The sequence below is a fragment of the Falco punctatus genome, assembly GCF_963210335.1.
Source record: "Falco punctatus genome assembly, chromosome: Z".
NCBI classification, from domain to species: Eukaryota; Metazoa; Chordata; class Aves; order Falconiformes; family Falconidae; genus Falco; species Falco punctatus.
The window spans coordinates 39,567,816-39,682,411 of record NC_137586.1 but is presented as its reverse complement, the minus strand read 5'-3'; the positions used below and the strand labels follow the sequence as shown (position 1 = coordinate 39,682,411).

The 114,596-nt window shown below is 40.7% G+C and overlaps 2 protein-coding genes across 6 annotated transcripts; one reads left to right on the top strand and one right to left on the bottom strand.

The window, feature by feature from the left end:
- Window positions 1-34,030: 34,030 nt before the first annotated feature.
- Window positions 34,031-69,677, top strand: GDA (guanine deaminase). The gene is given in 15 exon segments (XM_080373359.1): window positions 34,031-36,056; window positions 36,058-36,210; window positions 41,362-41,450; window positions 43,138-43,309; window positions 45,811-45,898; window positions 47,165-47,270; window positions 49,965-49,992; window positions 51,413-51,520; window positions 52,581-52,688; window positions 54,802-54,899; window positions 55,621-55,688; window positions 56,155-56,301; window positions 59,276-59,394; window positions 60,496-60,523; window positions 61,564-69,677. Coding segments are annotated over 15 exon segments (1,479 nt in total). The 5' UTR covers window positions 34,031-35,960; the 3' UTR covers window positions 61,635-69,677.
- Window positions 69,678-90,197: 20,520 nt separating this feature from the next.
- Window positions 90,198-105,869, bottom strand: ZFAND5 (zinc finger AN1-type containing 5). Of its 5 annotated transcripts, none has more exons than XM_080373365.1 (6): window positions 105,698-105,869; window positions 101,737-101,894; window positions 101,213-101,324; window positions 100,698-100,795; window positions 92,015-92,140; window positions 90,198-91,761 (listed from the first exon to the last, which is right to left on the bottom strand). In XM_080373365.1, exons 1-6 carry the CDS (start codon window positions 105,739-105,741, stop codon window positions 91,613-91,615), a joined length of 687 nt encoding a protein of 228 aa, XP_080229491.1. In that variant the 5' UTR covers window positions 105,742-105,869; the 3' UTR covers window positions 90,198-91,612. The 5 variants fall into 5 exon arrangements, with proteins under 5 accessions (XP_080229491.1, XP_080229494.1, XP_080229493.1 ...); XM_080373368.1 differs by having other exon boundaries at window positions 105,711-105,860; XM_080373367.1 differs by lacking the exon at window positions 105,698-105,869 and adding an exon at window positions 105,438-105,655.
- Window positions 105,870-114,596: the final 8,727 nt, after the last annotated feature.

The window sequence follows — 114,596 nt, the reverse complement described above, 5'->3', positions numbered from 1 at the left end:
TTTGAAAAGAAAAAAACAGAAGACTCTTTAGAATTTCTCATAACAAGTCTCACACTTTCTTTTTGTTTGATTGCAGATCTAATGTAGTTTTGCTCTGGTATGAGAACACTTGTGTAGTGAAGTAATGCTTATGTAGTTACTCTTACTGATTTTCAGTTCTTTCCAGGGGTTATTTCAATGTAGCTTAAGCTCTAGGAAGAACTTAACTGAATTTGCACTAACCATCTTTTATGGGATTCAGGATGGTTTGATTTCTTCTGTATTGTCTGCTACCTCTATAACTAAAGAAAAAGTACTTCTGTATTGGGTCTGGCTGAGCCCGTAGCAGCCCTCGTAGTGCTGTGCTTTGTATCGGTATCTGGAAAGGTGTTTTAGCACACTAGTGTTGTGGCTACAGCTGTGCAGTGCTTGCACAGCATCAGGGCTGTCCCTCCAGTGTTGTGTCCCCCCTTCGTCAGTCGGCTGGGGGTGGGCAAGATCATAGGAAGGGACATGGCCAGGAGAGCTGACCCAAAGTGACCAAAGGGATATTCCATACCATATGACATCTACTCAGATATAAAAGCAAGGAGGAAGGGAGGACATTAGTTATTTACGACTTTTGTCTTCTGGAGCAACCGCTATATGCTACTGAAGCCCTGCTTCCCAGGGAGTGGCTCACATCAGCTGTTGCTGGGAAGCAGGGAGTAACATCTTTTGTTTCCCTTCACTTGTGTGCGTGCACGTTTTGCTGTTGCTTCGTTAGACTGTCTTTATCTTGACTCACAAGGTTTTCTTCCATCGTATTTTCTCCTGCCCTGTTCTGCTGAGGAGGTGAGTGGTAGAGTGGTCTGGTGGATACCTGACATCCAACCAAGGTCAACCCACCACAACTTCCTAGAATTAAATGGTTTAACCTAGGACAAAATACTATGCTGTACTAACTGTGTCACAGCTACACATACACTTTGGTGTTCTGCCTGATTTGCAGTAGTGGGCTTGGAAAAATGTGATTCCCAAACTACCTTATTCAAATGAATTCTGGGGGACTCCAGCTCTGGAATTATACCACACACACACCCCAGCCCCTGCCACCCAGTAAGGGAAATACTGCAACTTTATCCTTTGAGAGAGATAGCCACCTGGTGGCTACTGTAGTTGACCTTGACTGTAATAAGGATCTAGTTACAGATATTAAGACATTTTGCAGTCAATAGCCTAGAAAGTTCTGATTTAAAGGACAACTTCAGTATTGACAATAACAGGCAACAGTAGAATTCTTGTAATCAGTCATGGAACGGTGAGCGGTGAGCTCTTACTGTTTTCTTTTAACTGTGTAGGTGCTTGTCACTACACATAAGGCCTTAAGAATAAGCTTTTATTTTATTACCTTTTATTTATTTAGATTTGTCTTTTGTATTGTACATCAAAACACCCTATTACCTTTTCTAAACTATTTGTAAGTTTGTATCTTAATATCTAAAACATGCTTTTGTAAATGATACGTAAGGACTAGTAATCTGCTTGGTTTGTTTCTTTCTTTATCTTTTTTCTTTTTTTTTTCCTTTTTTTTTTTTTCTCTTCTGATTGTTCCTTTTTCATGCTGTCCTTCTGCTGTTGAAGAATTAGATTCCCTAAGATTATTTTAATTTTTCTGTCCCATGTAGATCTTTTGCATGGGTAGATTTTTGCTAAGTGTTTTGCAATGAACACTAGCAGTAAACTATTGAAAAACATTTTACTGGTCATCTTTGTTCCCATGATACATCGTGACTTTTGTGGCTTTTCATTGAGACGAAGTCTAAAGTTTACAAAGTGTTTGGGTGGTATTCTGTTTCTTTCTGGAGTTGCTTATTACATAGTTGTTTGCAACCATAAAGGACTGGGACTGATGACCCAAACAACCCATTTCCTTTCTCCACCCACTCTATAAGCATGTTTTGTATAAGCTAAACCACTAGTTTTGTGATTAAACATACTGGTTCTTTCTTAACTGCAACTAACAAAACCAAATGAAATTTGGAAGTTCAAAATCTGTAGAAAAACAATGGTTTGTCTTGGAAGAGTCAGTGAAGCTGCAAAGCACCAAGAAGTGCTTAGTGGCAGGAAAGGAGTTAGTCTGGTGTGTTTAGAAGTCAATGGAAATTGGTCTGAAGTTCATGTTGCATTGACAGCTAAGTCCTCCCAACAGGACAGCAGTAATGTCTTAGTGTGACATCATCTGTTATTTTGCCAGTTGACATCATTAAAGACAGAGTAAACAAGGAGTATCCCACACACACATGCTGCAGGTGACTGGGCAAGGTGCTAGAGGGGAGTTAATAAGTCATCTGGAGTTAGCTTCAGAAAGAGTCTCTCTGAAGGGGAAAACGTGAGTGTCATCAAAAGTGAACTTGTTTTTTAAAGTGTCATACATATGGAAAATGTTCTTCCACTTGGAAAAATTAGGTAACGGCCTAGCCCTTTGCCCAAAGGTGAGAGGGAATCCTGAAGTGATAGGAAAAGGTGTCATGGAACTGGTAGGAGCTCTATAATGAGAAAATAAAGGGAAGAGCTCTCTTCTCAAACCAGTGATACAACCTGTCATTACTGGGGAAGAGCAGTGCCATACAGACAAGCAACATGTAGCAACAAAACAAATGTTGGGGATAAGTCCTCTGAAGTTAGCATCTTCATATCATGCACAACTAATGCTCTGTTTGGAGTTTAGGTGGGCATTTGATACTACAGTTGATGAAAACTTCACTGTGAGCGAGCACAGCTGCCGTAGTGGCTGGCTGGTGTTAGTCCAACCTCTGTGAAGACAGTTTTTGATTCTGAGAAGGTTCTGCCTTTGGTCGTTACTGTGGTTAAAAGATGCATTGCTGGAAATGGTTGCTGCAACTAAAACCATTTATGATGTTGATTGTGAGTCACTTGCAAAGTTGCTAACTTGGAGTTGGGGCACTTTTGCTATTATAGGAAAAGGAGTTTCTATTCTACTGAAGACGCCTCTGACAGGAATAAAAGGAACAATTTTAGTTGTTTAATTTTGATTAAAGTTAGAACCTATGTGTAATTACAGTTAGATTTTATTTTTCTAAGACTTTCAAATAATAGTTCTGAATTTCAAGGGGGTGTGTGTGAAGAACTTGTTGAAGAGAGGATTTTGCAGGGGCAGGACCCCTTTAAACCCCGATTTTCATTAAGATCATACATAGATAAAAAAATGAAAGATCAAAAGTCATCAAAGGGATTTCTAAGAAAATCTTTAGGGTAGTTGCATAATAGGAACAATCTTTAGAGTTTTTAATGGAGATTTTGAAAGGTTTCTGACTCTTCTTTTACAAAGAATAATGAATTTGCATTTGTAAACTTTGGAAGAGGGGAAATAATAATACCACTGTGCCTACAGGTATTGAGATGCAGTTTAAACAATCTACCTAGGTTTGGGTTTCAGGAATTTAACTGAAACTTCTAGTTATTCCTGAATACGTTATGAAGAAGAGAGTGATAGCTGTTGATAATTAGTCATCTGAAGAATAAAGGTGATGCAGTGATGCTGCTGACATGGTTGAATTCCTGTTAACTGATTGTCCTTAGGAGTGTTACCAATTCTGATTTAGTGTGATTCAACACTGACAGTAATTAAGTAGATAATGGACTGTCGGCATGTGTAAGGCAAGCATGCAAAATGATTCTTACTTCACAAGAGGAAATGCTTATCATAGGCTTGAGCTGTCAGAACTTGTCATTGTTGACTTGTACAGGTTTCTGGAAAACCGAAGTCCCATATATAAGTATTTCTTAGGACAATCTGGATTCATTGCAGTGTGAGGAGAGTCCAGTATAGACACAGTGCTGCATCCTGGCATAATTGCTTAACAATCTTCTCTGTCAAAGTTTGCAAGCATCTGTGAGACATCCTGTCATCGAATGTTTTGAAGTATCAGGCAATACAAAAAACATTGCCCAGTGATTTACTCCTAGTTTTGCATGGGCTGGGCTCTTCTGTTCTTCTCTTGGCTACTGATTAATCTGTATCCCCCTAAAGTAATAAGAATAGTATCAGCCTGTGAAGGTTTATAGGTCTACTGGTTAATTAGGGAAAGGATGACATGTTTTCTCCCTGTAATGGGCATGTACTTGGATACTGAGATGCAAATCATGGCATTAGCAAGGAAAATAGCCGAATATATAGTAGGTAATCAAATGTGAGCCACCTTGTAAACCATGGCCCTACGGTTATATGTGTTTTCTTTGTTCGGGAGTTCTCACAAGTAAACAGATGCTGGTAGAAAGCACAAAACTACCTCTGCTTATTGGAAGCATCAGGCTAACTTACAGAGTTACTGAGGAAAGGTTTGTAAGTGGCATGGAGAGACATTCTTAATTGTCAGGTGTTCAGGGAGCTGGTCATGCACACTGTCAGCACCTGTTTTGTTCTTCTGACTACCTTTTATCTGAAAGCTATTAAAAAGACAAAACAGTATGTGAAAAAGATGGTATGTGCTCTGCATGTGTGCTGTCATCACATAGAGTAAGCATGTAAAGTAGGCTTCCTAAACCTTAAAACAATTGAAAATACCCTAATATTAAAAGTGAGGTAGAACTGTCTAGGGATTGATAACATGTCCTCAGACAAATCACCTGTAAAAAACTAGAAATAATTGGCGTATTTCAGGTAGCAGATTTTCCTGTTGGAGCCTCTAAAATTGTTACGAAGAAATCACACAGGAGTGATCTTTTTTCCTACTGAAGTCAGTGAGAAAACTGTTTGTAATAATAATGATAGGACTCATAATTCAGTCATCAATAGGAAGCTTGAATTTGAGGATCTGAAAACAATGGCTGGAGATCACATCCAACACATTAAGGTTTGAGCGGAATTTCAGATGTGTGCAGCATCTGTACTTGCATTTGCCTTTGATATAGCTTTAGAAACCGCAGTTAAAAGAGACTGGTGTAGTCTCGTAAGTAAAACTGCTTTGAAAGCAGTACCAGATATTTTAATATTTTTCTTAAAACTGCAACAAAGATGACCATGGTTTTCTATAAAAAATGTATGGATTATGCATATTTTTGAGTGGCAGCACTCACTTGAAAGCTCTCTTTTTAGGAAAGCTTGCATTTCTGAGTCTAAAGTTTGTTGCAGGTACGCTCCTTCCTCTTGGCTTGCTGTTACCTAAATCCTGTGTGAGCAAGTGTGACATAATTTGTAAAAAGAACCTGTAAAGAGAGTCTGCGTTAGTATATGTAGCAGCAGTGAAACTCATAGCATTTATTAAATCAGTACTTGCAAGCCAAGTGTACAACAGCTTGCTTTTGGTTTTTTCCTCATAGACCTTACTCTGTCTCCTGACTATACTGTTCCTTTTAGGGTTATTTTCTGTCTTTGTTCTTGAGTGTGGTTCTGCTAGCCTGAGAAGTTGCAGCTTTCAGGAGTTGCTAGCTTGAATGAGAGCTGATGCAGCCTCTGACTGACAGCAACAACAGATTACTCTGGGTTATTCCCAGTAGCAGCAACAGAGTTGATGCCAGAACCATAAAACAAAGTGCTTTGAAGCTTGTGGTGATGTTTGTGAGATGTATGAGAAGTGAAGCTGCAGGTCTCAGGGAAAAGGATAAAAGGGCCCTACACTATTTTTATTATAGTAGGGAAATGCAAAATAACACAAAACTTCCACTTCCAAGGAAAAAAAAAACACATAAAATCAGACTACATCTATTTTTTTAGCAACAGCAGATTTACTGTTGCTCACATGACAGAGGTTTAAAGTCTTTCTCTGGGAATGACTAGTATCTCATGCTCAAAGGATAATAACCCTTTGGTAGTGGCTTAGTCTTTCTTACAATAAGTTAGTGATGGAACCTCCCAGAACAGAACAAGCTTGTACTGTGTTATTTGGAGAAAAGACATAATATATATATTTTATTGTCTTTATGTTCTAAAACTGTAATTCTATGCTCTGAAAAGACTGTTAGGAATTTGGCATAAACATTTAGAAAGACTGATGCTGTTACTCCAAAATCTTCCTATCTTGGGATACTATTACATGAAGGATTAAGCCATCTCAAAACTATGCAGTGACTGGAACTTCAGAGCTATTGTATTCATGTGTTTCAGCAGAAAGTTTTCTACTCTTTCAGGTTTTCTGTTTGCTTGGGTTGCATTTGGATATAAGTAGTACTGACGCTGTGATCTTGCCACATCAAGAAAGAACTACGTTTTGGATCACCACATTCAGCTAGTGGCTACTTTCACATCCTCCTGACTGAACTTCTCTCTAAGGTCTGTGGATACCAAAAAGATGGCTGTCTATGTTACTGCAAAAAATCACATCAGCAGCTGACTGGCTGTGACAAAAAAAAAAGACTGTAGCAGCCACCCAGCATACCGCACCCCATGCGGCTTTCTTGTCCCCTGCCATTCCAAGCATGTGGCAGTCCCGACCTCTCTCTACTACAAAGGCTGGAATTAAAAGTGTGCATTGTTCCCCCCACTGAGCAGAGACATTTCCCTTGCCGTTAATGAGAACACAGTGTGTGGCTCAAAAGGAAGGCTAATATATATGCTTTTAGTCTTCAAAAGAGAGAGGGGTCTCTGCCAAGTATCTGAGGATGTCAGGCAGGGAGCCCAAGCCAAGCCTGTCCAAAATTCCATTTTGATCGAGGGGAGGGGAGGAAGAGGGAAGGGAAGGGAAGGGAAGGGAAGGGGGAAAGAAAAAGAAAGAAAGGACACAGCTTCTAACTATGAAATAAACACAACGCCAAGCTTGCAAGTATAGAAATACAGAGGTTCACACAGCTTGCAGGTGCTTTTCTTAATCTTCACAGTCTCCAGCCATCACTGTAATGTGCATGGAAATCACTTCAAATAATAAATCTAAAACTTTACGTAATTAGCATGACAAGTTAGTGTTTATTGCCCCCTAGCATGTCAAATGAGATTTGCAAGCAGGCTCCAGGGAATGAAATACCGTGTTGCTGTTTGAGTTCTCTTTTATTTTAGGTGAAAATGAAGGCAACTTAATGAAACTGTAATGGAAAGTAACTATTCTGTAATGTACTTATTCTGCTAGGGCCTAAATGGAAATTACCTGAAAAGAATAATTCAGATTAAAAACCCCATTCCTGGAACTGAAGGTAGCCCATCACAGTGACAAAACCACTTAATCTCTCTCTCTTTTTTTTTTTTTTTTTTTTTTTTTTTTTTTTTGTGGGCTTTTTAATGAGGTGGTTTGGTTTTTTTCCATGTTAAAGCTGTGTTTACCATTAGTTACACTATTGAGTGTAGCTCTGTTCTGCACTGCTTTAACAACAAGCTTTTTAAAGCTACTGCTTTAACAACAAGACCAATGAGTTGTGATATTCTACACACTGTGGGATGTGTGCTCCTTCTGGGAATGCTGTACTTCATCCTAAAACTAAACAGTGTTACAAGCAAACTTGATTTACTGATTTTGAGTAAACTATTGGTGGTTAAATATATCTCCCCTAACTGATTTAACATCAAGATAGTCCACTGGACTTCATGTTCAGCTTATTTTGATTGGGGCTTGAGTTTTTTTGTGGGTTTTTATTTACAGGAGTACTTTGCTACTCCATTAGAGAAGGATCCCAAGTCTATGTGACATTTGCTGTTCCAGAGTATACTGCGTAAATCAGTTAGGGTAGATGCATGAGATCACAGGAGCTACCAGGTCAGCAAGAGACAAGCAACGGAACCCAAAACCCTTAACATCCTACTCTGGTGCCTTACCCATTTGGTTTTGCTGCCCACCCTGTGATTTCTATACACAATGTACAAATGAGGGAATGACCTTGTATAGACTTGGAATCTTAAAAAAACCAAAAACAACAAACAAAAAACCCCAAAACAAACAACAAAAAAAACCACACCCAAAGGAAGTTAGCACTTTTTCACTTAATAAATGTAGGACAAAGAAAACATTGTTGTAAAAGAGCTTGTGTGCAAAACTGGCACATTTGCTTGCCAGTGATGTATGGCAAATGGCTGAACAAAGGTTCAAGCCTTTCTGGTGGTCGTACTGATATCCTCACGTTTCTTTCTGGGAAAAGCTCCCATAAAACACCAGGTGTCACTGTGACAAAGTGAAAAAGTTGGCTTCACACTGCATGGTGGTAATGGCTTTAAAAACCAGCACCGACGTCAGTCTCCAGCCTGGGTATTTCGAAACTGCTTTGCTTTCATAGCCCGAAGCTGGCTGGCCAGCTTGTATCTCACAGGGATGCAGCTCTCGCTGATCTGTGCAGCAAGCTGCTACCCAGATCATCTATGCTTCCAGCAAAGCTGCTCAAGAGAGATCAAGGGTGAGCACCTGAGTTGGGAATTCTGCTTTTCATTTGGAGTCTGCTTTAAGGGAAAGCTCAAAAGGCCATGCTTCCCAGCCTGGCCATGCTTCCCAGCCTGGCCTCCACACCTGCAGCTGCAGTAGTACAAGTGGGCAAAATACTGAATTTTCAAAAGTCAGTGCTAACATGCTCATTCAGTACTCTGCCCCCCTGTTATGCAAAACACAAAAAATCCCAACACTGCACAAGCCACATATCAATCACACCAAAGAAAGTTTTACATATCAATATATTGAGCTCAGCTCATTAATTTCCTCAGAAATCTTGGAAAACTGGTGTAAAGTGGGTGAAAGAAAAAACCCTGAAAATGAAAAAATGTTGCCACCAAGTGACATCTTCACCCTGAACACTTTTTTCCAGCAGCAGCTTCTCAGGAGCTCCTTTGAGATGCTAGTTGATGGACCCCCCAAAGCAGGTGTGTGTCAGGGCCAACAAAAGTTTTACTCTTCAGTTAATCAAGAGCAAGGACAGATAAAAACAAGTTAGTTCGGCTTCCTGTTTTGAATTCCACCTCAGTAAGCACCTGCTCGTTTACCATGGTGGGCCAGCCTTGACTAAGCCAAACACCCACAGAGCTGCTTGCTCACTCTCTCCTGCAGCAAGGGAGAAAGTAGAAAGAAGGTGAGGAGACTTGTGGATCAAGGTAATGATAGCTTAACAGAGGCAGCAAAAGCTGCGCATGCAAGCAAAGCAAAAAGAGGAATTCAGTCAACACTTTGTGTGGGCAGGCAGGTGTTCAGCCACTCCCCAGAGAGCGGGGCTTCATCATGCACAACAGTTGCTTGAGAAGACAAACACCATGAGATGTCCTCTCTTTCTTCCCCTTTCCCTCAGTTTTTATTGCTGAGCGTCATGCCATAGGGTATGGGCATATCCCTTTGGCCAATTTGGTTTCACTGTCCCATCTGCATCCCCTCCCACCCTCCTGCCCACCCCTGGCCAGCTTCTTGGTAGGGGGCAAAGTGTGAAAGAGAGAGCCTTGACTCTCTTCGGCACTGTCCAGCAACTGCCAAAACAGGGCTGTGCTGTCAACATTGTTTTAGTCACAAATCACACCAAACAGGCTGCTGTGGAGGAAGTTAACCCCACCCCAGCCAGACCCCGTACATTTACATCCTACATTTGCTTTCTGAATTGCCTCAGTGTTACAGCATTCTCAGGTCTGAATGCCAAAAATATAAATTATTGTAAAATTGTCTGTACAGAGCTTTCTAGGCTCAGACTGAACAAATTTGTAAGAAAATTCATGAGCATGAGCATGGGGATCCATATGCATCCATCCGATGAAATGTTTGCTCCTCACTAAAATTTAGTCACTGTATTCACTAAGGGGTAAAATGCATAAGCAACTCTTTCCTTGAAAGAAAGATCTGAACCTGTATTTAAAAAAACAAAAACCCAATGTCTTCATTAGTTAGGTGTTTGAAGACTCTGGATTAAGTACTTATAAGGTACAAGTTGTTTAGGATCTGGATACTTGGAATCAATGGGTGACATTTGATTTTGTGGAGGGTGGATGGTTTGTCTTTTCCTCTTTTGGACATTCCTGGGTCACTTCAGTTCGTGGATATGTGTGTTCTGGAGAAGATAAAATATGAGGGTGGTCATGAGCAGGACAAGTTAAATCACAAGTGCTTCAGAACAGAAATCTGGGAACTACTTATTGGCCACTCCTAAAAACATAGGTCCTTTTCTATTCCTTTCAGAATTCATGTCATACTCTGATTGGTGATCTCTGGCAGTTAGCCATGTGCATGAGAGCATTCAGATCCATACCAGCATGTAGTTTTAGTTAGTGTTAAAGGTCTGCACATTAATTCACAGAGCAGCACTGCATAGTATTTTTGTTCTGGAAGTAGTGAAGGGTTTTTTGAGAATTATGGAATTATCCATTTATCTTTGGTCAAATCCAGACTGCATAAAGATCAATGGGAGTTTTGATACAAAACTAATGGTCTCTGAAGCTGGCATTTTTGAAATTGTGCAGTGCTAATAGCGATTTTGACTATGAAGCCTTATGCTTCTGCTGAGAAGACCTCCTGGGCCTGTGGACTGTCTCTGTAATAGGATGATTCACAAGGGTATTTGCTCACAAATGGTAACAACCCTGGTTAACTAGGCTGGTCACACAGAAACTACTTTGAACAGTTGTTTTATCAGCATGTTTCTGATGTGAAGTTCTCTTAGCAGAAAGGCTGTTGTCCCAGGTGACCTCTCAACTCTCAAATGAGGTAGGTTTTGGAGTAAAACCATTTCCACCCAACAAATTGGTGTAACTCCTGTTCATCCCTGAAGCGGATTCTCTGACCCAAATCTCAGGAGAGCTGAGCTGAAGGATCCGGTATTCCAACAGTTTAAGACATACGGGCAGAGAGGAGTTGGATGAGATGGTTACCAGCCATGCTTCTGTTTTGCTAGCCCTTTCTTGGGGAGCGGCAGCACCAAATATTTCCAACATGGGGAGCATCCCTCCCTTTGCTGACCAGACCCTTGTGTGCTACCTATAGCACAATCTATACAACTTTACATTGTCACAAGAGTCCCTAGGTCCCTTGCTAGGACACTCTCAGTGAACAGAGGATTGACTGTTTTTTGCTTCTGAGGGTATTTTGTGCACTGAAAGCAAAACAGATGAAATTTAGCAGCATCAGTTAAATCTTCCCTAAATTTCCCAGTAATTTTTCATTGTGAACTTAAAAGATTTCTATGGTAGCAACAGAACAGTATTTCTCTATTTATATCACGCTGGGGGTGGCATCAGTGAGCTTCTCTGTTGGAATATATTTGCAACTGAACTATTACAGGCAAAGTCTAAGACTTGCTTAAAACAAATTATATATCTGTTATTGTTTGACTTTGTAGGGGAGGTGGAGCAGGCAAAAGTTAATTTCTGTTCACAATTTAGCTCATCAATCACTTGCCTTGACTGTAGTGAATGTGGTGACTGAATTAGCTACACCAGCAACGTCCGGGTGTCAAGAACTCCTCCTTTAAATAATGGAAATCATAAAGGTGTCAAAGTCAAATGTCTGGTCACAGTCATAACTGATGTCACCATGTTTGTACCATCAATTATGATGTAAGCATTTATAATTAAAGACAAAATCAAAAGCATGAAATGAAAACGCACATGAAAGTTCTGATTTAGTGCTAGTATTAATATCAAATGTACAAAAAAAATAATATTAAAATGATGCAATATAAGTATTTGTTATCATAGAATAAATCTACTGGTGTCTTATCAGATATTCTAAGTAGCCATATTCCTAGTGCTTTTTAAAACGGATAAGGCAGTAACTAGGTCTCTGTTAAATTTTGAAAGCATATTTTTTTCAAGGAATATTTGAGTTTGATCCACAGTACTTCTTTGTTGCAAATGGCACTGCAGTTAAGGGCACAGACCACCACATAAGTAAGCTGCATATGGAACAACATATTATTACCTCAAGTGCATGAAGATGGAGCAAGTTGTGTTTTGTAAAGAGATGTAATACAACTTTTTAGGAAGTGGATGTAACATAAGCAAATGGTTTCTCTCTGCAAGGTCTTGCTGGTTTACATAAAAAAAACATGTGACAGTAGGATATCTGCTTATTCAATGGCAAACATTTGTACTGGTCATTTAGCTAATAAAAGATAATGTATCTCTTTACAGATCTGGATTTACATTTTTAGCTATGCACCATTTTGTGCAGCCAGACCCTGCCTATTGCCAATGTGGTCTAATATTAAATCACTTGTCTAGCACAGCTGATCAGATAGGAAATAGTAAAAGAAAACTGTGTTCCTCTCTAGATTGTTTCTAAGTAAGAAAATACACAGCAAGGTGACAACATTGTTTAGTAATAAGCACCACATTTATAATGGCAAGGTACCCAGATGGTGTGCAAATAGGTAGGTGATGCAACCATGATACGGAGTTAGTGCTGGTTGGTTGAAACTTCCAGTGAAGATTTAATTTTTAGACAAGTATTTCCCAGTTAATCAAGCAGCTATTGAAGAATTGGAGTCGAAGAATTTCCAAGTTCAGGCAGAATAAAGGTGGAAGAAAAGTCCTCTCCCAGAACTACCAGCTCTTTTCCTTCCTAATTAGGAGTGATGAGAATTTGAGCAAGTACACAAGAAGAGAGAAATAAAATCCTTCCTTTGGCTGGTAGATAGAAATTAATACACAGAAATACTGTTTTCACTAATATTCTTTTAATCACAATTTTCAAGTACTGAAACATAAGCCATTTTTTTCCTGATACGGAAAACAGGTACAAGAACAAACACATCAAGGTGGAAGGCCTAGAAAATGTTCCATGAACCACAAACAACTTGATTTAAAAGCCTAAAAAGTCCTTTTGTCCTTTGGCAGATCATCAACTGGAATCTAATTTCATCTTCTGAAAAAAATCAGATCTATTTTGTGCCTTAAAAAAAAACACCTTGAATTGGCTGGTTCATTTTCTTTTGCTTCTGCTACCAACTTCTCTTTTTTTGTGATTGCTGTTTGCAGAGTGCAGGAACACTGATTAATGCCTGTGGTGTTTCTCTTCTAAAGTAAGCCCATTCCTTGGAACAGTTTTACCAAACTGGGGCCAACCTGGAACACAATATAGTTTCAATGGGGCAGGCCAGTTTCAAGAAATCAGTGTTATGTTCTCTCCCTGTTTCTGGCTTAGAAGTAACTATGGTGACTGCAAAAGCTTAACTACTTCTGCACAGACCCTGAGATTGTCATCTTTCACAACTTTGCTCCCTCTAACTCCCCAAAATTACCTTACCAAAATAACTTCACTGCTCCATAGCATGTTGCTAACAGCAAAGTTTATAATTCATCCTCAGTTCAAACTGCAGTCATCGTATCATAGAGCAGATTATCTCTAACCTCATATCTACTTGGCAGTTCTGATGGCAAACTGGAAAAAAGCTGACCAAACAAGTCCAAAGGACATTCTCCACATGAAAGATAAGACTTTCAAAAGCACCCATATCACTGGGAGGCCTGGGGTGTGCTGGCTTCCTGACATACGAACCTCACTGGCGTGCCTGTTCAAGCTGTCCAGCTCATTTTTGAAGCATGAAGTTGGCTGGTGCTCAGCAGATATGTACCCCACCTGAGAAGGGTCTCCAGGATCACCAGTGTGCTGGGAGTTCCAGCTTGGAAGGCGAGGAGAGAGATGATGTACGCAGTGAGGCAGGACAGCGTCAGTCAGCAGCAGCAGGAGCTCCTTGCCCCCAGCCTGGTCAAGCCATACTGCTGCCACCACCACTAACCACCCCCAGCAGCCTCTCCGCAGCAGCCTCTCCCCAGCGAGCGGCACCGTCTCGTTTCATTTGGAGATGCATACTGGGGTTTCTTGTCTATTGAGGAATCATGCATAACACTGACAACTAACCCCCAAAAAGCTGTCTGTACTTCTGCTGTTTACAGTATCTACAATAGTGTGAACTGTGCATGTTCACTCCAAGAAAGATCATTAACTGATCTCCACACCTTTTGCCCCATTATAAAAGTACAAAGAGTGGTATATCTCATCTATAGCTGATTTTTATGACCTTTAATATGTATGTCCACAAATGGTCCCTACAATAAGGGGACTCTGCTAATGGAATACTCTGTTTACAGGAAGTACACTCAGATACACCACTTCATGTGGCTCTGCCTGATGCAATCGGAGCAGCAGCTGTTCTGCCTGGTTAGCTGGTCTAGGATCATTGTGATCGCTGACGTCAACTGATGGGAAAGCATCTCCTTTCTTTTTCTTTGTTTCTATGAATTGCATACCTCTTGGAAGTGTAAAGAAGGACTTTTGCATAAAATTGCTTTTATACTCAACACCGAACATGCTTTTATTTTTTCCGTTCCAAGTGGCTAATCCAAAAATCTCTCTTATCTTAAAAAGCCTTGTCAGAAAAAAGAAACTGAATTATCAAGATAGCTGTGACACAATTTTCCAAAATGTTTTTGCAAAGAAGCCTCCAGGTCTTTAACAACCTTTGTTATACTTCTGAAGAAAATATTCTGAAGGAAAAACTCCTTGAGAACAAGATCAGAACAGAAGTCCCATAGTGATTTTGTTCTGTATCTATACAACACATATCTTCAAGTAGTTTCAATACAGTCTTTTTTAAAGTGGAAAAAATTCACTCGACTATACTTCATTGAACAAAGTCTCAGGCAAGGAGAGAGTTTGCATTTGCTGGACTGTGACTGAAAAATTGAAATTGAGGTTGCCTGTTGCTGTAATCTGTTTTTATTTTGAAACTGAAAGAGCTTGTCTCCATAGGGCTGTGGCTCGATTAACACCAGAGGTGGTCGAAGTGCCATGTTACTACATTTTGGTGGAGGATGAGAAACAGAGGAAGGGTGCTGCTAGCTACAAGATCTTTCATGAAGGAGCAGTAAACTCCACATAATGCTTGAAGAATTACAGGGAATATCTAGACTGTTGACAAAAACTGTATTTTGTTGTTCTAAGTAAGAGGAACACAATAAATTACCCTTCCTTAATTGCTGGCCAATGTAAATTGAATTTTATAGCAGTGGAAGAAAGGATGGTAGGGAAGTCAATGTGGTTTTGGGGATTCAAGGAGACTTTTGGGGTCCAGTCAGGATAAATAAGAATACTTCTTCTTGGTTCTCCATGTGTGTTGTGAACACAGTGCTGGTTTGGGCTGGTGGGGCAGGCTGGTGGGCAGGCAGTAGAAGTGGGCAAGCTAGGTGACCACCTCCCCTTGCCTATGCCCAAAACTGGTGTGGAGTAAAACTGCAGATGCATAAGCTGGGAGAAAAATAAGGGATATAAACAAAGCTCTCATTCTTCTGGGAGTATGCCAGGTCTTATGAGCTCCAAGCTGACAATAGTCTCTCCAAATACTCGCTGCTGCCTGATGGTTCACTTTTTTACTTCAGCTAAGCCTTCCCCTGAAGCACTTGTCACTGAGCTTTAGCAGAATTTAAGTTACTAGGTGAGTGAGGCCATCTGTTTGAAAAACCAGTTCCTTGTTTTGGATTATAATGCAAACTGCTTTAGAGATGATAGTGTTGTTCTTCTATTTCCTGAAATTCACAAATGCCATTTAATAAGTGGCATACATGCCATTTAGGATTTTTGTTGTATGCTACCTGGACATCTGAAATAATTGCTGCACTTTAAAAAAATGGTAGAGTACTTAACATTTCAAATCCTCTAGCCTGTAGGTGCGCCAGTCCTTTTGTGTGGAAACTAAATATGCGTTTGACTGAAGTCTTCCTGTTCCATTTGAACAAAGCTGAAGTAATTTTTGGCAAGTATAATAATACCTTTTTCTAAGAAGTGGAAACTTTTATTTTTTTACCACACTCCCTGAGCTACAAAGGAGAAAATTGATATTTAAAAAAAAAAAACAACCAAACTTAAAAATTACACTGCTCTTTGCATTAATTAGGGTATTTTTTTCCTCTACTAAAGATGCATGGCTGGTTAATGAAAGAAGACTTCAAGGGATGAGTCAGAGAAAAAAGGTGTGAACACAGAAAATGTGTGCTAGATTCTAGGCATACTCTTTATGTTTCTTTCTACCCAGTGTTTCAGCAAACCCTTCTGAATTTAGGGTGTGGGATATTTCAGGGGAAGGTGCTTTCATTCTTTCCCTTTCTTGGAATCTCTTGACCATCAAATAAGCTTTGAGTTAGACAGAGCCATATTTTTTCTGAGGTTGGATCTGGGCTTATTTGACACTCCTTGAAGTCATAGTCTTATTGCAGCCAAAACCTATGCATGGCTTAATCTGCTTTATGAATGAAATGAAAATGCTACCTCCCTTATAGTATCAAGACCCATCAGTGACTTTGTTCTGTTTGCCTTGCAGCTGCACATGTCAAAAGACTGACTACTGCAGGACAAGTTACCAATTTTGTAAGGTTTGTTTGTTGATATAGTTGCATAAAACCAGTAGAACTAAGGCAATGACATCCAGTGTGCAGCTATTAGAAGGAATAAGATGACAGCCACCTAACAGGTAGTACCCTTCTGGCAAATCAATAACAGGTGTCTGGAAGAGCTGCAAAGGATTGGCTTTAAGCTACAAAAACAAAAACAAAACCAAAAACAAACAAACAAACAAACAAAAACCAAAAAAACAAACAAACAAAAAAAGGAAACCATTCTTTGGGCCAAACCAGTCAACTTCGTTTCACTTTTCTCTCATCAAAGAGGGCTTGAGCCTGGCCATCCTGGCCTCAGAGACCTAAAGCCATCCAAGACTGTGAACATCAGAGCCAGAAAAGGAGCATCAGACATGTGGTAGGTATACATAAGGTCTGACTAATACATTTGATTAATGAGTGATTTTTAGCTGCTAACAGATTGCATAGTTGTTTAGCATAAATAAAAGCACTCTGGAAGTTTTGAGGTTTGCCTGTTCCACCACCAAAACACAAATTACACAACAGGTGGTTAACCACTATATCAGCTCATGCTTTATGTCCTCACAATGGTCTTTATGCTTTAATACACCAGGGACTCAAGATAAAGATTACCGCAGAGAATATTGAGGAAAAACCTTCCTCCCACAAATAATGTCTTTTACAGCTTGTTTTAGCTGCCCTTACATGCTTATTTTTCAGTGTTATGCATGCTAATATTCAAATCAGTCACTAAACTAACAATATAAACACTACCATGATTACCATGGTTACGTTGTTATTATAATTTAACCTTGCAGGTGGCTTTCAAAAATGATTATATCAAAAGTGTTGGAAATCAGTCCTGTTGGTCTATCTGCAGCTTTTTCTGAATAGTAAGACTGACCTATACCCTAGAGTTACAGAACAAACCTGATTTGTTAGGACTAACTTTTTCTGACTGTGCTTCCAAAAACTAAAAAAGGTCAAAAGTTATCTTATCGCTGGCTGGAGGCTGATGATGTGTGGTGGCCCATCACTCTGGCCCCTGTTAGAAACCTCACCATGTACCCCATCACCACTGTCACCCCAAAGCCTTCAGCAAAGAGCCCAGGCCCTGCTGCATCCCTGCTGCATCCCTGCTGCAGCCAGCACCCTCCCTCTGAGATGTCTCTGTTCTCTGTGCCCTGGGAGCTGGTACAGCTTTATGCTTAGAATCTTGTTTATGGGAAAGAGGACTTGTACCTTATATATAAGTAAAGCCAGAAATTTCCTGTTATGATGATGGAAATCTTAAAAGTCTTATTGAGGAATCTTTACTCATGTAGATATAACTATTACAGAAAATGAAATAATTATATTACAGTTGAATTATTTCTGTATGGAAAAGTCTCAATAATAATAAAAGTAAAATTGAAAAACATACATTCTGTAGTTCCTTTCCCCTGGTGTTATGCTCACCTTTCCACAGCTCCCTTGCATGTTAAGGTCAATAACTTTGGTCTCCCAGGGGACAAAACCAGAAGCTGTCAGCCCCTAGGTCCTTTGGGAGGAAAAGCATATTGATGTTACTGGTTTCTTCTTTCTCTCCCCAGGATTCTCTTGAGGCCACTTGCATATATTTGCTAACATGCTTTGGTTCATGCCCTGACTGGGTGAAGCCCTTATATAACCTGATCTCACTGCTGCCTCTGCTTTGAGCAGGCAGCTGGACACTACTGAGGCCCCTCCCAACCTAAATTTCCTAAAATCTCATCATCTCAACAGGTCGTCTGCAGCTTCCCACGGTTAGTATTTTAACTACCATGTTAGTGTAAAAGCCCCAGTCATGAGACTGTAGGCTTTTCCACAGAAGCAGAAGTACCCAGTCCCGCAAGTAAGAGTTGCCTACTTTTTCAACATTCTTCCATATGCCCCTATTATCGTCTTCACTTTCAAATGACCAATAGAGCAGTTAAAATCAACTAGGAAGAAACTCACGTGTCCATGTTCAGCTTGGAACTGGCAAAAGACCTGGGTGACACTTGAATCAAAATGAGCCCAGGCACAGGTCAGTCAAAGCAAATAGCAATGCTGAAAGTATCACCCTACATCTGAGGCGGGGCAGGTATAATAATTTCAAGGCTGGTGCAGCAGACTGAACTGCTCATTTCTGGAAAAGCTAGACTGCATGCTGAGTATTTACAAAACTGGGCTATCACTGCAACTGCATCTGGAGCAGATTTTGACATTGGGCTTACACTGCAGATGTGCTGGGCACAACTGTTCCTCAGGAGGTATGAGCCTCATGACTGCTCTGGAGATCCTGGTAGTTGGACCATGATGGAAGTCTACTCAGCAGAAGCACCATAGGAGGAAACTGTCTCTGCTAATTAACATGGGCACAGCCATGACATTTATAAAGGGGATTTCAACTCCATTCTGTCTATTATCTCCTTTCTCAGCCCCTTCACCCCTTCTTGCTCAAGCATGCAGTCAATACGATGCACGTACAAGAAGAATAACCTGTGAAAGCATTTGTTATGGACTGATAACCATTGCTACCTATCCACAGAAGGGCATTTTTGCCTTGAACCTGAAAGTTATCAACTGCCAAGCCAGAGCCCTGAACAGTTCTTCAGGCTACAACCTGTGTTTGAACTGCCTGAATCCAAAACAGTGGATTTCTGCATATGCAGAAAATGGAAACCTTTTGGGAGCATTGGTAACTTTTCCTTAGGGGATTATTTAGATACATTCTTCTGAGAAGTATTTATTTAAATTTGACTAGTTAATCTCAGCTTTCATTTGGTTGTCATTGTCATGGAGACATACACTGCTGGTCAAAAAATAATGACTTTATGACCACTCTGCTTCTATGTTTGTTTATTAAATTAGCAGTTATAACTATCTGTTCTTCTGGCTGCTAAACAAATAAAAGGCAGATCTGGTTATGTGCCTTCAGCCCCTGAACAAACCAGAAGGATAAAACAGATGGAAAGCCCATTACACATCTGCAGCCACAGTGCTGTGCCTCTGAGGACAGCAGCGTGTAACAGACTCAATGCAGTCTCTGAATGCACGATCTGGAATTATACCCTTTTCATGCTTACAAGCCTTATCTGCTTTCATCTAGCCTCTTAATGCTTTAGTAAATGACAAACAGAGAAAAAAAGTGAAACATTTTTTTCTTCCAGCACATAGAAGACATTTACTTAATAAAGTTTTAAGAAAATATGTATTGCCTATGAACAAAAGTTAAGATGAATAAATATGCGATGCACATAGGCAGTGCTGAGATGCCACCCTTATTTTACAATTCACAAGTCTGTTCCTTGACCACAGGACCAATAGCAATGAAAGCTACCCCACTCTGCCCTTTACTGTAGCCTCTCAAGTGCTGACAATATATGGCATCCATAACTATGGAGGCCCAGGTCAAAAATCTCCTTCCTAACCTACGCTGTGTTTTCTTCAGGGAGTAATACATGCTATTAAAAGCTCAGAATTGCAGAGGATCTGTAATCTGACACCATGTTTTGGAAGCATTCAGATCTCTGTTACTGTTCCCTTTGTAGAAATTAAAGCAAATATAAAAATGTGTGAGTTTTTATAGAAATGTTTAAATTTAGAAACTGTAGAAAGCAGGAACATGTAACTACAGTTTTAGTGTTGCATGATTAGACAGAAAAAAAGAAATAATTTGTAGTTGATAGTTAACAGGAATCAGACTGATTTCAAACCTGCTGGTGCATGGAAACAATATATCTGTATTTTACTTCATCTGTAAAGTAAGAGACCTTGCTCTTCTGATCTATGAGATGGCCATCCAATTTAGGCTAGAAATCAGAAGAAAAATCCTTTCCATTAGAGAAATGAGGATTTGGAATGGCTGCCACCTCACAAGTCAGGACAGGAATCTTAGTTAGCTTTAAGATGGAAATTGGTGGTGCATGGAGTTACTGGACTTCATGAGATAGTATCAGGTTGCTGATCTCAGTGACTGAGGAGGTCCTTTCTGCTGCTATATCAGCATAAATATAAAAAATCTTGAAATTATTATAGAATTCATTGTGGGATAACATTGGTTGTAGATATATTAGGAATACACTTACTGTTTCCAGTTTAAAATAAGTATAAATCTACCCTGGGACATAATAGACAACGGGGAGTATCTGTCTTTAAGCACTTAAATGAGATTTCTCAATTGACTTAGCAGTATGACAAAGCTACTAAATTTATGAGTTAATCCCACCATCTGTTCTTTAATAATGACATGAACTTTGTTACTTCAAACACAATGCAGTTATTTAAAATTGCCTTAGTGACAGCAGTGATTAAACAGGTCATAACTTTCACATTTCAAGTCCTACTGACTTAAACAGTTACCAACACAAGCCTAAGCCAGCCCTGCAAACACAGCAGAGTCAGCTCAGCTTTTCAAAGTAATTCAGTAGGAGAATAGCTCAAAAACTCTGGTGTAGGATAGATTGGCTTATATGGGCTCTGATGCAAGAAGGGAAGCCCTTCATTTGGTGAAATACCAATGTTCACCCCTATTTTGTGCCTTATTTGCAGCAAGGGTCCTGGAGATCTTCTGCCTACAAGCTTCAGTACAGTTAACATGAAAGGAGCAGGTTCTGGAGCTGTCTTGAAGACATGTTCTTTGATTGAAGCAAGCAATAAGGTTAGAAATGGGAAGAAGAGTAAGCCATTGGTGTTCACTTGTCATTGATCCATTGAAATGCCCACTGCCTGAGCACCAAGTGGTGCACTAAGCTGATTTCCTGCTGGCACCAAATGCTTTTACTGCCTTATAGTGTCTCTCCTGGACTGTATTTGTGGCTGCAGGAGAAAGTTTCTCAGTAAAACTCTTAATCCAAGGAATTACATTATGCAGAAATAAATAAGACATTCTACTGAAGTAAAACCAAATTGAGCTATACAATGTTTGCTTCTGGTGTGAAATGCTTACTCTTTTATAGAAGGTTGTATGGTTGGAAAGTATGAAGCAATGTCAACTTCTTGTAACTCCCAAGACTAGATGGAAGACCACCTGACTCTTTTTTATTCAACAGAAGCATTCTTTTGCTTTTCCTACTTTTTATTCTTTTGCATGCAGGCTGTGCTATGTGGGCTGCTGAAATACTTGCATAATGTATGAATGCTTAGGGTTATGCGGAATCTCTTTTGCTAGTTCCTACCCAGTTTCCCTGGATACAATAAATGATCACTCTCTATGGAACAGTCAATATGTAGCACCCTAGTAGCAGCACTAGCCACTCATCTCCATATAGTTACAGAGAATGAAAGGCAAAGTGCTTTCCCTTTATTTCTTTATATTGAATAAGAGCTGCAAAGTTATGATTCAAGAAAACACATTGGTTTGTTAAGGAAAACAAAGATCCAAAAGAAAGAACTATGATATTTTAGATTCTTGAATGTATGTGCGTCCTTTAGCATTCAGTGAGTCTTCAGGATGACTGATTGGAAATACAAGGCCTTGTCAGTGAGGGTCTTTGGAAGGGAAATTCAATACAGCCATGAAAATCATCTCTTTTTATGACATAAGATGTAAGGCATAAGAGAAGGACTAACCTTCCCCATTAATAAGAACTTAAAATAATATTTACTCATACTTCCCAAATAGCTAAAAAAAACCCAACAAAAATGTTACTGTGAAGTAGAAGGATCATATGGAATCACACATGGCATAGTAATTCTAAGGAGATTCTCTAATGCAGAAAGCAGTCCATAATCTTTCAAGCACTGTCTTTCAAATATAAAATGACCCAGTTGCTCAAATATCTACCTATGCATCTATAGAAGTGAGATGGAGAGCAACGAAGAAGTAGTTTCATCCAGTATCCCAAGAGAGAAAGAAGGGAATTATATAAAGAAAAACTTCCTTTCTTCAAGGACACTGGGCTGATTTTTCCAGAAAAACACAGCCAACTTGTTTATTTGGTCCATCTTGTGCTATTCATTGTACTAGTCACAATACTCAAATCTTATAAATGTACTCTTAATCAAACAACTCTTACTATTGCAGCTATAAGGGTGTATAATTTGGGTGCATAGCAATTAAGAGTTGCATTATAGCCTTTGCTTACGGAACATCTAGTGGGGAATAAGGCATTTAGTCTGCATGTGAAAGGGGTAAATAGCATTTTCCCCCTCTCTTCCCTCCTTGCCCTCAAGTTACTGAAAACCCAGATTCTTAATCTACAGTTCATCCAACTACAGATTGCTGTCATTAGGTCCTTGAAATAGCTTAGGGAACACGCATATGATCTGAAGCCAGATCTTGATATTGTAGAAATTGCTGTGGTTTTTGTGTCCAAGGGAACAGTAATCATGAAAGAACAACTTATTAGCTGAAAGAACTATCAGAAAGGACAACTAATTGTGGAGGTATCTCCTTTATAAGGGGCAGGGTGACCTCTGTTTTGTCTCCCTACCCAACCCTTGTACTCTCTTGCTAAAACAAAACTAAACTCTCAGATTGTTAAGTAGAAACACCATAAGCCCTTTAACAAAATACTGTAGTTGCAGGAATCACAGGGCTAGTATAGTAAGCTGTTTCACATCCTCCACATTGACACCACCTCTCTGTAACTTTTTATACCTCAGTTGGCAGTCTGTTAAGCAGAAAGCTATTAAAACTTTTCTTTTGTTTGGTGGTGAAAATAAGCACCCAGTGGAGATTGTACAGGGACAACAAAAAGAACTGCTGCTAAGTGAAACATGAAATTTCAGAAGTTTAAATCAGAAAGTATGAAAAAAAAACAGGCCCAAACGCACTTGCATGTGCATGCTTAGCTACACCCCCTGTGAAATTAGAGTTTGTTAGCAGACACACTTTTCTGTGAAAAGTATGCAAAGTTTTATCAGTCTTAAAAACCCTGAAGACTGTATTTAAACTGAAACATCTGAGTGACTTAAAGGAACAAGTTATGAACAGAGTGAGTGGCTTCATGTGGGAAGTGAATGAAAGTATTCAGCAGTGAGGAGTTAACAAATACTGAGTGTTGCCACTATTGTTTTAGGCATGTGAACCCAGATTGCTGTTAGTGTTAATGCAATCTTCAGCTAATCAGTTGCTTAATCTTTAACCACTACAGGTTATTAAAAAGGTATCTGCTCAATCTCAAAACTAGCTCAATTAAGTTGCCTAGAAAGTGAAGTACAAGTTGGCATTTCTGGTTAACTCCTTCACTGTACAAAGCTGTTTCATAATATAAACATTCCTTATGAATCTTCTCCCTGGAGAAATATATGGGTGCCTATAAATAATAAAAGGAAGGATGAATACACACAAAATCTTGTATTTCTACTCTATTTTACTACTAAATTATAGACAAATGTAACCCCCAGTTTCACTTTGTGATAAAAACCACCCTCAATTAACTACTTCTTTTGTAGTTTGCCTGTGGCATGTAGCCTGGCCTTTTCAGTTCAGACTTGACTGTTCAGCTGTGCAGTGAATGATGCAAATCAGGCTCCCCGTGCAGGTCAGCCTTCTTTATAAGTTGCTACTTTTTTCAAAATCAATTTTGCAGTTACAAGGTTGAGGTAAAATCAGAAGGTCTAACAGTGATAATTTCAAAATTACTACCCATTATTTTAGTTCAAGCCAGCTCCAGCATGCTCCAAGATTCCCAAGTGTATATAGGACCTAACTTCTGTAATGTAAGCAGATCATACGTTGAGGTCAGAATCTGGAGAGGATCATCACTCATCAAGTGATCAACAGGAGTAGCTGAGTGGTTCATGGAACTCTCCAGTCAGAAACTGGCTTGGATATTTTACATTTCTGCATGATTCCTCTGGTGTGACACACCAGATCTGGCATCACGAAAACAAAGCAATGCCTGTTGAAAGAGCTCTGGAGTCTGCTAGCATGTGTCTCTGGAATAGCCTGGACACATCTAACTTTAGTCTCTCAGTGTACCTTGGCACACTGTCTCTGTTATGCAAAGGTCTCTGGAATGTGCTATGTGTTGCTCAGAAAACCAGAATTCACCACACATCTCTTGATCCTAGACCACCAATTAGTTGATCAGCAGCTACTTGGGATTCTCCCTGGATACTGGCAATGCACTTCTGCATAGTGAAGATGGCTCTCCTTCTCTTGAACCACTGCTGCAATACTGGAGTCCAGTTATATTACAGTTTCAAACTGCTCTGACTTTTATCCTGGAATCTATCTACCGAGAGCCTCCACATAGGAACAATACACATACATGACCCCTGATCTAGCAGCCTTGGAAGGCTCCTTGGGAGGCATATAGCTGTCCCAAGAACAGCTATGAGCCCTTCGTCTCACTCTCCTGCTGTTTAGCAGGTAATGCTTTACTTACATCTCTTGCAAAAAAAACGTTTAAAAAGCAAAAAGAAGAGTGAAGCACTTTCTCTAACATCCATTTTGAGAATAAAACCAGAAATCAGTGCTTACACTGTGGGAGTTAAAGAACTTCTCCTGGGAATATATGGGAGTTTCTTTTCTTCTCCCTCAGCCCAGCAGGTCTTTCTGCCAGTATCTGCCTTGGGAACTATAGGGTAGGGACACATCAAAACCAGTATGGTTTTTTTCTCTGGCTGTAGAGTCAGAGTAGAAGCCTTCTTTCTCAAATGACACAGTCAGAGCAGAAACAGTACTTTTGGCTGGTACTTGCCTGTTATCCCAGGCATCCATTTCTCTTGCACTGACAGGGCAGCAGGATAAAACTTCTCTTCTCCAAGACGATGAAGCACTCACTGACAATCCAATGTAGGTGCCTCAGCTGTTTTTCTGCACCTCTGACTGTACAGAGGGCCAAGAAATGGGAGCCCATTTGATTTGCATAACCCAACTGCTTTTTTACAAAGGCTTAGATTCTTTTTTCCTCTGTTGTATCTAATCCAAAAAACTACAAAAATACAGTGATTTAACACTTTAAGTGTGTGAATGAGTGTGACTTACCAGGGACCAAGATCCTCAAAGCAGACAAGCCACTTTGCCTGCTCTGTCTTTCTGTCACCGTGTACTATTTAAAGCATCATACTTGCATATCAAAATTGCCTATGAGTCACAACAGTACTTTTTAATCACAAAACCAATCTTGCTTGTGCCACGGATGAAAAAATAGCTTAGCTGTGAGTGCTAGCAGGTGGCAGATAATTAAATGCATGTGTGTATGTGAGCAGATCTCCGAAATTGAACTTTTACACTCCCAGGCAGAAGCCTGCTACTTGCTAGTTGCAACTGGCGTGGGGGACAGTTATAAATGTTGGTAAAACCTGGTCTAAACACCTGTGACATGTTCTGAATCCTCCAGTTGGTGAGGGGACATGAGACAACACTGAAGAGGCTGATCACACGTCCTGGTTCTGCACAGACTATGCAGGTTGACAAAGCTGGAGCCTGGAAAAGAGCAGGGGAAGATTCTGGCTGGAGAAAACATCTTGGAAGCCAGGGAAGATCCTCGAGATCAGAGAGCTGGGTGGAGATCAGTGCCAGGAGCTGCCCAGAATCCTTAGCCAGTAACACTCATGAGGGGTAACTGTCAGCAGCAGCACAGCAGGAGCCTACTTGACTTTCTGCTACTGGATCAGCAGTGACCTCTCTGCCAGGGATGGAGGTCAAGAACTTGGGAGCCTAATGCCAGGGAAAGTAAGGGAGTGAGTGTGTGAAGAAGCCTTAATCCCATTGGCTTTTACACAAATGCCAATACCCAGATCCTTGGTGGGTTGTCATTCAATCTGCCTCATTTGTGACAGCTTGAGAGGCTGCTTCATACATTTTTTAATGATTCTGAAAGCATTTCAGAGCTGACATTTACTAACATGTGCCAGCTGATGCACACAGATGCTTTGGAGTGGAGATCCCACTGCTCTTTTCCACAAGTATTGAAAGAAGTGATCATAAAAAAAAGTGCAGAAAGCAATTACCCCAGTGGTTTTGATTGCTGGGAGGTTTTTTTGGAAATAGGAATTTTCTGCTATAGTGAAGTGATAAAAGACCAAAAAAAAGAAAGCAATTCTGTTTTCAAAATATTGAAAATTCAGAAAAAACTTCACACTAAATGTTCAGCAAATCCATTTTATCAGCTAAAACACAAGATGGGGTACCATACACAGTCTTCTGTTGACCACTCCACCAACTCATATAAGAAAGCAGACAGATCTCTAGGCATACTGTAAATGTGGAAGTACATTATGGTGCGTCTCTACTAGAATTCTGCAAATACCACTGCTTGGCTCTACACTATTTTTACCAGACATTTTGAAGAAAATACAAAATTGTCTTTGGTAAAATTTGCAAAAAACATGGATGCAGGGAGAGTAGTAAATACTAGAGTGCCCAGTCCTGTGATCTGGACAGCTTAACTGCCTTGCCTCAAACAAGTATCACGTACCTGTTTATTTCATAACAAAAATGAATACAAGGTGTATGCTTATGTAGGGTGTATTTATTCAGCAGCTAACTGTGACATAGGATGGACTATGGTAAATAATCAAGTGAATATGACTTCTCAGTGCAGCAGCATAAGCAAAATGGCAAATATGCTGGTTTCAGATGTATAAATAGGGGCATTACATAACCTCTGCATTTGGCCTTAGCAAGATTGGCTCTGGCGTATCACATCCAGTTCTCAGCATCCACAAAAGACACTGAAGTTAGACAGGATCCAGAAAAAAAAGCCATAAGGAACATTTAAGGCTGGGAAAATGAGCTATACCTTGAAAAACAAAACCCACAATCTATTTAGCTTGTCAAAGGCAGAGTGAAGGTATCTGCTTGATCTCAATGAAAATGCAGCTTTCATAAGGGGTCCTTCTACTCACCATAAAAATATTGTGTGTCTGGAAATCCAAGGTAAACAAATCCAAATTATAAATAAGGTGCCTGCCTTCCTTTTTTTGCCAGGAAAGTTTATTTTTACTAAAAGTATTTTGGCATGTCTTATTAAAGGCCACAGTGAATTCACCATTACTGGCAAATTGTCTATCAAGGTCTTCCTAGAGAGGCACCCAAACATGCATAACCTCAGGCATTGCCAATGGTGCATATAACACAGATGACTGCACTAGAGGATCACAAGCGTCCCTCCCTCTTTATAGAAATTTAGCTGCATGTATGGGTGAAGGGAACAGCCATGGAACACATCACAGTTAAACAGCCTCACCTATAGTGTTTCAGCTTAAAATCTGACAGAAGAAGGAAATATCTTGGTATTACTGATGTGAAAAATTGAAAAGTGCATTTTCAAAAAAAAAAAAAAAAGGAAACTTTACTTAAAGTGTTAAGGAAGTCTGAAGAAAACATTGTAAAACCCATAGCAATCCCTTAATGCTGCAAAACCACAAACACACCTAAAACCAAACCTGAACCTGATAGTATTCATATGCAGCAGAAAGACTGCAGCATGAATAGGAGTCACATAAAAGCAAAATTGAAAAAAAGCTGTTATGATGCTAGCCAACAAATTGACATGATAAATAATGACAAGCATGATGAAACAATGTTCTTGGACAACACTTGGTGAAAAAGGAGAACTGATCAAATGCCTCTTACCACTCATACATGGCCTCTATAACATGCCTCTGTTTCACAGAGTTCTGCTTTGTGGCAGTATGCTGTCTATGTGTCCGTAATGGTCCAGTCAGTATAGTTTCTCCACAGCTTTTGCAGATGCATTTCCAACTGAACAATTTTGTGTTGGCATTGTTTTTAGGAGAAGCCCTGTAATGCTTTTGTGAATTTTGTCAAGGTTCTCTTCTAGATGTGTCAACAACAGCATTGGGTTGTACAACGTGTTTCCCAGACATCAACTTGAGATTGAAGGGAAATAGCACACCACAAAATTGTGAACACTGTAATTACCTTTGGGGGGAAAAAAAAAAAAAAAAAAGACTGGTATCTTCAGAAGCAGACAGATACTTTGAATCACAGAATGGTTTGGGGTTTTTTGACCTTTAAAGCTCACCTTGTCCAACCACAGGCAGGGACCTCTTCCACTAGATCATGTTGCTTAAAGCTTTGTTCAACCTGATCTTGAACACTTCCAGTCACTGGGCACCCACAGCTTCTCTGGGCAATCTGTTCCAGTGTCTCACAACCCTTATAGTAAAGAGTTTCTTTCTTATGTCCAATCTCAATCCACCCTCTTTCAGTTTAAAATGGTTACCCCTTGTCCTGTTACTAAAGGCCTTGGTAAAATTCTTTCTCTGCCTTTATTATAAGAAATAAAGGAGAATAGGTATTGAAAGGTCACAATAAAGTCTCCCTTGGAGCCTTCTCTCCTCTAGGCTAAACAGTCTTAATTCTCTCAGCCTTTCTTCACAGGAAAGATGTTCCAGGCATCTGACCATCTTCATGGCTCTCCTCTGGACTCACTCCAACAGGTCCATGTCTTTCTTGTGGTGGGGACTCCAGAATTGTATGCAGTACTTGAGGTGGGGTCTCATGAGAGTGGAGTACAGGAGGAGAATCACCTCCCTTGACCTCCTGGCCACACTTGCTTTTATGGAGCCCAACATACAATTGGCTTTCAGGGCTGCAAGTGCACATTGCTGATTTATATCTGATTTTTCAGCTACCAGTACCCCTAAGTCCTTCTCCTCAGGGCTGCTCTCAATCTGTTCATCACCCAGCTTCTACTGATGCTGGTGATTGCCCAAACCCATGTGCAGGATATTGCACTTGGCCTTGTTGAATTTCATGAGGTTCACATTGGCTCACTCCTGAAGCCTGTCAAGGTCCCTCTGGATGGCATCCCTTTCCTCCAGTGTGTTGACCACACCACTCAGCTTGGTGTCACCTGCAAACTTGCTGAGGATGCACACAATCCCACTGTTTATGTAATTAATAAAGACACTGAATAGACACCACTCCCAATGCAGACCTCTAAGGGGACACCACTTGCTACTGAACTCTATTTGGACATTGAGGCATTGATTGCAACTTTTTGTATGCAGTCATCCAGCCAGTTTCTTACCCATCTAATAGTCCATCCATCAAACATATATCTCTTTAATTTAGCGACAAGGATGTTGTGTGGGACAGCCTTAATGGCTGAAGGATCTACCTTACTTACTGGTGTGATTCAAAGGGATAGAGGTTTGATCTGATGCTATGTGTCGTGGTTCTGGGACTGTATACCCGAGTTGTGTTTACCAGCAATGGAGTTCATGCTAATTGCTGGTCTTTAGTATGCACCATGTGTATGCACCTAGTAAGTGATTTCCAGCTGAATATGTCTATAGCTGATAAGTGAAACCGTATTTCTGTAGAAGCATCCCAGACTGCCTAGTCTTTACTAACGGAAACCTGTGCACGGGTAATGAGCAAACTACTGAAGGACCTTGCAGACACATTGCAGAGGGGGACCTCTATGTGGCTTCCTGCATGCAATGTCATCATGGGTTCCCTCCAACCAAGAGGGAAACCATGCCAAGCACACAAGTAAGCAGTGCACACAGGTTGACACTGCATGACACTAAACGTAGACACAAGATAAATCTGTGCACATCCCCTCCCCCTCCCCCCCAAAAAAAATCCCGTCTAGGAAATCTGCATGTCCAGCACAGTAAATTGCTAACATAAACATATTTATTGGGTATCAATATGGCACACACGTGTTATACATATATATATATATAACTTTGAAGTTATACCACTGAGTGCTTGAAAGTCAGAAAGCAAGATGAAATAACAGTAATTTTATGAGGATGAGTCACACTACTGCAAACCCTCTGGAAAACACAAGCAAAACACAGCCAAAAACTAGGAGTAAGGAAATGGATACAGGAAAGACTAAGGCCCATCAACATCTCTTCTTTTGCAGCCTTAGGAAATAATTTTTTCTAATGTGCTCAATGGTCCCTACACAGGATACTGACCAGTACTCTAGGTTTCAAAGTTTCTTAGACAGTAGTCAAGATCCCATAAAAGCCTGTTAGGAAACAGGTGAGGTTGGGAAGCATTTGTGAAAGAAATATTTTGATCAACCTTTAAGTGATGAAAACTCCACTTTTCCCCACTTGCTGTATTTATTTTTGGGAGGTAAGGGGGCTTCTATCAACTTCTCAGGTTGAACTTGGGTAAATAATACTGACATGCACATCTACATAATGGTTATCACCAATAAGTTCCTTCCCTTCACCACCACCACCCTCTATCCCTCCCTTCCCTCTCCCTCTTCTCTAAGAGGAACTGTTGGGAAGTTGAAATGTTGTATACCTCAGATAAGAGATTGCCACTTTTAAACAGCTTAGAAGCTCTGTTTTGGATGGAAAGAAGAAACTTGCTATCAACAGGTCACAGAAATAAATTCCTTTTCAATTCCAGAACTGATAATCCATAAATCTATGTACCTGTGAATAAATAAGTTAGTTAATTCTGTTTACACACATCACTATGACCACTGGAATTCAGTAAATGTTTCATTTATTTTTTTTATTCTCATATATTTTTGTTTTAATAATTGCTGGAACAAAGTGATGACATAATAATACTGTGACATTATTTTTATATTTCTAGTAGACTTCCTCCAACCTGATTACAAAACCTTTCATGATGATTTTACTAATTGGTTGGACACTAGAACACATGAATAAGTCCTTTGTACAGCTTAGAAATGCAACTGATGGTTAATAGATTGCAATTATTAAGCTTAGAGTTCAGAAAGAGCTGAGTATGCAGCAAATAATTGTGATTATTCAGAAAAATAAAGTGAAACATGATAAAAACCTACTCTCAAGTGTGAAATTATGTTGGGAGCTAGGATTATTCCAGCACACACTACTTCAAGCATCTCATTTTTCCCAGAAATACTTGTATCATCAACATCTGTGTACAATACTTTATTTTTCCAACTCCACCTAAACCTGAAAACTACCCGACCCAAGAAGAGTAAGAAGCAATGACCATACATACAAGCTCCATTTCATTTCCCACCATGGACATTCACGCTGCAGGTCCCAGGCAGAGCTTTCAGCCTTTGGATCCTAAGTCTACAAAGGCTTGGGAAGGCAAGGCTCAGACACCTCCAGGAGAAGCTGGAGTTACCTTCTAATGCTTTCCACCTCCAAAAGGGGCCAATACTGGCACAGTACTGTCATAAAACATGCCATCATTAGAATTTAAAAACAGTACATCCTGCTTGTTCACTGATTAGTAGTTTCCTGAAGCACAGTTTGGCTGATGTTCAGTTTTAACAGACATTTTTGGGTTTTAGGAACAAGGTTTGTTCTTAACAGAAATTGTAGTAACTAAGCCAGAGAAATTCTTAAGAAAAGTCAAGAAATACTACACAAATACAAGTAAAACTCACCTCTCACTAGAAGTACAAGCATGAATGGGTGAAACATGCCAGAAGTTTTTGTTAGCAAACTTGTTTTCAGTTTCCACAGGATATATAGGATGAATCAATATTCTTGCTAGTCTATACCTCTGATCCTGCCATGAAAGAATAGAACAGAACTTTGGTCTCTGCCATTGTTAACAGAGCTTTATGAGGAATGAATTAGACCAGGACTTGATGTAGTTGCCTGAGCCCTTTCACTGAGAAAACCTCATCTGTAGAATTACATTACATGGTGAATGCAACACATGTAATAGAATGGGATGAGTTGATTTCTAGTCATAGCATCATCATAAACCACTGTACTTAACTTTTAAAGACTTGTCTTGCTAGTCTTGTTTTCATGCTCAAAACCCATAAAAACAAATAATATACTTCAGCATATTGTCAGTGATTAGACATTTATCTAACTTTGCATTACTAGCAGGAGAATAAATTCTTGAGACATGTATACAAAAATAAATTGTCGTGAGGAATTGAAGTGAGCAGTTACTATTGATTTCCTCTTTAGTGCTATCCACACATGAACTCTTTTCCTGCTTTAGAGGAGTAAATGACTGCTGCTTCTTCCTCTAGCCTTGTGTCACCATTAGTGGTGACTGATAATCTTGATGAGCTCTCTTTTCCAATGTGCTTCCACTTTGTGGAATGTGCTGGAATTAACTTTCTTCTTGAATGATTTCTGAACTCTAAGCTTAATAATTGCAATGTATTAACCAGCAGTTGCATTTCTAAGCTGTACAAAGGACTTATTCATGTGTTCTAGTGTCCAAGCAAGTAGTACAAAACTTGACAAAACAGACAAACAGACAAAACAAATAAATCAATTATATTTTTTCTTTTCACTGATTTAGTTGCTATGTTACAAATGCAAGGTACATTTTGACCACAAAATGCAATGAGAACATTCACTTCTATATCACAACAACAATTATTGTACCCTGATGCTCAAATTCCACAGGCACTTACCTCAGCAGAGTCCTGACAACAGGAGCTTCTGTTTGGTGGCACTCACCCCATGAACTATTTTTCTGAAAGTGGAGGGGTAGAAACCAGGGTTTTTGTTTGTTGGGTTTTTTTTTGGTTTTTTTTTGTATTTACCAGAAATTACAGGATCAGCTTAGGTGCTCTGAAACTTTGAAACAAGGCATTGAATTCTTGCTTTGTACAGTGTACCAAGTGGAAAAAAAAAATCACTAAGTGAAAGTGTTAATGATAACGAAGACACTCTAATCCTGCTAAAATCTGTCCCTGTGATCCTAGAAGTACATTGTTTATTCTTCTAGTCCTGAAGTTGTTTGGCTTCAGGACTCTGACTAAAGCCTTATTTCTGTAATTGCCTAGAAGGCAACGAATTAGAAGACAAAGGGAGTCTGAAAAGTTAGTGAATGGCAAAACAGATTTTAGTTGTTTTAACAGCACCATATCAAAGTACAGTGATTATGTACTTCAATGTAAATGTGTTAATCCAGGTATGATGATTTCAAGGAATCTCTAAAGCTAACATTTCTTTTAAAATGCTATTTAAACAAAATATTGCATAATTTGTAAGAATCTAAATCTCTCTCCCCAGACCCTCAACCATTTTGCAAATAAGAAAGTTATTTCATTACTCTTTAAGTTAATGAGTATGTAACTGTCACAACAGAGCATTACGTTTCTATCCAAGGAGGTAAAGTGCCTAGCCCAGCATATGCCAGCAAAACTAAACATGCATCAGTGTAATCCTCTTACATTTTGGAAGAATGAGTCAGTTTTTCACAGCCAGCATGGTCTCATCTGGAGCCATGTCAATATGTAGGGCATGCAGGCATAACTGTTGCAAACTAATAACAAACAAAAAAGTCTGGGAGGAGGGAAGGGTGTTAAACATTTCTCCACCAGACCTCTTCAGGGGCTCCCATGTTCTCCCACATGACAGCTGGAAAAGAGTGGAAGAGAGCTTTAGTTCTTTTAGCAGTGAAATTATACAACTTCAGAGTGTTTGGAACCCACTTACAGGCCATAAATTTACCAACAGCGGTATTTGTTACTGAACATTTCTTCCTGAAGTGCTAGAGAAAGAAACTGTCAGTGGTTTTGGTTTTCTTCTCATGCATAAATACTGGCTGGATTAAATCTTACTGAAATCAACTGGAGTAAGTATTAACCTTTACGTAAGGTAGCTGGAGGAAATCAGTGAGATCGTTAATGGAAAACCAGGGCTGAGGAAGTCTCAGGTTCTCAGGGGCAGCCCACGTCCCCACCAAATGCAGCTGAATGGTTTCACAGGAACAGCGAGTTCTGCTGGCTATTGCTCTGGACAGTGTATGTGCGTCTGGGTAGCAGCCAGCACAAAAGGTCGGGATTTGAAGCCAAAAGCCGCACGTAGCCTGGTTTAAGTGCAGCACAGATACCTAGGGCAGCACACTGGAGAGGACAGCGTACAGTGGGACCCACCTACCCTGGAAAATCTGGCTAACTGCTGCCACCAGGGCAGAGGCAAGTTTTTTCACACCTCTGTTCACAGGAGGAGCAAGTGATCTTATGTCCACAGGGCTTGGTCTCTGTTCACCGTATTTCTCAGCTCCACTCCGTCTACTTTTGTTATTCAGTGTCAAAACCAGCCTCTCTCTCACTCCGTATCCTTCATACAGCAAAAGGCAATTTTCCTCACCTGGGGTCACAGCTTGGAATACAGCTCGTTTCAGCTGCAGCCTTAATAAACACAGTAGTATTACCCTGAGAAACACCTTTGCAAGACGACTTTTACAAGTGCTAATTTAAAAGCCTTTTGGTGATTTTTTTTTTAAATTTATAACTGCTGCTGAAGGAAGCAGGAAGCTTGTAGGCAAACTGAATCGCATGAAGGATTGTCAATGCCAGTTTTCTTTCCAAACAAGATTAACCCGCAAGCCCAATTTGCATTTTGTTTTGTTTTCTAGTTTCTCATGTCAAAGAAATTAGAAATACAATAAAAAACTGCCATGTATCTGAAAAAAAATCCATTTTACCTCATTGGGAGTCTTCCTAAACTACAAGACCTCTCACAAGAAATTACAAATATTGGCACATAAGAGTCACTTTCACTTGTCCAATTTTCTGGACACTATGGCCTGACTAAGCTGACAGCGAAGTCCATGTAAGATCATGTAGTTGCTATCAGTAAGACCACTATTTTTTAGACTTCTTTCACAGCAACCTAGGAAACATTCTTAGGCAAAAAGGCAAGATAAAAGCTGGTGACTTGCCCATAGCAGACCAAAATTAAACTCATCCTGTGCTTTCTCACTGTTTCTTTCTCTCCTCCCACCATAGATATGGAAAGCTTGTAGGAGAGAGAATCTGCTACGCATTTATACAGTGTCAGCACAGCAAGAATTGCAAAGGTCTTTTAATAATAAACTATGTAATGACAAACTTCACAATCCAGCTTTGAGAATGAGTGCCAGTGCCCTTGGTGCCAAGTTCATTTGCTGCTTCACAACCTGATGAAGAAAGGTGTTTTCAAACAGGAATTCAGAGGATACTCATGGTGTTATCCTTGGTGTACATCATTCTGGCCCCACAGGAAGTCTTATCCCAATAATCTCAATAGCAAGCCTCTTAGCATGTGCTCCTGATTGACTTTGGTTGTTGGAACAGAATGTGGTTCTGGAAGTGAGGTTCTGTGGGTTAAAAAAATGCATTTTTCTCTGCCTTTCCTTTTCTGGAGGCTGTTATTTTCTGTAGACCATCTCCACTGAACGAGGCATTTGGCTGCCTACTCCTGGCAGTTCCGGTACCTCAGCTGGCATCTATTTTCTGCTCCTATGCCCTACTAACATGCAGTACCGGGGCCAACGAGTGAGGAGACAATCCGAGAGCTTAATCTCGGAGCATGGAGTCCAGCAGAACAGGTGAAACAAAGCAGTATGCGTGTTTAAAGTTAATGGTATTTTACAATTAAGTCTGTTTTTCTGAAAATTTCCAGTGAATTTCCTAGTGCTCCAGGCACACTGCAGCAGGTCACAAGCTGCTGGCACCTTGTGGCAGGGCAGGCTTACGAGGTCAACCTTTTTTACGTTAAACTTTTGAAAGCGGTGACCACCCCGGCGCTGGCTGCAGGCGTTGCCAGACGCTCCCGAAGCGCAGCCAGGCGCCTGGTCTGACCTCCCGCCGCTTCCCGGGAAGTAACCGGGACCCCGGGACACACCGGGCACTGCTCCAGGCGTCTGCGCTGTCACACGGCAGAGGACTCATCCCTGAGGGGGTGGTGGCTAGTGGCTTGGAGCGAGAGCACCCCGCGCACTTCGCGGCCACGTCCCTGCCGCCCGCCAGAGCGCCCACCCCCACACCCCGCCCCGCTTCCCTCCGGCGGCGCCGGGGCAAGGGGGCTGCCCGGCCTCCCGCCGTCCCCACACCGAAACCACTCCCCGCGAAGAAAGTCACCAGGGGGTGGGGAAATGGTGACAACTTCAGGAAGCCGCCGCCGGCACCGGGAGACGGCGAAGGGCGGCAGCTCGCTGGGTGGCAGCTCCCAGCCGCGTCCGCCGCGGCGAAGCGAGCCCCGCCGGCCCGCCCGCTGCCGCCATGGGCTCCCCGCAGCGCCTGCCGCTGGCCCACGTCTTCAGGGGGACCTTCGTGCACTCCAGCCGCTCGGCGCCCATGGAGATCCGCCACGGACACCTGCTGGGGGTGGACGATAGCGGGACGGTGAGCAGGGGCCGGGGGCAGGGGTGCTGTGCGGGGGCCGCGCCGGGGGGCCGGGGGCGGTGTCAGCAGATGCCCGAGGCACCGGCCCGAGCCCTCCCCGCCCCGCTCCGCCCCGCTCCGGTCCGGTGACCCTGTTCGGTGCCGGGGCCCGGGCGCGGTGAGTGAGGGGTAGGGCCGTCTCCGCCGGTCCGTAGGGAGGCCGCGGGAAATGCGCACACAACCTGCCGGGTGCCTGCGGGCCGGGGTGTCGTGCTGGCAGGAGGGGGTAGCCGGGGCGCGCTGGGCTCCCCCGGCACGGCCCTGCGGGTGGCCCAGACCTGTCCCCATCGCCGCCAGGGCAGCAGCGCGCCAGGGCCGGGCGCTCCTTCAGGTTCTCTCAGTTTTCTTTCAGTTTCACAGGCAGGTTTCCCGTTCGCAAACTATCACAGCACGCGCTGTAACTACAGCGCACTCCCTCTACTCATGCACAGCCTTCTGAGTGAGGCTTTTTTTTTTTTTTTTCTTGTCACAAGAGAAAACATGACATATGCCCATAAAGGGTTAAGAAAACGATGATGTTGGGCACAACGATTAGTGGTACAAGCCAAGTTTAGAGCAAGCGTTGCATTTACTGGTAAGGCAGGATTGATTCTGGCAGGGGAGCTGTACCGTTCCCTTAATGACAGTGCACGTTGTGTAGGTAGACTGGTGATGTCTTATTGTTAGACTAGTGAATTCTCCTTATACACTCAATAACACATGTACGTACCCTATATATAATTTAAAAAGGTCTTTTTCTTTCTTGCAGCTAAATAACAGGCTTCAGTGTGTCTGGGTTCAGTAGCATTTGAAATCTGTGCAAAGCACACTGAGCCCTTACTGAGTTTATTTTCTCTGTTCATCCAAGTCCATGAGTGTCTGTTTCAGGGCAGCCCTCTTACAGCTCTTGAGGAGTCTGGTGCAAGGCATAGCAAAGTCTATGAGAAGTGGTATTTTGGTGTATGGGAGAGGAATAAAGACTTCCATAACTGTATTGGTTGCTGTCAACTAAAGACAACAGAGCTGAATGACAAAATAGTTTGGTTTGTGTAACTCGGGTGCAGGAGGCAGAAACTCATACCCCATTCTGGTCTCTCTCTAATGACAATTTCTGTAAAAGTGTCCCTACTCAGTATCCTTAGGCTTTAAGTGATTTGTTTGAAAAACAGATATCTTAGTAAGCTGTACCTAGGAATCTGTGCTCTCAGTCACTCTCTTCCCTTCTCCTAGTGAACAAGGATTCACTGGATATTGTTTTCCTTGCATATAAATTGACACATTCTCATGCAGTTGCTTTAAAAAAAATATATTTTCCAGTAAAACTCTGTTGTCCAAAAATAAAATTCCCACTAGAATACAGTAACAAGGACTTTAATTTTCTTCACTTTTTAATACACATTCTTGGCATTTTACTATTCTAGGGTCTGATACAGTTAGTTATGGTACCCTTTATCCTATTACTCATAATTTTACCTCATGCAGAACTTCTGCTGGAATCACAGAAGAGTTAGCTTTTCAAGGACAAGCTGGCTAGAAAATTGCATACGTTTATTGTCCAAATTTACACCAAAACTGTTTCAGTATTACTCCCAAAGAAGTAAGTTAAACTAAGTAAGACTTGTTCTTTTGCCTCATGTTGCTGACTGCAACTGACTGTGGAAGACTCTTGTCTCTGACAGGGTGAATAGATCAGCTTTTGTGAACAGCCAGGTCCTGTTCTCCAGTATGAGTCCCTGTCCTCCAAGGGACAGGATCATACAGCCAGTGCCACAGAAACACTGCCCAGACTCCCACTGCACGTGGGGATACTTGGTTGGTAAAGGCCACAAATGAAATGTCGGCTCTCTGTGCTTTGCCTGTAAATGAAAAGGGAGCTTTAGCAAGGAAGACACTGCTGTCAGGTATGGAGACCCAAGTTATCGTTAAGTTAGCAAAATCAGGACTGAGTTTGAGTGGTTTGCAGAGCAGAGTGGTGCTGCTCTTGAAGAATGGCAAACAAAGAGTAGTATTCCTCAGGGTAAAGAAAATAGAGACAAGTGCAAAATGTGAGTTGTCATTGAAATCTTGGTGAAATTAACTTAGCTGAGTACAATATTAAGTAAATTGAACAAGTATTAAGCTAAAAGCTCCAGTTGGAGGCATGAAAAGAGCAAGAGCTGTGGAATAGGGGTACTTAACAGTTGTTAAGTACTGCCAAACATTGAGTCTTTTATTTAAGCCAGCTAGGATAGCAAATGATATGTACTAGCTGTTCAAGGAGGAAGGTACCAAGGTACCAACATCCATCTGGAGTTTGTTGCTTAGCCTTTCTCCACAGGTTGGGCTGTTTGTTCAGGAGCTGGGTCTAGTGAGTGCTCCTGTCTCTCATCTATCCTCACATTCTAGTTTTGGGAACTAGGCAAGCAGTAGACATCATGTCTCTAGTTGCAGAGGTCAGCTAATTATTGTGGGAACAAAGAGGGAAGAGAAGTGTGTGGGACGGAAAAGAAGGATGGATCCCTTGCTCATGTTCATGTATGAATGTCATAGCCAGAAAGAAGTAACACAGGCGCTGTTGGATCAAAAAACAGCGTTCCTTCAGCCAGTATCATTCATTTCCATTCTTTTGGTAGCAAAGTTATTTGCACTGTGGCACTTGGAAGGAGTTAGCATCTACCATGTCAGGGTTAATGCATAGTTTAGCAGACCATCTATGTGTTGATGGAGGAGCTTTGGGCATCCTTTAGAATAAAAAAAGTCAAGTTAAGCACCAGGGTAGGGGGGGTCTCAGATCCTTGTCTCTGGATCCTTTAGCCCCATCACATGGGTGACACATCAGAACTGATCGATGTGTTTGAGCACTGGTGTTAGCAGCTGTTGATGTGATACACCTTTCCCAAAGTGCTGCTTAGTCTCTGTGACTTCCTTCTTTGCAACCTGAAGGTCTTAGTGTTGCCTGTGCACTACTTTTGACTCTGCTGTGAAGTTGTTTCTTGCTTTTACAGTTTTAAGGTCCAGAACTAATTTAAAGGATCAGTGCAACAGGTTGGTTACCTTGAATGTACAACCAAATACTCAAGCAAATGTCCAAGCCTCAGACCTCAAAGACCCTAAAACATTCAGTTTTAGAAAGATGGCTAGAGAAAATACATCCTAAAGCAATGGAGAACATCTTTTGGGTAACCAAAGAGTTCTGTTGGGAAGCATGTTTGAAAAGAAGATATGTCTTGCTGATTCATCGATAGCTGCATTCGACATTAACGAACCAAATGTCAGGTTTAGGGTTGATTTCATGTGTCTGGCTCCTTTGAAACCTATTTTCTTCATTTTTCCATGATTTAAGTGTTTTATTTATCTGCACCCTATGAGTATATAATAGTAATTTCTTTTCCATGGCAACCTCTGTTTCCAGAATTTGTCATCTGGTGTTGCATATTTCTCTCTCTTTTTCCTTTTTCCCCCACCCCCCCACACAGCAACTCTAACATTACTCATTCTGCATCCATTTTGACTTCAGCATCTAAGTGACATTTTCTTTACTGCTGATCAGAAAATTCAGTGGGTCTGTATTCTAAGCCCTCTGCAGATACATACCTAGTTAAGCTGGCTATATTCCTCTTCAGAAGGAGAAAGATGCAGCTTCATGTGAAGTATTAATGGACTACAATATTCTTGCGATTTTCACTAGCGTGGTATTTATTTATATTGTATGATTTTAACAGGTTTATTTCTGACTAAAATTTTTAAACATCTGCTCTTCAGACAGTGTAAATCTTATAAGCCATATGTGCATTTAAAAGGCTAGGCAGCCAAAACCCTCTTGTCTACAGTTGAGCAGCCTTTGCTTATTTTTCTTTACAGAACAAATAGAAACTGCAAAAGGTAATGTCATATATATATTAAAAAAAAATGGGCGTGTAACTAACTGCCAAACAGCGCTCTTTTGGTCCTCTTGATCTTCCTCCTAAGTTTCTTCCTGTTGCCTTTTTACAACTATTTTATCTTGCCTTTTTTAATATTTTTTTAATTGCTGCCTTAGAAACTGCTGGCCTGAGGGTGATACAGGTCCTCAGTGTGGGCATCTTCACAGGAGCAGAAAGATACCAATAGCGCTAAGATTACTCCCTTGAACTTAGAGGAATGAGGTCTTAAACCAAGGAAGGTGGAAGACTGTGAGTTAGTTTCTGACAGAAACAGTGGTTAGGCTAGAATTCCTGAAAGCTCAGGGTAGACAGTCATTGGCTGGGAGATGCATCCTTTACTCTGTCAAGTGTTGCAGAAACCTGGTTTCTGCTTGGAGCTTGTAGTGGGCATTGTAGTTCCTAGACTCTCCGCTCTTCATTTTTTGGAGAGTTTTCATGCATATTATTGCCAGACCAGAGAATTAAAAAGCTGAGAATTCAGCTGCCAAGAGTCGTGTTGTAGACTAAAACACCATGGAATTTAAAAATAAACAGTAAGTGTGCTAAAATTGTGACTTAGCAACAGAAACTCAGTAGCAGTAGAGTTGATGTTCTCGAAGAGTCAAATGGGGCTGAGATAGGCTCCAAATTGCAGTTTTTTTGAAATAAACAAAGATCTTGAGCATGCTTTTAGTCTGTTCTGGAAACTGAAATCATTATCCTCATTTTTTTCCTCAATTCCTTTTCTGTACGTAGGCACTTAAAAAATAAAAAAAAAAACCCTCAACATTAATGATGTGAGCAGAAAATTAGGAGATACTTAGCTCAGTGCCAATTAGTCCTAGGCAAAGCAATTAATTTGACCCTTCTGGTTTTGAGTACTATAATTGCATTCCCATAAGGCTGTCGCATACCTCCACGATGAGCAGCCATACTGCTAGCATTGCGGTATGTTACAGGAATGCCAGTGGACGCTGAAGTCTGAGCAGTCTTGCCTGCGTATTACTTGAGAATTAATTAATTGTTTTCTTACAAGTTACAAAGTGGGCGCGGTTATTCACTGGATTGTAAGTAGGTATTTCAAAATCATGCTTGATAGTCAGGAAGAACAAGTATTTCAATGCAAACCTATCACCTTTGTAGTAAGAGTGTAAAATCTGTTTTAAGCTATGACTTGTTTTGCCTTCATGTAAAGCTGATGTGGGATACAGGCGTAAAGAATCTAACTATGTTTTGGTTTTTTTTCTTTTAGATTGTGTTTTTCGAACAAACTGATCAACAAGAGCAACTGGCTGAGAAGTGGGGGTTCAAAACATCTGACATAAGAGAACTGAGTAACTAGTATGTGTTTTGTTTAGATTAATTTCAGCAAGTGCCGTTTATTCTCTGAGTGAAGTAATGGAAGTCTTTCTGAATACGTTGTGGTGGGGAGGATGTTAAACCAAATCTCATGGGCAAAACTCTTTTTCAGCTCTGTGAGGGATCTTAACCCAAGAGCTGACCGTGTCCTGGGACTTGGAGGGTGGACAATCTGTACGGTGTTTGCATTCCTTAGTTTGGAACGGCAGCCATGGCTGAATTGTGCTGGCTGAATTACAGTGCACAGAACAAAATGCTGTATTTATCTTTCTTACATGACCTCTTCTGTGCTTACAGAAGTAAATTACATACATCCTTCAGATTAAATTTTATGTCCATTTTGTTAGCAGTGGGCTCTGCCTAAGTAGCTTGAAACTCTAGACTTTGTAAATGTAGGTAACACTAACACTACAGATACAAAACTCAATTGCTTGGGCTTTGACACAGTCCTTAGTAAAAACTAATAAAATTAGAAGATTTAAACCTTCTAAACACAGAACCTTGGATTTCTAAATGTATTGGCAGCTAGAGCATTTCTTTTTTCTTCAGCCAGTGAAATCCCCTACCTTTCTGGTGAAGTGAAATAGTTTTGGATGGCCCCTTCTTGCTTTGCATGCAGTAGCAGAACTATAAACAACCTGTGGCTTGGAATCTATTGCTGCTGCATCATTTTAGTGTTCAGTTGTTAAAAAATCTGTGTTCTTTGTTGGAAGGCTAATCGTACAGTGTATATGAGTCATCAGATGTTTTCTTCACTTGAAATAGCCTGAGGAAAATGGAAGGTTCTGGGAGCATGGATCAGATTGACAAAGATCTTTCAGCATTTTTAGTGTGCAGGAAAACAGGAAGGGGAACTACAAAGAGATGAAATCACCGTTCATTCCTTAGTCTGGGAGAAGGAGAGTGAGAGAAATTTTATACTGTATGGAGTTCCAGCACAAACCAAAATAATTATAGCAACTTCTTGGTGATGTTAATATATTCACCCTGTTACAGCATGAACACTACATGACAACAGACAATATTACAGTTCCATTGTAAATATGCCTTTCTTCTCAAGATATTGAGCAGAGGTTTTTTTCACTGGTGTCTGTGTCTTCATTTGTAGACACAGTGGCTGTTCTTCCATTAAACTTTGAAATTAATTGATTGAATATATGTATGTATAGACATGTGTATAATGCAGAGAAAAACTGGTACAGTTTTGTAAATGTAATGGCCTGTCAGCTAGAGACATTCCAAATATATCCTTACTAGAAAGGAAGACTGTGCCAAAATCTCTTTTTGGGGTGGGTTCTGCAGTGGGGTAATTTTAGTTATTGTGAAGTCTGTTTGGCTTTATTCAGTGTTGGTATTTAGTCTGCGTAAGTATTAAAGATAACTGGATTCATCATGCTCTTATATTGTTTTTCTCTCAGCTATAAGTAAGTCTGTATAAAAGTTATTATTATGTAAGTCTGTGTAAAAGTTATTCAACTGCTTCATACCATAAAAGGGGTCTGGGTAGCACAGTAGGAATTGATATGCTGATGCTCAAAGAGGAAAGGTAATCTGTACTTGCCATTTACTCTGGTGGAATTTGCTCAAACATACTGTTTAAAGCAAAACTACTTACTGTGGAAAATTTTGTGCTGTTTTGGGCTGTTGTAATTCTCATTTCTTTCCCTAGTGAATTCTTCATGCCAGGAATGGTTGATACACACATTCATGCCCCTCAGTATTCATTTACTGGTACAAGAGTAGATCTGCCTCTTTTGCAGTGGTTGACTACCTACACATTCCCAACAGAAGCCAAATACAAAGACAGTGATTTTGCAGAAGAAGTGTACACCAGAGTTGTTGTAAGTACTGCAAATGTCATTTACCTTCTTGACGACACTCATATTTGTGAAATATATGTATGTTTTCAGAAGGTCAGCAGAATTAGTAAAGCATGTTTTAATGTCATGAAGACCAGATAGTATAGCTGCAGTTCTAATTGCCAGACAAGATTGTCACCTGCTAGTTCCAGTCTTGTTCTGTTTTTGCTGGTAAGACAGTTCATTTGATCATATGGATAACAATGAACTTGTTTATAATTTTTTCTGATATCTGAGTACTATGACCAACATTTAAGAGTACTCTCAGAGCTAGTGTAGCCAGCAGGTGCTGACAACGTCAATGCAGAAATATCTAAGCATGGTAAAAAAAAATTATGTCAGAGTATATTTCCTTTTCTGTACAAAAAGCCTCTTGTGGAATTGTCTTCTGCAAAGATTACATGAAAGAGATGATGCTTCTCACAGGCAACAAATCTGGGGTGTTCTGGAGTAATTAAGAAAGACGTTTCTACAGCTGAGATCCTTGGAGCAGGAATATATTTCACTGCAGGGGCTTTAGCTCAAGTCTGTCAACGGTGTTGTGACACAGAGATACTGTGTTTGATCTAGACTGATTCTAAGCAATATAAAGGCTTTAAGGTCAAATTCCACTTGATGAACAATGAGCAGCTCAGTCACATTGCAGAGTACTGATTCTGTCCTATAGCTGAAATGTATCCTTTAATATGTAGACTGAAATATCTTCAACAGATTAAATGATTTGGTCAGCATAAGTTGCCTTGCATTTGTCTAATACTGTGACAACATGTGTCAAAATTATAGCGTAGTGAATCTGAAATAAAGACTTATACTGTCCTTGCCACAGAATTTTTTTAGAAAATTATTTTCTGCCACCTGCCATAATAAAAACAGGAGCAGCTTGCTCATAAACTCTAGTGACAAGCACACATGCCCTCAGCTACTTAAGACATTGAAGTGACCTCATGTTCCAGCTGTGTGCCTCAACATACTGTTACTGTCTCCAGTTCAGACTGGGTGACATTAGCACAGCTAAAGTACTTGCTGTGCAGGGTGTTTAGTAACATCACTTGGGAAAGAACTGCCAGTGAGGGATGGGAGTTAGCTGTAGGAGCTTCAGCATAATGGTTAGGCTCTCCCTATGTCTATCAAATGGGACAAGGCCAGGAAAATGTTTTCACCCCCAAATGTTTCAGAATATCAGTTGCTCTGCAATGTCTGATGGGGCTGATAATAACCTTCAACTGTTAGACACAGGACTAAACCTGCAGGAAGCAGATGCTATTTCATATGTGTCTTTGTACTTTTGGAGTTGTAATGAAAAAATAGTGATTTTTTTTAAACCAAAATTCCGTTTCAAATAAACACTTTCTATACCAGGTAAAAGAAACAGATGAGGTGAAATTTGCCAGATTTTAGCTGGAACCTCCTCTGGTCCCTCAAATTTTACGAAAGCCAGTTCTTGATGCTGATGATTTAGAAACCACGTTTTTAGCTTTCATTTAACAATGATGTTAGGAATCCAGAAGTGGAGAATTCTGAGATTTAAAAGCTAAGAAAGGCAAAGGTAATTTGTCTCAGTAATGAAATTTTAGGAACCCTTAAAGACATTTTTTTCAATTGTTGGCTTTAATTTAAATATTGTAAGGAAAAGACAGAGCTTGGCTTTGTGTTTGTCAAATAATTGGCTCTAGCCATTCTCAAAAGTTGTGTTGGATGCTCCACCTTCTTTCTCATAAAAAAAAATTCTCAGATTACATTGTAGCCAGAATTCAAAAATGCAATTTAAACCTGTATGTTGAATGGGTTGTCAAGTAGTATGCATTAGTCCCAAGATCAAGTGAAGCTGTAAGTTTAATCGTGACTTAATGTGACTGTAAATGGCTCTTCATTTATACATGTCCTCCAAACATAATATGAACACGTATCAACTACCCTCTCCTTTTAAATGGTGTAATTAAATAAATAATTAACTACACTGAAGAGTTGTTCTCAGTTTACTTTTACCTTGCAGTTTATTACTTTGTATTCAGGGATAACAAAAGGGTTTTATACTATTTATTCCAAGCCACATCAGGTAACCAAACAAAACCAGCTACTTTTTCCCAAAAGCCTTGCTTTGCTAATGTTAGGTAAACAGTGCTTCACTGTGGAAACCAGTGCCTTTCAAAGCTAGGAAATAACATAAATGACTCGTTGGTTGTATTTCTAAATATGAGTCAGAATTTATTTCCAGTTTGAGTGAAGGAAATACAGACTGGTTTCTATGGGTTTAAGTGTTGTTAAAATCCTTATGGATTTGGAAGAGAAAGTTTTGTATTTATCAACACTCAGACTTAAAAAAGCAATTGTGAAATTAAAAATCTATATTTTACTTTCCTACTTCACTGCACAATTTCACAATAACTAAATGTTCTCAGAGTTTGAAATGAGACTGCCTGTTCTGCAATTTGGCAGCTTAACTATTTTTTTTCCAGACAGTTGAAACTGATTTCTTTTTATAGAGACGAACTCTAAAGAATGGCACAACTACAGCTTGCTACTTTGCAACAATTCACACAGATACTTCTCTTCTTCTTGCTGAAATTATAGGTAAGACTAACAGTGAGTTTTGAAGGATGTTGTGCAGACTGTGTTAGCTGAAGGAAACAATGCTTAGGAGTTTTAGACTAGCTAGGGGTCTGTCTTTCTACTAATTTGTTTTTTGTTCATTCTATCTGTCATACTGCGTCCCCAGAATCCACCCAGGTTACCCTTGTTCACCTAACCGCCTCTCTCCTACTGCTGTTTTGTCTAGTCTCTTCATTTCCCACATCAGCTGCTGGCTGAGCTTGAATTAGGTCTGCTGGAGCTGCTCTTCAGCTGCAGTTCTCTGCTCTTTCTAGCTTTTGGTATTTGAGGATTAAAGGACTGAATGTCAAGATGTGCAGTCAGTGCATTAATTTCCTGATATTCTGAAATTGCAGTTGAGAATCAATATCAAAACTCTCCACGTGCCCTCCAAAACCAGAACAGTGGGAGTTGCATCAGGTTCTTATCCGTCCCTTTTGTTCACTGTTGCAAATGCCTGCTGTCTGAAAGTGCTGTGGTTCTTGCAGGATTTCTCAAGGCTGAGCTAGCTCCCAAAGCAGACCAATTTAATGAGAATCTGTTTCCATCAAAATCTCCCTAGCCTTTCTAATTTTCTAGGAAAACCTAAAACTTCGAAGCCATTGTATTCAACAACTCAGACAGTAAAAATGAACAAAAGAGATCTAATTTAGAAACACATTTAAAATCTTAGAACTGAATATTACATGCATTCCTTTTAAGTCTTACACTTAGCATGAACAAATCCCAAGAAAGAGGCTAGAAGTAGCTCTGGTAATTTTCTCCATCCAGCTGCATGTGGGAGGCATATAAGGAACCTCATTCCTTTCTCTTAATGAGAGATATTTTGCCGAGATCTTTGTGCCTTTTCTCAGCTCAGCTCAGCTCATCTACCACAGCTACTATACTTTGATGCTTGTGTTTTGCATCCACGACTTCACACTGGTCTTTTTCATATACTAACCTTATGAATTCTGGTTGTGGTTAAACTACAGTAATCTTGTCTTCAATTATAACATTTATAAAGTTGGGCACTCATGTGGAAGAGGAGAACTGTTTAAATGTTTGGGAGTTTTTTCTCTTTTCTTTTTCAACCTTCAGAGTCACATGGATGCTCCCAACTTAAAGATAAGAAAAGAGCATAAATTCTCTTTATGTTAAGTGAAGCTGACTTGAGTGGAATTTTCTATTTTGATTTCAGTACAGGCCTTGGTAGGAGTTTTTGAGAACCAGTGATTTTAAGTTCTATATTCTTATGCATCTCAACAGATAAATTCGGTCAACGAGCCTTTGTTGGAAAAGTCTGCATGGATATGAATGACAGTGTGCCACAATACAGAGAGATTACTGTTGACTCTGTCCTAGAGACAGAAAGGTAAGGTGATTAAATTGATGGCACAACCTTTAGAAATAAGACTTTTTCATACATCTGAAAAGCTGACTAAGAACTTACAGGTGTAAGTTCATTTGGAACAGGTTTTTTCTTCCAGAAGTATTGTTTCCTACAGTCTGGCCATTCCTGTGTACCCAGTCGCTGCACAGTCCAAGTGGCTTCTCTCCAGCTCTTCCAAAGAATGGGAGAAGCTACAGCTCTAGGGTTCAGAGAGAATATGTATTTGTTATTGTCTGTTTTCTGCCTCCTCTTTTTCCTTCACAGCTCAGTGTGTGTAGGTGATGTGACCTGGCATGAGATGGCAGGGTGGCAATCAATTCCTTCACCCCCGTTAACTTCTGAGCTGTTTTCTTCCCCCCTTTAGGATAATGCTTTACTGAAGTTGTAGGATTCAGCTTTCATATTTTAAACATGCTGTGGTTCTCCTCTCCTTCAGCATAGTACCGGTGAAATCGCTGTAACTTGCAGCTAAGAGAATGAAGGAGAATTAAATCGAGGGAATGTACGTGGTGGAGGAGACCCAAGACACCCTGCTGTCTTAGGTTTCCCTTGTCTTTTGCCTCCATGCTCAGAAAATGCTTAGGCAGACATACAGATTTTCACATGGGACTATTTATTTACTTATATAAATGTTTCAAATACCATGCTGAAAAAGAAAATATTTAACAGTAATATGATCATCTTGATGCAGTTGTGTGAAGTTGCAACCTTATTTTTGCAAATCATGCTATAAGAATGCCAGTAAAGGTTAGAAGTGGTCATCGATTTCTAATGGTGTTTATATTTAAAGACATTTTAAAAATATGTAGTATTAATCATTTGCACTCTCCTAACATTTGTTTTCCTTCATGTAAATCCCCAGTTTTTGTAATACAGCATGAGTCCTGCTGAATGGGTCTGAAATGGCAGAACTTCCAGTTTTGATTTTTTTTAAAGCTTCAGAATGATCTAAATAGCTTTATTTTATATCCAACTCCCCTTTTATTTGATTGTGTTAATAACAAATGTTTCTCAGCTTTGGATGAGGGTGTGCCACAAGTACTCCGGAGCTGTGTAGACAAGAAAGCTGTGTGCTTGTCAGCATGGATCAGAAGTACTTACTTACCTCATCAGGCCCAAATTGCAGCAATGCAATTGCAGAGGGATGAAAAAGCTGTTCCTTTTAAGAGGGCAACATTCGGATATTTTTTTTTAAGAACCTAAGAAATGTGATCTGCCACACTGTCAGGAAATGGATTACACTGTTTTCAGTTCTTTACAGTTAACCTCTGGAAATACTGATATTGTATGCATGGAAATAATATACAATTCCAGGTACTTCATAAATTAAATCTAAATTCAAGTCAAGCCATCTGGGAAGAGGAGGACCCATGTTCACATCTATTCTGCTGCAGAGGACAGTGGTTTGAACCTGAGCTTCTTTCTTTCCTCGTAGAGGAGTACATAAGCCAACAAAGTGTAGGGTATTTTGAGAAAGGTGTTTCAGTTTTTAAACAATGCTTACACTGTTCAAAGAATTTGAAAAAGAGTTAAAACAGTTATCTAGAGGGTTTGGATTATCACCTAGGAGTTATACTTGTGCTGCAGTTTCTGCCTCAGTGAATATTGTGTCGTTATACCTGGTGGATCAATAAGAGGAGGGACAGACAAACGATACCTAATTCAAACTATGTATTGGCTCTCAAAGTGAGGCAATGGTGGGCTCAAACTGCAGTGGTCATTGTGGAAGTTGAGCTTAGGTCTCTCGCGTGAGCTGGTGATCTAGCACTGGCTTCAGCGTTGTGAGTCTAGCCTACACCATCATTTTCTTCTCCATCTGAAGACATTTGACAAATCTGATTCAAATTTGCTGTGACCAAAATGGCAGCTTCTTCTGAATATAAACTGTGACATAAAAATTCACAGAGATCTAGCCAGAACCTATCTCAAACTGACTTTTGAAAATTATTTGCATATGCTGTGCTTACGAGTTTTCAAAGAATTTCTTCCCTGCAAAATCAGAGGAAGTTTTATTTGCTCATCTGCCTTATCCATACTGACTGCTTGGAGTTTTTTGTAGAGGTCCCTGAGGTAGCTGCTTTTATTTAACAAAGTAAGTGAATCTATATGTATTTTCCGTAAGGTAGCTTAATTTATGCTCACATTAATATAAGCATTTCCAGAAAATGGAAGATTCTTTAAGTGAATGAGGATGTATACAACTACTGTAAGTGAAGTATGAAATATTATAGTGTTTTTTAAAAAAAAATATTTAAAATAAGAGAATATATTTAAACCTGTGATTTAAATTCATGGACAGACAAATTTGAGTGTGGGGTTTTTTTTTCCTCTAATATTGGCAGCTGTAGCTTATAATTATGTTTTCAGTGAATTTAATGTAGCATGTATTTGGTCTTCAGTGAAAATTCAGAGTAATTACCACGTCTAATGTTAATTATTGCAAATAAAAAAAAATTGTATATTCACAGTCAAATTCACAGCTAGCATGGTTTGATGTAACTATCTTGACTTCATTGTGTTCTTACTATTTCATCTGAGAATCTGGCCCAGCTTTCATTAAAAAATGGATCTATGTCTGAAATCTTAATAGGGTATCTAAGTAAATATTTTCTGTATTTTTTGTATTTTATAGCACAGATGACAGATTTATAACAGATTTTTTCTACCCTTTTTCAGGTTTGTTAAAGAACTATTGGAGAAGAAAGTAAGTAGAATTCTCCTTTGTATGCACTCCTGTATTCAGAAGATGCTGTGTGAATGTATGAAATAGTTAATCCTACTTGGACAAACGTTGCTGACTTAGTGTCCAAATCAATAAATATACATCTTTCTGTGTAGTAGACAGGTGTTATCAATCTGAAAAATGTTTTGTTAGCCATGTTGCTGGGAGATAGACTTGAAGCAGTGTAAATTCAGTTTCATGTGGTCAGAGCACATCAGAGTAATATTCTGTGTTTGCTCTATTGACTTTAAAATATCCAGCTTCCTCGAATGGACAATTTTCTGTTAAAGGAAGATAGAATTCACTGTCTCTCTCTCACTCTCTGGTGTATAAATAGACTGGTAAAAGAAGTTCTTACCAGCATAAATCAGTGTTTTTACAGTAGGGTTACTAATCCATTACCAAATTAGTATTTTGGGTCAGCACATGTCTTCCACTGTGTTTTTAAAGAAGTTCAGGTTTACACTCCTGAGGTAAAGGTAGAGGTGTAGACTCCAGTAGTACAAGCAGGGATACTTTTCTTACCAGCCTTTTGTTTTCAATGGCTTAATTTGTTGACATTTGTGTCTTAAAATATTGAAGCACAGATGCTTAGAGTTTAATGCCTAAATCATATGTATTAGTAGAGTAAGTCAGCTGATCTGCAGAATTCCTGAGCTTCTTGCATGTGGGAGGTGGTATAAGAAACTGCAAACTGTGCTATTATATACTGTCTTGTAGTGGTGCCACGTGCACAGCTGTGGCCTATGACTGAAGAAAGGCTTGTAATGCCATTGTCTCTTTTTTATGAAAATATTAATTCAGAAGTTCAAGCTGTAAACGTTTGTGGCTCTAGTCTTGGTGTCTTCTGCACTGTTTCCTACTGTGTAGCATATCTGGTGCTGAATCTTCCTATCTAGGGAATAGAAGGACAGTTTGTTGCTGTCATGAGTGAAGAAGACTGAACAAGAAAAGGCTTTGGTTTTGCAGAACTCTGCAGTTTTGCATCATTACATCTTTGATGTTTACAGAAGCAAAACTTGGAAAAACATCTGGTCATTCATCTCAGTTGTTTCTCGTAATGCATACTGGACTGTCAGCAAATATGAAGAAGCATCTACTGCTTCTCCTGAAATCTGGTGAAATCTTGATGACTCAGTGAAAGAGTTCTAATGAAAATAACTTCCTTACTAAAGTTCATTAGAAACGTTTTCAAGAAAAAAAAAACTTTGGTTCTCTGTTTCTGAGGTGAAATTACTAATACAAATAAGGAAATGACTATACAGCTTAATTTTAGTTGGCAAGGATGCAGTAAACAGTAAGTGGTGGAGACAAAATGTAATTGCTGTGTAAATGCTTGTCTTAATTGTGGTTACTGAGTTACATATGTAGAATCCCAAGTGTGTCTTTTTAATATTTCCAGTATCCAAGGGTGCAGCCTGTAATAACGCCCCGCTTTGGCCCTTCCTGCACAGAGGATTTGCTGTATGCACTTGGCAATTTAGCACAGACCTGTGATCTCCATGTGCAGGTAAGCTCTGAGAGCTCTGTATACGATTTACATAGTTTGGACAGATAGCATGCCAACCAGGGTTTTTTCATAATGTCAGCAAAACATTTAAATCACATTCTTTCCTTGGAGTCTGACTTTTAAATTCCTCTGAAATGATTGATGGTACTCTGCAAGAACGCAGTGATGTGCACAGGAAGTGAGAGGGGTCATGACTGGAAGGATGCACAGTTCAGCAAGCCCCAGCGCATGGTTGGTAGGAGACCAGCTGTCGGTATCGTAGGCTAGAGCAATCCTTGGGTTGCTAAAGGTTGCTCTCCCTAATCCAAGGGTGTTAACATCTGTCTCTTTGCCTTCTGCTGTTTCTGTACAGAGCAATTTCAGTAGATAAAAGAATTACTTTCCTTTGTATCTTATCTAAAACTGTTAACATAGCTGTAGGATTTCCAGTGTGATGAGGTTTCTGTGTTTAAAAAAATACATATTTTAAAGCTTTCAGGTCTATTGAAACTTCAAGATGTTTCTTTTTTTGGTTACACCGTTCTAAGCATATACTGTTTTAAAGCTATCCAACATTAGGATTTTTCATCATTATGAAGTGGGCATTTTGAAAATATATGCTCCAATGGGAGTACAGGAGGATCAGATTTTTATCTGAGACCAGGAATTAATCAGCCCATCTGAAGATACATGGAGCAGCTACCTATATGTTGCCCTGATCCCAGGGTCCACTCTGTGGTAGGCTGGTTCTCTCTTTTACCTCACAGTCATATGTATTATTTGATTTATTAATTTAATGTTTGCCAAATATCAGGTGGGCCATTATGTCACCAGACTACTGAGGCAGACTACCCAGGCATACCATCTCATATCACTTTTAAAAGAACAAGTGGAGTTACTCTTTTGGGTCCCAGGGACCTCTCTGATGAAAACAGAAAACCAAGGACTAGATCTAACTATAGGCTTTACAAATACTAGTTTCTATTATCATATGTTTAGCACCAGTAGTTTGCTTAGAAGGTTGTTACTTCAAGTTTAATGCTGTTTAAGCCACTCATTGCTATATATTTTCTTACTGCAGAGTCACATAAGTGAGAATGAAGAAGAACTGAAACTTGTGGAGAGCATGTTCCCTGCCTACCAGAATTATACTGAATTGTATGATAAAAACAAGCTGCTTACCAGCAAGGTAACTGCATAAAAACTTGCACAGCATAGCGTACACCTATCCATGTAGAGAATATGGTGGTTAACTGTAGTTACCTGAAAGTTTGTATTGTTTTGTCAAGGTCAGTGACATCTGGGGGAGGGTGAATTGGTTTTATATTCCCTATTGCACAGGTGCTGGTCAAGGTTTTGGAACTTTAGACAAGCCCACACTTTTCCTAAGCATTTTAGGGGGGATGAACAATAAAGATCTTTTATGCTTCCTGATCCATTTTCCAAGAGCTCCAAAGAAAATTGGGGCAGTGGGATCAGAAGAAGACTAGGTAAAGCTAGTATTGTAGGAGCTAGTAATTCTTCAGGAGTACCCAGTTATCCTTAAATTACAATGTTCTTGCACACTGGTTTTGCCTGAGAATTTGTTCTGTGGTATTATGGTATGACCAACTTCATGTTTTGGCAGTTTCCTGCAGAAAAGCAGCTGGTCCTCTTGTCTTCTGTGTGTGAACCTTGCATACAGAAAGGCACACTTTACTGTTCTAACTATCCAAAAGCACTCTCATCTCGTCAGCTGATTTTACCAAGTATTGAGAGGCACAGTGTCCTGAAGAGTTGAAATTCATTAAAGCTTTAGGCTGGCGAGATAAATGCCAGCAGATCTGATAGCAGTCCACACTAAGTACAGGTTTGGTTTTGCCAGGGGACACCATATTAGATAGTGGAGAGCCCATGCAAGAGTGAATATGAACAGCCAAACTACAGTCAGAGTGCTTAAACATCAGTCAAATTAATTAAAAATTTTAGGAGGGAATTTTCAGAGGCACAGAGGGCAGCTGCCAACTCCCTGGGAATTAGCTATTGAGTTTCCATTTCTGTCTTTGAAACTATACCCCAGTAAATTACTTATATACAGTCCTCTTTTCCTGAGAAATCAGTATGGTTTACTTAAGTATGCACACAGTATTAACTTCTGCTCTCTTACACAATCCTATGCATGCTGTTTTTTTGCATCAGTGTGCTGAAGAGAGTATTAGTGCTGCAAAAATGTAAGTCTTAATTCTGTCAAACTTTTATAGGCTCAGCGCTGGTAATGGTCACTGAAAATGGGGGCTACTGGTTGGCTGGGGAAGCATTCTATTGAACACCAGCATGACAAAACCACAGGCATTCACCCCTCCGCAACCACCAAAACTAAGACACAATTTTTTTAATGTTTTAAAAGTATGTTTTTCAGAGCTGTGGCTGAAATATTTCCTTCTTTTTAAAAAGTAAAGATATGGTTCAGCAGCTACCATATGGATATCCTTAACATAAGATGTGGCTATTCTCATTGCATTTTCAGTTATGCTTGAGTTTGATGAGTAGAGGTGGCAAGGGTACAGTGCTATTAGGAGATGCTCAGTGGAACCTGTCCCTATGCCCTTCTCATTTTTATCAGCAGATTGCAAGGCCTAACAGAGTTCTTGCTCTTTTTGAGCGGGCAATGGACGTATGAGGCAATTCCAATTAGACTTGTCTGGGAGTAATTGTTTTATGTCCAATTAAATGATACTATCCTATACTTACTTCTATGTTTTGTGCATACTGCTTGTGAACTTACTTCTAAAATCAATTATGTAGGCCAAGAAAAAAAAGTCATTAATCACTTGCATAACAAATTAAATTATTTTAATGGAAGAATATTCCAGAGGTACATATTTACCTGGTGAAAACCTTTAGAGACACAATGGGAAACATGCTAAGAGTACATACATCTTTCATCGTATCTGATGTACTCCTAGCCCTAGTACTTAATCTCTGTGTTAGCTACAAAATACAAATCATAAGGTTGCCTCAGTGTTAGGGCATTTTTGCATTTGTTCCTTGAAGCTGTTAAGTCACAGCAATCACTGCAAAAGTCAACACCCTGTCTTCTTTCATTAATAAATGAAAAAAAGCTGAGGGAGTGATACATCAGGCATGCTAAAGTTAATGAAATTTTCTCTCCTGTCAATTTCAAGAGCTTTATCCAACAAGTGCATTTATGTCCCTTGATAGTAACAGGTGTCCTTTTCGCTATTAAAAGCAGTGCATCAAAAATCACAGGCACTGAAGTAAATGCAATATTGAGTAAACTGGTGATTCTGATTTTTCCTTAGACAGTGATGGCTCATGCCTGTTATCTTTCTGAAGAAGAGCTGGAAATATTTAGTCTTCGTGGAGCTGCAATTTCACATTGCCCCAATTCTAATTTTTCGTAAGTTAATAAAAAAGAGTTGTGTACAGCTAAATAAAGCTCTTGTTCACTTAGTGGCCCGAGTCCAGCCTACTGTTAAAAGGACATTGCACAAAAGTGACATTGGATTGAGCTTGACCATTCATGCTCCATTTCTCAGTATGGTGATATATATATATATGTGTGTGTGTGTATGTATGTATATATATATTTATTTTTTAAACTTTATTTCTTTTGACTGTTCTATCAGTGGCAGATTCAGGCCATCTCCCTTCCCCTCAAAGTATGCATATGTATTGGGAAAATGGGAATGGGCTGTATAGCCATGTTTCTATTAAGCAGAAATAAGATACTGTATGGTATCCAGCCAGGATACTGTACTAAATGTTGATAGTCATTTTGCCTTTACCATAATCAATATCTTGTTTGTGGTGATGTACAGGAGCTCATGAAATGACTTCCCATCTGGAAAATACTTTGCACCATATTTGAATTTTTTCATAGGTGTATTGAGAGCGCTTTTTCAGTACATAACTATAAAAGCGTGGGTTTTAATTAAGAAAAACTGCCTTTATTTTTAGTGATTAAACCCCATCTTTCAGATGTATGAATGCAAATGCTCCATCCCAGTTTTGTAACCCAAATCTGTTGCACATGTTCTCATGAAATGGCTCTGTAGCCTTACTCTTCCTGAACTTTCTCTGCGTGTATCACACAGAACACATTTCTTCTTCCAATCCAGATTGCGCAGTGGTGTCTTAAATGTGCAGAAGGTCCTGAAACACAATGTGAAGCTTGGCCTTGGCACAGGTTAGTAGTTTGCTCTGACAACGTTTTTTTTTTCTTGGAAACCATTGGGAGATACAGAACCATGCCTGTTTGTTCATATTTCAAATTTAGTATGTCTGGAAGTTATGGACCTGCTTTACCTGCCTGCCCCCACCCCCCACCCCACCCTTCTAGAGTGCTGAAATCTAGAGCTGGTCCACAAGCATTTTAAAATAAAACCAAAAATGAATGAAGAAAGTTTTTTTCCTGTTGTGACAGTAAACAGGGCTTGAACAATTGTTACGTGTTTCTGTGTTGTGTTCTATTTACCTGATCTTGTATGTGAGAGCGTTTATATTAGATATTATATATTCAGAGACAGTGCTTGCCAGCAAAACTTTTTGTGTTTATCACATCTACCGCTTTATAACATTTAATTACAGCTCATAGAAATGGAACCCAGAGAATTATTCCCAAAGCTTGTTTCTAAGAATCTGATCCCTTCTAGATGTTGCTGGTGGATATTCAGCTTCTATGCTTGATGCCATCAGGAAGACAATGATGGCATCTAACAGCCTGCAGATCAATAAAGTGAATGAAACAGGATTAACACTTGAAGAAGCTTTTCAACTTGCCACTCTGGGAGGAAGCCAAGGTAAGAAGAAATTTCTACAGGATGTGCGCAGAGAGCTACAGCTCTTTTTGATATTACATCTCCTGTCTTTAAAAGATGGCTGAATTCACAGATTTTCTGGTGCTGTAGTAAAGTCAGTAGTAATATCTGCTGGGCAGAGATACCGATACCCTTCAGTCTGTAACACCCGTACTAGGCTCATAACAGAAGAGTATTTGTGTTGATGTTGACAGTTTAATAAGAAACTTAATGATTTTACAGGGTTGTACATTTTCTTTGCAAAGATCCTCAGACTTCTTAATCATTAGTGCTTGTATGTTTATCACAGCAATTGGAAATCTGTTTTCTCAGCAACCTACACTTGGAGGAAAAGCTGTGCAAAATCATGCATCCAGTTTGTCATCAGTTTATTTTTGTTTCTGCTTTTTGAGCTCTCATTGTCCTGATTTCAGCTGTGATAGAGTTAATTTTCCTCTCATCAGCTAGTACACCGCCGTGTTTTAGATTTAGTATGAGAATAATATTGATAACATACTGATGTTTTTAGTTGATGCTGGGTAATGTTTATACTAAGTCAAGGACTTTTTAGTGTCTCATGCCCTGCCAACCAGAGGGCTGGAGGGGCACAAGAAATTAGGAGGGGACACAGCCAGGACAGGTGAACCAAACTAGCCAAAGGGATATTCCATACCACACAACATCATACTTAGGATGTAAAATGGGGGGAGTTGGCTGTGAGCTGCTGATTGCTGCTGGGGGGCTGGCTGGACATCAGTCAATGGATGGTGAGCGATTGTATTGTGCATCACTTGATGGGGTTTTTCTTCTTAATTTTTTTTCCTTTTCCCTTCGCTCTCCTTTTTATTACAATTGTTGTTATTATTATTTTTATTAATTTTATTCCACATACTAAATTGTTCTTATCTCAACTGTTGAGTTTTACCTTCTTCCCAATTACTCCTTCTCCCCATCCTGCTGGGTGTTGTGGTGGGGCAGTGAGAAAGCAGCTTGATGGTACTTAGTTGCCAGCTAAAGTTAAACCATGACAGTGAGGCAATTTGTTGCTGTCTTTCCAGCAAATCAAAACATCGTGCAAATCACTTCTCAGTCAGAGAGAAGCATAAAGTTTAAGCGTGATATGCACATCTGCGGAAAATAGTCATATAGTCTATGGGTTATTCTGATCCACTGGCATGTTTTGTCATGATCGCTGTGCCCATACTGATTTATACAATTAGAAAAGCTTTAGTGCAACTTCTGTGATTTAGCAGAGAGCAAATCCACACATAAGTAAAGACTTACTACTTTTTCAGTTAGCAGAAACGATCTCACTACCTGTTAAAGAATGGGTCCCAAGTCTTTTCAGTGTAACTTTCTGTAGTTGTCAGAAAACACCGTTGACAACTATCAATGGAATTTTGACAGATGTAATGAAAATGTCATCAAACAGGTCTTCTCGGGAGTGTATTTGAATTTCTGGAGGGTGTAACGGGGAAACAGAGAACACAGAAAACGGGCAGGGGACAAAAAAGGAGAGATCTTTTATATACTGTTCTCATATATATATAGATATATATATATACACTGTTCTCATAAAAGGTGAGAACAACTTGGGTGAGATATGGAAAGGAAAACTTATAAAAATCCCAAACTCATACGTGGTTTCACAGCTACTCTTGCACTTGTTTCATCTGGATTCTTAGGTTTACTTAGTAATGTATTTATATTATATCTTGGTTTGGAGCTGGTTTATCCTTAATGAATCACTTTCAAGTGTAGAATATAAATTACACATGCAACCTGCCAATAGCCTGGACAAACAGTTTGTGGAAATTTAAATGATTCTTTGTTGTGATAATTTTCTTTGCTAAGACTCCTAAGCACTTGTCACCCTCTTGTGTTTAACGTAAAAATTGCATCCTGCTCACAAAGCCGAAGCAATATGAGATCATTTTGAGACTAGTTGGTAATCAAAATATTTCACCATTTGGAGGAGTTTAAACATCTTTAAGGTTTTGTGAAGTTCCTGCCACACACAAACTTCACTGAAGGCTGAAGTTCCCTTGTTGGACAGGAGCAATCTGAAAACAAGTGATGAAATTATTTGCAGATATTATCCCCTTTGGTAACTTAATTTAACCCCAGAGCATTGGAAAAGTTGATTTAATACACATATTTTGTACAACTTAAAACTCTCCAAAACAATTTCCAAAGAGACACAAAGCCTCTCTTTAGGTATTCTAAACACTTGTAAGCACCCAGTCACTGAAGAGGAACCTGTAGATTTTCAGTGCTTGTGGACCTGAGAACCAGAAGCTTTGAATATAGACCACAAGACAAGCCTTATAAGTGGGTATGAGACCTTCAGATCTGGCTATGATTTTTTCCCCATACCATATTGTTCTCTGTTCCTGCTAATTACTCTTAGTTGTCCTCCCTGCACACATCTTTTATTATCATATTATTATATGTTACTATAGTAATAGGTCTATACAACCTGTCACAACAGTAAACAAGTAAACTTGTTTAAACGAGTAAATCTAATACTGCCTTAGCAAAGTGAATATTACTATATACTTTACTATTTCTGTGACTTCATGTTGTTGCCCCATTTTGAGCTTTAATGATTTCACAATCATTACATTGTAAATTATTGTTATTCCACTTTAGACAGTTAATGGCTTATACATCAGATCAATGGAGAACGTTCAAAGAACAAAAATCAAAAGAGAGGTTCAAATTGTTTTTCAGATTTCTTTTACCCTTAGCAGATGCCCTTCAGACATTCACCAAAATATATGTTTTTACTGAAGAGTTGCTTAAGAACTAAATGCTGACATACACACTGTTGAATTTGCTTTCATGTTTTTCCTTATAATCATCTAAATTCTTGTAGGTTTTCTTATGAACACCTCAAGTAAGTTGCCAGGTGCTTCCACGTGGTGGAAAGAGACTTGTGTTGAATATCTGTTTGTGAGCTTATTTTGTTCCTCAGCTCTAGGGCTAGACAACGTGATTGGAAACTTTGAGGTTGGCAAAGAATTTGATGCACTGCTGATCAACACGAAGGCTTCAGACACCCCTTTTGACTTGTTCTCTGCTGATAAATTCGAGGTAATCAGAACAGGATTAGCGGTCAAAAAAAATTAAGGGGAATTATGTGGGGAAGGTCTGTGATACAGCCAGAAGTGTCTTGAAAGTTATTTCAGTAACAGGGATCAGTTGTACTACACCACTGCTGTGTTTTGGCCCAAGAGGTTCAGTGGTTTTTTTTAGAATCATGCTGTCCTCAGTGACAGTCCTATATCCCCATGAACAAAACCACATGTAACCTTTTTATAGTGCATGTTTTATTAGCCCAAGCTGACAATTAGTTTGCTATTCGCAGTGACAAGTGGCAGCCAAGAAAAAGCAATTTAGTTTTAGTTAACACTTTGAGTTCAAACTTGAAAATGGCCACCTGTTCCCAGGTAAAGACTAGGTTGCCCTGACTGCACTGCTATTTTAAATTTATAAAAGAAATCAAGATGGCTAATTTGAGTTGAAGGCACAGTTTTTGTGCAAACGTACAAGCAGTATTGGCATTATGCGATGGGCACACTTTCTCATACAAAACCATTTTATGATTAAAAAAGGTAATGAACAACAGTTACTTGAATTTACTGATGCAAGCCAGACTGTCTATTGCTGTCTCTATTCTGAATGTCACCATTTACTTAGAAATGCAGACATAAATGGTGAGCTAATTGCTCCTTAATCTGTTTTAGCCACAATAACTGGATTAGATTAAATCCTTTAAATTTTAGACCTTCTCCCTAGTTCAAATAATTTGGGGAAAAAAATATTTATGTCTAAGCCTTTTTAGCTAAGTTAGTGGTTCTTAGGACTTTAAAAATGCTTACAATTTTTTTCTTAGTTTTCAATAAGTAAATGAATTTGAGAACTGTAAAAAAGAAGGGGAAGTATTGTGTTTTAGGCAGGTATTTGTTTCTGCATCAAACTTGTGCAGTGTTTTCTTCCTGAGACATACACCCTCCTTAAGCTGAAAGTTATCTATAAGAAAACATGCAAATTAAGTTTTGATTTTCCTGTTAGTAGGAATATTTGTATTTGGGAAAACTTTTATTATTATCAGTTCTTTCAAGCTTCAAATAATTATGATCTGGTATAGCAGATACTCCTTTCTGAATGTGGTTTTCTCCTATTTTTTTATAGGACGCTCTCCAGAAGTTCCTGTATCTAGGTATGTTCAGAGTATGAGCCCACATAAAGTTCTTTTGTACATCAAAAATTGCCTAAATTAATGTGGAAGTTAATAATAAATTTATTTCTACATAATTAATTATACACTTGTTTACAGTAATTAAATATATTTGTTTACAATGTATATAAACATTAATGTCACTATCTGTCAACATTAATGTTACTTTTAATTAATTAATTAATTGTCAATTTGCTTACATTTCTTAATATTTGTTTATAAATACTGAGTAAGAATTAAGTGGTTTAACTTTTGTTCTTTGGGACATAGTTAAATAGCCAGTTTAACATGATCAGAGGCACCAGGTTTGTCAGATTTATTACCACAGCTATCTTTAGCTACAGTATGTTCTAAATCATATTTCACAATAAAGTAACACTGACATGCTAATCACCCGTTCACAACCAGTTCAGCTCAGAAGGACTTCTGCAGACCAGTTGCCATTGTGAATTTTTTTACTCCCAAACAAAAACAATGGCCTTTAAAACAAACACAACCCAACTCAAACAATCCCACCGCCATAAGAGAATAGACAGGGCGCCTTCTGGACCAGAAGCTGTGCTGCCCATGATGCTGTTATGTAGAGGTAATTGGTGTTAGCTCGGGCCACATTTGTGTCATTGTCTATAGGCTTTTGCCTTCTTGAGAAGCTAGCTGAGTCAAACCAGCTTTCCTTCTCCCTGCTACCTGAGTTAGTTCGGATGCTGTGCAATAATGTGTTTTCTGCACAGATATACAATGTTTTCAGGGTTTGAATCTACTAAATGTGTAGAAAACCCATGACACCATTGCAGAAGCTGAGTGCTATGTTTATTTCTTAAAAAAAGCATAACTATTTTGAACATTAATTGATCTTTGTGGTAACACTGACTATTTCTCTCTAAGTAAACTTTCAGAGTTCTAGGAAGTGGTTGCTACAAATGATGTATTCCAAAATAGATTTTGTGGATTGTGTAATTTTCATTCATTAAATCAGCACATAGATTGATGTGCTAATCCCTGTTTTGACCATATTATTTCAGGTGACGATCGGAATATTTCTGAAGTGTATGTGGCTGGAAAGCAAGTGGTTCCTTTTTCAAGTTCCGTATAAATTTATCTCCCTTTTCCAAAAAATCTCCGCTGATCATTCTGCATCTGATTTGGAAAATACTGCTTAAACACGGTGCCTGATCATCAGGAACGACATCTCATTCTTGTTTCATGTTTTAAGGCTAATGAACATTAGAAATTTTGTTAGACCTTTCAAGAATTACTTCACCAAAATTGTCAGAGTTCTAGAGGAAATGGATATTTAAATTTCTCTGTAAAAATAGCATGTGTGCATTGATAAGGGATTTGTTAAATACCTTAATTAAAGAGGACACTTGCTGTTCCTTTTAATAATAGTGTAGGAAGCATTACAAAGAGCAGTGAGACTCTTACTGTCTGTAATGCATATGAATTTCAAAAAAGCCAGTGCTAGTAAATTAATTTCACAGATTATCAATTTTGTAAAGAATGCAATTTCCATAATATTATCACTAAGTATGGAAAAATCAGTGACATTTTGGGGCATTTAGAACATTTTCCAGTTTTCTTCAGCAGCCTATTTTTTGGAAGTAATCATTTCATTTAAAACATTGGGGGGTTTAAGAGAAATTGGGTAAGAAGCATATATTTATCAATAAATAAGGGTCCTTATTGTCAGAGAGTTCGGATTTGGCATTCATAGTCAGATAGAAGAAACAAATAAGAAATGGGGCATTAGTCACAGGGAGATGGGCTGGGAGAGTGGAAGGCCTGCATTGTTCTGTGATACTGTCAGCTGAAAATGCATTCCTGCAGACTTTGTTCCTAAGTCTAGAAGTGGTCTGCCTGATCTTCTACCCAACTCCATTGATTTACCTTCAGCTGAGTGACAGCTGAATGAAATGTGTTGAATTAGAAGCAGGCACTAGGATATCTGAGCAGGCTATGCAATTGCAAACAAATGCAGAGGTTTTTCTGAATTAGAGGGAGTGCTTCATCTAGTTCAGCCTCCTGCAGAACTTTCCCAAGCTCATTTACTCCTGGCTGTTCAAACAAGGGGATAACCATGACACTTCTCCTTTCTGTAAGGGAAGTGAGTGGGTTTTTAAAAAAATCCGGGAGAAATGGGCTATTTCTGGCCATTACCACCTTTGACCTGAGGTGGAAATTGTCAATGGAAAAAGCAGTTCAGCCTTAACGTGCTCTATGTGGCAACCATAATTCCAGCTCTTAATAAATCCAGGTAAAAAATGTTCCTTTTTTGTTTGGGAAATCTATGCGACTTCCTTTCGTAAAAAAATCTATTTCCCTACCTTTTATCACCAACTTTTTTTGTTTTGTTGTTGGTTTTTGGTTTTTGGTTTTGGGGTTTTTTTTAAGATTATTTTGAGGAGAGCATTTCTTCTTGTTTCTTTATTACATTTTTGCAACACAAAGGATGTAAGCTTTAATTTCAGTGTCAACAGAGGCAATATTGAGTTACTATAAACATGTTTTAAGGCCTGCTTCAAATTCCTTTGATTTCACTAAGCTTTGTTTGACGCTTCTGTCTCACTGCCTGGTCATGTAAAGGCACAGGACTTCCCTCTGTTCACAAAACAAGGAAAGTCACTGCACCAAAGTCCTACTTCATGTCTGCATCTGAGAGGGTGCTTGTCCCGATGTTGCTGATAACATTCTGATTGTAAAAGCATATTCAGAGTTTATGTACCATTATGGTTATGCCTACATGAGACAGTATAGCGTCAAGTGGAAGTGTAAAAGCTAGCTAGCTTAGGCACTTATGGCAGTTCAGTCTTTTTGGTGTGGCTTTTTTTTTGCCAAAGCCATGTAGCCCTACTGAACAGCTTTCATTTCCTCTATGTCAAATGCTTCTTAAAGGTTTGGGAGTCAAAATTTAAGGATTAAGATTTCCACATTCCATCAGGCTGTTTTCTTAACCATTTTGGTTTTGTTTTTCATGTGTCCCAATCACCTACACGGTTGCACACTTGCTTGGCAAATACAATCTTCAGCTCTTTAACTTTCACGATTCAGGGAGCATTTTTCCTCATGAATTTTGACATGAATTTAATTGACCAAATTTCACGTTCCAAAACCAAAGATCTGTGAGATGTGTTTTAATCCTCCCAGTTATTGTTTGAAACTATTTTTAAGGAGTTGCATGGTTTTCAGCTTTGACTTTCTTGCAAGAATATTTTCTGGAGTGAAGATTACACAGCCTTGTGTACAATGTATGTTTGTGCCCTATTTCTTCACTTCCAGAGATATGAATTAAATCAACGCTTTTATTTTAGTGGTAGTCTTAACTGTCTCCGACTTCATTGTTTTCCCACTATTTTGTAGTGCTGTTAAAAAAGGAATTCAGCATATCTTCTTAAAAGATTTGCAGGGAAGGAGGGGTTACTTCTTTGAAAACTAGGAACACACAAAAACTTAAACAAATCCGACATTGTACCACTGGCCCTGTTACAAAGGGGCTCTCTAGATAACTGCTGCCAATGAGCTTTGTATCTGAATACTGGCTGCATCGTGAGCAGTTTGAATCCTGTTAAATTCAGGCACAGTAGGAACTCAGCCTTTTCATTATAGTTTTACTAGTGTCTAGTACCCATATACTACCCAGACTTGGAAATGGAGAATCAACTTTTTAAGAATCTCAGCTGCTAGAGCTGCTGCACCTGGCAGTGCCCAAGATCGGGAGGAGTGAGGATTCAGATGGATAGCGTGACAGTGGGTGCTGAGATGCTTAGGGTTAAAGGAAAGAAACCTGAATTTGGTGTGAGAGGAAGCCAGTGGAGGAATTAATACAACAGATAAACTGGGAGGTACTTTCAACAGCAGCATCTTAAATAAAATTGAATGGAGGAAGACTGTAATGCCAGAAATAAAATGTTGAAGTGAGGTTCCCTGAGGTAGTCCCAAAAGCTTGTTAGTGGGAGGTGGCTTACGCATGGAAATTTTAAGTTTTAGGAGATACAGAGGATGTTGTAGCCAAACTTCTCTGAAGTAATCTTGGGGAAATCATTGAGGATCCCACTGTGAAGTTTTGGTCCTTGGGACTCACTGGCTATGAGTAGATTACCAAGATACTTGATACAAGAGGGGAGGATCAGTAGATTAGAGCAGTACTGCTGAGACTTACACATCTACAATGCAGTTTAAGACTACATACAGTCCATTTCCTGGGGTAAATGTCCCCACTGCATATGCAGTTTGAAGCAGGCCAAATAATTGGTTCAGGCTCTTAATGTCTCTTTTAGAGGCTGGAGTATATTGGGCATGCAGCTGAGCCTCTGGTGCAGTTTCCTCCAAAATAAACTTAATCCTTTTGCAAAACCACCCTGCAAACTGAACCAAGGTTGAGTAGGGGAGTGTGATTGGGGTAGGACATGACTGTTCCCACTCCATCCTCTTGTCTCAGAACTTAGCAGCTGAAGACAAATTAAAGCAACCTCCTTCCCTCTTCCTTCCTCTTGCCACCATCCCCAACACCGCCGCCCCCCCCAAAAAAAAAACAACAACAAAACAACAACCAAAAGAAAAAAAGGAATTAAAAAATTAGGCAAACACTAAGGGGAGATGAGTAACTGGAAGAAAAGAAAGGGATAATTTTCAGTCTGCGTAAATTGAGACAGTGCTACTGACTCAAGGTAAAACCTCTGGAAAAATGTACATGCAACTGTTTCCAGATGTCACTCCCCATTTGTTCTCTTTCCAGACTGTGGATGGGATCTTTCTTTCTTAATGTGTCTTTGTATTCAATGTTAGCACACCACTGAGACACAGGAAAAAAAAAAAAGGGTAGTTTGTGGAAAGCTTGCTTGCTGGGACAATATGGTTACTGTGTTCTATGTTCAGATGAGCACTTATTTATTATAAATGGAATATATTTGAATTACTGTTATATGTTGATCTCATTGTGTCACTTTAGGTTTTAATGAAATGCTAGTAAGTATCGTCTGTGTATTATTCAGCATTATTTGAATTATTCATGTATGGCAAGTGGAGTTCTGCACTTTAAAATGTTGCCTTGGCCTAATGTTTGTATTTATTCTGTTTTCTGTGCAATCAGAAAACTTTGTAGGAAAAAAAATGTGCATTTGTTCACATCCTGAACATTTTCAGTATTGTAAGTGGACTTCCTGTTAGAAAAAGAAAAGTTAAAATGACCCTGATTAAAAGTCTGTGCCTAATTATGCACTCATGAATGAAAAAATTGTAATGGTTTTATGAAAACTGACACAAATACTAATGTTTTAATTTTAAAATATTTACAGAGAAATTGACTTCTAAAATTTTAATCTTGATTTTGCAATGCAGATTAGCAAAAGTTAATAATTATTGCTAAATGTCTACTGTTCTACTGAACAAAGGAAAACGTAACTATTCTTAGTTATACATTTTAAAAGAATACACAAGTCTTGAAAAATAAACAGCCCAAGTGCTTTCAAAGAATATCCCAGTTTTAAAAGGACAAGATTAACAACATTGCTCGGAGAAGCTGTTTCAAAGTACTGTTTTAAGCATTTCCAGGAGCAATCTGTAACAGATGATAAAGTGGACAGCTTTTAAAATAGTGGATTTGCACAAATAAATCATGCTGCCTTATCTGCAGCCTGGTGTGCAGCAGTGGTCATTGTTTCTAAAATGATAGTGTACAACTAAAAGGTATTTAAAAAAAAGCCAAGGGATTCTGAAAATTTGAGAAAGGACTGGGGAAAGAAAATGAGAGGAGATTGGAAAAGGGTGCTAGCAGAATACAAAATAATGCAAAGTAGAAAGAAGCTAGATCAGAGGAACTCATGAAAACAAGATGACATGTCAGTGAAGTTTTAGGTGGGAAACACTCAGAAAAAAAGATGTTTTCTGGCAATGTTCTGTTAAATCACAGCCCTCATCCCTTCTGAATGTCATTGTTGCCCAACAACTGAGCCTATTTCCAAAGCAGTTACTTACATACTTAATTAGACAAGCCCAAATAATTGTAGCTAATCATAGCATAATTATATAACACTTCTCAACTTCTTAACCTCTACTTCAAGATTTAAATCAAAATTACCTGTAACAACTCCAGAAGAAACCTAATGCAAGGGCATGTTATGCTTTACCTCCACGTGTCCTGTGAAACATTTGGCATTGGCCAGGCCAGAGACTGAGCTGGTCTGGTCCCAAGGAAGGCTCCGCTCCTGCATGCCCCAGATGTCATCCCCTGTCATGTGCCTGGTGGCGCAGTGGTGACCGAGTCTGGCACAGGAAGACACACATCTGGTGTGACTAGAGTAACTGAAAATAAGCTGCTTTAAAAGTCAGATTGTTTTGAAGTTAAGCACACTGCAGAGAGCACAGCATGTTTTAAATTACATCAGCATATACCCAATAGTGAACTTCTAGGTACTAGGAACTTTGGCTTAAAGTTGCTGGTCTGGTTTTGTGTTTTTTTTATAAGCCCTTGCAACAACTTGTGCTTCTCTCAACAGAGAAGCCAGCAAATTACATCTGCAAGGCTCTCTGCAGAAAAAGCAATAACAGCAGCAACAAAAACAATTATTGGGAAGCCGAAAGGACATCAGCAACATCAACAACAATCTGTTGTGTAAAGCTGATAGAACTGTTAGTTTCTCTTGAAAGGCTGAGCAATGTTTTTGGAGGGATGTTTCCTGGAAATTTCATTGGAAATTCTTTCCTGGAATACGTCCTGAATCAGAGTGTACTCCAACCACTGAGGTCCCCTGTGGCTTCTGTAGAGGCAGTCACTTCTGTAGATGTGAATGCAATAGTCATGCCCAGATCCACACTTCCTCCCCGGTCAGGACTCAGAAGCATGGATTTGCTTTAATTCTGGCTTTAGTTTCTGGCTTCTCATACACTTGGTTTTAGTATGGAAATAACTATGCTGAATCAGTGAAGTTGGGAGAAGGATGAGGTTAAAAGGCAATCTTACACCCGCCCACCTAGCACTTTGACTCAAAATATTTGTCCTGTCAAGTAGATGTTACTGTGTTTGCACAGGTCTTAGTGATTTGGCTTCATGACTTGAGTCAGCTAGTAACAATCCAAACCAGCCAAGACCAGGATGTAAACTGTGAGCAGCTAAGAAAAGCATAAAAATGTTTTACCTTGATCTGCACTTCAATTACCAAAGGCTTTGCTTAGCCCAGTGCTCCTAGGCACATTTAGGTACAAATATACCCTGGAGATAAGCCTTCAGTAGAAGGGACTAACATTAGTGACAACTGAAGGCTTTGATCTCTGTGTCCTATCTGGCCTTGTGGCTTTGGAGCTGGTTTATGTGTTCCTTTAAAGAGCTTTTACTGATGATGTTTTTAAAAAGTAGTTGCACATATGCCTTAGCTGAGGAAGTTTGCAGCCCTTGCTTCAAGATGAACCTTCTTTCCCCAAGGGAGAATTCACATCTTGCTGGAATAAGCGCTTCTGATTCTGGTCTGCTTGTTGCCTGTTGTGTGTAGGCTCTGGTTCTTTCGTTTGTGAAAAATGCCTAACTGGATTTAATGTTGTTGAATTTATCCTTCCTGTTGTACTCATGTAGTTTCAAGGAAAAGCAATGTATTAGGGATAGTGGTATATGTGATTTCCACAGTTCTGCTTGGTTTTGATCATGCTAAAAGGGAAGTCATGTACTGTTGAAACAAATAAAGAGGCCTTGTGTTTACAGCAACCCTCATCTCTTTCTGTGTTTGACTTTGGTGGAGAGAGAGAAAGGTGGCAATCTGACTGATGAAGATTTTAAGTGAAGACTATAATACACAACAAGGTGTTGGAGATGCACAGAACTTACGTGTTCCCTGCAGAACGTGGGCACACCCATCACAGAGGTTTGCATACTCTGCTTAGTATGCATAACGTTATTTTAGGGAATCTTTTTTCAGATTCAAGACTTACAGCTTTCCATGTATCTTTATTACCAGATTTGTTGGCTCAATAAATCAAAGCCAGTACTTCAGTAACCTTTTTATTATTTCGTGTCTAAGTAGACTATCCTGAAATGCCACCATCTAATGTTTGGCAGCAAGCATACAGAGTCATGTCTCCTTTAAAGTGTTTTTCTTCACTTTTTTTCAAAGCTTAGGCATAAAAATGTCCCCAGTCTCAGGAGCACTGAAACTCATCAGAATTTTTTAAATTTTTTTAAAAATAAATTCTTTTTAATGTTTTATTTTCTTAAAACAAAAACTACCACAGGAGAGCTACTAATTACACACTGAGGAATTGTATGCTGAAATTTTGAGATTTATGTGCAATTTATTACCAACTTATGCAAAATTATGTGCACAAGAAATAAAGCTGTTCTGTATTTTCATCAACAAACTTATCAGCAGAAGTCATGCAAACTACAGAGGAAAGATAAGTGAAATAATACTTCTTTATGGACTACTGTTCTTAATAGAAGGATCCATTTAGACTTTCAGTTTAGGAATTCTGCTTGTTAACATTTTATTTTGGAAAACAGCAGTAAGAAATGCTTTGTTGATACTTACCTATTTAAAGCAGTATAAATCCCAGATGTGAGCACAGATGTTACAGTATAGAGGGTTTTTGAAAATTTGAGAGCCTTTGGGTATGTTGTCAGTAAATCTCAGGCTACGATTACCTGTTTCACCACAATGAGTTGATGCAGGCACAGTGTGCACAAGTGAACACAGAATTTGCAAGCTTAAAAAAAAGCCATTGAATAATCATGAACACATTACCAGTGTAATTTTCACCAGTCTTCTCCCATGGCTATTAAGAATACAAAGACTTCTTGGTTTGGAATCAGATACTAGTTCATTTATAACTGAGCTTAATAGGGTTACAGTTCATAAGTTAAGAGCATAGTTAAAATGCAAAATGAAAGTTCCTTGCCCTGTGCTTGTACTCTGTAATTAGCTGTTCTTCCTTCTGAAGGAGTGAGTTTGTGACTGCATTCTTGCATTAATTCTGATTAAAACTGTCCTTTAGGAATATGGCCAGAAATGCCATGAAATCCAGATGAAATATGAATGGTGCCTCTTTATTTCCTATTTTCTCCTAGAAGTACCATCTGAAAATATAAAAGGTGTTTTGCTTCTTGGAACCTCTGGATGTATTAAAACCATAGGCACACTTCAGTCTTAGCCCTGACTTAAACAAATCTCAATCTCCCAGCACACTGGTGAAGGTTCATAGCTGTAAAAAACCCAGCTCCTCTGATAATTCATACAGAATATCAGTTCCAGCTAGCTGTGGGCAATGCTAATGCTCATATTAGTGCTGTAAAATTGTTCCCTGAGCTTTTAGTTTTGAGGAGGAGTCACCATTGTTTTATTTTCATGGCTTGTGAAACATCAAACAGACTCGCCAAACAAGAGCAGTGCTGCCTTGCAGCACCTGGCAGACAGTGCTGAGCAGTCCTCCCCTATGTCAGCTGAGGGGCTGCATATCTTGGGGGCGCTTCCAGCATTGTTATGCAGATTCACATGCTCTGAGGGATAATTGGGGGGAAAAAAGAAAAGTCTGAACTGTGTGCAGAAGATGCTATTACAGAAAAATTCACAGATTTTTTTAAGCCTAAACCTATAAAGAAATGAACTCGTACAATCCTCTGCTCTGACGTCTCCAAGCCCTGAGAGAGGGGTGGCTGAGTCATTCCAAGTGGCTGTGCCTTCATCTCATACCCACCTGTGGGGCTGAGCACCTCGGTGAAAGCCAGGACACACACAGAGTCGGCTGGAGCAATTAGGGCTAGGGTTGTTCCAGGCACAGTGTGTAGGAGCAGCATGACGCCATGCACATGCTAAACACTGTCTCGGCTCATTAGGGGAGTCTTGTTCCCTCAGTCACAATGCTGTGCTGAACCCTGAGTTAATGGTTTGGGAGCTTGCTTGGACACCCCATTGCTCAGCCAGCCTAAGCAAGCAGTGCAAACTCCCACTGGAGGCCTGTCGGAGAGCAGGGAGCTGAGCGCAGTTTCCTGCACTCCTGAGCTGGTGCCCCCATCACTAAGGCATCCTCACCTCAATGCTGTCTCAAACTGTCCAAAAGTAAAATTAAACTCAAACTGCTATACTTGCACTGCTTCTGATACAAAAGCCATCTCAAAGCGATTCATGTGTACAGACAGCTCCCAGCTGCTCCGCTGCCTGGCCAGGGAGGAGCTGCTGCCGCATCGGCCTGTAGGTGCTGGTTTGGGGCTGAACCCAGGTGAGGCAGTGGGAGGTAGGACGTGGCATGAGCAGCCTTCATAAACCCCTGCACTTCAGTTTTTTCTGTCTTTAAAAAGAACAGTGGTTGGTAATACCGCCCCTGCTTTGTGAAACCCTCTGAGGAGCTGCCGGGGAAAGGGAAGAAAATAAGAGAGAAAAAGGAAAGCAAAACCAAAGGAAGTAATGAAAGGAAGAGCAGGAGGGGAAAACAATGGAAGAAACAAGCCTTTCCTCCTGCTTTTCCCTACTTTATTTCCAAGGCTGTATCTTACAGAAGTGTTTTGGACCAGTGGGTACAGCCCATGGGTGGGGGCAGTGGGGAGCAGGCTGTGAACAGAGCGTGGTACCCACCTGTGCTGCTCTCCCCCTACCCTTGCACAGCCCCTCTGCCTCTTCTCCTGGTGCACATCTCCTCAAGGCTGAGCTGCCACGGCATCTACTATCTTCCTAGCCCACAGCAAACTGCAGCCCTCTAACAGTGCCCCCTCACAGTGTCATGTGCCATCACCTTCTGTGAGCATCTCCACACCTTCAAAGTACGGGCATCACCTAGAGAAGCAACTGCTTGCAAGAAACATAGAGCCACTGCCGTACACACTTACTGCCATTTCACACTTTTGACTCCAGTGACTTAAACCCTCCATTAAAAAAGTCTGACCTGTACAGATAGTTGGGGTAATAGCTGAAATCCAGGGTAGGAGAGATATGAGGGTCTTAGGTGCTACACTGTCTGATAGTTGTAGTACTTCTTTGAACAGTGCTCCAGCCTTCTTGCAGTGTTGAGATCTGCACTGTAGGGCACAACCTGCCCAAAGGAACACTCAATTCCTTGGTGTTTAGGACATGAAAATCACATTTAAATTAAAACCACTACAACAACAAACAGGACAGTAATGTGGACCTTCTAGGATCTGTGGAGTCACCTGATGGTTATTGTCCAAACAGCAGATGTTACACAGGCTGCAATGCTGAAAGCTACAGCCTGTGAAAGCATGAAAGACATGCTGAATGCATGAGTTTGTGAGTCACCAACACCATTATATGTGTGTGCCTGCAGGATCTGTGCCAGACACTGCGGCTGAGCTCCCCTGTAGGACACCTAGCAGTAGGTTCCGGTGTGTTTGTGCTTGAAGCTGACCCTCCTTATGATTTTCTGGGTCTTTCCTGCAAAAATGTGATTTAATTTAGATTGCTTGGAATTGGTCTGGTAACCTTTTCCCACAGAGATGCTACTGGATGAGAAGAAAGTCAATGCAATTTTAAGGTGATGAAAAAAGAAGCACATAGTAAGAGCTGCAGGATGGGAGAAGGAATGGTAAAGCCCATTTCTACCTTATGCCTTCTCCCGTTCCCCCACCTGTACACATCATAAGTGCAGTTCAGCTTTGATGCAGCCTCAGGGAATCTTACTCTAGGTTATTTTTCCTCTCCGAGGCTGGCAGGAGAGCCTCAGCAGGGCCTGTCACTGCCCGGAGAGCAACGGTGTGCCCTCTGTGAGGCATGGACTGCTTTCTCTTGCTGTAAAGGGGAAGCTTAAAGAAGAAAACAAACCCAGCACAAACTCTAGTTTTCCCCGTGGGAGAAGAGGTCAGCCAGCTCTTCTAGTCCTTTTATTCAGTGCAACTGTGGCCTCCAAGAGGGACTATTTTTATAGTAATGTTCTACTTTTTTTGCTCCCTTTTAATCCCACACAAGAAAGATAAATTCAAACAGGAAGAATGGATTACAAAGGAATTTTATTTTATATATGCTTTATATATATATTATACATATATGAGCATTTTTCATCCCTGCTTGAGTAAAGAGTATCTGTTGCTAATGCTGGCAGGGGTGGCTTTTGTATCTAGTCAGGATGGTACACTGCAAGGAGAGATACAAGTATTTAGGCACAACTGACTGTGCAGAAAGAGTGAGACACACTATCAGTGCAGTAAAAAACAAACTTTGTGATAGAGGAAAGTAAATGGCATTGCCTCCTTAACACATCACCTCATGAAACTGATGGGTGATTTCAGGTATGGAGACTATGAAGGCATCCCTGGACTCCTGGACAGCGGGCACTCTTTCAACTCCTCACCTGGGCACAGGGTGGACTTGGCATCATCTGGAACTACGGTGGGGATTTGCAGAGGGAGCACCTTCCCGGGAGATGGCACTGCAGAAACAGATCAGTTCCCCACCAGACACGTGGCTACCTACCCCTCATTACCCTAAATATGAACAGTGAAGATGCAAAATTATTCTACCTTACAGTCAGCAACATCCCTGCCAAAACAGCCATCTGATTGCCCTGCTTGCAGCATTCAGCATAGAGCTGCTTTTAAAATCTGATGTGAATCATTTTCTGGTGGGAAAAATTTCTTTTGACAGAAGTGTTGTTTCCGGTATTTCATCAAATACAGTGGAATTTAACTATCATTTTGGTAAAATGTTATTCAGTAGGAATTTTCACAACTGGCAGGATGTATCCCCCATGGGCTTTGAGTGAAATAGTTGGTATCTCTGAGCAACCAAGTGAGGCAAGCACTCAGCTGAGAGATCACGGGAGCAGTGTACCCCTGTATCTGCCTGGAATCTTTTTTCTGGGATGCTGAAAAACAGCCACTCCTAATATTAACTCATTAAGTGTCACTTCTAGGGTATCCACTAAATCCAGCTTAAGCTGTCAGCAGAGAAAGTTGCTTCAGTCTAGTGATTGTTTAGTGGCCTCTGGTAACCGAAATGCAACTGAATGAAAAGAAAAAAATACGGGGGGGGGGGGGGGGGGGGGGGGGGGGCCGGGGAATAGAAATAAGTACAAGTTCACCCATTGCAAACAGAACTTATTTTCTCCTGGCATATGATGTCTGTAAATCCTGCTGGCCATATTAGCCAGCTGTGAGACTAACTAGGCATCTGGCAGTTTGCACCTACACAACACTGCTTCTGTGAATCCACAGAGGACTTCAGCTTCACACTGGTAACCCTGGCCCTTCCATCTTCAGACCAAAAAAACCTCACCCCTTTCTTATTTATTTAAAAGCATCAATCTGGAAAAAAAAAAAAAAAACCCAACAAAACCAAAAACCTACAGCAAAGGGGAGTGGGCTCAGACAGCCCAGGGCTGTTGGCAGTGCTCCTCATGTGGAGAGTGGGTGCACCCCCAACAGCACACCAGCCACTGCTCGCCTCCTCCATCCTCCTGCAGGGGTAACTGTGCTGTTCCTTACACAAAGATGTAAAAGGGACTGAGTGGGTCAGACCAAAGGTTTGCCTAGCACAGCTACCCTATTTCTAGTCAGGCTGATAAACATAGATGTACGGGACGACAGCAGGACACAGCACAAGCCTTTCCTCACAGTCTCCCCCGCTTTCAGTCAACAAGTCCAAGAAGTTTAAAGCCAACATTGCAGCAGAGAAATTTGGTGTGGCTCCTTAGTTTGTCTAATCCCTTTCTGAAACATTTACATTTCTGATCTCTGTAACATCCAGCGACTGAGAGTCGTACCTGTTCATTATATGTTGGGTGACGCAATCATTTCTTCTGTTTCTTTTAAACAGGCTGCCCAAACACATCCCTGCTTCCCAGAGTGCCAGCTATAGTGAATAATATAGTGTCACCTTTTCCATTAGCATCACTATCCTTAAAATTATTTTCAAGGAAAAGTAGGAATGTTTTGTGCTTCTTATCATTTTGGCTTGGATTTATCAAAAGGGTATTTTCATCTGTTTTGCAATTTGGTTTGGCAGAGAAAGCTTAGGGCTCAACAGCAAATCACAAGTGAAGTAGTCTGCGTTGGTTTCACGGAAAGCATGGGGCAACAGCTGGTCGTACCTATCCCCCAAACAAACCAGGGCATTTCATAGATCCAGAAGCAGCAGAACATTTTGTACATGTTGTGCAAGGGCCAAACAGCTTGGGATTTGCCTGCTGCCACAGAAATATCTGGCTTTTCCGTGCCAAGGCTGATAGACGTGCTGAGCTGGGCATTGCTGAAAAACGGCATCAGATTCAGGGTTGGCCAGACCTTAGAAAAAATATTGTACAGCATAACATCCTTCTCTTGATCAATGACTGATTTACAATATCAAGTGTCCATGGTTTCCTTCTCCCTGTATAAATGTGGTATGTGGGATGACAGCTGCTATGAAGAAGAGCACAGTAACTGTGTGCCAGAGTACAGAAAGAGGGGAGAGAGGGAAGAGGAGGATATTTCCTTCCTCTCCATGCCCTTACTTACATATAATGTAATTCTTAAAAGAAATCCTTTCTGACAAAAAAGGAGTACAGTAAGAACATGGTTATTTTACCCCCTAAAAAGGACACGAGGGGAAAAGGCACCATAGCTGGCAGCAGTGTCACCCTTCACCACTCCTTCCAGAGATGTTTTGTGAATTCCTGCTGCTGTGTAGTCTGTGAGCACTAACAAAACTTTATGTTCTGGGACAAGTTTAAAAATCTGCATCAAACTACAGCCATACTTGAGCTCCCATCCCAGCAAATTCAGTTAAAATAGCTTGACTGGAAATAGATACACAAAGTGCAAAATATCCCTTTGGATCATTATTTGTACTCACTTCTGTTATTCACATGAGCACTCAGGACGATTATATTTTGTTTTCTAAATTGTCCTCCAAGTACAGTTAGGTAAACATTCAGATACTGTTGTGGGAAATGTGGGATGGATGGACGAACTGCATAATATTAGCACATAGCAGGGATAAGACCTTACAACTTGTTTTCTAAACCCAAGATTACCATGCAAGCCCAACCTTCCCATAGATGCAAAGACCATGAAAATTGCAGCTAGCCTCTTGTGGAGGAAGGTTACAAAACTAAAGTCCTAAATATTACCAAGAACTACTTTGTAATAACCATGACAGTGCTGTAATATGATTTACTCATCCTTTTGCACTAGAGGGCAAGAAAATCAGCACGGGCCCATTGCTTTTTCTGTCTTTGACAGAGCCCAGGGAAGACCAGCTGGATGATGCTGCTTCTCTGCCAAGAGTGGGGATACAACGATATGCATCTCCCTTGCCCTTGAGAATTCACCTGCCAAGCTCTGCCCCTCTCCAGAGAAAAGCAAGCCACCACTGACTGCTTGCAAGGTCTGAGCAACCTGCTCTGACAGGTAGGGAAAGACTGCATCATGTAGCTCCCCTCTGTAACGTTTGTGCTGCTTTGGAACAGTGAAACCTTTTTGCAGGCATAATTTTACCAGCTACTTCCAGCATTAACAGCATGGGAAGATGTTTATGAAGGGGACTCTTGCCTGTTCATCAAGGAACACTGAACCCTAGTTACTAATATCACCTAAATGATTTCTTTGGGTGGTTCTGTTATTTCACTAAGCTTCTGATGTATTAATTGTATACGTGATACTAGTGCTAAATGCACTGAACTGTCTTTTGCATCTGCTGAGATGGTGACTGAGATCATCTCTACAAGTGCAACTCCAAAATAAAGGGGCTGAGGTAATGGATTTCAAAGAGGTATTTAATAAGCAGATTCCTCCATTGTCCAAAAAGATGCATACTAATCAGGCAAAATTAAGCACGAGTATGGTTTGTGTGGTGTCTCTCACTGGCATAAATAGGTCTGACACTCCCCTCTGCACTTCCCTTGGTCCATCTGCTGTGCAGAGGGTCACCACCTTTAGGGAACCATGGCCTTTTCAAAACTGAAATAGCAGTTGAACATGACAGCAGAAGTTAAAATATTTGTACACTGGATTTTGAGACTCCTATTTTAACATTTTATCATATCATCGTAAAAACAGAACAAATGTTTTTACAGCTGCTTGCACGTCTGTTCATCTAAATATGATGGAGATTTTCTGGTTGCAAACCTGTATAAAATCATAACACAGGAAAAAAATACATTCCCCCTACCCCCTATCCCCAGCCCCTTTCCCTGTCAAGAAATAGTTTCTCTTGCATTTTTCCTTTATTTTTTTGAAATTTGCATGGGCAGCCAGGAAAACTTTCACTGTAAAACCTCACAAGTCATGTCAGATATGGGCAAAATTAATGTGGAGGCCCTATCTTCATTACTTTAAAAGGAAAGACATCAATATGAAAATCAAAAAAGGGATGCAAGACACAACACTCCCTTGCTGGAGCAACATACGTGGCAGCTTGCAAGATTTTGTGTGGGCTTTGGTGGCACATCTGTGCCTTGCCTCTAAGCACAGGCAGAAGCAAGGTCAGCATCCCTTGGGGAAATTCAATGTCCCCTGCACTTGCAGCAAGTGTGGCGTTATGACACTGCTTGTGCTGGTAGAGGGGAAGCTGGCCTGCCCCCATGCAGGCTCAGCTCTACCTTGTTGACTTCAAGCATTTTCTCCATCTTTTAGTCGCTTGCTCCAGCTTCCTGAGGACTAGCAGAGGCGGTGTGATGGGCATAAATGCTCGTGCCCTTTGCCATGCACCTAGGCAGGGCCTGGCAGCTGGTGGGACCCACATGCTGCTGAAACTCCACATCCAGAATCATAGCAGTGGTGTGGCATAGGAATAACCCTGCCCTTCAGGCAGCCTTTTGGTTCACTCGAAGTCCCTCTGAGCTCCAGTACTCTGCAGGATACAGTCACAGCTGTATGATTTCATGGTGCTGCAGATTGGGACTATCAGCACAGATAACATAAACACACCTGCTCAAAATATTTACTTGGCCCTGAAACCTTGCTCTGGGAGTAGCTGGCATGCCTGATGATTTCTTTAGCTAAACAATTTGAGTAGCTTTGTTCTTAGTATGTAGCCTTAGAAAAGGGAAACCTTAAGATGCCAGTTAGTTTCTTTAATTTTAATTTCTTTCTAAATGCAATTTCCTTATATTGAAATTCCTGGTAAATACACAAGAGGGACAGAAAAAAAAAAAGGCTATTATTCAGCTACTAAGTCACTGAAGGGAGAGGCTGGCCATGGCTGGAGGAGGCATTGCTGTGACAGGACAGGATGGGCTAGGGGTGGCACTGCAGCAGGTGTGGCTAAGACTCCCACAGCCCCGCTAGCCAGCCCAGGACTGCTGAAGGGGCATAGGCAGACTGGATCAGGCTGTTGAGAAGAATGGCAGCCAGGACACCCGCTCACACCAGGATGGTAGTGTCAGGGCTCAACCCACAGCAGGGTGACCTTGCCTTACTGTCCTGGCCACCCTTTCTCTCCAGCAAGTTTTGTGCAGTGGTGGAACCTACACAGCAATTACTTTTGGACATGTCAGCAGGGAGCAGCCATGCAGAAAAGACTGTGGTTAGCCACAGGTTATTTTAAGCTGAATGAGACTTCTAAGCTGGTTGCGTTACTACCTTCGTGGACTGAGAACAGCTCTTCCCAAAGAGTAGGAAACAAAAAAGCCATATACTATGCTTATGGCTGTAAACCTGCATAAACAAAAGGTTTTAAAACAAGTGCAAAAGCATGCATTTGGTCTCTGAAAAACACGAGGATCCACTTCTCTACACATGGCACTCTGACAACTAAGGTAGGAAAGCGAGGTGCAGGGGTTTTCAGATCCAGCTTTCATCTAGGAAAGAGCTGCACACCGATGAGGTGTGTTTGTACAAAGTTTTAAAAAACCCACAATGACTAGGTTTGGGAAAACACAGGGATTTCATACAATCCCTTTGCCTGTACTCCACCTAACTAAATTGTATTTGGTTAAAATAAGTAGACAGAAGTCAGCAACTTAACTGATGCTAGTAAAACGTGCCCTAAAAGAAGTCATAGTTAGCAGAAAAAAAGTTCAAGTTACTCTGACTGCTTAGGACTTGCAATCAATAGAGACATTGTGTCAGCTTTTTTAAAAATAGCTCTCTATTTGTAGCCCAAAACAGCATACGAATACTCAGAAGGCTGTGCATATATTGACTTTCTTTCTCCAGTACTAGTAGGCTCTGCAAAGATGTTCTTGGCGTAACCTTTTACCACAGATAGTTAAAAAAACACCCACCCACCCTAGCAGCTTTTCAAATCATGCAAACTGCTTTAAGAAAATCAGACAGGTTTGCTTCAGACTGTTCCAGAGCTACCAGGAGGAGAGTGGGATGAAATGAAAGAGAGAAGCAAAAGCTGCTGCAGGAGTTACAGAGTAAGGGTGTTTCTGAGGTCTGAGAGCAGGAGCCCAACCGAGTAAGGATATTCTTGCCTATTGCTGCTTTTATTGTTTGGCAGGGGTGTGACACAGTTGTTTACTGAACTGCAACGCCAGCGATTAAAGATTTTCAATAGCCTGATCAAGGAGGGGGTGGGTGGATTCTAGCCCCCATAGAATCAGGTAAAAGATTTTTGGGACAGTGCTTGCTGGAAGGTAGGAACGATCACCCCTAGGCTTCACCTGTGTTTGCCTGCTATCACAGCCCAGTGGAGGTGTGGCTGGCACAGTGCCTGCTCAGCCTTCAGCCAAAGGGCTACTGCACGTCCCCTGGCCCTCCCTGCCCTTGGGAAAGGGATAAGCTGTGGCAACCCCAGAGCTCAGGATAAGCAGGGGTTGGCAGAGACACCCTTGAAGAATCAAGGAGAGCTGCGTCTGGAGCCTGGCACTGTCACTGCTGCTCTAGACACGTATGATGTGCTTCTCTTGCTGAAAGATGGGTTGGGTCTCTGCAGTTGGGTACCACCTCTGCTCCTGGTACCGTAACTCACCATCCCCCTCTGTGATCAGTATTGTAGTCAACCAGCTTACAGATAGGTGATTAATAAAAGACCAGGCTATCATTTTAAGTTTAAATTTAGACAAAATAGGTAAATACCTATAATAAAAACAAGAAGGAATTTGAAAAAAACAGGACGCTAAAAACTGTTAACAAAACACGGTGTTGGGAGAACACCATGAATATGTCAAGCTAGGGCATAACAAAAGCTCAAGGGGAACCAAATTGTTAGAGAGCCAACAGAAAATTACTTGAACTGTGAACTGTCTTAATTAGCACACTAAAAGATCCACCCTCGTGCAAAGAAAGCCCCTTACTAAAAAAGCCCCTCCTCACAGAACATCATGTGAGGTGGGAAAAAAAAAAGCTGTACTTTTAAATGGAGGCAAGGTTTGTAAGAACCAGTGAGAACTAAATGTGACTAAACAGTAAACGATTGTTATAAGTCTATGAAGTGTTTTACTCTGCGTTGAGACGTAAGTTTTTGTGAATTACCACCTAGCTCCCACTTTGCACAAACTAGAATAAAAAGATAGTGATTTGAAGAATCAGTCAGCAATACGCAGGCGAACGGAGGTTATCTTTATTCGGCAGCGCTGGGTGCATGGGGGATCGCTCCACCAAAGTCATGCACACGGAAGGGACTTTTCAGTCCCCCCTTTATACAAGCTACTCATACCTATTCATTAGTTTTCCAAGAAATTGTTTACATATTTGTTACAATTCTGAGAATTCATTTACATATCGCGTGCCTGCGCAATGTCCTTAAGGAGTTGTCTCTACGCAGACTCTATTCCTTAGCCACCACGTTTAAAGTCTTGATCTTCGCCACGTTGCATGTACAACAGGAATCTAAGACCAAATGCCCCTTCTAAAGATAACCAACCCAAGGACTTAGCAGTCTGTGCATCTGTCATGTTGCAATAAGGGTCCTTGGACATCTCCCGACTTTAAGCATAGGTGCGTCATCCTTTAGATAAGTGGTACAGCATTCACTATTCATTCCGCCCTTTTCTAACAACTTTTGCAAATTCTTTTGCAACTACAAAAAAATCATTATGCCTTATGATCATTCTTTGACAGCACCAAACAAAACATTGAAGTAATACACATATTATTCCTAAAACTATTACAATAAGTAACAAAAGCATGCTTTAACCATTCCAAATTAGGTAACCACGAAGTCAGTTTGTTCCGTATAGTTTCAAAACTCCATGAGAAATTGTCTGTAGTAATTTCATCCAGGATCTGTACCATGTTCCATATCTTATGGATGTCTTGTTTAATCATTCCATCCATCAGATTGGGAACAAGTATTTTGCCCTGGGTTTCCAGGACGTGCTCCTCCTGTCTTGTTTGAGCTTTCCAATGAGTTATTATCACTTTTCGTAACAACTGTGGTGGTTTGGTTTAATATTTGTAAATCAAATCTAGGACCCAACTTATATGTTTTGTCATCATATAGACAGCATCCTTTACCATTGCCTGGCTTTTTCCAAAAGTCTGGCCAGGTAGGCCGTTTGCCATCTAGATAATTCCAGTTTTGGGAGGCCACCCCATACAGGGGTGTTATCAGGCCTCCCTTAGGAAGAGAGGTACATATCCAGCATTCCTTAGCTTTCGTGGCATTAACAATTCATGGCAGTGTTTGAAGATGGGTATTGTTTATCCATGTTTCAGTTTCTAAAATCTCTACAGTTATTACAATTAAGATCAGAATAACTGTACACAAATATCCCTGATCCTTTTGACAGTCCATTGTGTTTCTAGAAGTTATTACAATTAAATAAATTACTATTACAGAAATTATTACTATTATAATTATGATCTAATAAATTGTAGTTTCATGGGTCCTGCTGAGGTGACGGCCCATGATTTCTCAGGAGTTTTCTTTATCCAAGAATAGTGAATCCAGGCTGGTTGTTCTCTTATCTTGATGGCGGTGAAGGTCGTCAGCAGCACCTGATAGGGTCCTTCCCACTTTTCTTCTAAAGGTTTCCCTGAAAAAGTCTTTATATACACATAGTCACCAGGTTTAAAGGAGTGAATTGGTTGATCTAACCCCCTGGCCCTTGTTCCCAATATTTGTTTATTTATAACCTTTAATTGTCCCTGGAGGGCCTTCACATATTCGCACAAATATCCCTCTCCCAACTGTCTTAGATCTTCTCCAGCAAATTGTAACTGGTACGGTCTCCCATAATATTTCAAAAGGGCTTAATTTTTCCTTTGTTCTTGGCTTAGTTCGGATTCTTAGTAATGCTAAAGGGAGAGATTGTGGCCAAGTCAGATTTGTTTCTTGCCCTATTTTTGCTATTTGTTGTTTAATTAAATGGTTCATTTTTTCCACTTGCCCACTTGCTTGAGGTCTGTAAGGAGTATGTAATTGCCAATCTATTCCTAATACTGTACTCACTGGTTGTATTATTTTGGCACAGAAGTGTGAGCCTCTATCAGAAGAGATTGTTGCCGGTACCCCAAAACAGGGAATAATCTCATTCAACAATCCCTTTGTTACCTCTCTTGCTTTGTTTGTTCAACAAGGGAAAGTTTCTGGCCAAACGGAAAATGTATCAGTCATAACTAATAAATATCGGTACCCACCTTTTCTTAAGAGTTCAGAAAAATAAACTTGCCACTGTTATCCTGGATAATTTCCTCTATTAATGTCCCTAGTTTTATTCTATTTGTTACATTGGGATTATTAAGTAAACACAATTCGCATTTCTGAGTCACCTGCTTTATTGTAGTGTACAAGTTTCGCCCTATCAATTTTTGATGTAGACTTTTATATAAAGCATCAGCTCCCCAGTGAGTCTTATTATGTTGTTAGGGCTGTGGTTCATATTAAATTGGATGGTACCACTATACGACCATCTGCCAAATAGGTCCACTTATTTATTTTACCATTCATGTCCTGAATTAGCTTTAGATCTTTAGAATAGTTTGGCTCCTGATCTGTACTTACAGTTTGGATTTTACCGTCTGGTATTAAGGATAATTCCTCCTTTCCCACCTCCTCTGCTACTCTTCTGGCCTCATGGTCGGCCAGGTGGTTTCCAGTTTCCAAATCAGTGCCTCAATGGGCCATTTTATGTTCTTCCTTCCTGGATGACCCTCTTATAACAGAGGGGGTCATTCCTCACATCAAGGTCTGGCATGCCATATGTTCCCACCGCTCAGCACCTACTGGGTTGCAGCCAACAGCGGAGCTCAAGATGCTTCTCGGTGGCAAACACAGAGGCCAACCCAGTCTTGCCCTTGACTATGGTAGGAGGCACCTGACCAACCTTATTCCTTGTACTTCGTTGTTCATGCAGTTTCATCTGCACATCCCATACACAAGGCAAAACACACAGATTCACATTAGCAGAACTATTACAGAGTGTATTTTATTTTAGTTTTTACGCCAATATCCCCACAGCTCTGTTGACCAAGGGATATTGTTTTACCCGAGTTAGGCAGGCCTCCTGCTTATCATTTTTACTGTAACAGGTAAAGCATTTTTCGCCTTACCTGGAATTTATTCCAAGATATACCTGGTTAAAGATTTCTTTTACTTCAGGGAGATTCTCTTTTCCACTTTTCTGTTGAATTAAAGATAAGCTCAAGATTTCAGTTAATTGATTATTTTGGTGAATTTGGCATTCTTATTGTTTTCTTAGTTTGTACTTTAAAGGTTTCAGGATGTTTTCCTGGTGGCCAGCAGCTCCCACAACTGTAACAAATTCTTTTCACTGAAGTTTAACACCAATAAGTTGTTTTTGTATTCACTAAAAATTCCACCTCATTTTTCGTAGTCCCTAGTTCACCAGAACCCCTTGCTGGTTCTTTAGTTTAGGGCAATCTCACTTCCAGTGTCCACTTTCCCTACAATATGCACAGTGATCTGATCCCATAGGAAAGGGATTCACTTTCACTTCTGCCTGACATTCCTCCTCTGTCTCTGCCTCTTCTCCTCTACCAGTTTAGCGCGACCCAGCTCTTCTTCTACCTTCTGTACACCTTCCCTATTCCTTCTATCAACTTTTCTACATCACGATTATCTAGTAACAACCAACTCGAACCTTTATCTAGTCCTATTAGATTATGCTGATAAGTCTTTCACAACCAACTTTCCTAAATTTCCCCATCAAAGATTCACCTCTATTCTCCTCGTACCCATTGCCTGCCCTAAAGGGGCCGTTACCGGTCCTGTTGTACTGCAAATGCTGCAGCAATTGGGGTGACATTGTCAAGTCCTTCTGCTTAGTCGTCAGCAACAGCAACCCCCTCCTCCTCACCATCAGGATTCAGGGCAGGAGATGCAGTTCCTGCTCTGCAGGTCACACAAGCCTGCCTCTGCAACAGCACTTCTGTTTTAACTCTTTCTTACCCTGAATGCAAATCTGCTACTTGTTGCTTTAAGTCTGTGTTCTTACATATCAGCCTTTGCAGGCAAACAGCAAACACCCTGCCATGCGTCCAGCGTGACTCAGCCGCACCTTCGAGGGGGTACGGGGGGTACTGCGTCCTTCCTCTGTGCACAAGGGACAGCAAACCTTACCCGCCACCGTGAACTACCCTGGGAAATGAAGAGGAAGAAGGCTGTAAAAGTCCTAATGTTATTATTCACCAATACAGCCTCCAGCAGCTATTTGCGGATGACTGCTAAATGCCTCTATTTACTCAAGACCAGTTCACACGGAGGAATGACTCTGTCCTGACCTGTGATTCACCCTCACTAGGTGACAAACTGGTAAACACAACAACTTCTCCTTAGGTGAAACCTGAGTAAATTAACTTGCACCCTGAGGCAATTTCCTATCATAATAGGATTTCTAAAGTCTGGCTTAGAAGATCTTGCTGAGGAACCAGTGAACTATTCTCACTGATGGTCCTTTTATTTATTGCCAGGTGATTACATGTAAGCATAGTATAATCTTGAAAGCAAATAACCCACTTCTGCAACCTGCAGGTTAAGGGCTCAGACTCAGCTAGCACACCTTGAAGCCATGGGTGGTAAATGCCAGCCTTTGCATCACTGCTACACACTTGAAACTACCAGCCAATTCCTCTCGACAGGAGACTGAAACGGCAATTCCTCAGCAGCCCTTGCAAATCCATGTGTGGTGGTCTCACCTCTCTGGCCTGTCCTTAACTCCTCCTTACCCTAAATCTGGTATTTGGTGAACTTTCCGTGAACTGTTGTGACTGAACTGGCAGCAAAACATCCAAGTCTTTGGTCCTACACGGTCAAACCGAAGGTGATCTTCTAGTAGAAATACGTAAGCCCATATGGATATTATCCATCAGGTAAGTCCAGCATAGTAATCAAAGAAAACTGCTCAGTCTCACTTTGAAGACTGTAACCAGACTGAAAGGGATCAAGATTTTTCCAGGGTTATAAACCTACTTTCCCCTCATAAATCCCATGCTACTTAAAATACAACTAAGGAAAATCTACTTTAGCCTAATCCTGTTTAAACCTGGTCTGACCTGGTCTCCTCTGGGAGTCAAATGGTCCTGTGTACAAATCATTGAACAGGCTCCCTTGGGAACTCAGGGAATAGTCATCACATACCAAACTTCTTGCTGACCTACTAAAGTAAGCTTGAACCAGATCTACAGTAAGAATGCTGTCAACCCAAGGAAAATCCTCATCCACAAATGAGGCAGGCTGGGTGGGTTTTAAACAGTGTAAGTGTACACTGTGGTAAGTAGATAAACAGGAATGAGGAACAGTGAATTAGATTGCTTTTCCTCAGATCTGTGCTACAACCTTGGTGATACTACAAGTGAAGATTCACAGTGGGACTTCATCCTGCCTCACTACATTGCACAATCACCAATCAGACAAAAATATTAGAGAGGGACAAATGTAGGTCTCTGAAGATGAAAAGCCTGAGCTGTGTAGGGAGCATTTTTCCACCTACACGTTTGCCATGCGGTAGCTCCGCAAGCACCTTGTGCTTCCAACACCTCTCACAAAAAAGTACACCAACAAGCTGTATGAGTACATCACCACCACCAAAATGCTTTCAGAAGACAAAATACATGAAGTACACGAAAAGACCACTGTCAATGAAGTCTGAAAATAAAAATCAACCAGTAAAAGCAAGTCCAAATATTATCTCTAAATATGCCTGGTTAACATTTAATGACTCCTTTCAGACACTGGATAAAGGGACAGAGATACCTATCTCCGTAGGTATCAGTGAGAAGATGATGTAGCAGTGGGAAAATGAAGCTGAAAGGAAAAAAGGTATGAGCAGGGCTCCACACCAAATCATGACTTCAGTTAATCCTTTAAGTCATGTTGCCTCCATGTATATTGACTGAATTGTTGGAGCTATAGGAAGAACCTAGAAACACATGAACAAGGAAGACCAGGTTAAAAGTGACTTACCATCAACAGTGCTCACAGCCCTACCAAAATGACCACAAAAACCCTAACAACTCCTAAACAAAGCATTTTAAAACTGTTGATTTTTCCCCTAACAGCAAACCGAATCACAGTGAGGCTGGTTGCCTATGGGTATGGGGGACAGTAAAACCAATTCAGATCTAGCCGTGTTTTAAGTTTAAAAGTAGCTTAGCAAGCGAAGCCATGGGCAGCTAAGGTGTCAAGTCCAATTAGGCAAGTACATTTGGCTATTATGCAGTCAATGACCAACTCTTTCCTTGGATTTAGACATTTTGCATGAGCAACACAGCTTTAGTGATCCATTTAGCAAACACAGCCCCAGTTTGTCATTAGGGATGCTCATTTTACTCTGATATTCATGCTGGTCTTATACAGAGAAGGTCACTTTATAACCATAGTATATGACATTGCAAATATCAGACTTGGGTTCAGTCAAATCCTTTGAGATATGGCATGTAACTGGAAGAAAAATGAAAAAGATTAAGGCACTTTATATATGAATTCCTTGATATACACATGCTTCCTACACATATTTACAATACATGCACAACAAAAAAAATAAAACAACTTGCTCCACAGTCACAACAACATAACTGAGAAATGTCAGCTCTGTATGGAGTATAAATAGCACCACACTCCAATGGTAGTCATCTAGCATTAAAGGCATCCCGATGGGACCTTGGAAGGAGAAGGGGGGGTTTGGAAATGCCTTCACTTGGCAAAGGCCATGGACAACCTCACTGTGAAACACCTGCAGAGGCAGACACTTGACCCATGTGGTTAGTTAAGTGCAAGACTTAACCTGCCTTATTATGCCAGGACCAATAACACAATATAGTCTAGCCTGCATCCATGTACTCAGGTGCAAAAGTAGATATAGTTATCCTATTTATTTTGTTTTCTCTCCCTATTGAGTAAACCTCAGTTTATGATAACAAGGCTTATTGCTACCTGGGAATAAATGCTGTGAGTGGTTGTAGGCAGGGACAAAAAGGCTAGGACTACAAGGAGGTAAAGATACAGATACCTTACTTAAGTTACTTGAGTCAAAGTAACAGTCAAAGTAACAAATCAGCAGTCGAGCTACAAGTGTTTTGTAAGTATACTGCCATCTTCAACAGTTCTACACCTCTATTTTCATTTTGATCACAGGCTGCCTGTAGTCTGCTATTGATATGGAGAAATAGTGTGAAATGGGGACGATGGACACCGACTGTGATTGTATATGTCTACTCAGGAATGTGGGTATGGTGACTGGTCATGGGTGCGGTGTCTGGTCACATAGGCACACAGCTCTGAGGAGACAACTACAGTTTTTGAGGAGAGCCTGCCCCTCTTCCTCTAACAAAGGGGAGACGCCTGCCCTTCTTTCTCTAACAAAGGGGCTATTTAAAAGAGAATGAGAAAAGATGGGAGACATTCAAATGCTATCTAGAGGGAGGGAGTGCTAAGGCTTCTTGCTGGAGCAGATCGGGTGGTCACAAGAACATGAATCACCTACAAACCTGCAAGACCACCACATTCCAGGAAACGGACTGATAAGCTAATTAACATACGAAGCGGGGTTTAGGTAACGAATATGTATAGGCGTTAATTGAATATTCATTTATTTCATTGTATAAATGTAGGATGGTTCCTCACTTCGGGTATGCACGCTTGTGGAGGAGCGATCCCCCGTGCATCTGCGCGCAATAAACATACCTACTTTATAACTTTCGAGTTATAGAGTAATTCCGCACGTCACTATCTTGCATCCCACATAGCAAGACTTGCTTCTTCCACTGAATACAATTCTTTAGACCTGTCAGAAATCCAGTTCTTTGTCTTGTTGTGCTGTTGTCCCCTTTCAAGCAGAAATGGTATCTGCATTTTCAGTCCAGCAGAAAACAACAAAAAACCCGAACCCCTAAACCCAACCCTGTTTATTCTTGGGCCATCACCAAACTACTACAATGGGCAATTTAAAGGCTGAAGCACAATCTAGTGAAGCGTTAACGGTAGATGAAGGGGTAGTTCAGGGCTGTGAAATGGCACTTAAACCCAAACTTTCCTCTGTTAGGTATGGACCTCACTGTGGGGGTAACTAATCCTAACTGCACTCATCGAGAGAACTTTGGTCCTGGACTATTTTTTAATGTTTCCACAAGTTTGCACTATTTTTCCAGCTCAGGTTTTCTATCTGTTCCCCTCATGTAACTGTTTGGGTTTATCACTTATTAATTCTAATGGCATCCAGGTACTTCCAAGTGTATTGCCAGAGACCTTTTGTCTCCTGAGTAACAGCACAGTCCAACTTCTCTGGGCGTTTCCAAAAAAGGGAGTCAGTAATAAGTCATTTGTGATAAAATGCATTTTCATTGTTTGGCTAGCTTAGAACCTAATACAAACAACAACAACAACATCACACACCTATACAGAAACCAAAGTTCCTTTTCTTACTGAATCATTGCTACTTAACACACCTGGATACCTGAAATAAGCCAATTTCCTTATTTGCTGTGCATTTCCTCCTTCAAATATATGCATCAGATTACATTCCTCAGCAGCTCTACAGTATTAAGAAACCAACATGCATTTTGACTCAGACAAGAGGCATGAGTCAAATCCTTGTTAAGTATTCTCTGAGTGACTAAGAGACATGATAAATACAAGCAAGTGTCTAAGACATGGCCTTACACTTGTGAATATTGATCTTCCAAAACACATGGCAGAGTAATGAACTTTCAGAAGCACGTGTTCAAAGAGCTAAGTATCAGAAAGACAGTCAGGGCTTCTCGACCCCATGGCATCCTTATGCACCACAACCAAGTCATCTGGCAGCTCATCGGCCTTAGAGCAACAGGTTGTAAACACCACAGGAAGCTCATCATTGTACTCCAAATTCCAGTAACAGCTGTCAGTAAGTTTGCACAGGACCCTGTGGAACATGGTATTGCAGTTACAACACTAGCTAGGCAAGTATTTCCCAGATTGAAGATTACCAAACAGCTTTTAGCCGCTTTTATTTACACATTTGTTTGTATGTTCCTTTTTGTACCATCATCTGGTATGCTTGTTTGGGACAGAGGAAGACTCTTCCCAGAACAGCATGTTTATGTGTAAGTTAAAAACATCTCAGTCTAACAGCCAAACATTAGACAAGGATCAGTGTCATGTGAACTGATCATGTTTCTTTCTTGGAAGACGTACCACAGTGTTCGCACCCAAGTATAAATACTACCCCTGCCTCCTTTGTCAATACCTGCTCTTTTTAAACAGCCTTCCCCTCCTCTGAGTGTTCACTGAGCCTCCACAGAATGAGGGCTCCTGAATGATTAGAGACACTATATAGATTATTAGAAGAACAAAGCTCAGGGGAGCTTGCAGACTTACATTTGAGTACAGGCTCATACCCCACTTGTGAGCAATTTATGTATGATACAGTTCATGATTTTCTAGGACAATGATGAATTTTTCATTCCACACACTCCTCCAGATCAACTATTTCAACAAGTCTTCCCAAGTACTGCCTTTGTTCAGATGAAAAAACAGGGAGAATGAGACCATCATAACCATTAACTACCAGTATCAGTACTATTACCTGTCCTTACACACTGTAGCCATGACTGTATCAAACCCAGACACATTCTCCTCAAATGTCCAGTTACAGGGCATTCTCAGCTTCAAAAGAAAAAGTGAACAGCATATTACGCTGCAGTGGAGTAGTGATTATACAATACAGAAGGCAGAAAAATGATAATTTTGCTGCTTTAAAGTAATTCCATGGTTAAGTTATAAAATTCATCCTGGAAAATGAAGTCCCAGAGCATACCTGTGTTCCCTTATTGGAGATGTATATAGTAGCTGTAGTAGTAACATATCACGTGAGTGGCAGCTGACTGGTGGGATGCACATTATCCATTTCTGATACAACCAATTTTTATGCATAATCCAGCAGTAAAGATTTCTTCCTCCAAGGCAACATGTGCTGTCCTTCTTATTGGGAAGGATAAATCTGGCATATTTAACATCATATTTGGATGCTGACCCTGACAATAACTCTGCCCAGGTCTGCTGATGAAGATGTGGACAGAATGGCATAGCCAGTGTACTGGTGCTATTGTAACAGATCCACTGGAAAAAAGTTTTGTAGGCAAAAGAAAAAGCCTTTGAAGTTCGTTGCTAGTGCCTTCCTTTGCTCCCTTTTAAGCACGCTGCTGTTTGCTGGCATTTTTGTCAAGCCATCAAGTAGTTATCTGTATTCCAGCTGCTCACACAAGTTATTTTAGAAGTTGGTATATCCAAATAAGAAATGAAGACATAGGCAAGCTTAAGCATAAAGACAACATCTACAAGAATTTTACACTAACTTTGCACCTTGAACTTTACAAGCCCACTTTCTGATCACAGCAATAACTAAAACCAATAAACGATCACAAAGAAAGTACTGTCTTCTGTACATTACTTTTATTATTTACATAATACAACATAGCATAGATGCTGGGTAGCATGATTATGTGCAGTACATAAATATGAACTATCTGTACATGTCTACAGATCTAGTAACTCAGAAGGATGAAGTTAGAAGCAAAACCGAGATGCTTTTAGTAATGAAGTAAAAACTATGACTGACTACTGCAATAGAAATCAGAAGTTCAGGAGTAGCGCCTTGTATACATACATAACTATTTACAGATGAGAACAGGCATTACCACAACACTAGTCTAAACTGTACTTGTTTTTATATAAACACAAGTTTCATACATCACAAAACCCCCTTCCATTATAACACAGAAGTGATATTACCAGACAAGCATCAGTGAAGTATAGTGCCTTTTCTAGAGTTGTTATTGTACAATGCTGTAGATAATGCAGCCCATGCAATACACCCAAGAACACTACAGTTCTACACTCAAGTACAATTAGAAGTAATAAAACAACCCTTCAAGAGTGGTTCCATCTACGACTGAATTCTACAGCAGCCATGTTGGGGATGGTTTTCCATGCAGAATGGTGCAACTGTTACACTGAAAACAGGAAAAAATTATGCCCTTATGAACTGCGAACACACAGAAGGTAAGCAGACACCACACTTCAGGAACTTACCCATCAGACAGACACATGTCAGTTGACAGAGTTGCTGTGGCATGTCTAAACTTACATAACTTTTTTTTGTAAGCCAACATGTCAAGCTTGCGCTACGTAACATTTCTAGCTATACAAGAAAAAGCTAACAACTGTTGCAGGCCAGTTCACGTTTCCTTTGGGAACCTATGAAATAGCTTTCCCTTTATACTTATCTGATTTTTTCCATTTTTCTCAGTATAATTGATAAGTGACTTTCTTAAATATGGCACCAACACTGATCTTACTGGCATGGTGGACCCCTCTACATAGCTTACATTCTGCTGAAAACAATGGACTGTGAAAACTAAAATGAGAATGAGATTTTAAATGATAGAATTAGACTACCAACCTTTTTGACATACCCTTCTTCAAAACAGGCACTAACACTAGCCAAAGATGATATGATTCAAATACACTTCAAACAGTAGATACGCTGCAAATGTGCAGATAGCATATATCTGTTTGGCACATGTTAACTAGAGGGTCTGTCCCCTGTGCAAGTTTCTAACCATCCAATTATATCCTGGGGAGAGCATATATATTTTCAAGGGCTGTTATCTACCCAATTCTGCCTGTAAGAAACACCCAAACATCCTGAAGTATCATTAAGACAGACAAGGCTGAAAGTGAAACTTTGAAGAACAAAGGAAAATGGCCATGCACCTGCTCTTTCATGTTTTCCTAGGATGTATTAAGAACAAAACAAAGTCAGTCTTTTCACAAGCAGGTTAATTTATATTCTCTGGATTTTTTCAGCCACCACAACTGGGTTCTCTTTCCTGATTTTTGCTGCAGCTTCTGCTTTGTAATCATATGGGCAGTTATGCTTGTCAGAATAACGATGAAGTCCACAAAATAAGTTTCCACATCGGCAGTCAAATCCTGTAGATAGAAAAAGCAGCAACATCAATAGGAAGCTTCATATACAAGTTGTAAATTAGGGGCTTAGTCACTACAAGCAGGGTATGTTCATGTACTCTGACATACAGAGTAAGAAAGATGAACAGCCGTACTAATTTGTTGGGATCCTGAAGAAGCAAATTAAATTTAACGGTAGAGACATTTCACCAAGTTTAATCTAGCAAGAGGCAACTAATCATACCAATGTGTTCAAAATTGACAGGTGTTCTTATACCTGTAAGGCCAACCTTCTTTCTGCACATGAAACATCTGTTCTTCTTTGGTTTGGGCAGCTCAGGGGCTCTCTCTTCATCCTGGGAAGTACTAGGCTGAGAAACTGATGGGCTTGGTTGAGTAACAACTGTTGAAGCAAGTAAAGCAAGTAAAGGTTAGATTTCCTGTTCTTGACTTCACTAGCTATTCAGTAGCATGCATGTATTTCTTGTGTATTAATTACCTCTACTAAAGACCCTGATGTTTGTTGTCCAGAGGACTACATAGGCAAGTCTATGAAAATGTAAATCAGGAATAGGGATTTCTAGGTACTCTGTTCTTCCCTTTTGGCTCTACACAAAACAAATCAGATCTTCCCCACAGTCCCACCGGCTAGAAAATATAAGACATTTGTTACACCTGTACAGGCACATACAGGCATTAAGGATTTGGAAGGCACTCCAGAAGTTCTAAGCACACATTTAATATTTTTAAAAAATCATGCGAACAAGTAAGATTTAATATAAAACAATAACAGTATTGTCATGGCTAAAGTTGTTGAACAGAGGGGATACCTGCAGAGAGCATAACTAATACGAACATATTTTAGAAGGATTACTCTGCCAGTACACTTGTGAAGTCAAGATGCCTAAAACAGTTCACAAGGACAGCAGCTAACAAGCCACTGATTCTGTGACAGATCCAGAACACAGCTACAAGACACGCACAGTTTAAAGATTTCTCATGTTTTTGACACTTCCAGTAATTTAAGGAATCAAGTGCAGATTCACACTGACTATCTGTATTTTTGTACTACATTCAGCTTCAAAATAAGTCATTCCTCAACTGCCTCTGTTATGAACACCTGCAGACAAAATGAGTCAGCTTTGATTTAAGTTCTCTGCAGGATAAAGGTTTGCCCTTCTGTGAATCTGATGGTTAAAAAAGTACCTTTTTTTTTTTTTTCAGTGAAACTTTTAAAATGTCATCTTTATATCCAAACTAGTACAGAGGAAAGCTGAGAGAGTTGTTTTTGTACACAACTTAACACCTGCTCCTGGTACATTTTTCCTGAACACTCCCAGCTGTATGACACCTATTGTTCTAAAATAGAACAAACTATAGAACACATTACAGAACAGGTAGCATATGTAAGCTTTAAGGACTTATTTGTAATAAACTCTACACACACAAATAGGATTTGTTAGTTGAGATGCTTTTGGATCAGTAAATGTTGTATCCTGTGAAAAGAGGATTTTTTTCCCCTGACATGAAGAAACAGTTATATTGATTGGTTTTCTGTTTACCCTTTATACTTGTTTTTTAAAATTGTGTTCGCATTACCATGTTCACAGGTACTCTAAACACCCAGCTCACTATTACCACTAACCTAAAGAGCCTCACAATTCACTGTATAAGACAGCCCCCAATGAGGACTTCATAATCTAAACAAGATTTAAAAGTGACAAGCTCTCAAAGGTAATAAGGAATCTTCAGTGCTTAAAAAATGTCATGCAGTAAAACAATGGCTGCTAATATTTTCTTATACATTATAGCATCAGTTCTAACAAATAACCAAGGCCATTCATCACTTCATCACCTTTAATTTCTGTCACCTGGCATAGATCTTTTCCTTAAAGTTTTGGAAGTTCAGTCTCAGTGCTCTTCTGCCAGGTCTGAGTGATAGAACTATTATTACAGCACTAGCACCATGATCACTGATGCTATTGCTACTTCTTGGAGTAATTTCTGCTGCTTTGTTTTGAGAAAAAATTTTGTCTTGAGTAACATTCTAGATGAATTGATACAATCCTCTGAACTTGTGTTTAAATCTCAAGGAAAGCAGTGTTTAGTATCAATTAATCTGTTTGAGAGCCTGTGGCTAAAAAACAGGTTAAAACCAGTGATATCACAAAGAGCATAAGCCTGCTGGATACTATGCACCTTGGCTAACAGCCGCTAGCTACGGCCTTGAAAGTAATCACTAAACACCTCACAAAAAGCATGGTCAAGCTCCTTTTAGATTTGCTATATTGCTAATTTGTTTTAAAATGAAGTTATAATCCTAAAACATGGCAGATTAAACAGAGGAACCAGAAATGCTCACACACTTTGCAAGTGGTGTATAGGTAGTCAAGGGAAGTTTCATCTGCATCAGAACCAGCTTACAGATATGAGCCCTGGGAGCATGCATTCTGTTTCAATCAGATGTAAAAGAAAATGCATAAGTCATTCACAATACACACCAAGAGAAAATGAAAAGAGGAGCAACCTTTATCACTGCCTATCATGCCCACAGGGAAGGAAAACTGGAAACAGCAACTTCCCTGGAATCACCAAAGCAGAGATAGCCTAGTAGATCACTATCACAAAACAAAGACACTGAAAACAAATCCATTTAAGGGAAAATGTTACCAACTACTACAGATATACTTTCTCCTCTGCATGAAGAAGCTGTGACAACTGGCAGCCCAGCCAGGAACTGGAACATGACAAAAAGTATCTTAAGAAACTATAGCAGCACATTTCCTGAAAGGGATGATAAACAGGATCCTTCCCTCACCACTAAAACATATTCCAAGGAAAAGCAGAACACGAGCTAATAGGCACTCAAAGGTCCCAAGACAAGATGGGGCACAGCCCCCTAAATCCAAATTAAGATGTTCAACTTATTACTTCCCATGAATACAGAACTCTACTATTCTTTTACACCAGTTTAACTTGATGATGCATTTTTATCTTGTCAAACCTTCAAAAAAGTGCTTCTGAGTAATAGCTAGGACAGAGGCAAAGCTGCCTATCCTGCCTCTCACTTAAAGCTCTGTGAGAAAAATACTTTTTCATCAACCTGAAAGATGAAAAATACCGTAAACTGTAGTTGTTCTGGCATGACATCAGCAGCAAATATAAATTCATCAAACGCTACCCTGAGAACTGCTTGTCATAAAAGGCTTCCTTTAGCATGTCAGTCAAATCCAACTGGGCAAGTACAGTTCCAATCCTCAATACAGGAAACTCATTTTATGCCAGATATCACAGCGTTAATCATTAGGCCAAGTCTCTGAATGACTGCTGTATGATCAGCATGGAACAAGTGACTGAAAAAAATGCTAAACATTGGAAAATAACCATTACTGAGGAAGCAGGTCTACAGTTACCAGTAACAACTTTCAGATGAAGCAAACCCTTCACCACTAAAACAGGTTTCATCCCTTTTATCAGAGTTCCTGTTGGCATATACCTCTCTCCATCACCTTGGTTATTTCCCTTCCCAACACTCAGCTCAAGAGGTTACCCAATCAGGTTTACTTCACTTGAGTTTTACCAAACCAGTTCTCCTTTTACAAGGCTGAAAAACATAGGAGCAAGAGATTTTCCGGGCTGAGCAGGCCTTTAACTATTGTTTTGGTCTTGTTTTTATCTGTAGGCACTGTAAGATGCATTTCCATGATGCCCAAGGAAGACTCACTGATCTGCTAGGATAACAAAGACTAATAAAAACCTAGTATTGGGTACCTGAAAAAAAAGCCATAAATATAGGCAATACATCACGAATTTGGGAAAACTTCACGTGCAGTCTGAAGATAAGATGCATCTTTACAAAAGGCATGTGGGAACAGCAAGGCCACTGATGAAAGAAGTTAGCCACATGCCACAGCATGAAAGCTATTCAACGCATACACAGAAAGGTCTTGGACACTGGAGAACAAAGTTCTTCTCCAGTCCCAAAGTATTAAACCACAGTGACCATGTGGGACAGCCATTCAAAATTACAAGCCACTTTAAGAACAGGCTTTTCAAAACTGACAGTAGTTTTTCTTACATAAACCAGTTGAGCTGCTGCAAAAGAGCACGCCTACCGTAAGTATTTTCCCCTCAAATTTCACACTGGAAAGGTATGAATCCTGTTTCAGTTGAACAAAACATGATGAAAATAAAGCAAACTTTTTAACCCTCCCTATATCAAAGTGCGACCACAAAGGGCTACCAAAGTAACACCAATGGGTTTTTTAAAGCTTCTCTGACTAAATAAAAATTAACCAAAACAAGATCCCAACAGCTTAAACTGCATGACTTTCACTGTACTGTAAGTGGTAAGCATACCAGTGGAGCAAAGTCTTGAAAGCATAAGGAAAACTGATTTAAGCATTCTGACTTGAAGCTAAGACCAAATCCCACCATGGAAGAAATGGAAAAATTAAGAACGAGATTAAATTACAACAAGAACAAAAGACGTAAAGTCAAAAGTAATCAGAAAGACATTAGACTGCACTTCTGTAGAAATGGAGTAGAAAGCTGTACTAGAAACTACAATCCTTACATTGCATATTAACAAAATGGACTGGTACATAAATACTATCCATCTTTCCAGGTTAAAATTTTATTATGCTTTATCAGGCTTCCTGAGCATAAAAACTTTATTCTTTGTGAACTACAACTGCTATGTTGACCCAGATGCCCATGACAAAAGGCTGCAGAATAAGCTCCTATCATGTTTTATTTCATAACATAGAAAGTGAATAGAAACGTTTAGCAGCATGCAACCTATCTCCCACATGCCCAACTAAATAAAGTATTGAGTATCTTTACTGCTACATTAATACAATGTAAAGATACCCCAGTTTCAGTATCACAGAAACATGGTTTATTTGGTCACCATGAAGACTTGATGTCTGTGGCATACCACTGTTAAAGTAACAGTGCCCTATCACCAACAATGACAGAACCAACAGTTGGGTCCCCAGACACCTGAAGCAAGGTGAACAGCTTCAGGGCTTAGGAGAGACTAATGGATCCCTTTCAGAATTGTTTCAATCCAGGGTGAAGCTACAGCAGACATGGGGAACATGAAGATGAAATGATTATTTCCAACACAAGACAGAATTGTTTTATCAGACAATTTTACCAACAGCCACAAATGAACTGTCTATACATAGCAACATGCCTAAAGTACTATAGTCATGCGTGAAAATAAGTCAGATTAACAAGGCACTCATTGCAACAAGATTAACAAATATAATCTTCAGTCTACCACATCTCAAAGCTAGCTGTTTACTTGGCGTCTTACTCACAGTGCTACTTGCAACACACTGGTTTATCTACAATATAAGCAAGGGTAACCCATAACAGGGTCTCAACCTGAATGCAGGACTGCCGTAAAATAACTCTAATCATATTGGTTTGGTAGAAATCCAAGAGACACGCGAGCCAACCACCATTGCATGCAGTCTTCTGAAGCTGATTTACTCAGAAACAGAAAGGGTAAGCTAAACCATGAATGGAATTATAAAGTTAACAGTATTTAGGTATTTTTAACATTGTAGATTATACAATACCATAATCAGTTCAATTTCTGGTTCACTTTCTTTATAAGCAGTCATGCTCTGCAGCTGTGGCTTCACAAAATGATAGCTAATTATACTACTCCCTAAAACAGAGCTATTACTGGGTTTAAAAAAAAACCCAAACCACTAAAAACCCTGAAAGAACACCCCAAACAAAACTCCAAGCCTGATACACATGTTGATATCAATTAAGTCTGGAAACACCTGATCAGAAGCTGAGCATTCAGCAATGTAATGACCTACAAAAGTGCAAGAAAATGCTGGAAATATCCTATGAATTTAAACAACATAGTTGTTTAAACATACTTGTTTTCAAAACAGTTATATAATGATAAAAATAAACTATGTTGCTAATATACAATTCTTTTTCTTCTACAGATCTTCCATTTCCATTTGAGTAACTGCTAAAAAAACCAACCCACTCATGTTTTTTAAGGAACAGGCTCCACTATGCCTCACCAACTTGGTAGATAGCAAACTCCTTTCCTTGTGTTAAGCAATCAGAGCAATCTAGGTCTTGCATTTAATTCCTGCAACTAACACAGCAAAAAAGCAACTATGAATCATATTTCTGTGATAGGTATATTCTGACTTCAGTCAAGACTGTATTAGAATTCAATCCTTAAGTGTAGAACCTTATCAAAATCCTGTAAAAAGTATTTTGTAAATAGTGCTTGCTTATGAATATGAGTTTGCACATAAAGTTTATACTTCTGACTCATGAGCAGTTCAGACAACTGCACTGAATATACGCCACTGTTCCATTCTAAAACTGCAATAAACAAGTTGAACTAAGAAAGTACCAGTTACAAGAAAACAGCACATTAGACATGTGAATTACAGCCAACCAGAGCAGTTATATCCATCATGCCTTTCCTCCTTTAAATGTTAAGATACAATTAATTGTATTAGCACCAGATTTGTTCTGAATGAGAATCCAGGCCGCAATCTCAACCTGTGTGAAGGGGGAGGGAAAAAAATCAGGGTGAAAAAAACAAAAAAACAAAACAATCAGGACAATTAAGCCTGTTAAGTTTCATTGGTCTCAATTTCACTACCTTCAAGTCAGTTGCTTCAATCCCAACAGCAAGCAAGTATAATTCTATGCTACAGACTGCTAAAAAAATAGATCAGTTCACCAGATGTAGTTCTAGTTTTAACTTTTTGGCTTGTAGGGAAATATCCAAAATTTCATTTGCCGATGAAAATCTGGCAGAAGAGAAGGTGACTTCATACTGTTGAAGACATTAAGGGGAGAACAATCTACCTTGCTTGAAGGCTACATTGTTTGTTCATGATCTGTTACTTGGTAATAGACAGTTATGAGGTGCAGTTGCTAGGGTCAGACTGCTTACAACTAGGCTGTGTTTTCATTAGCAACTCCACAACTGTAGCATTAGAGGATTACACCTCATAGACAGTATTAGCTTTGTTGTTATAAGGTGATGTGAATTATTTACCATTGTTTCAAATCCTCCTTGAGAGGGTTGACCAACACATATTGAATGCTGCTGGGAAAAGGAAGAGAAGAAAAAATGCAACTAGTCCAGACATGACTATTTTTATAAAAAGTCTTTTGCCTGCAAGACAGATCAGTGTACCAGTGACTACAGCTAACACTACACAGTTCAGATGTCCAACAAACCCTAACAGCATATAAGGACATTATTCTATGCTATCTACAATCTGTTTAAATCATAATACTTAAAATAGAACTCTGCTATTACTGCCATTGAGGCTGTCTCACAAATTTACAAGTATGTACTCAGGAAGGCAGTTTTGTTCCACAAGTTTTTTACCAAAACAATGAAGTTCTGGTATTTTTTCCAGCAATCTCTACAAAAGCTTGTGACAGCTTTTACTAGTTTCAACCTGCAAGGTTATTTACAATTAATACATGCTACTCTTGTTTCTCCTTCACCCCGTTCTAATCAACAGTGCTGTATGACACTACCCGTGATACAGCTGACCCACAGTACCTGAAAAACACGTAACAGATCAACAATAACTGAAAATTGTCCTTTACACCTGGCAAAAGGCCAAATTCCTACTGGAAGTTCTAGTAAGAGTAAAGCCACCTGCTACTTCACCACCACCTCTACCACTACCATTTCATGTATTCCTCTCTCCTGCTTGCCACATTTCAAGTAGGAATTCATAACATGGCGAGATGGGTTTATGAGTATTGTAGCAAAGTCTAAATTATTTCTCATTTATGTACAGAAAGCCTCTTCAGAAGACATCAGTTACAGGAAGTTAATAGCTGCAAAAATATCTTCTCAGTCTATACATAATAGAAAGTCTAATATATTGTATAACTGTACTTTAATCCATGTCACAGAATCTTGACTTATCATGTAAGTCTTGTAGGGCTTCTTGTAAATGGTAAAATCCTCTGTACAAATACTGAGCAATTACATTCAGGTGTTAAAGCAGTCTTTGCTGGCAAAAATATACCTAGATAAAAATCACTTTTATACAGGGCTGAGTAGCACCTCCTACAATTTTAATTTCACTGATTTCAAAACTGAAAAAATACATTTATCTTCAACTTGAGTGAAGAGACTTCACACTAAAAATCAGCTTCATACTAAACATAAGCTTTTTGTGTTTTATAACTGTTAAATTTAAAAAGTGTGAATATAAGCATGGAATAAGTGTGCCAAGACATCCATTTGAACAAATTGATATGAATTCACTTACTGGCCTCCCCACCTCCCTCCAAGAAACAGTTTGCACTAACTACTACAGCTGCTAACTTCCAGTACAAGAATAAAACTTTTCATTTGACAATTCAAACCCAGCAATGAAGGCCACAAGTATCCCGCGCCTGCAGAACAATGCTTTGGTTATATCAACTGATTACTCAGTTAGTTCAAGAATCCTAAACAGCTTTCGTTAGTATTTTTATACCAGTATTCCCTTCCCCCACAGCCTCACTCCTCTGTAAAAAGTAATTTATGAAGAATTCCATTCTCCACATGCAACAAGCCATTCTGACTGTCATGAGTCAGCAGGATTTGTACTGCTAAACAGCACACACAAATCTTAACATTTTGACTTCAGAACCAAACGCCTTGCTGAAATGCGGTTTTAGCATGCCTTACTCTTAAAAAAGAAAGATTTGGGAACCAAAACCACCCTCACAGGTGACAGTATTTTCACTAACATTGAACATGCCTCTTAAAACTCTACCTTGCCACTATCCTTTTTCTTGATTCTCTGAAGAGTACTCAAAAAAAGTACTTAATCATCTTAACAGTTCCAACACTGCAACTGGAGATGCCTGCTTAGAAAGTAAACAAACCATCAGCTTCTGTTACACCAACAGTTGAACCCAGTGTTACTCTGCAAACATACCTGGCTCAGTCTCACTTTTTGGTGTTACTTTTTCCTCTCTTGAGATGCTCATTTCTGTCATTTGCTGCGTTACAGGCAAAGCGGCAACAGGCACGTTTCTGTTTAAGTACAATGAAACACAAAATTTACATTAGTTTTGCATTCATAATAAAAGCTTAAACTGTCCAGATCTATTAATAAGCCACCTATCCAATTACTACTGATACATGTTCCTGTCCTCTGCTTCTATTATCTTCAAAACACATCTTTTACTCCATTTTAGTTACTCTAGAAGAAAACAGGCAAACCTGTAGCAAGTATTTCTTCAGATGAATCAGAAACATTCTTTTAAATGTAGCAGTCAACCCCACATATTTTAATCAGTTTTCATTTACACAGATTCATAAACCCCTGTCTAACAGACCGTCCTTTCTTCCTCTGCAGAAACTCACTGCACTAAGGCAGGATTGCTGCAGGCCTTCAGGCTGCAGTACACTCCAGCTCACTCAAACCTCGAAGTCATACCTTCATCTTACCTTGATTTTTCAGATGTGCTCCCAGCAGCACCTTCACAGTTGTTTAAGCTAGTCTCTGCTCTCTGTACAGATGCAGCATCTGAGGTAGGACTGTTTGAACCACTGGCTGTTCCTATGTAAGAGGAGTTTAACAAATTAGTTATGAACAAACTGTAGAATATATGCTAGTCAAGTAGTTTCATATACAGCTACGAACTGTCTGCACACCATCTTCACTGCTGCTGCATATTACTTCTTCCTTTAAGACAGGCTACACTGTTTACAAACAAAATACAAATATTCTACAAATCTGTGCTAACAGAAGAGGCTAACTGGCAAAGCAAGTTATGGCTGAATGCCAAGTGTAGCAGTACACATTACACTTAAATTTTTATCTTTGTAGTAATTTAAAGTAGTATTCTCCTTCTTGATATTGTTTTAGTACACAGCTTTCAGAAGTTCTCCTGAAAAGTGTTCTGGGATTCCTCATCATCTTCTGTATATTTTAAAAGTAAGAAAAACAAAAAAGCCACAGACAACCTTACCCATTGGACTGATTCTACCACTGTTCTGCTGTCGCTGAAGATGCTCTTTGTAGCAAACAGAACACATCCCATTTGTCCTAGGATTTCCATAAAATCCACATCCCGTACTACACAGCATGGGCCCTGGGGTCTGGTTTGTCTCCTGAGTCATTTCAATGCTGTAAATAAAACCAAGAACTGCATTAGGAGCTGGCATGTCACCAAAATCAATTATGGGTTATAGAATTAAAGTATGTCTGCTCACCCTGCACCCAAAAATGATACCAGTATTCTTAAAGAGGGTTATATGGATGTTAATATACCATTCAATAGTGCAATTGTATTGCTGAATAACATAGTTACGAACCTTTAAGAGAAGAAAGCATCATCACACCAATACTAAGAAACAATGTACTTGTTGAGTACTGAGCTGCATGTGCAGGTTATGACCAAATTAAATTCTGACAGCCAAAAAAGTCCTTTATCACCATCCTCTGAGCACTAATAGCGATATGCAGAATAAGCAAGACCAATTTCTTATCTATTAAAAAGTTCTGGCAAATAACAGCTTATTTCCCCCCCAACTCCAGAAGAGCCCCACTTTTCCAGTAACATTGATTTTGCATCATTTTGATGCTAATTCCACTATTAGCAGTTCCTACTCTCACAATACATTTATTAAACAGAACAATAAAAATCTCTGAAGTACTGGCACCAGCCATTTAAAGTCCGTATTCCTATCTTTAGAAGGAGTTTCCAAAACAAGACCATGAACATTGCTTAAATTGTTTATGAAACCTGATACTGAGTACCAACTGGCAAGAACATGTGTACAACAGGCCCTTCAACCAAGAACCTAAAGAGCATTTCTGAAATAATAAGTTTAGACTAGGTCCTACTCTTCCAAGAGAAATAAAATTAACAACTTTAAGCTTAAATATGTTCCATTACACAGCCTAAATATATAAAAAAAGCACCAGTTAAATTCTTTGTCTTAATAAAGTTACAGCAAGCCTTCTGAACCTCTGACAGGCAGACAATGCTAACTCTTTGCCATGAACTGCAGAAGTCAGGAGTAAAAATACTTCACCTTCATTACCAGTTAACCTCTGCAAAGCAAGGTTAGTAGAAAGAGTGAGCAGCAACCAAATCCTTGATTCCCAAAGGCAATAAAACTGGAACACAGTAATCAAGCAATCTGCTACAAATTGAGGGCACTAATAATACTGTGCTTGCCCTCCCAAAATTTAAATTTAGTAGAACCACTGTACATGGCACCTGGAGACATTTTAGTGTAACCTCTAGATTCCTGTCTTTCTATTCAAGAACAGTCACATTAAGAGATATTTCACTGCTGATGCTCATAAGTCAAAAACACCAGAAGCAAATTCATTACAGTGTATAGACAAATACTTCTTTTAATTGAGGAATCCCACACTGCAAGTAGTGCATTTACGTTCCACTAGTTTGACAACTGCAACTGACAGATGCCTTTGTCTAGCTAAACTAAATCTCCAAGAGTTAGAAGAGCAGGGGAAAGTAAACCAGCAAAATTCATCTGCTCGTCTGCTGGTGGTCCCAGGACCTAATTTTCCAGGTATAAATACTTGTATTATTCATGCCTTTACAACACCTTCCAGATATAAATTGTTTCTTTCCAGGCCTACAAAACAGCTTCACGCTTACTGTGATAGTTTTACAGCTATGCACAGCAGTCAAGGAAGTCAGAAGAAACCATGACCCACCTAGAGAAATCTAAAAAAACCAAAATCTTGTCATCTTGTCGTGTAGGCCTATGCCCATGCAATACAAATAAAGACCATACTTCTGCCCCTTTATTTAGCAGCTAAGCTCAAAGTGCTATCACACACCGCCACCACCAATCTCAACCGACTAGCTCCACTTCCCAATGAGCGTGCTGCAAACACGTTTCACCACTTACTAAATCTAGCTTTAGGTGCTAATGCTGGTATTAGCCTGCTACAAATCAGTCTCCACGGCTCCTTTATCAGCACATTCTCCCACTACTTGTAACGCACACCCCTATTTCAAAGCTCATGTCGTTGTCACCCCATGCCTGGTAAGTCGCACTTTGCCAGGCTCTGCAAGGTGACCCAGGTGCCAGCCTTGTTTCTCCTGAAAGCGCCCACCGCCGCCCTGCACCACCCTGGCCAGCCCTCGCGCACCGGCAGCCTGCTAAGCCCCCCCGCACCAGCTCGGTGCCGCTGTCCCGGCGATCAGCCCCCCGGCCGCGCCGCCCCGGCCGGTCACATGGGCGAGCGCCCGCGCTTCCGCCTGTCAGACGGCTGCGACGTGACGGCCCGCTCCGCCGGCACGCTGAAGTCAGCCCCTATTTATATCTCCCGCAGGCCGCCGGCTCCGGCGCGACCCACCGGGCCCCGGCGGCCCGCCGCAGGAGACGGCAGCCGATCACCCTTCCCTTGCACGGGGGTGCGGAAATCCAATCCGGAAAATGCAGCATCACCGGCCCGTCATCTCCCGCTGCCATCGCCGCCGGCGGCTCGCAGCGCGGAGGACGGCGGGGTGTGCTCGGGGCCCAGCGGGCCGCCACCGCTTCGCAAACGCGCCCCATCATCCCGGCGGTGGGTGGTTAAACCCAACTGTTCCTCTTCCGGAAGAGAAGAAAAGATTATGATTTAAAAAAAAAAAAAAAAAAAAGAAGTCTTCGTTCTGCCACCAACAGGAGCCGGTCTTCACCTCAGGGGTGCTCCTGCTTGGCCCCGGGACCTCCCAACACAATGAGAGCTTTTATTCCGCGTGTTAAGTCCAGCAGCAACTCAGGCCGCTCACCCTCGCCGTTACCAGCGAAGGTCGGGGTGTGGGGGGCAGCGTGTATCCTGCCGGCGTCCCGGGCCCTGCAGCTCAGCCGCCCTTCCGCCCCCGAGGCGGCGGGCACAACGCAGCTCCTGGCCGCGCAGCGGTCCCGCATTTCAGTATAACGGCGGAAATAAAGGCCCCAGCGTGCACTGAAATCAACCATAAACCCCGGGAACTGCGTCAGCGATGGGCTTGCTGGCCTAAATACTAACTTACCTCATCATCCTCCTCTGGGAGAGGGACCACAGTTAAACAAGAGAAACACAGAAACAAAGCGCAAGGGGAGTTGACCGAGGCGGTTCGGGCCGCTCGCCCCTGCACGGCCACTCTCGGGGAAACTGGGCCGGAGGGGTCGATACGGAGAGTACGAATCGACACCGGGCACTTCCCGAGAAGGGTGAAGCCCGGATGGGCGAGCGAGACAAAAGCGGAGCCACTGCCAAGCGCCCGCAGCGCGGTTTAATTGCTACCCCGCTACCCCCCCGCCTCCCCGCCTCCTCCGCCGAGGACACCGGAACACAAAAGACCCAGAGGCTGCGGGGCCAAGGAGCAGTTACGGCGGCCGGAGGTGCCCAGCCGGGGCGGCGGGGCCGAGCCGCTCCTCACAAACCCCTGAGTCACGCCCGGGCCGGCCGCCGCCAGGCCCCGTGCCGCTGCCGGCTCCCACGGACTCACCACCGCCAGTCAGGGAAACCGCACAGCCTCGCCGCCGGCCGGGCACAGCTCTGCGCCGGCCCGGCCCCCGGCCTGGCCCCGCGCCGCGGACCAGCCGGCAGGAGGCCGCTGGCAGAGGCAGAGAGCGGCGGGATCGCCCGCGGGGAGGCCCGAGCACCCCTCGCTGCCGTGAGGGCCCTGGGGAGCCCAGCCCAGCCCCCCTCACCTACCTGCTCTCGGCGGGGGCCAGAAACCCCGCAGCGGGTGTCGGAGAAAGCGCCGCGGCAGCCGGGGCAGGAGAGGGACCGGGGGACGCGAAGCTGGCAGCACCGCCGCCGCCGCTTCCCTCCTTTGTTCCCGAAGCAGCGGCAGCGGCGGCCGCTGCGCGAAGCGAGATGCTCCGTAGACGGCAGAAGAGACGAGGGAAAGACTGAGAGGGACAGAGGGGAGGAGAATAAGAGGAGGAGGAGGAAGAGGGAGCAGTACCCACCCATCGGCCCCACCTCCTCCATCGCCACCTCCGAGCCGGGCCATGCACGCTGCCGCCCAGGGGCGGTGAGGAGCCGCGGGGGACGGGCTGAGGACGCGCACGGGGATCCGCGGCAGCGAGCACGCCGCCCGCCTGCCGCCCGCCCGAGCTGCGTCTGCTTCGGGAGGGTGCGAAGGAACTGAGTGCAGCGCGCCCGCCCCGCCCTCCGGGGGGCGTGGCCGTGGCGGCAGCGGGAGGCGGCCGAGGGCGGCGTGGGCGGTCTGGGATTCCCGGGGGCGGCGCGGCTGCTCGGCGTGGCGCTGGGGGGGGTGCGGGCCAGGCCCCGCGTGGGGTGCCTCAGCGCCGGCGCATTGCGGGGTCCCGCAGGATCGGGGCGCCTAGCGCCCCGCTTGTGCGTGCCCGCCCTGGCTAGATCCCTTGGCTCTTCTCTGCTTGCAGTTCTTTAGGCGAGCAGCGATGCTACCTGTACGTCAAATAAATATCGGGCGACTTTCTCGGGGCTGTCAAACCCCATGAGCAGGCTGTGGTGACAGAGCAGCCTAAGAGGTGGCGTTGGCAGCCGGCTGGGTGGTGGCTTCCTTCTGCTCAGTGATGGCATGGAGAAGTTAGCCCTGCTTATTGTGAGCCATGCTGGTACAAAATCCTTGATTTTTGTGTGTTGGTCAAAATTACTCTGCTAAGGGCAAAGTATCATCTCCAAGTACACACCGTTGTCAGCTTGAAACATGTACGTTTCAGGCCGCTGTGTTAGGCTGTGGCCCACATCCAACAGAGTGATTGGATTCCTCCTTGTGCCCGGTTGCCCTGGGGTTTGCCATGCCTCCCATGGGCCCAATAGTCTGCCAGCCCAGCACTCATGTTTTGAGGGCTTGCTGTTTTGAGCTGTTGGATGTGACCATGTAGAAGCACAGGGAGGACCTGAAGACCAGATTGTGATTTGCATTCCGGTTTGCAGATCTGTGGGTCATTGAATGTCAAGAGTAAATATTTCTGTACTTAAGCATGCCTAAACTGTGTTTTAAAGATGGTGTAGATACAACACATAGACTTCATGTCTACTGGATGTTGATGAAGCTATTGTATTCAGAGGATGTGGTACTGACTTAGATGTGTAAGAGAGAAGGGAAGCTGGTATCACTTTGGAGAGAGGGAATTTGGTGGTCATGCAAGCCTGGGTAGCGTGGGAAGAAAAAGAAATCAAAGGAAGGAGAATAAAGCTTCTTATAGCTTTCCTGCTTACTCCGAGAGCAACGCAGTGTACCTGATGACTTCAAAACACTTGAGTAGGTAGATGCTGATGACTTGCTTTGTCATACTAAACTAAGGGCATTTTTTTCTTTAAGGCAGTATTCCTGGGAAGTGGAAAATACATGGATTCATACAAGCATGATATATTTTTCTTAAACATGTCCTCAGGATAGAACATCTTCAACTGTAAAATTTAAAGTTGGTTCAGATACGTATTCTGAGTAATTCAGCTTTTCTTAAATGCAATTTCTGCCACATTTAATGATATTCTAATGCAACAGTTGGGGCACATAGGGCCTCTAAACCACTTATTCTGAAGAAAATAGCTAGAATTGAAATGTATGCCTCTATGGGAAATACACCATAGAAATGGTTAGAAGGTCTTTTATTGTGCCTGATGTGTCTACTAGAGCTTGTAATTTCCTTATTTGTCAGAGAGATGTCTCCTGAGACCCAAAAGCTTCAGGTTAAGTTCAATGGTGCAATACTGCAGCATAGCACTCTGCAGAAGTATAAGGTGCTCTGCTGGCTGCAGAGCGCTGCTGTTGTGCTATGGAACAGCAGCCACTCTGCAACTGGTGCTTGGAATTATGTCTTTGTGATCTGCAGTATTTGGGCTGGTAGTTCCTACTTGGTAGTACAAAAGTTTCAATTCTTGCAAGAAAACATTTAAGCACAGCTTCCTGATGTGAGATGTAAAAGAGAAGTCTTCTGAGATTACTGCTTTCAAGACTGTGAGAGCTGGATATCTGTATCACTTTTAGGGGAAAACTGGAAAAAGAAGCTGAGATGTGTATTATTTTCTTGCAGAAATTCTATGACCCGAACCAAACCTGAAAGGGACAGTAAATCTCATTGTAAAAATTCTTGGTAAAAAAAGTTGGTCTACTAGTAGCCCTGGAGAGTATTTTTGATCTCTTACAATGGCAGGGCAGAGGGCAAAGACAGAACAGTTTCAACTGAAAGCCATTAACTTCTCTGGCTTTCTCCAAGGTAAATTTTAAATAGCAGAGTGATTGTTCAGGAGGTATGTCGACAAAGTCTGTCTCAAAGATAAGGAGCCCCAGAGGAATGGGAAGTTGGCAGAATTCCCTGCTAAGGTCTTTCGCCTCACACTCTTCCCATGGTTATTAACTTCTGTAGATAAGCTGTCTTAGAAAGGCAGTATTTTTCCTGCAAGTCTCAGGCCTAGAAACCAGGAGAGTGCAGGATTATGTAAGAGTATCACATTTTTTATGGGGTTCTGCAGAACTGGGAGGCCCTCCCGTTTCCAAAGCCACAGAAAAGTTGCCTTTGTGACCCTGTGCATATTTACCCAAGATTTCTAACTTTAAGGCTTGCATTTTCAGGACTGTCTGTTTGCTTAGGAGTCACATTGGGACACACTCTCACTACACAGTATCTTAGAGGAAATAGGCGTCTCTTAAAATAGATTTTTATTGCTTATTTTCTTCTTTTTGTTTGACCTAAATTTACCCACAAGATCTAGGTATGTTGTGAGATCAGGAGCAAAAGTGCAGCAGCGTTGCCCCAAAACAGAAGAGAACTTTCAATTTAAGTTGCTGATTATGAATTTCATTACCAGTTGGCTGATCATATTCTTCTTCTCCTTTGGAGCAAACACTCACACAATTGAAAAAAAGGAAGGAATAAAGAAGTAGCCACACATTTTGCTTAATTCAATGCTAAAAAGCGGATTCTACCTTATATTTTAGAGATTACCTTATCCTTTAAGGCAGGGGTCCTCAAACTACCGCCCACGGGCTGGATACGGCCCCCCAGGGTCCTCAGTCTGGCCCCTGGTATTTACAGACACACACACACCCCGGCGAGGGGAGGGGGGGAAACCAAGCAGCCGCAGATGGCTGCCTGCCACTGCATCCGCGTGCCGCCCCCCTGGTTAAAAAGCTTGAGGACCCCTGCTCTAAGAGGTCGGTACCTTCAAGGCTATTGTGAAGTTCATGCAAGCTGATTTGGAGGGGATGGTGTCCTGGTTTTGTCTGGAATAGATGGCTGGAAGCATACCCTGTGCCCCATTCCACGGCCAGGAACACTGTCCTTGGTCTTGAAATGCAAGTCCTAAGGTGACACAGTACCCCAGAAAGAACTGGGGTGAGATAGCAGATATCATTTCCAAAACAACCTTATAGACACCTGGGCCAAAGGGCATCGCATTGAGTGGATATATCACATCCCCTGTCATGCACCAACCTCCGGGAAACCTGAACAATACGATGGGCTATTAAAGACTACACTGAGAGCAGTGGCTGGTGGGACCTCCAGACAATGGGATACATGTTTAACAAAAGCCACCTGGTTAACACTAGAGAATCTGCCAGCCGAGCTGGCCCTGCCCAGTCAAAACTTTTATGTACTCTAGAAGGGGATAAAGTTCCTGTAGTGCATGTAAAAAATACTCTGTTGTACCTGGTTGTATTTTATGAATTGTTCAAGGGTGTAGGCACTTGGACCTTGGCAGGTGAAGGGGGGCAGTAAATAACTCGTTTGGGAATCTGATGGTGACAGGTTCTGTGCACTCTTCTGAAAGAGCAAACCTCCGGATGAAAGGCAGCTGCCCTCTGGAGAGCCTTGAGATGAAATGTAGCATCCCTGAAATGTTTTGGTGAAGATAACATTGTTTTTAGAGATAGATGGTAAGCAGTCTGACACCAAGGGATGAGTGCTCATCTTTTCCACAGATTCTTTTTCTCTAAAATATGTTAGTCTTCTTCATGGTACATAATTGTAAACTTTTGCCTAAGAAGGGTAGTAAAAGGCTGCCAGTAGTCTTCCCCCCACCCCCTCACCCCCCTTCTGTAATGATGACATTTGAGTAGTGACATACTCTGATGGTCTTATCTTCATTGTAGGCAGTGGAAGAAATGTAGAGAGTCACTAAAGTACAGGCTTTTCGGGCAGTGATCCTCTTTTTCTCTATTTGTATACTACTTCACATATTGTGATACAGACCCTGTTCCTAGGTGCAACTAGATAATAACAACCACTATTATTACAGTGGAGGGTTTGAAAGAATGAATCATTATTTGTATGACTACAGAACAGGAAGTTCTGCTGGCAAATCTTTATATAAACTTGTTTTCAAGGACACATTTATGAATACCAATTTCAATGATCTTTTCTTATTCTATTTGGGAGAAGTTCTGCTTTAATTGCACTTTATACAGCTTTGGCAAAATGAAGTGTATTCACCTCTTCAAGTCAATGCACTGAGTACCTCAACTTTTTCTGTGTCTGCTATGACTAAGTCATCTATTCCATTCAGCAGTTGTTACTATTTTCTCTGTTCAGTCTTTTACCACTAATGTAATTGTGGAAGCTCTTATTGTTCTTGATGTTCCTGGTGAGTCCCAACTCCAGATGAGCTTTGTCTTCCCTGATATGATCCCTATAAATCCAGGCAGTGCTTCTTGAGTCTCTCTTTGTAGGCTGTCTCTGCTGTGAGTCTCTGTATGGTGCCTTTTTTGTGTTGGGAGTTCTATAATGAATTTCCTGTTTTGCCAAACTGGCTTTGTGTTGTGTCTGCTTGGTTCCTGGTTGTAGAGATGGACTGTTCTTGTGTTTGAGGATGCTTTCCTCCAAGGCCAACCAACTTCACTGGGATCCTTTTTCCTTCAGAGCTGAGTCTCGTGGTATCCCACCTACCAGTTCCCTGAATGACCTGAAGTTTGCATCCCCTGAAGACTGGGGTCTGTGTTCTGATATACGTCATCCTCCCTCCCCCTCCTCAGGAACTTGACTCCACTATTTCATGGCCAGTACAGCATCACCCACTATCCATCAGCCCTGCTTGGCCCATACAGCACCTGTGTAAAAGGAAGCTATCCCCAACACCCTCCAGCAATCTCCTGGATGGCTGGTGTCGTGGGTGTCCCAATGCATTAAATTTCCCAATGAGGGTGGGGGTCAGTGATGCAAAGCCTTCCTCATGTTGTTCAAAGAAAGCTTCATCAGTTTTCTTATCCTGTTTGGTGGTCTGTTACATACTCCACCACAGTGTCACACTTAGCAACCTCTTTTCCAACCCTGACCCACAGGCTGTTACCCAGACCTGAGCCACACACATCTGAGCTAGTCCCTCACATGGAGGGCAGCCCACTTCTTCCTCATCCCTGCCCGTCTCTCCTGAAGGGCTTGTCTCCATCTGCCACAGCACTCCAGTTGTCTAAGCTGTCCCACCAGAATGCTTGCGTGGAAAATACTTTGTTGTATGCACTCTCTTTGAACATCTCAGTCTATTGTCTTCATTAAACTCTAATCAGTGAAATGCTACATGGCAAAAGCCATCGGCTCCTAGGCAGTCAGGTGCTAAGCCGTTTTAGGGCTTTAATTATCAAATTGAATGCATTCAGTTCTATTTGCTTCTTGATAAAATGCAAGTCTGAGCTGTAGAACAGGCAGGAAAATCTGTATATTTTGTATTAATCTGAAACCCTGGTACATTACATTCTTAAGCAGGTAAAGGTAATCTACATTACTTGAACAGCCCAGAGCAGGCCTTGATGAGTTGGAAACCTCTGTGAATACAGTGAATGGGTGCCTCAGCTAGGCTGGCTGTGTTGATCCTAGCCAGTGCTTCTGTTTCCTTTCCTCATTGTGCTAATGGCACCTCAGTCTTGTCCAAAATGATTTTAACCTTCAGAACTTAACGTGCTCTCAAACACACGTCAGTTCACAGGCTATTCTGCATAGTATACCTACTCTTTGTGCAAGTCCTCACATCTTGCTCTTATATGTCTTGTTTTCACCCTTTAAGAGCTCTTTTTTATGTTTTGATACTTTAATACTTTTGTTCTTTGTTTTCTGCTGATGCTTCAGATAGTTTTGTATTAGTGGATTACTCGGTGTCTGGCTCAGCTATTAATTTAGTTTCTCTAATTGCTGCATTATTTTAAAAACACAATCAACATGCAGAATATGATCCATACTTTGATAGCCTGTACTTGTGACTCGCAAACTATATCTGACCACAGGGACCACAGATTTCTGCATCCAACTGTTTTCTGCAGCACTGCAAGGAAGAAGCCCAGATGTCTGTGTCACCCAAAGCACTGCAGTTGTTTATGATACTTAGATCATCTAAATCAGTGGTCTCCAAAGTGGTGTGTGCAAGATGATCCTTTGGTGTGCAGGAATAACATATTAGGACTTCAGCAGTGCATGTAACTTAATACTGTGTGTGCGTGCTCAAAAATGTTTCACTAATAGGGATGTGCAATCAAAGAAGTTTGGAGACCACTGATCTAAATGATGCCAGTCAATCACATACATCAAACCTGTCTGCTATAGAAAAAGAATTTCACAGAACCCAGAGAATTAGCATGGTGTTGTGCACCAAGTGCCTCCGATGTCATAGCATTTAGTTGTATTTGAAAAAATACATTTATTCTTTCATAAAGAAATTACTGAAGCATTTTAACCAAGGCTCAAATATATTGACAACATTGATCATGTTGTATTAAGCATTGATTGTTCAGCTTTTAAGCACATAAAACTGGAGACCTTTCTCTACCTCCTGAATCTTTCAGAATCCTCTGCTGCCGGTCCATGGGAACAGGGTATGTGCTGAAATATGTTTACAGTATGAGTTTGGGATATGCTGTTTGTATCTCAGTCTGTCTGAAATATGTTTCATTGACTAAGTCTTGGCTTTATAAACACAGTTATGTTTTACATATTGTTGTGGTTTAACTCCAGCTGGGAACCAAGCCCCACGCAGCCGCTCACTCACTCCCTACACAGTGGAATGAGGGAGAGGATCGGAAGAGTAAAAGTGAGAAAACTCGTGGGTTGAGATAAAGACAGTTTAACAGGGAAAACAAAAGCTTCGCACATAAGCAAAGCAAAAGAAGGAATTCATTCACCGCTTCCCATGGGCAGGCAGGTGTTCAGCCATCTCCAGGACAGCAGGGCTCCGTCACGTGTAATGGTTACTTGGGAAGACAAACACCATCACCCCAAACACCACCTCCCATCCCCCAGTTCCTTCTTCCCCCAGCTTTATATGCTGAGCATAATGTCATATGGTCTGGAATATCCCTCTGGTCAGTTGGGACCAGCTGTTCCGGCTGTGTCCTCTCGCAATTTCTTGCCCACCCCCAGCCTGCTCATGGTGGGGTAGGGTGAAGAGCAGAAAGTCCTGGGACCTGGGTAAGCCCTGCTCAGCAATAGCTAAAATATCCCGGTGTTATCACACTGTATCCAGCACAAATCCAAAACACAGGCCCATGCCGGTCACTAACAAGAAAATTAAATCTACCCTAGCTGAAACCAGCACATATATCCAAAGTATGGAATTTGTAGAATGGTATATAAGTAGAGACAGATGAGCATTTTAACAAAAAATACTACTTTACAAATTACTAATCAGAGGCTGTTGCTTGAAAAAAAATATAGTTTATGTAATTTCACTAACAACACCATCAGCCATGTGTCCTGAAATGGATATGCACATTTTTCATTTACTGAAATCTTTGCTGCTAGTAAATGAGTTTTATAGAATTTTTCATAATGAATATAAATAATAAATAGATTAATTTCAGATGTTGTAAACAATTTCATGACCTTCAGAAAATTTTCTACTGTTTATCTCTGTAATGCCCTTGAGATATCTTTTTAGTTTTCCCTAGTTGCTTCATATTTTGCATCACATTCTTCTATGTTGTCTGTTTCAGTCTTGGTTGTCTATGAGTTCTTTGAAAAAAGGAGTGTGTTATACTTAAAAATGTACATCAATAACATAAAAATGAAAAGCCCTTATATCAGAAGTGTATCTGGGAGATAAATCAGATTCTCAGTATGTTTTCTGATGCTTTAGTTTTGGCTTTTGGTGATTTTTTTTTTTCTTCCTTTGTAACAGACCTTCACTTCAGCTCGGTTGAAAAATGACATAGGTACATACACAAATCTTAATTCAGACTTCTTTTTCAGTTTTTCATTTTCTTGGACCCCATTCTGGTCTTAGTTACATCAGTGGAGATTCAGAATAGCTGAATGATAGCTGGTAAAAAGTGCTTAAGAAACACTAACATTTGAAATGTAGAAAATCTCTGCATGATTTTAATTTATGTTGCATCACAGTCAAAAGTAAAAATTCCAGTGACTCATGTACATTTACTGTAAACTGGGTGACAGCAGTTATGGCAAAGCTGAGCACCGTTGAAGATGTCATTCTGAAGTGTTAGCAAATTCTACCAGAACATGTTAGCTGCTGGTTTTTTTTGGTGTTTAGTTTATTTTTTTAACTTTTTTTTTTTTTTTAAAGGGACAAGAGGACAGGCTGTTTGCTTTATTCAGCCATGTCTCTTCCTCACAATGATTCTCCTGAGAAAACTGCAGTACTAGTGGCATACATTCACTTTTTTTGATAATCTTTTAATTTTCTATATTTTTTTTGCTATGTTTAAATAGGATACAGATATCGTCACTCAGACTGTAAGGGATTTCTGCCCAATCTGTTATGTTATTTAATCTGACAATTAAACATTGCCTTAATCTTCCTTGTCAGATTTCTCTGTATTTTGGGGCATCTCCGAGGCAAAGATTAAACTGTACTTGTGGTGTGGGATGACCATGTGTCCTGGTATAGATAGCCTGAAATGTGACCTGGTCTCAGTCTGGGAGAATCAAGAAA

Excerpts from the sequence above, each read along its gene's own strand:
- ZFAND5 (XM_080373365.1), bottom strand. The coding sequence starts at position 105,741 with ATGGCCCGGCTCGGAGGTGGCGATGGAGGAGGTGGGGCCGATGG. Across the intron at positions 101,895-105,697 it reads GGAGGAGGTGGGGCCGATGG|CATTGAAATGACTCAGGAGA; the intron begins GTGGGTACTGCT and ends TTTTATTTACAG. Across the intron at positions 101,325-101,736 it reads TGGTAGAATCAGTCCAATGG|GAACAGCCAGTGGTTCAAAC; the intron begins GTAAGGTTGTCT and ends CCTCTTACATAG.